General features: G+C 38.8%; 4 protein-coding genes across 10 annotated transcripts; 2 read left to right on the top strand and 2 right to left on the bottom strand.

Moving 5' to 3' along the window:
* Positions 1 to 53809: 53809 nt before the first annotated feature.
* On the bottom strand, positions 53810 to 66429 carry MRPL39 (mitochondrial ribosomal protein L39). Of its 2 annotated transcripts, none has more exons than XM_021532399.3 (10): positions 66215 to 66429; positions 63658 to 63864; positions 63302 to 63441; positions 62564 to 62663; positions 61600 to 61667; positions 60211 to 60323; positions 58640 to 58705; positions 57290 to 57443; positions 56261 to 56308; positions 53810 to 55618 (listed from the first exon to the last, which is right to left on the bottom strand). In XM_021532399.3, the coding sequence occupies exons 1-10, from the start codon at positions 66396 to 66398 to the stop codon at positions 55532 to 55534; spliced, it is 1167 nt and encodes a 388-aa protein (XP_021388074.2). In that variant the 5' UTR covers positions 66399 to 66429; the 3' UTR covers positions 53810 to 55531. The 2 variants fall into 2 exon arrangements, with proteins under 2 accessions (XP_021388074.2, XP_021388075.2); XM_021532400.2 differs by lacking the exon at positions 66215 to 66429 and adding an exon at positions 66024 to 66091.
* Positions 66430 to 74753: 8324 nt separating this feature from the next.
* Positions 74754 to 107352, top strand: JAM2 (junctional adhesion molecule 2). The gene is made up of 10 exons (XM_021532402.2): positions 74754 to 74960; positions 92455 to 92520; positions 95244 to 95357; positions 96830 to 96982; positions 99990 to 100195; positions 102357 to 102459; positions 103862 to 103969; positions 104933 to 104948; positions 105681 to 105714; positions 106627 to 107352. Exons 1-10 carry the CDS (start codon positions 74906 to 74908, stop codon positions 106657 to 106659), a joined length of 888 nt encoding a protein of 295 aa, XP_021388077.1. The 5' UTR covers positions 74754 to 74905; the 3' UTR covers positions 106660 to 107352.
* A 4008-nt stretch (positions 107353 to 111360) lies between these two features.
* ATP5PF (ATP synthase peripheral stalk subunit F6) lies at positions 111361 to 115632 on the bottom strand. Of its 6 annotated transcripts, none has more exons than XM_021532404.2 (4): positions 115533 to 115632; positions 114538 to 114720; positions 113136 to 113260; positions 111361 to 111484 (listed from the first exon to the last, which is right to left on the bottom strand). In XM_021532404.2, the coding sequence occupies exons 2-4, from the start codon at positions 114705 to 114707 to the stop codon at positions 111456 to 111458; spliced, it is 324 nt and encodes a 107-aa protein (XP_021388079.2). In that variant the 5' UTR covers positions 114708 to 114720; positions 115533 to 115632; the 3' UTR covers positions 111361 to 111455. The 6 variants fall into 6 exon arrangements, with proteins under 6 accessions (XP_021388079.2, XP_077647073.1, XP_021388080.2 ...); XM_077790947.1 differs by having other exon boundaries at positions 114538 to 114717; positions 115537 to 115627; XM_021532405.3 differs by lacking the exon at positions 115533 to 115632 and adding an exon at positions 115241 to 115370 and having other exon boundaries at positions 114538 to 114717.
* A 71-nt stretch (positions 115633 to 115703) lies between these two features.
* On the top strand, positions 115704 to 142998 carry GABPA (GA binding protein transcription factor subunit alpha). The gene is made up of 10 exons (XM_021532401.3): positions 115704 to 115851; positions 120366 to 120466; positions 123203 to 123347; positions 124197 to 124281; positions 128240 to 128485; positions 132209 to 132403; positions 133151 to 133207; positions 134260 to 134400; positions 135723 to 135915; positions 140143 to 142998. Exons 2-10 carry the CDS (start codon positions 120390 to 120392, stop codon positions 140369 to 140371), a joined length of 1368 nt encoding a protein of 455 aa, XP_021388076.1. The 5' UTR covers positions 115704 to 115851; positions 120366 to 120389; the 3' UTR covers positions 140372 to 142998.
* Positions 142999 to 144179: the final 1181 nt, after the last annotated feature.

Below are 144179 nucleotides of genomic sequence, written 5' to 3'. Positions count from 1 at the left end.
CAAACTCAGCAGGTATATCTGCAAGTCCTGTGTCAAAGCTGAACATAAAGGAAAATCCAATCTAAGGAAATTAAGTTTTGTAAATCATTGGCATCCATAAATACTTATGAAAAGTATCTCAAGATTTTGACACATCTCTGCTCCCTCTCCTACCAGACTGGTTATGAATCCAAGCTTCTTAGATCAACTAAAGATGCCAGGACCCAAACAGTCTAGCCCAGGACATTTCAGTATCTATACCTCTGCCCTATGTAGTCCATACATCCCAGCAGCATTGGGACTCCAATCAGAGTAAGAGTTTCAGACCTTCCCACATCCTTCCCCTACTGATGGAAGCAAGGAAATCTTTAAAGTCATATATATGTTTACTATTTTTCCCCAGAAAAAGCAGAAGATAAAGTTTTTCAAGACCAAGCCAAAACTTTCTTCAGCTCTTTGCTCACAAAACAGATTCCAGATGCAGTGCTGTACTGAAGCAAAATGTAAGCATTTTCAGGGTGTCAGAATTTCCCCAGCATAAAAATGCTGAGTTGTTTGTTGCTCTCCTGGCAACTCACTTTCAGATCAGATCCATTTTTCTGTTGAAAGAAGCACACATTTTCACAAATACACAGTTTACTTCTTCAGTTGGGGTAGTGGGAAGCAGCTAATGTACATATACTCTGTGTCAGAAAAAAAAAGCGTATTTTTCGGAATACTGTTTTAAAATAATAAATCTGAAGCTTTTCAATTAACCTTAATTTAACTATTAATTTAAATACTCTGTAAAGAGAAGAAAGAATGGACATTATCAGCAATAGCCAGCAAGTCTTACAAATTGCAGAAGCCCTGAGGAAAATTCATATTCTAAATGAGTTAGTGTGTGATTGAAAGTGACACATCAGGGAAACATATTCCATTTTATGCTGTTTATGATGGATTATATTTTGTTTGCCAGCAATTCTGTGTTTTCGTTGTTAGCAAGTATGCATCTGCTGCTTCAGCACTCCAAGGTACCAGCTTCAATTAGTGTAAAATTAAAATATTTATTATGCCAATACAATGGGGAAAAAAGATAATATAGGTCAGTTCATATCTCAGTTAAATCAGCGGTATGGGCTTTTAAAAGGAAAAGAATTATTTTATTAACACAAATATTACACACATATTGAAGTCCTGTGTGTCTTTGGTTATGGTAGAGGTGTATGGTAGAGAGGTACCATGGGTACAATGGAATGTATTTATTCTGCTAAATTTGGTGCCAGACTGCCATTAATAAAAGGAATAACACCTTGAAACAAAGACAGGTCATGTCTTCTCAGTTTTGGAGCTACCATCATTTTTGCAGTCCTAGTCTTGAAGAGCACCCAAGAGAAAACAAGAAGTGTTGTGCCCTGTCGACATATAGGCTTGTGTTTCTGGAAGATCTTTTTCCCCTTCTTTAATTCCTAGTCTTTGCTAGATTTTACTAGCTGATTAGAAAATAGACAGTCCTGCCTTTAAATGTGTGTCTAATCTGCACAATTCCTGTCTGGGCTTAATGTCACCCAGACTTAGATTCCTGCTCCTTCCACTGCTCTTTCTTTCACCAGCATCACACCCATGCAGTCACAGACCCAAAGGACACCATCCTTAAAAAAGCAGGGGAACAGGGAACAAACACCCACTCATCACCTCTGAATCTTTCCTTCAGACTCATTGATATTCCAGCTATCCATGGTCAGTATCTTCACATCCTGATTTAGTAAAAAAACAACACTGCTTGTCAGTGAGCTCACTCTGTATAGATGGTTCTTTAAAGTCTGCATGATAAAACCTCAAATCCTGAATGAGGCATCATAGATGTATGAAAACAGTATATCCAATTTAGTACCCTGTACTGGGTTGGCTATATGATAATTGTATACCCAGTTGTGTCTTCTGCTTATTCTGGATAATAAGTTTTGCACCTTAAGACTGATTCCAAGAGCAAAGTGGGGAGAGAAGTGTGGAGTTTGTTATCAGAAGCTGCACTTGCTGCCTCACATCCTGCTCCTGGACGGTGTTGTCTGCAGAATGGACAGACAGGGGGACAGAGATTTCCTTTGCTTTTTAGTTAGTTTTAGCTAGCTGAGGCAGAAAAGTTCTCTGGACTGTGGTTTTTGTTTTTCTTGGAACTGTTTAAACCTGCTCTGGACTGAAACCCAGAAGAGCAGCAGCAGCTCACACCTGTGGTGCACCAGGCCAAGCCTGGGCTGCAGCACTTCCAGCACTGGAGGGACTGATGAGAGACTGAGTCAAGCTACAACACATAAAAAAGACTTTCTGAGTTTGTCATCTCTTCAGATTGGCAAGAGGTTTTATTATTTATTATTTTTCATTTTTTTTTTGTGCTGGTGAATGCTTTGCCTATTAAATAAACAGGTTTTTTACACTTTTCTCCAAGGAAATATTTTCCCAAACCAGCTAAAGGAGGGGCCACTTGAATCTGCTTTCTAGAACCCCTTTAGAGGTTTTTCTCCCCAGTTTGCCCTAAACTAGGATGTACCCTCAATAAAATTCCTTACATCACTTTTGCTTCCTCAAAATAAGGTTCAAGACATATTCAAACACATATTTCAGAATATCTCAGGTTCATGTATAATCCCTTATTGAAATCTTTCCCAGAAAAGGGTGGAAAAATCCTAGCATTACATATACACTACTATTAATATCATTATCAGTACCAGTACAGTCACCATAACTGTCAGTACACACAGTTGGCTAAACCTGATCGAAGAGACCTTGAAGAAAAACTTCTTGAAAAGAAAAGTTAAACTTGGGAAGAGAGCATAACCTGAGCTGTTATTTAGCACATTAGAAGCTGATACAGATAAGTTCAGAAAATAGGTGACTCTATCCAGTTTTCTGACTCACCAGCCCATCATAAGAGAGTCATATGTTTCCTGCCTTCATTAAAAAAATCTCTTTAAGTGGTTAGAAGTAATTTTACTTCCTTTGCATTCAGTGTGGTACTGGTTTTGTTGTCTCTTCTCAATTTCAAATACTACTAACTACCTCAAAGTTCTTCTATTGGCAGGAATAACTATACATCACAGATTAAGGCTGTAATCAAGGAACACTAAAATCAGGGATATGATCATGAATAAGGATTCTCAATAAATTTCTCTCTAAAGATTTAAACATGATGAGTGTTGAGCATCTCATACACTCATCAGTACCTAATGTAGTCAGAAACCCGTCTAGCATAACGTTGCCCATAGGATCTCTGCTATCTCACTGGAATTCAGCTCTTTTACATAAAAATCCTACTGTCTCTTCATCTCCACTGCTACTTCAGAAAAACCAGTGAAGAAATCATTAATAGGAACTATTTTTCTAAGACTAACCGATAAGGGCAGGAAATATGAAGAATGCAAATGTCACTCCTGAAGAGGTCTTAGGAGATATGCTCATCCAAGAGCTACCTAAACAGAATGTTAAGAGACCCTGAGCTTCCCTCAAATGACAGTCAGCAGAATTACAGAGAAGCAATGCATACAAAGCCCATGTCTAATACACTCTGAAGCTCCAGAGATGAAATTATTAAAGCTCATATGCTAGTCCTGAAAAACATGTGAAAAGACATATCTTCTCTGCAACAGGCAGAATTGTATACATTTATCAGTGAGTTAAAGAAAGCTCTTTGACAGCTGTGCAGGTGTTGCAAATTTCATAAAATGTGGCCTCTTAACTAATCCCACTGCTGTGAGCTATGGCACAGTGGCTGACCTACTGAATGTTTCCACATGAATAAGGGAAAGAAAAACAGTGAAAAAACTTTAGAGTCCTTACTACATGAAAATAAATAATGGACAGCCTGTAGCAATCAACAATCAAACTCCCAGACCCACAGCTCCCAGAAATGTGTTTAGAAAGGGGATATACTTCCTGGGGACATAACTGTCTAATGGGAGCAAGAGAATGGCAAATGTGATTTCTCAGAGAAGGTGCTAAATTTTCCCCAAGAACTGGAAAAAAATATGGGGAAAGTGCTAAGTGCTGAAGTTGCTTGAATTTATTTTTATATTTATTTACTGATGAACAACTTTTTCAGAATTTAAGTTGCGTGCTTTAAGCAGACTTCAAAATACCTGCTGTGAGATATATGTGGTAAACATACCTGTTTCATAGATTTTACCTTAAATCTGTGGCTATTGAGCTCAACTCTATAGTAACATAATGGGACACTGGGTTATTGTTTGGATGGCTTTGACTCTATGTGGTCACAAATTACCTTCTTATTTTAGTCATTATCTTCAGAGACTATAATGAAAAAGGTTTATTGAAGGGACAGAAAATTATTACAGCTAAAAATGTTTCACTGTTCATTTGAGAGTGAGAGAGATACAGAGAAACAGAAGGGAGAATGTTGTATTGCACTGAGTAGTTTATTTAGTTATTATTTTGTACTGGGTGGTTGTTATATTGCACTGAGTGGCTTGTTTTGTATCACATGGTTTGTTCTGTACCTCTCCCAAGTCCTGTGGGTGTTGGTTTCCCCTAGGTTGGTTCCTCCCTTTGCTCCTCCCATCAGTTGTATCCCATTGGCTGTAATTCCTTTCCTCTGCCCCCCTTCTCTGCGTTTAAAAATCTCCCACCATGAGGTACCCACACTCTTTCCTCACCCAGATGTGCCTGGACTTTCTGTTCTTTCCCAGAGTTGTTCTACATAAAAGCTGAGGAACTTTGGTCCCAAGAAGAAAAAGCTCCTCTAGTCTTTTGCTTTAGTCCTTGTCGGTCGCCGGGGTGCAGAGCTAGCCAAACTGATCCTCTACGAGGTGAAAACCTACAGGAGAACTGACACTGTGAATGTGCAGACACTGCACATTCATTTTGGAGGAATGTGTATTACCACAAGAAGATGGCTCATTTTCTTCTGTGCCATCCACAGTCTTTGGTTAAGGAATCATATCATGTGCCACAGATGTGTGGTACATGATAATCTCACTTTGGAGATTAACATCTGTTCTGGTTTGAAAGCAGAACCAGTGAGAGACTCCAAGTCAGAAATACAATTTATTGGGAAAAGGGAAAAGAAACAAAATACATGCAATAATACAAAAGGAAGACCACCAACAAAGTCAGAATACAACCTGACACCCCTTTGGCCAGCGTGCTGGAGTGGCTGCAGTCCTCTTGGAGAGGCAGATGTGGTTTCTGTTTGAGCAGTGGTCCTGTAGAAAAGGTGTTGTTGGTCCAGGGGAAAACCTCAGCTGTGTCCTCTTGGAAACCCATGGGAAGGCTGCCACTCTGTCTAAAAAATCCCAGGATATATCTAGGTGGGAATGCTCAGCTCCTCCCTCCTGGGCAGAGCATCTCACCATGGGCTGATGTCATTCTGAGTCATGGGTGGGTCCTTCATCCCCTGATAAACAGAAAATGGCTCCTGGAGGGAGTTATCTCTGAGTGATGTGGGGAGACATTGATGGGCCCATCAACAGGAGATAAGGAAAACTGCCCAGAGGCAACTGCTACACAGATGGCAATAGAAAACATCTTGCCACTCAATCTTGGACACATCTCAGCCATCTCTCCATTCTAAATATTATTTTAACATAGACAGAAATATAGCAGTTAGGAAATTTCCGGGATTTTTTTCCGAACTGCTAAGCCAGAATCCCATGGTCTGAGAGGCCACTGGATGATGAAAGATTATGGAACAAGAGACATCCAGCACCCTGGCCTTAAAAGAGTCCAACATAAAAATCAGCAACAAATGGTCTCTACAACTTTTCAGAGAGTTAACCATTCTACATATTGCCTCAAGCCCACAAAATAACAATGACTTACTGCTTTCCTTTGTTACTCTTACACCTTCTAAAATTATCTAATTTCCACATATCGTTTCCACTACAACTTTCCTCTTCCTTGTTTCACAACCCATATAAACTTGATCAAAACAGTCAGATAAAGATACAATAGAAGAACTTGTTTGTGACCTTGGAAGATACAGAAAATTATGGTGTCAGTGTTTTTTTGCTTTTTACATGTGCTGAATATAATTAATTGTAGTAAGGAATACATTTAACATTAGATTTTAGAGGACATTATGTTTTGCTAATCTTCATGTTTTATTTCCCATTAGAGACAAGGCACTTTTGAGGTGCTGTATACAACAGTCCTGTGAAAATAAAGATTCTTTAAGTAGAACATATGGGTTTCAAGGAAGAAGCAGATTACTAATACTTCCAAGCAACTAATTCAATCAAAATCCACAAAGGCCTGAAAATGAGCATCTAAAACTTGAACAGCATATGAGGCTACTAAGGTAACATTTTCTTTATAATGTCATTGCCGTGTTCCCCTTTGAGGTAAAATAAGAGGGGGGAAAATGAAGTGGCACATTTTGAAATATTTTCTTATATTTTTGTTTTGTTCAGCTCAGCACAGAGAAAAGAAACTACATGAATATGTGAAGGTCTGAAAAGAAGAAAAGAAACCCTGCCTCAGACAGAATAGATGGTATAAGAACTGCTGGGGCAGAACAGTCAGAGTGAACATAGGAGATCTGATGCTGTAGAGGTCAGACCTGTGTTCACCCAGAGCTGATCCCGGGCTTGGCACTGCTTTTTTTTATTGTGGCTATCTTAGACCGAATCTCGGTCGTGAAATAAAAAAATCTATCTTATTAATTATTAATTTGGCTTGATCACTTTTACGTATTAGATTAGCAATTCCTATTATTCTGATTATTAGCAATTCCGATTTTGCACTTGAGGTCTCAAGTTCTCAATTTCTAATTGTTGGCCTTAAGGGCTGCATTAGCTTGGTTCTGTTAAAGATGCAGTGAAAGCACCCTAACAGTCACAGCTCCAACTGCCCATTCCTTCTGCATTCTGGACTGCCAGAGGAACTTCCATGGAACACCCTCACCACACAAAGAGGGAGGTTATGGCTTTCTCAAGTGTCTACATACACGGTATCTAAATGACAACTCTGGACTAATGCCTATAATGTAAAACATTATTTATATCGCAATATTATGTTTCAAATTAATCACAACATCATTAACACTACTACAGATGAAATTTAGGTTATGGGAGATTTTTGAATGAGGGCTATGAATCTTCCTTGTAATTTGAGGCACAGGGTTTTTCTGGATGGATAAATATTATAAGAAAATATTCACTGATCAAGAAATTAATGTTTTGGTCCAGCTGTACTCCCAAGTAACACAGTTAAAACATTTCCCTGTTGAAAAACAACCAAAAAACACCATAGAAAAATCTACACCATTGCTAAGTACCGTCTATTTCTGTACTAAATCTGAGTACACAAAAGTAAACATTTCATTTCTCTTCTAAAAATGCTTTTAAATATGATCCTATACCATACATCTTATATATTCCTAACAAGGAAAATGCAGGGTTTCATATTAATGGTAAGGTTTTAGCCTTCAGTATTATGCTCTGAAAATGTATACCTGAAAAATGTATGTTGATACATGTAAAGGTTTATGTGAATAACCCTTATTAGATAATTGTTTTTCTCATTATTATGATGGAGACCAGCTCATCAGTGAGACCTAATTTCTATTTTTTTCAGCAAAAGTTAAAGTGTAAAATAGTTTCTTGTCAGTCACCATGATATTTATTTCTGACAATGAAGACTGGAAAATTATGGTAATAACAATAGAGATATTTTTATTAATACCTAGGACAAAAGCATTTTTAATGAAAACCCACAGATTTGTTCAATGGAAAACAGACAAAAGTTTCTTGCAATCTGATTGTTCTCATGAACTCTTTCTATTTGTTCAATGAAAAATATTTTACAAGCTAGATACCAAAGGGACAATAAATGGGTTGATGTCTAATATTTAGTTGTAACTGTGAAGATCACATACAGATGTTATTTAATTTAATTTACCTAACAACCAAGGGCTTATCTTCTTAATAGCTTGTGAAGGAGTCTTTTTCTTTTCTTTTTAAAGCTCAAACACAAATAGAAGTATATATTCAATTACTCATCCGTACTCTTCTATGACATGGACAAATTACTCAGTGCAGCTAACAAGCTATCTTTTTTTAATGAAAAAAACACATGTTTTAGAGATTATTTTTAAATTAACCACTCCTAACTACTGTTACTGCCTACTGTTCCCCAAAATAACCTTTCTTTCCAACATAAACAATGGTTCAATATGAATGCATTTTGACTGTTCCATAGCTAAGGACTTGTAAATTCACCCTTTCCAGGCTCTTTTCCAGGGTAAAGCACTGGGGATCCTCAGTCCAGAGGATGCACACAGGCTAGACCAGCAGAGTGCAGTATTTTCATACTTCCTATGGAAAGAAGAATTTTCAGTGTAAAGGGGGGTGTTACAGGAAGGTGGTCACTAAGTGTGGGAGATTACAGCTATGTTCTCTTTCTCCTGGAGATATCCTTCATAGTTGACATTGCCTTTCCCAAGCTTCATAAAATAGATAAATTCATAAAATGTCTGAATTTTATCTCCCTATATATCTTCATGTCTTTACAAACATTTTCATCTGGTTTCATAAGCAAAGGCAGCAGAAAGAAACCTTGTATTTAGCACAAACTCCATAAGGATTAAGGATGTGCTGAGAATCATTTTTCAGTAGTTCCGTATTTACTATTCCATTTGGTCAAATGCCACAAAAAAATTGTAATCTTACAGAAAACTAAATTCAAATTATTTTAAATTCTTCACACACACACACACAAGATACATTGTAATTCTGGAGGCTTATCAAAGCATGACATGACAAACCAAGCATAGGAAAAGATGCAAATAATAACGCCTGGTATGTTATCCTGTTCAATGATGGAAATAATTCCATTTTACAGTTAATGCTATATAGTTTTCTGTATGCATTTTGGCATTATAGCTACGCTGCAGGCAGTAAAAGTATACATTATCTCTTCCTTCAAATTCTTAGTAAAATAACAAGTTCAAACATGTTCACAGATATTTGTGTTTCTAATAGGATTCCCAAATAATGCAATTGAGATGCCTGCAGCAGCTGCGTCACGGGTATATATTGCAGAAATAGCTCTGGGAGTTTGCTGCCATGTCCACTCCAGCTGATTCCTTGGAGGGTTCCCAGCTTGCTCTGACACTGCGGGCAGCGTGGGCACCTCCCAGGAGGAGGAGGGCAGCTTTGGGTTGGCCCTTGACCGCGGGAGAGACTTGGACAGCAAAGACAGAAGAAAGGAGCTGACTCTCGCTGGGGTTCAAAGTCCAGGTTTATTGCAAAGCTCTGACGAGCTATGGGAACTCAAAATGTCCCTCAGACATTTTTGGAGGTTCCAGGCCCAGGTCAGAAGCATTTGAGACCCTGGCAGGCAGCTGGAAACAGCTGAGATTTTGGGTTTGAACCATGGAATGATTTACCAACCTTGCAGGAAGGATAAGAAGTCACAAAAGTTTAGGTATTATAGTAAAAGTAGTTACAAAGTAGAGGAAGAATTTTTTTAGTGCTGTACAGGGGGGTTTTAGTTTCGTACATGGGGGTCAGAGGTTTTAAGATGGAGGGATTTTGGCCAGTCCTGTCCTTCCTCTTTCTTCTTCCTTGCCTCCATGTTCTTGGTGATGTTGGCACTCACAGATTGGTTTAGAGTAGAAAGGCACCATTTAATATAGGTAATAGGCATTGGGGGAAAACTGTAACCATGTAACACGTAATGTACCATATAAAAGATAGAGAAGCACCATTTAATATAGGTAATAGGCATTGGGGAAAACTGTAACCATGTAACACGTAATGTACCATATAAAAGATAGAAAAGCACCATTTAATATAGGTAATAGGCATTGGGGAAAACTGTAAACATGTAACACGTAATGTCCCATATAAAAGACAGCAGCAGCCCTGGACGGGGAGAGAAGAAGCAGTCGGGGTCAGAGAGGATGTCAGGGTGTGTGTGTGCCTCTGCCTGAGCTGTGAGCAAACCACAGCAGCCCCAGAAGAAAATCTTTTAGATAACTTGCAATAAACAACCTTGAGACTGGACAACAAGAGACTGCTGAGCTGGAAGCATGGGTTGGAGAAGTTTTTCCACCACACGGAGCCATCCCGCAACCCAGGGTGGTCTTCAACAACGAGCTCCTTAACCCATGGGAGAACAACCAACAAGACCCCGAACTGAGCTGTGCAGTAACATTTAAATGGGGGTGGAAACAGGGGTGTGATCTTCTCACAGACCAGTGGGGAGGTAGAGGGGAGTAGCAGCAGGGAAAATGGGCAGGAACAGGCACCTATAGTGGGAGTGGAGGCAGGGGGACCCCAGTGCCTGACCTATCACTTGATGCCCCGATGGAACTTTCTGGATGGAGGGGAAGGACTGTCAAGTGACAGGCAGACCCTGGGGTGGGATTATGGGAATGACTTGGTAGATTTTGATGGGTAGGGGTGGAAGAGGAACAAGATTGACATTGAATGGGAGGGGGTAAGGGAGGGCAGAACCATTTGCTTGGAGGTACACGGCCAAAACATTTAAGGAAACAGAACAATTTAAACAACACAATACAACAGGAGCTCAAGTAAAGAACCAAATCACACTACAGGTTTCACAAGCTGGAGCCTTCATTTGATAAAGGTGAAAAGGTCAATCCCCCAATTTCCAATTTTTTTTTCCTTTTGAAACATTAGAGGAGAAGTGATTGACATGAGGACAGAAGGGAGCAGGTCAATTTTTGCTTTTTCTTTAGTATTTATCTAGGTATTGGCTCTAAAATATGTTAAATAAATGTAACAATACAAATTGCAGATGATTATATGCAACACTCGCAGTAAATAATATGAGATTACAACAGAGAGGGGGTATAAAATGGACTAGAATGAGGCAAAATATACTGCTGCAGTAAAAAAAAAAAGCCCAGTACAATGAGACGGCTCTGAAATCAAAAGTCCTTTAATGCTGTTTGAATAGCTAAAATGGATTATGATCCCTCTGGGTAGGTGTGTATTTTAGCATCCCACATTATGTTAAAGAAGATAAAAATTCAAGAAGCAACTGCCATCAAGAGAAAACCTTCAAATAGATTTTCTCTGCTAGCAAAATTACCACTTATATTTTCTGCTTTACTAAGAAATACAAAGCTGTGGATTTGTGTTAGAATAGATTATAATTCATGTCAAGAGAACTAGATAGCTAGATAAGGAGATTGCAGTAGACAAACACAAAAATTTTATGTACGTGCACATGACTTAGTTACATCAAAGGTCAAAAAAAAAGCTACCATGTGAGGCTTCTAAGAGTTTATAAATATAAAAGTTAAGATTTTCTGTCAAATTAATTATGTGTTTGCCATAGGAATTGGTGCTATCTGTAGGTGTTACACTGATTAGCCTAGCACTTTAAATTTCCTCAGATGTTTCATGTTAAAGCAATCCCCTGATTTCCATCTGGGTGAACTAGTCTGAGCTAGTTCACAGCTTCTCAGAAATAGGAGTTTAATTTTGCTGGCCCTCTCAAAACAGAAACAGGACACAGAGGAACAGAGGGGCAGAAAAATGGGTGAGGGGAGCAGGGTAAAAGACAAGGGAGGAGATAATTTAGACTCTAGATTTACAGATGCTTCAGTGTCACTCCTTAAGGATTGCTGCTAGCAAGGAGCAATCTCATTTCCAGCCAGTAGCAGAAGCTACCAGCCTATATAACACTGAGAGGAAATAGATGTAGTCAATCTGGTTTACCAGGTGTTTTTCTATATACATGGATTACTATGTGTACTGCACAATTTTCTTAGTTATGCATAATTTAATCAATTGTCATCTCCTTTTCATTAAAAAAAGGCCCTTATTCAGAAAAAAAGTCCCACAAGAGATGTTTCCAAACACAAAAGTGCCAGTTCATCTCAGTGAAACATTTAAAATCTTTTAAAATGTCAAATGTACTTCCCCCTATTTACATTGTGGGAAATTATCTAACTGTGCAGTTGTACCTCTTATACAAATAAAAGAATGAATGACACCCTGCATGGGCATTTTCATAGAGAACATTTTAAGCTGTGAAATCTTCTAAGAAACTGAAAACAAGATATTAATACCAAAAAAAGTCAGATTTTAGATGCAGTCCCTGCTTACACATACCATGGGTGGGTGGGTGGGAAATCACCCTGCCTTTGTCTTGCTGCTCAATGCCTGAGCAAAGGGTTTTTGCTCCAGGAGTACTGAATTGCAGCTTTGTAAAGAACAGCAGTCTCTCCAACAGACAGCACAGCACTGCAGTGAAGGAACAATATTTGTGCGTGTAAAATTACTTTACAGAATGAATATGTTGGAAGAGACCTTCAAGATCATCAAGTCCAGCCCATGCCCCAACACCTCAACTAAACCATATCATCGAGTGACATATCCATGGTTTTTTTTAATACATCCAAGTATGATTGACTCTACCACCTCCCCAGGCAGATCATTCCAGAACTTTATTACTTTTTCCATGAAAAACCTTTTCCTAATATCCAACCTATATTTGATGCAGCTTGAGACTGTGCCTTCTTCTTCTGTCAGTTGCTGCCTGGTGAAAGAGCCCAATTCCCACCTGACTAGAGCCACCTTTCAGGAAGTTGTAGAGAACAATAAGGTGACCCCTGAGTCTCTTTTCTCCAGGCTAAACAGCCCCAGCTCCCTCAGTCGTCCCTCACAGGGTTTGTGTTCCAAGCCCCTTACCAACCTAGTTGCCCTCTTCTGGACATGCTCAAGTGCCTCAATGTCCTTCCTAAACTGAAGGGCCCATAATACAATTCTGCTAGGTACTTGTACAATAATAATCATCTAGGCTAATAATATGGTCAAATGTGGGCCCATTTCCTAGAGATGGTGAAAATTGTTGATCCTGAGGGATCCCTTCCTATTTTCAACAGTTCTTCAAATCACAGATATGCTATAGGTGCCTCATAAATAGCTGCTAAATATTTTTAAGAGTGTGAGGAGTTTTAAAGCTAATCTTCATTTGCTGGAGCCTTCCAAAATTGTTTACACCTATCAAATTGTGGGCAACATTCCATATCTGCACTAGCTGTGTGAGACTGTGATAGCTTTGCACCTGGTGCACTTCCCTCCAGTAGTACAAGATTATAGTAGTCTGTCACTAACTTGGTTATGGTGCTGTTTGCATTTTTTTTTTCAAAATTCAAACGTGAGGAATAGATTGTGAGAGTTTTTTCAGTTCACTAAAAGTTTTTAACATCATTAACTTGATCAAGAAAGAAAAAGTTAATTTCCTAAGGAGTTGAAAATATTATGGAGGTACAATTTATTTTCTAAATAAAGAAAATATTATGGATTTGATGGCTCATTCTTCCATTAGTACAACACTTAAGCTTTTAATGTTACTATTGCATTTACTCTGGATTCTGGCATACATAGTAACAGACCTGAAACCTTTCAAATTACTTGCTGTTGAACTGAGTTGGCTTTTAAAACCATCAAAACTATGTAAAGTGCAATGCAATTCAAGAAAACTAGGAAAATAGGATGGAAGTTCTGTGAAAATAAACTGATGTGCTCCTGCCATCTCGTGGCTGTGTTACACAGAGACCTAAGAACATAAACTCATTCATTTCTAGACTTCAACTAAGTTCCAGTATTAGCTCTCCAAGTCCCTATCTGTGGCAGAGGATTGCCAGTTTTAGTTGTATACCCATGAACAGTTCAGATAAAGCATAGCCATGTATGAAAATATAAAACACTATGTATCAGGACAACATACCTGAAAAGAGAGATTCTTACTTTGCAGACCCCTTTGGGCTCCAGTCATGCTTTCCCAAAGGAAAGAAAAATACATTTTATTACATTTATAAAAACGCAAGTATAACAGGATACATTTATATATACATTTACCTATATGTAAAAGTATTTCAAGATCTTTTTCTCCTAGAAATTCATACATCTGTACATATATGTACCATTCAAAATGTATGCATTTAAATAGCTGTGATTCTTAGTTGGACCTGAAAATGCCAGAAGATAAAGTACATGGTCAGCCTTACTTATTTCAATTTCACTTCTTCCTAAGAGAATCAAGACATATTATTACTTTCCCCACAACTGCTGCTCCCAGGAGCTACCACATCAACTCAATCTGGCCTGAATGCAAACTCAGTTCAACAAACCACCGTGTTTCCGTTCAGGTAGATTCAGTCTGAAAGGAAATATGGAGCTTGGTTTCCCAATTGGAAAGCAAAACATTGCAACAAAAATATCAATTTTGCAGACTTCGGTTTGTTCCGCTCATTGTTGTCACTCTTGGTTTACATTAGAAAGCCTTAATAACGTGCCATCAGAAATTCTGTATGAATGGAAACTGCTGGCTTAATTCATGTTTTACATCATGGAAGTGATGTTTTGGGAGAGGCTGCTGGAAGTTTCCTCCATGTCTGACAGGAAACCAATCAGTGGTTGGTTTTGGGAATTGACAATCTGTTGAACCACTGAAAAGCTGTATACGCCTCTGTGAAAAACATATTAAAGATGAAAGAAACCCAGAAACTCCCTCTTTTTCATTCTGGCACCTGGAAAAAGAGGTTGTCCTCCCCATTCCTGTCCTGGTGGCTGGGCAGGGGAGGGGAGGCCGTGGGGCCTCCAGCCAAGGTACGGCTGGGCTGTGGCTGATGACATCCTGCTGATGATGTGGCTGATGATGTCCTGCTGACATTAGGTCCTGCCCTGCTGCCCCAGGCTGAGCCAGGGTCCACAGGGCTCCAGGAGCAGCCCCGAGCCAGGCCAACTCGGCCAAGATTCTGCCACCATTGAGATTCACCCACAACCACCGGGCAGGGGGCAGGAGAAGCCATCAGCCCTGACATGCTGGCTGCTGGAATCATAGCCACTTCCCCCCACCATCCTGCCACAAGCTGCTGAGCCCAGCCGGGGTTAGTGACCATCTGCAGGACCCGGGCAAGATATTAATTCTTTCAGTGCTTCAATCCTCCCTTGAGTGAGAGAAAAGGACAAGTGCAGGCATATAGAGAGTAACACGATGACACCAAAGTCAGTGAAGAAAGAGTCAAGTCCCTGTTGGGAGGGATGAGGAGATGCCTTTATCGTAGGGCTGAAATCCTCTTGTAAAGCTGTGGAGTGATGTTTCTCCCCTCTCAGCCCTTAAATTATTAGGTTAGCCTAGAGATCCGAGGCTTTGAGCGGAGGAATATCAGGAGATGGCAAAGATTTCCAAAAGAGGCTCTTACCCTAATATATGTTGGTTCAGCTCTCTTTATTCTGTGATGTCCATGGGGAGAGCAGGGAAAAGAGGATGAACAGGAAATGTCAGGGGTCTGTATAGACTTTGGACAGGGAGGGCTACTTGACTCTCCACCAACCCTGTCAGGGCAGGAAGGAGGGGTCCAGGGTTATCTGATCAGAGTCACAGGGGTCCCGGGGAATGGGGGAAAGGCATGTTTGAGGGCAATGTAACAGTGGAGAAGGATGTAATTGATACATCAAACTCCATGCAAGTATGGGGAGGTGACTTGTTCAAATTGTAGGCAAGGGCCTCCATGCTAAAGTAAGCAAATGTTGAAGTAGCTGTGATCTCATGAGAAGTTTGAACAGAGAAGGAGAGAAGAGCATTGAGACCCTGTGCCCCCAGAGGGAGAGAGAAGAAGACATCTGCTCCCAGAGATGAAGATGATTCCAGAGGCAGATGAAGAAAACCTTTGTTCTTGAACAGCTCATCTTTGAACTAGTACCCCATGAGTTGATATGGCCCATAGAAACAGTTGTGGGCAAAACTGTGAAAAAATTGGAGGGACTGCAGTTGCAGATTTTTTTCTGAGCAACTGCTATTCATGGAAAATGAGAGCTACAAGAGAACTGTTTTCTTGTGGAGAAGTCTCCATAACATTAACAAGAGGGACTTCTCTCCCTAAGTGACCTTAAGAAAGACTATTCTAGAGGTGGTAAACTGACTGAAAATGTTAAGTTTGTCTCTGTGCAATGTCAGTAAGAAAGAAAAAGTTGTAGGGGGAAGTGTTCTGAAGGTTTTGTTCTGATTCTTATTACTCTCTCTTTTAGTTACTGTTTGCAAATTTTTTCTTTATACCCTTTTAAAATTTTGAGCCTTCTTTGCCTTTTTCCTAATCGTATCTCACAGCAAGAAATTAGTAAGTACATTCTAGTGAGTGCACTATTGATTGGCCAACACTGAATCCACCACAATTCATTTTACCTTGGAGCCCATAGAAACTAGCAATATTTCTCTGTCCTGAGAACTTCAAGCCTGACCACATAAAATCAAGGCTTACATGGTTCATCTGCCACCAGTTCCATAGAGTTAATACACACCCACACAAAAAACAGAAAGAAATTAGAGTGTGAGCAATGGGTGGCCCAGTTCTTGAGGTCCCACAGTGACTTCTTGAAAATAAGAAACCATGATATCGGAATTTAGCAGATAGTACCCTACAAAGAAGGTCCATGCAATTCCTACTGCAGAGAAGGAATAAAGTGTTTACTATTCCATCCTGGCCATATCTTATGACAATATATTAAATGCTCTTAATTTTATATGAAAGGATTGGCACATTAGAGCACTGCCAAGACCATTCAACTGTAGATAGCCCTTTCTTCTTCTGATGGAAAAGGAAAACTATATTTGGAGACAAAAGTTTGAATCAGCATCTTTAGGATTCTATAACTCATACTACCATTCAAAAATTTTTACCACAGTAAAGAAATTACAGGTGTTCACTAAGAGGATATTGTTGCTAGAAAAGATATTCACTGAATATTCTTTGGTGCCAAGTGGCACAAATAATTAGCAACTGTGACAATTTCTCATACACAGCTGGGATGAGTGGTTGAAATAGAAATTGAAAATCCCATTTGACTCCTTGACTCTGTACAGGAGTACTTTACCAACAGTGAAAACAGTCCCAAACAGGGACTGTACGACTCAAATGATTGGAAAATACAGATCAAAGACTCCCATTACACCATCGTTTTAACAAAGCAGCTACCTGGGACTGGAAGACTTTACTCCCTTTTTATAATCACCATAACTGTATCTCAAAGGTGTGCTATCCCAAAAAAGTGACTGTGCCATATGGTATCAGCAAACTGCTTTGCACTCAGAGGTGTTCAGTGTACAAGTGCTTCTCACTTTGATGACCCAGAGCTTTATCATAGATAGATGAGCATATTTACTATATTGTAACCCTCAGCACCAAGAGATGATTGTCAGTAAAAAACATATTGCTGAGTCTTACTTTAAAAGTTTGTCTTGTCCAGGCAAAGAGACTTTTTAGAGATTATGGATCTGTATAGCTTGTAAAAGACCTGTGGAGGTCTGCTCAAAGCAGGATGAATTCAGAGCCTGTTGCTTAGTTGAATTATGGACACCTCCAAGGCTGGAGATTTCACGATCTCTTTAGAACATCTGGTCTATTATTTGAATAACCTTATTGCAAAAAAAAAAAAAAAAAAAAAAAAAAAAAAAAAAAAAAAAAAAAAAATTCTAGTATCTCATTGGAGTTTGCTTACTGCTTTTTATGCCCTGTATCTCCTAGCCCTTCCCTATTCAACTGAAATAATACTCTGGCTCCTTCCTCATTATACTTGTTTATTCACTATCTGAAAGCAGCAATTAAAATCTCCCCATCTCAGCCTTTTTATCTCAACACAGAACAAAGACAGCACTTGTACATCACATATTCCAGCCCACTTTTTGTTCCAGTTTCCCTCCAGGGAACTTTCTCCAGTATGCCTACGTCTTTCTTGTACTGGGAAAGCCCCAAACAAGCCACAGTAGTCCAGCCCAAATTCTTAACAGAAGGGAATGATCATGATCATTTCTGTGAGCCTGCTGACTAACTTTTGCTAATACAGTAGATATGGGTGGTTCTTTCCTTCACTGCACTTTGCTCATTCATGTTCAACTTGTGAACCCCTTTTCTGACAGTCAGAAACAGCATCTGGATGAGAACTCCATCATTTCACCAATCTGACTACCATAACATATAGCAGATTCTGGTTGGTATCTAAGGATCCTGAAGGTGAGGAATCAGAGTACAAATAATTTTTTTACAACATTTCTGACCCTGGAATATCCAGTTCAGGAATTATATCTTGATATTGATACCATAAAAGATTCTTTGCATATACTGAAGAAAAAAATATCTGATGATTATCAGAAATAAGGAGTTTTCAAGGCTTTGTTAAAATCTATTTACAAGATATATTTATATCTGGTGTCTTCAGGTTTCTGAAGAATAGCTCACCTAAAATATTTGACAGGTAATAACAAGCTCTGCTGAAAGGGAGAGTTTTCAAGTTTTCAGTTGCTCTGAGAAGCAGACTGATTTTTCCACAATGCAGTTATGTTTCCAGGCACTTTCATTCTTCTGAACAACTTTTTTCCAGCTGAAGTCTTGCATCCTCTTGTCCTGTTTATAAATTGTTGCAGAAAATTGGAGGAGCGGCAAGTGAGATATTGGTAAAAAGAAATTAGCTGCTTCAGTTATCAGAAAATAATTATAATACTGGCAATAATAATAATAAATAATATAATACTGAGACGATATTGCTGCCAATAATAAAATATTATAATACTTTCCATTTTTATTGAATCAAATATGCTGGAGGAAAAAAAGCTTTAACCATGAGCAAATAGATTCTGCAGATGAGCTGGAATTGGATGAACCATGATAATTAAAAACTGAATATATAATGCATTACAATGTGCTCGATCTCCATGCAGCATACTTCCTTGGTGGATGACCAGGTCTAAATTTCAGAAAGAAGAGTGAATATATGTGTTTAACTGTACTGCAATAGCACACACCAGAATTGCAGCCCCCCACCAGCATGTATCAACACCAGAATTCTGCAGCCAAGAGTACCATGTACAGAAGACAAAGACTGTCTCTGTCTCAAGCAAATAGTATCTAGGACCAGGATGAGAGAAATGCTAAACAATTTCCAAGAATATCAACATGAAAAAAAATCCAAAATTAGTAACATATTAAAATACTCTAAGTCCTTTATCAGTGGCTAAGATTTCCCAGGTTAAGTTCCTCTGATATTAGAGAGAAAGTGTGAAATCCACTGGCCAAGTGAAAGTTTTAGCACCATTTTAGTAGCAGTACACAGAGAATAAATGTCAGTTTTATCAGTTGCTTTTAATTTAAATACCAGAAGTATGAGTTATTGATTTAAGAGCAACTGACCTCATAGTTGTATGTTGTTATAGGCTCTAATTTTCTTTCTTAGCTCTTTGTCTTGTGATTTTTTTGTCTTTGCCTTTCAAGATTTGTGATCTTGAAAATTATGCCTAATTGCATATTTTTAAGTGACTGCTGTCAAATTAATTACACTAAAATTAAGAAATGTGAGGATTAAAGTGGTATCTGTCACATTTCTTACTCCTGGTTGAATGCTTTGTAAAGGTCTTAATTATATTATCACATGTTGTACAGATTTCTACCTCTCTCAGTATAGAGTACAAATCATTTCTTGGAACACATCACTGCTTTGCAGCAAAATAAGCACTTGCTCATAACACCTTGGTTTGATTTGTCATTGACACTGGGAGATGTAAACTGAAATTCTAATCAAGATGGGTTTCCGAGAAGACAGCTGAAATCTATCCCACTGAATCACATTTTATCCCTGCCTCTGTCACAGAGACTCAACAGTGGTCAGAAAAGTTTTTAAGTTATTTTCTCAGGTGTCTAGTAATTATAAGTTTCTCATTAAATGCCTGGATAAAAATCAAACTCCAGACAACCTGAAGTTGGCATTCAAGATTGAAACACTTTGGACCTAAAATCATATTGTACCTCAGTTTCCCCTCTGTAAAGTACAAGCTGATATTTTTACATCTCTATACATGTAGTATACAAAACAAATTTATCATAATTCAATAATCAAGATCACAAGTTATTATTTTGTCTTCAAAGAAGGCAAATTAGAGTAAATATTGCAGTGAATCACACTGTGGTATTAATAAAATATTAAATAGCTTCTCACTAAGTAAGCATAAAATTGAAACAATAAAAAATAAACAGAATACCTCAAAGAATATATGCATAAGGGTTTTGCTCAGCAGTAAGGTTTCACACACAGAGAAAACCTTAGTTTTTGATTCTTTTATGCTCAAGAATCTTGATTTTGCAGCAGGTTCCTTTCTACATAAGAAAGATTAGATTTTTAGTATTTAAATTTCAGGTAATCCCCTTCAATCTAGTCACTGATTGAATTACAAATACTGGATCATTTTGATAGCTTTGCAAGAATCAGCATAATTATATGGTAATATTGCCATCAAATTGGAAATGTTTTTTCTTCAGCTCTAGAATAGGGCAAACTCACAATTGCATCTTATCAGCAACACCTCATAACTACAAGAGTTCCAAATATTTCACTTCATTTGGTTCAGCATTTTCTGTCTCACAAGATTGTTACATTTTAAAGCTCCTATCACTGGGATAGACTACAGACATCAATTAGCAAAAAAACTAAGTGTATGGCTTTATTGTTATGGAAACTTGGCTGTTGCTAATGTATATTTAAGCAGACAGAAGTAATCACTCAGATACAAAGACAATTGCAGTAGGTAAACCAAAGGTAGAAATTTGTATTTACATGACCATGTCTGTGTTGAGCAACAAGAAAGACAGCAAAAGTAGCTTTGTGGTAAAAGGAACTTTTGTGTACTAATAACACTAGAAGTTGATTTTTTTTTTTTGAGACTCAATATTCATCAGCCTATTAAAAAGGCAAAAGACTGTCAGGTTTAAAAATAATCTTTCATATACCAGGACAACATGTGGTGTGCTTTTTTGTGGTAGATTGGCTTCAATCCAGCTCCCCAAACTGCCTTTTAGTGATGCTTTAGTTATGATTAAATCTTTACTCACTTGTTGTACAGACTGTTTAACATTTTAAAGGAAATTTTATTGGAAAGGTTGCTTCTGTGGTTGAGACACTTTTGTCTTTTTCAAAATTACTAATTACTATAGGGGAAATCCTTCCTACACTGATTACTGAACTTTCAGAAGAACAGTGAAGGACTAACCAGAAATATCCATCTCATTCCAAAGTTAATCTAGCCCTATGATCCAAATGTAAACTTTCAGACCAGCTCTTAAAGGTTCAGCTCTTAAAGCTGCCCTCAGATGCATCTTCGTGGCCACTTATTACCATAATTATCTGAAACAAAACTTTTGGATGGAAGATGACCAACTTGCAAAATTTTGTTTTTACTGATCATAGACTGGCAAAATGATGAGAAAATAAACTGAGGTTTATGACTAGAATTGTGAGGATTTTTTGATAATAGGTGATGACTTGCTATATGGAACAAAACTGCCAACACAAAAGATTTTTGCTAAAAGGGAGGTCCCATTTTTAAATTGTGAAAAAGCAATATTTTTCTACTCGAGGGATTTCTCAGTAAGAAAAATCATCAAAACTGAATCAATTTTAAAATTCTGGGGAGAGGATATATCAAAGACTATAAACAGAGAATTATCTGAGCATGAGAATTCTCTTTTAATATTCAGATACTAAAGAGGAATGCTAACTTGGAAAGAAAAGGTACTGTTGAATTACTGAAGATGAGGAAGAAGATAAATCACAGTATGTGGAAAGGACAGTTCTAAGAGGGGCTGGAAAGTGACTCTTTACAAGCAAGAAGCAGCAGCTTCTGCTTTTTAAAAATTTTACTCTATGAGGAGTCCTTCTGATATTTGGTACTGGGGTTTTCTCCCCAAAAAAATTAATCAGAGATGCCCCCAGATTTTTCATCTTTAGTGTATGGAGCAGAACTATGAGCATATGTGTAGTTCTGCAGGGGACTTTTGTACTCAAAAATGTTTTAGAGCAATTTAGCTAATGGTACTTGAAAAATTATCAGTAATATATACAGTTGAAAAGCACTTGTGATATTAGTACAGGAAGAAAAACATACCTTTAGGGTTTAGAGAATATAGGAATACTGAATATTAGGGATGCAGGTTACAGCATTACCAGTTAGACTGCACAAGAAATAGATTCACTGTGGTTACTAGATCTGGATGCATTGCTCACACCTTGTCATATGAGATGTAAGGTGCTTGGAAATCCTCAGTGGATGCAGTTCATTTTGCAGATCCAAGACACCTTCCTGTGTCTCCTTCAGCCAAGAGTTACTGCAGAAATTTGGATATTATATGTGTGACATCCCTGCCCACAGCACTCAGCACTCAGCAGGGCCTGGCATCTTACTCAAGCTGCCTAATGGAAATGCAGAGTAGAACCAAGTTGCTTTCTTTGTTCTCTTTACAGGAAGAAAAGCAAATTAAAAGTTATGCAGTAATAGTTGTTCAAGAGCCCAATGAGCATTTATTGATAGAAAATTTGTGTCATACAGTCACACCCACAGGGTACTTAATTGCATCTTAATATAGGTCTGTAAGAACGTAAGGCTGAAGCAACCACTGGTAGGAACTATCTTTACCTAGTATTTTTAGAAAAAAAAAAAAAAACCCACAGGAATAAATTAGGTTAAAAAAAGTACTACTCAGTGCAACCAGATGTCTCTTAGACAGCCGTACTTGATGAAACCTAATACATTTATTCACTGATCAGAACATTGCCATTTGTTTGTTACTGTTCCTCAGCAATCAGTGTCATCTTCTTGAACAACATTTCTACTGCTGTATTGAAATTTTATAGAACATTTTACAATTTTACTCTTTCTGAAATATCAAAAAAGTATCTGCAACCTTTTACTATAAATGGACTGTAAATGAACAGTTTGCTACAAGAGGAAGAGCTCTGACAAGTGCCAGATGCTTCTTAATTCTGCACTTTTAGCCATTCCAGGATTGTCAAAAATTCAACAAACACTAATAAGTAGTTCAGCATTAAAATGTACCTGAAAATCCAAATATTGCCACTTTCTGTCTTGATAAAGAGTGATATAACTTTCCTAGGAAAACCCTTAAAGACAGCTTTTTCCTAGCTTCTTCATTGTTTCCTCATTCTTTGAAGGAGAGCTGATAAATTTCAAAGGGGTTGTTTTTTTTCTTTTCAGTTCCTGTGAGTACTTGGTTTCTTTTACAGTCAGGAGGTTATAAGTGAAAAAACCCAAAACTTATGAGGAGAAGGAAAACAACTCAAGTAATATTTTCCAAGACTGACGTAGAAAGGGAACGTTTGGGTATAGAAAGGGTTATGATTTTTTCATAATTTCTGTTCCTAATTTTTTGCAAGCCTTCTTTAAAAAAATAAGTATATAAACATTATATGTCTACTAGATGTCAGTGTTAATTGTTTTAGTTTCAGCACAAACAAGATTTAAATAGTAAAAAAATAGAAAGTATATGAATCAAGTTAAATAATGATCTTGGAAAGTACTACACTAAAATTCACAATACAACTACATTGTTTCATTTGTTGTTTGCAGTTTTTCTGTTTTCCCTCAGGAATTTAATGCCTATGCTTTTAAATGCTAATTTAAGTGTCTCCCTTATATACATAACCTGTTATTTAATCTTGTAGTTCAAAGTTTTTTACTTTGTACTACCCAGGTTATGCATAACAGAAGTGAAAAATCTGATTAATACTATGATCAAGAGTTTGTACTAATATTTTCTATCCAGAGAAGTCACAGGTTATTTCCAAGCTGATGTCATTTGTAGAAAAAGAAGCATTTTTGAAGTCCTGACATGATTGGGAAATTTATAATCTAAAATACATCCTCCTGCTAAGATTTTTATTCTGTGCCTCCTTTTGCCTCCTTCATTTTGTGAAATACTTCAGGAGTCTCATGATAGACATGGCATAAGCAAAAGGTCAAAACTGTCACATAAAAATGAGTACTTCAGAGGTTTACACTTAGAAGAGGTGAATCAAAACCACATATGTGCATTGCCTGTCTAAACAGAAATTATTGCTGTCCTGATATTCATCCAGAGTACTTATTTGTGCTATGTAAAATTTGCCTTCCACTGCACGTGGTTCCCCAGCCCAGAGGGCTCTGTAGAGAGGCCAAGGCAAGGCTGAGGATGCTTGGGGCTGGTTTTATACAGAGCTCCTGGAGCCACAAGTGTGGGTGGAAGCCTCAGGTGAGGCTGGCCAGGAGGTTTATGGTTTATTAGTGCACATAAGGCTCTGATAACGGTGAGTCAGAAGGAGCACAGCCATGCCAGGCTACGGGTTCTTGCTTTTACCAATACATAAATACATGCTAAATATTGGCACGATTGTCCCCAGCCAGAGCAAGACAGAAATAGTAATTTCTAACCAAAGAGGCACAGGAAGAACAAAAAAACAGGTCTTGAATTCAAACTAGTGCTTCTATAAGCAGCAACTTGTGATTTCTCTATCAAAAGCTGTATCACATAACCACAGAAACCAGGAGAGGAATAAGTTTAAAGACACCATCTAGTCTATTCACCTTCTCCAAATGGTGTAGAACTGCTGCTATTCCTAAAAGCTGATCTGAAAAATCTCAAGTAATGCCTTTATATAAGGCATAAGCCTAAGATACATGCCCTGTTGGAAATTATTTAGGGTTTTGTGTAAGCTTCTTAAGTAAACAGTTTATATCATTATTATTTCTTCTGCATCAGAGTCTATTATTTCTTATCCTAACAATCAAGAACACAGAGAACAGATTATTTTTTTCCTCTTTCTTCTGGTTTTCAAAACTGATGAATTGCTACCTCTCTCATTTCCTTCCTCACTAAACAACTGATCCTTCAAGATTTCCTTGTAGGTCACATGTTTTAGGAGATGGACTATTCTTGCTGTTCATTTTTAAATCATTTCCAATTGTTCTGTATTGTTCGTGTTGCATGAGGATTAAAAGAAATACTCTGGCTGATGAACTGGTAAATATACCAGTAAGTTGACCTTCAAGGCACAACCTGGCATTGGTCTTTATTGTATAGCACCTCTTTCCAGATTTTTTTCTCAAGTTTACCAGGAACACTTTGAATTCTAATGCTATCTTCTAGTGTCATCTGTAAATATAAATCATGCTCCCTATTTCTTCATCATGGACACTAATGAAAATTTATTCTCCTCTTCTGGTGAAGAATCACTAATGATGAAAGAAAGTGTAAAAAAATGTAAAATCAAGCCTCATTCCTAGCACAAAACCTCCTTCATGGATGAAACTCCTTGACACAATTTGTCTTTAATGAATCTATACTTTTAAGGGTTTATAAATTCCTTGTTTCATTATTTGTCTCAGTATTTTTTGGTAATAAGAGTCCATAACTCCCTAGATTCCCTTTGTGATGTGCCTATCCTTCTGCAGACTTTTTTTAAGCCCACGTCAAGCTTGCTCACTCATTTCAAATAGCTGCCCCAGGCACAAATCAGCTCCAACAAAACCTGCCTGTAGACCCCATCACTCCCTTTTGCCACCATTTGCAGTTTCAGGGGTGTGGAGTAGGAGGTGATGCCCTGCATGGTTGTCCTGTAGACCACGTGCTGACATTTCCCCAGACACGAAATCCCATGGATAGCTGACAGAACACAAAGGCAACACTTCCTAAAGAACAGGGCCCTTAAAGGAGTTATGCTTGTTCCTACAAAAGCTGTACACTAAGTACTTTGTGTGTTATTATCTCATTCCTTTTTGACTCTTTTCGAGCACAGTTGAGTGTGGCAGATTTAGAAGTTGCTGTCAGAAGTATTTCATCCACTGTCTTCAAGAAAAAATTAAAGAAAGTCCATCATCTTCCTTATTGTATTCATTGAGATGACTGACATACTTTCCTTCCTGAATGAAATGCAGTCTCTGCAGGGAATGAAAACAGCCTGCCAAGAGGTAGCACAGGTTAAACCCATATGCCATAGTTTTAGATGGCCATTTTTTAGCCAAATATTTGGTTTTTCGGAGGAGCAAAATAAAGCAAATGTATCTTTAGCAACAATAATCTAAACCGAATTATCACCTGTATATTATTATCATCTATATAAAAGTCTTTTGAAAGCCAAGAACACACAATTATTGTCATTGTTTTTCCATTCCCATATGCCTACCCATGCTCTAGATGGAAGAAAGCAAAAAACTTCTAAAAACAAACTGAGAAACCTGATGCTAATCTTTCTGCTATAACCTGGAACATCATCAACACATTTCCATCTCCAGGTTTAAACAGTCACCTTGAAGCAAAGGTTGAGTTGAAATGTGCCTGGAATATTTTCCCAGGACAAACATTTTCTTCACCACTTTATCAGCTATGTCTGTTCGAGGAGCTTCCACATGCAAGGAGTCACTCTAGAGGTGTTTCAGCTACACTTCAGGATGAGACCCAGTGTTTGTGAGGGGGGAGTTGAGGAAAAGCAGATACAGAGATAAAACAGGAAGCAAATGTGCTCTAACATGCTTCAGTTCACCCATGGCCATCCAGATTTTCAGTTTGGTTTATCAATAGATTAAGATTGCAGCACATACGAGTTCATCTGCTCAGATTTAGCTTTTCAGTGAAATTTCATCTGTTCTGCATTTAAGAAACAAATTTTCTTTATCTGCTTTTAGCTTTTAGCAATAATGTCATAATTTACTTCTTGGAACGAAAAATACAGCTCCATATTAAAAGTGCTAGAACGTCAGTCACAAATGCACACCACTATTTTGACTGATTGCTTTCTACTTCTCAATGTGTCTCCTCTAGTATTCACACATTTGTTGAATGCTGGAAATTCTTCAGAAAGCAAATTTCCAGAGACAGTTTTGACAGCCTTCATAGTTGCCGAAATGTTGACAGCAGAGGGAACTAGATAGAGTCATAAAATCATTTGATTTGGAAAAGACCTCCAAAATAATTGAGTAAACCCAAGATTACCATGTTCACTGCTAATCCACGTCCTGGAGTGCTACATTTATGTGCCTTTCAAACACCCGTAGGGATGGTGACTTAAACACTTCTTCTAGTGCTTGATTTCTTCTTTCAGTGAAGAATGTTTTCCTAGGATGCAACCAAAATCTCTCCTGGCATAAGTCTTGTCCTGTCACTTGTTGCCTGGGAAAAGAGCCCAATCCTCTCATGGCTGTACCCTCCAGGTATAGTCAGGGGGTTGTAGAGGTGAGAAGGTTTCCCCCGAGTTTCCTTTTCTCCAGGCTGAGTGCCCTTAGCTCCCTCAGCTGCTCCTCACCAGACTTGTGCTCCAGACCCTTCCCCAGCTCTGTTGCCCTTCTCTGGGCACACTCCAGCCCCTCAATGTCTTTCTTGTAGCGAGGGGCCCAAAACTGAATGCAGGATTAGAGCTGTGGCCTCACCAGTGCCCAGCACAGAGGGACAGTGAGATCCTGCTGCCACACTATCACTGATACAGGCCAAGGATGACATTGGGTACCTTGGCCACCTACTTGGGCTTATTTTAGCTGCTGTAACCATCCCCCCACAAGTCCTTTTCCTGCTTTCCAGCCACTCTGTCCCCAGCCTGTGGCACTGCCTGGGGTTCTTGTGACTTAAGGTCAGGACCCAGTAATTGCCTGGCTGAACCTCAGACCAGTGGCCTCAGTCTGTTGACCAAGTCTGATCCCTCTGCAGACCCTTCCTGCCCTCCAGCAGATCCACGCTCCTGCCCAGCTAGGTGTCATCTGCAGACTGACTGAGGGTGCTCTCAATCTCTTCATCCAAATCACTGATAAAGAGGTGAAACAGGGTTTTCCCCATTTCTGAGCCCTGGGGATGCCACATGTGACCAGCAGCCAGCTGGATTTATCTCCCTTCCCCACCACTCTCTGAGCCTGGCCATACAGACAGTTTTTAACTCAGTGAAGAATACACCTGTCCAAGACACAAGCAGCCAGTTTCTCCAGGAGAATGCTGTGGGAAATGGTGTCAAAGGCTTTATTAGAGTCCAGGTAAGACAATAACCCTCATCCTTCCTTCATTTACTAAGCAGGTCACCTTCTCATGGAAGGCCACTGGATTGGTCAGGCAGGACCTGCCTTTCACAATCAGTGCTGGCCATCCTGCACATGCTGTGTGATTGCACTCAGGATGGTCTGCTCCATGACCTTCCCCAGCACTGAGGTCCAGCTGATAGCCCTGTAGTTGCCCCTATAGACCTTCCATCCCTTTTTATAGATAAATGATATATTTGCTAATTTCCAGTCAACTGCAACCTTTCTGGGTTAAGCAGGAATGCTGGTAAATGACAAAATGTCTCAGATAAAAAACTCAGGAAGCCAAGAGAGTGAGATCAAAAAGAGTTTTTCTTTATTGTTTCTGACAAAGATTTTTGGAAAAGGAAAAGAAGGTACAGGCAATGAGGAAAACAGTATGAAAGAGAGAAGACAGCTCTCACAAGGAAATGGTACCATGACCCCCTCCCCTGCACAGTTCAGTGCCCCCCTCAGATTTAGGTAGAGGGAACATGAGTGAGTATCAGAGTGAGCACAGCAGCAGATGCACATGTAGGATGATAAAGTCCTGATCTTCACAACAGGGCTGAGAAAGGCTCAGAAATCTGCTGAGATGCAGAAATTCACTTTCAAGCACTCTTTTAGAATTACCCTTGCTCAGTGGGAATCCCCATTCAATGTATAAAATCAACTGAGAATCGCCAGGATGAATCATAGCAGTAGTTCGACCTGGCCTACCCAAAACCAGAGATGTTGTTCCAGACACCTTGGGCTTAAAATCACAAAAAATATATTGTTTTTTTTAAGTCAAAGCTTTCATTTCCTATTATTTCTGTATGTATTTTAAGTCCACTCTGTGTAAGCCATGTTGCTTCATAGCTCTAAGACTGCAGTAATAGCAGAGAGATACATTTATTCATTAATATATACAAAACTAATCACTCTTTTTAAATTATTGTCTGTAGTTTGGTGGCAAACTTGGTTTAGATTTTTTTTCTCTTTGTGGCAAAAGCATGAAGATCTGCAAAAATTAGCATAAGCAGATTTCAAGAGATGAAAACATACAATGATTCAGAATTATCACGGAACAGTATTCATATATATCACACAGTAAAATAACTCCACCCTGGGATGCAAGAAACAGCTGGAATTATAAGGGAAATTAATGGAATGTAGTTATCCAAAGGAAATAATAGCCCTCTCACCGCCTTCTCTCTCTGTCTGTAATTTAGTGGCCTTAAAATACAAAAAAAATTGCTCATTACAGGTATAGGTCCCAAGAAGGAGACAGATTACCAGCCAAAAATGAGATGTAAATGTACTTTAGGTAATAGCCTTTCTCAAGGGTTTGTAACAAGGGATCAAAAAAATAATTTCACTGTCTTCTCCTGTGCATCGCAGTGATCCCCATGGATCCTGCAGAAATTCAGGCTCTGACCCTATAAACAGATTTACTCTTAAACTTTTGAATACTGTCATTAGGTTTGCTGAAATTCCTCTTTCACATAAAGCCAAGCACTGTTATCAGGATTTCTATGACTACAGGAAAGTTTCCAAAGCTCATTAAAATATTTTTCAAAGAAACAGGTTGCTGAGTAGGGCATTAGGAGTGAAAGTGAGATGTAGGACACTTCATGTCATGTCAAGGAGAACTGCACTCACACTGAATATTGCTGAAATACCTCCTATTCTATCTGAACATGCTCCTGGAATAAAACAATTTAAAGTGTATTCAAGAAATTAATAGTGAACTAATAAAAAAATAAAAAAGTACTGAGAGCAGGTATCATTACTTTTACCACACTTAATGCTTTGCAAAAAGAGAATAGATGCATTGACTTCTGACATGTTGAACAGAGAAGTTCTCACTTCTGTGTGCACAACAACGATAGTGGGCCTGTAGACCAGGAAAAATTAAGGGAAGGCATCACTTCATCCTCTCTGAGAGCAGAAGACAAGTTTGGGAGCACACTCTTACCCTACAACTGGTAAGAACCCTGAGTAATTTCGTGTTAACACACAAAGTTTCAGCATGAAAGGTGCAAAAGTGAGAGGTTTTAGATTTTCCTTGTAACATTCCCAAGAGAACTGTCAACCCATCCCCACACTAGTGAGATTCTCAGCTTAAAATGACCACAGGCCACTACAAAAATCAGATTCATTTCTTGAGCAGAAACATGAAGAAGTGACACTTGTGTAAGTCTTCATGTTCTTTCAGTTTCGATTAGTTTTTCATTCCGGGACCTTATTTTTGATTTTGAATAAAAGATATTAGTTGAGTTCCAAATTTAATTAAATTTTTATAAAACCCAGATGGGATCTTCTACTTCAAATAGAGAAATCTGTCTCCATATTGTTTTTCTAGCTGTTGAGACATTGGAAAATCAAAAATAAGTAACAGCTGCATATGATAAAAAATAAGATTACACAAGATTTTCTACTGAATTTAACAGTTTGTGTTCACAGTTTCTCTGAGTAAGTGCATGTATCATACCAAGGTATATATACATATCATATATATATATATTAACATTTTGTTCTTATGAATAGTTCATATTTTCTGTCTTCATATATTTGGACCCAGCTTTTTCCAAAGTTACAATGACAAAAGTGTGAGTCTTCAGTAACTATAACATTATGATATATATGTATATATATATATCTGTAGCATGAAGAAAATCCATTCATTCTCTCCAGTCAATTTTACATAATATTCAAACAAAATAAAACCTTCTATTCTTATGGTATATGTCCCGTGGGCTTCAGTATTAAGATCACAAGACACTAGTTAATATGGGTTTGAATAAGTAACTAGTTTTAGGAATCCATTCAACTAATGAGTAACCACTATTCGTTGTTAATGCCACATTATACCCTACAAGAAAATTGGCTCCCTACTCCATCATTGTTAAATTTAATTATATATTCCAGATGATAATACATTTCTTTCTATTTAGGTTTATTTTATAGTTCCTTAGCAAAGTCTGGAAAACTCATCCTGCATTTAAAAAATAAGTAGGAACATGTATACCAGCTCAAAAGTTTTATTGTTGTGATTTTAAATTAAATATCACGTGTTTGATATTTAATTGACAAATTACCTTTCTTAGTAGCCTATCCCCCAGAAGGAACTGAGAATCCCAGATTTCCATTAATGTAATTGATTGGAATGAAACATCTTTCTTTTTCCAAGTCCTTCTATGTCACCCTACTCCACAAGTTAAATCTCTTTAATCTCGTGATCAGTGACAGGACTCAAAGAAATGCTGGAGCTGAGTTAGGGAAGGTTTAGGCTGGATATGAGGAAAAGGTTCTTCACCCAGAGGGTGGTTGGGCACTGGAACTGGCTCCTCAGGGAAATGGTCACAGCACCAAACCAGACAAAGTTCCAGAAGCATTTGGACAACTGTTGGGAACAGGGTGGGATGCTTGGGGTAACCTGTGCAGAGCCAGGAGATGGACTTGATGATCCTGATGGGACCCTTCTAACTCAGAATATTCTGTGATTCTTTGATCCTAACTTTTGCTGAAATCCAAGTTAGATTTTTCTTTAAAAAATAATTACTTTTTTGTCCCTCTGCATGTGCACGTCCCAGAAGTCAGTCAGAATATAGTAGTTTTGTTTCACAGAGCAAATGCTGTGGCTAAAACACAGTCCTGTTTTAAAAAAAATCTGATAAAATTGAGTGGCATTTCCTGTTTGAAAGAGGGGAGCAACAGAACCTTTCAGGAGCATGCAATGCCAGAAACACTCAAGTGGTGCAACTGCTTTCACAGCACAGTGCTCTGAGCTCTGGGGTACAGAATAACCATTGTTTAAGCTCAGAATGTATGTAAAACTATTCCCTGCACTCAGTACCCATGTGTATTGTCTTACCTATTTTACCAGGCAGTAGAAATGCAACATCAGAGGAGGTCCTTAATGACACATCTAAATAAAGTTATAATGTGTACTTCTGTAAAGTTGTGAGTAAATTCTTTCCCTATCCACCCTTTTATGTCTGTGGCATTGCTAGATTATGGCCAGCAGACAAGTGGGCACTAAATCCAGTCTACTAACTCCAAACAAAGTTGATAATCTGAATAGGACAAGCCTTTAAGGGCTCAAATATGGTTATCATAATTTGGACATAAACATCCACTGAAAGTTTTGATATTTAAATCATGATAAATGTTTTTGCATTGCACTCCATAAATAAGAAACTAATCAGTTAGCTGCAATCACTGCCTGTCAAGAAAGGCCTCACTCTGCCTGAAAATGTCCAGCCCCTCTCCTTATTTACAGACTTTGGCAAGCAGACGTCATTACATGTACATTACTCTGATGATTTATTTGAGACAGTGGTAGATAAAACTGCAAATTGATAAAGTACATGTAGTAGCTTTCATAAATGGATTCAGATGTTTTTACTTTTTAAGTGTAGAATCTTAAGAGACTTATTTAGATCATGTTATAGCAAATTCATGTATTCATCTGCAACATAATATGTTTAAATAAATCAGTTTTGTAAATACACACCTGAAATATTTTAGAATAACTCTAGGAAAACTTTGGAATTGTGCTCATATTTGTAAAGTTGGTAATCAACACTGGATCTCAGTTACTATAACTATATAACCCCCTGCTTCAGGAGGATGCTGAGATTATTGCACTCCCTTGGGCTCTTCTGCTTAATCTATGACTTGGCCTAGGCTCCAGGAATAGGATTTGTCTGAAAAAATGTAGTGTCTAGCATGTAGACCTGAGCATCTGAGGTAAATGTGTAGGTTTTCTGCATAGTCATGGAGATAAATAGGTCTTCTAGATTACAAGTCATCTCCATCTAAAGTAGAAATCTAAACCAGGCCAGATGAACTGTGTCCAAAAAAGTATATTTCTTCCCACTTACAGGCTGTACAGAGAATCCAGCTAACACAGACACAGATATCACAGATATCAATATCATTAAAGTCCATCTCATGAGATTAATCCCTTGTCAACGACCTAAACCTGTTTGCATTCAAGCCCAAAGGGACTTCAGAATCACCCTGCTCTGACACAAAGTCCTAAGTCCATTAAAATTATTGTCCCTGGAAACAAAGGACTGGCAACAAAGGACTCCATTAACCTACTTTGGCCACCTGCATGTGCAGTAAATCCTGAGCAAGAATTGAGCCTTTCCATGCATCCAGACCTGCTTGGTTCTAGTTTTTATATGAAATAGTTAAACTCTGCCCTAGACACCTCTTACTTACTTTTGAAATGTCCAGTAGCCCGTGTTGGCAGCATCTGGAAATCTGTGAAGTCACAATGTGCTGCAGTAGAGCAAATGAATTACTATACAAATGACTATCATTGCCTAAACTAGTAAAATTAGGACAGTAAATGTAAAATAAGGCCATGTACCTGTAGTGTGACGTACAGGAGACAAAAATGCATGTATCTGGACAAGCTAGTTTTTAGACTTTGTTTTTAAATATCTGGTTTTTTTCAAAAATAAAGTGTCCAAGTGCCCAAGCAACAAAGGTTATGCACAAAAATCCATGCAATAAAATACATGGTGTATCTGTAAGTAAATTAACACACATCCTTATATAGGACTTAAATAAAATCTAAAGCAAGAATGAGTGTGTAAGTTTATGAATAAGTGAAAGTACACAAAGTTAGGCATATGTAAACTTATCATGTGTTATATGAATCATTTTTTGACATATGACTGTAACGGCAGCCTTCATTAGAAAGGGGAACAGCAAAAACTTCTAAGAAATGAAGTAGGAATGCTTCCTAACGTTCAGTGGTTTGGCATTCTTTGTTTAAGAAGGTGAAATCATAAACAGAGCGTGCATGCATTTCACGAGTCACTTCAGAATTTCAAATTTTGTGCATGAAGCTATGTCACTTGGAAAAGAGTATACCTATGTGGAGGGCAAGAAAATAGTAGACACAATTCTTGTTATTAGTTTTGGGCTGTCCTTTATAAATGTTCATCTTTCAAAGGCTGAAATTTCAGAGAAATATGTAACATTTAATACCTGAAGGTTTTCTTTTTATGCTAGAATGTAGATACACCCTATAGAAGGGGGTTTAGGATCTTGGGCAAGAAGTGTATGTGCATGTGTATCAGTGAGTTGTAACCTTGTACATTTTCTGGAATCATAAATTAATTTATAGATCTACTGATCCTCCATCTGATGTTGTCTTATTTTTTTTCTGAAAATCATTCATTGACACATTTAGCATTCTGAAAAGTGCCCACAGTCATCTGAGGACCTACAGCAAAGACCACCATGGGCTGGGGTGGAGACAGAAGAGATAAATCCATGTTAATACACACTTACAATGATTGCATTCAACCCCCAAGTGCAGACTGAGCAAGGTCTTTACATGTCCTAGGAGGAATTGACTTCTGCTTGTAACCAACTTCTTCATCTCAAACTCTCTTCCCTTGGGTTGAGGGGTTTTACAGCTACTGATCTATCTCCTCTCTCCCAACTAAATCATCCCTTTCCATCTCACTAGCTCTGCCTTGGCAGCAAACTTTCTGACCAAAAAATGCACTTTTGCATGCTGAAAACTGGAAATTCATACCAATTTATCTCTTTGTAGCATCCAATGCACAGCAACACGGTTGTCTGATGCTTTAAATTATTAGAAGGGACTATGTCCCACAAAGTTTCACTTGTGCTTAGTAGCTGAGAGCTACTGCCTGGAGCTGAAATGACAGAAGTCAGTGTTCTGGCTGATACCAGATCTTCCTTGTTCTACTCTGCAACCTGCTCTTCTTGCAGGATAGGAGAATGCAAGGTAACAAAGCACAAGCTAAAAGAATGAGGTTCTGCAGGGGCTACATTTCTCTGGGCAGAGCACAGCATTAAGTGTTAGGCTATTGGGTGTTTTCCTTAGCAAACTTCAGCTCTTAATTCTGTTGTAACATCATAGTTCCAGTTTTTACTCAGGGAAGCTTGCAAGCCCTCATGGCGGCACACAAAGAAAGAGAAAAAATTATCCTGAAAGCAAGAATACATGAAGGAACAGGAAAAAAATTGGTTTACCACTTCTAAGTCAATATGCTGGCATCTTGCTTCTGACCAAAGCTTTTTCACATACAGTTGTTAGTTAAGAATCTTGAACACAGTGTAATTTTATGATGACCATAGACTTCATGGAAACATTTCTGTTTCAAAAGACTTTTACAAACTAGGGAGCAGCATTTCCCCTGATTTCCTGCTACCTCATCTCTCCCAGTGAGCTCTGCTCACTGAGGCTTCTGGCCCTAGACTCTTACTTCCCTTCCACTAGGATTGCCTCAGGACCAAACTACCCTAAATTAAAGCCTCAGGACCAAATTGCCTTAAAGTAGGATTTTTAAGACGCCTTAGCAAAAACTCCAGCAGTTCTGGAGGATCTGGAACCTTGGTCCCTGCTGTGTCCCACTATGCAGAGTTTTGTGGAGTCTCTTCTGAAACCAGCTATTCTCCTGGGCTTTGCATTTCGTAGCAGGATTCAACCACTCCTGTGTGCCTGAGATTCTCTGGGTGGAAATACCTGCTCACAATTTGATGGCTGCTAGAAGCAGCCACTGATTATAGCCCAGACCTCCAGCTGAGTCACATTTGAGGAATCTCACTTCTGCTTCACTTTCATGCAGTGACCAATGTTTCCAGGTAAGCCATTCTTAGGCTGAGGTATCTTGAAATACTTGGAATATTCATAGAACTACAGCCCACATGGAAATTAGATAGATAGATAGCTAGATAGATAGATAGATAGATAGATCGATAGATAAAATAGATATACTCTGCTACACTGTCACACAGTCAGCCAGTTTATTAGGTATAATGCTACTTCTCTGCTCATATGTGTTTCTTCATATGTGTTGAGGCAAACTGCTCTGTAGTATTTTAATTTGCTTTTCTCTAGTTCCAGAAGTGTAGATGATCCAGCTCCTACCATTAACAGACATGAGTGTTTAACCCAACACATAACCCAACACATCTCACAGTCCTCAGTGCTATGTCCTTTTTTAAAGAGCTCATGCTGGTACATGCAGCTGTAACTTTTCTCAGTGAAGGGTTTTGTTGCTCTGTTTCTAATAAGACAGACATATTGCTTTATCCCTCCCTCCAACAGAGAAAAAAAATCTGTTCAGGCTGTGACTCAAAATAAAAGTGATGGCCCCACTGAAGACCACTGCCTCTCCTTTGAAGGCCACGTTAGATGTGATGTAATAACATGATTTTTAGGCATATAATTACTAGTTGGTTTCCCAAGACAACCTGATGCTGGCACCACATGCTGTTATACCCTCAAGGCTTGATTATTTTAGTTCTGCCATTGCCACTTAGAGAAGGCTGTGACTGGGAGCCCTAGAGCTCCTCATGGCATTGAAACACCCTGTCCTCCCTGCATCCATCAGCTTCCAGGATGCCAGCCCAGAAAAGGCAGACCCCAGTTTTCCTTTCTTCTAAAAAGCTAAATAGAAGTGAAATTATAGTGAAATTGGTTACAGTGACATCTTTCCTACCCAATGAGTTTCCGCTCCCAGCTATGACTTTGTGACACTCTTCTGCCTAAAAATCTTCCTCAGAGATGTATTACCTCACTGAAAGCCTTCTCCACTTGTTAATGTGTTGCTTTTGTTTTACTTACCATTTCTTTAATGCAGAGTGCTTGTATCTAAATGAAAATTTTTAATGACTGTGATTCAGCAAATGAGTTTTTAAATTATTTGTTGTTGTTCCTACTCTTGCTACTGCTACTTTATTAATAAACTTTATTGATGTTTATTAATACACCTTATTAACATTTAAGGAGAAAATACAATTGTAGAACAATTTATAAAGTTATTCTGTTTTTCTAGGCACACAGAAAAGCATAGAATGCATCTAAACATGTAATTTTTCATTCAGCATCCGTCTCTTTCTCTCTCTGACACAAAAATGCTTACTACCATATTACCAGGCAATCTTTTTTCTTTCATTAATCTCATGTCTCTGTAGTACCAACCAATGTTGTTATTATGGGTATCCTGAGAAGGAAATACTTATCATGGAGAAAAAAAGCACAAAATCCCAGGTACTTTACAGAAAGAAAAATCACTGATTGAAGACTGACTTCTTCAGAAATTTTTGAACATTTGTATAGCTTGTAAAAATTCCCCACCCACATTATTGTCTTTGAAGATCTCACAGAGCTGCTCCTTCCACTTCTTGCCATAAAACTGTCAGCTGAGTGTTTCATGGTGTGACAGAGCTCTGTATCGTACAGGAAATTGATCTCAGTCATTTTCCTGCAAGTGTGAAAGAAGGAAACAAACTCCATTAACCCTTTCAGCACATGTTATATTTACACACTTGTAACCTCGCATGCCTTAAAACAGAGAAAAACAGCCTCAGTGGGAAACAACAGTGGCTGTGGGGAGGTTTTTTTTTTTTTCTTTATGAACTTTTTGTTCTACTCATTGGGTAATTTATTTAACCACAGAAAATATTTGTGGAAGTTTTCGTGTTCTTTACAACATTGCTTTTACTAACAGCTACAACATATTTTTCTCATACAAAACTTCAGCATACTCTTTCAACCTAGAAAATTAACACCTATTTTTCTTGTCTATTTGGCAGTATGCTGTTGAAACAGAGCTGTGCCATGAGCTCAGACCCAGCTGTAAATTATCAAGTCATGGTAGGTATTTCTGATTTAGCTCTTTCTGAAGTCCTTTGCTGGATGATTAGAGATGTGCAGACTGCAAGAGATTAGGAGCTGTGAATAAAACAATACAAATTCATAATCCTTATCTGAATTTCCCTAGACATCTAGACAAAGAGAAACTGTGGAGCTGTAAGGATATCTCGCACTGTGGAATTCTTAATGATTCTTAATGTTCTGCAGACAATGGCTTATCAAAATAGATGCTCACTTAGAAGTATCCTAATATTCCATATGGATAAAATTTTCAGTACAAAGGACAGACAATAGGGCAGAGGTCCTTAGCTCACACCATAACAAGAGGTGAGCAGTGATCATAAACTCAAGAGTCAAACCCCAAAACATATACCATTAACTTCATCGATCATAATATTTTGTTTACTACCTGTGAGTTTTGCATTCTTTTCCAAGAAATCCTTTATCTATGCTATATTCTACCTGAATTCTCCTGTTGGACCCCCTGAATAACACCAGGTTGGAAGGAAATTCAATTACAAGATCAACCTAATCTCACTGCATCTGACCATGGGGCAAAGTGAGTAAACACAACCACCAAAGAGAATACATGCAGCTCAGGAAGGAGCAGCATGTGAATCATCTTTAAAGGCAAAATAGGTCTTATTTCAGGGAAAGGATTTTTGACTTTCCAGTAACATTCAGAAAAAGATACATGCAGATACGCCCTAAAATATTGCCAACTCTTCTTTTGTGAGGAAACAAGAGGCTTGCCATTCTTTTGCTTTGTATTCAGTCTTACATTCTCATAACTTCTGAACTGCTGTTCTGCTTCCCACACTTTCACTGAGGATATGTCACCATGTATTTTTGGAATATAATAATATTTCAGTAAGTTCAAATAGTTAGTGATTAATTTGAAGCCAGATGTCCCTTGGTCCAGTTTCATATCTAAAATTACTTATTTGGAGAAAGGTGGGAACAAGAGAATAGAGCATTTCTTTCACAGCACTAACTTAGCTTATGCAAAAAACCTCACAATTACAACCCTCAGAAGTACAATAAAACTTCTGAGACAATAAATTCCACAGACTTGCAGTTTTCTTCAGCTTAAGTGATCAATAATCTATACAAATGTTGTTCTGATTCCCAAAAATTTAATTCTGACTTTTCAGAAGGAAGTAATAACTAAAGGATTATTATCTGGTCTGCCCCTGGGGGCATTTACCTGTGACCAACACATTTTTCTGTGTAACTTGTATAAAAATCATACAACTACTGTTCTGATTACTCAGGATACTTATTCTCAAATGCCACACAAAGAAGGCATACAGGAGTAAATGGCCTACAGCTAGAAGGAGCTTCCACAACTATGAAGGCAGTCAGAGTTTTCTGTTTTCCCCTTCCCTGTGAAAATACAAGTGCAACAGCTGGGCTAGGATGAGAGAAAAAATTCTCTTTTGATTTTGGGTTGAAGCTCAGCTGTGATCCCAGCTAAAACATGTACTGGATGTTTTAGCTTAGTGAGGAACCTAAGGGGTTTTGAAGGTCTTTTCTCCAAGCTGGAGTTGTCTTGTCCCATGCCTACCAACAACAAGGGTAAAAAAAGCAAAAGAAACATAAATCATCCCTGCTTAAGGTTACTACATATTTTTGTGGTCCCAGCTTGGACTAAACACACTTTTGGGGTGATTAATTTCCTCAGTCATATTTTCAATGCCTAATGCAATTGTAGACTATATTATACATCTGAACAGGAAAGCTCCAATAAGTTCTTCATGAGGAGACACATGGAAATTCAACTTTTCTAAACTCTGCTACAAAAGCATCTTTTGCTACTTCATTACACAGGCAGCACTTCCCTCTCCTCGCTCCTTTTCCCTCCTGCCAAGCCCAACACGGATTTCTCTTCTACCTGTCCTATATTGTCCCTTTCTTCCTAGAAGCAAAATGGAAAAAGCATGGAAGATAAACATAGTGAAAAATAAAGGACTGTATCACAGTCTGCTAGAAATTAAAATTACTGAAAGCCTGGTTCTCCTTTAAGAATGAAAGGCCGTAATAAAGAAAACATCCAGAAACTATGCAAGCTCCAACTGTAAGCTGAGGAATCTGTTAGGAAAAATGACATTAGGATATAAATGCAAACATTATTATTTGAAGCCTGGATACAATTCAAAGCACTTAAAAATTACACAGAGTATTTAGGCATTAAAACCATCTTTTTAATTATACCTGAATTCTATTCAGTCACCTTTAGATTTATCCAGGATGCATTAAAACCTGTATTTTATGACCATAGCCCATTCTGCCATGTAAAGTTAATCTCAAAAGCAATTCACATTAACATCCATTTCCTTCTTGTATTAAAAACTGCTTGCTAGTTCCAGTTTTCGTTGCTTTCTGTGACTGAGTTTTTCCTTTAGAGAAGTAGAAGAAATCTCTTTTCCATAGGAACCAGCTTTTCAAGCAGTTTTCTCCATCACTGCTGTGTCTTTCCAGGGCTTGGGGCATAGAGACTTTGGAGTTGATGTTCAAATTCTGATGTCCAGTTTTTTTACTGGAACACCCTCCACGCTGCACTCCACCATCTGCACCACCTATTCCTTGTTCTGGTATGTGCTCCTGGATTCCTCACTGTCCATTTTGACATGAGTGGAGGAGGACCACAAGGTTTTCCTGAGCCTGCACATCTCCTGGGGCACTGGCTCTAGCTCTAGGTCTTCAGGAAAGAAAGGATCCAAGTAGGTCCTGCAGAGCATCTTGGGTTTTGTGGCAGATTTAGAAAGCAGCATCTCCATTGCAAGGACAAGAAGACAGGCAAGAAAGAGAAGGCACTGTTCATCAGTTTTAAAGCTCCACCAGAAAAGGAAGATAGATCTGAGCAATCACATTCTGTCTTCTCTTTGTCTCATCAGCACAATTTCATTATCACAGTAGTAGGCACTTAAAGAGTAACTTGGGCAGAATTTTGGTGTCCACAAGGAAAATATATTTTCTCATAAAAGCAATTAATTTTACTTTAAGACACAGGATAGCACAAGTTGAAGTGCCAGAAACTGTGGCAAAGGAATAGAGGAGAATGGGGAGAGATTATTTTAAAAATACTCAAATATCCATCTCAAATGTTTTAGACTAAGCAGTGTGACAAGAACAGATTAAACCATATAGAATACTTTTTGGCTGACTGAAATGGTAACATTTAAGGAACTTTTGTTCAAAAATATCTTGTCTAATAAATGTCAAAATTTCCATGAAAATATTAAAAGGGTACTGAAAATAAAAATTTACAGGCAGCTTTCATTGCAAAGACAAGTTTTAGCAATTTTGAAGTTTTCAATGGAAAAAGCCTCATTAAGGAACAAAACTTATTTCAAAAGGGAGAAGATAAATCTGGACAAGTCTGAAAAAATTGCAGCTAATTAAATGAGAAACTTGCTACATCTAGATTTTTATTACCTTTTCCAGTGACCCATATTTTAAAGCTCTGCAGTTACTCATGGAGAAACTCTGTTTGAAAATGATACTTCTGTCATTATACAACTTTAATTAAACCTAGCATTTCTACCTCCTTCATTGTCTATTTTTAAATAGAGCCCAAATTGTGATTTGCTCCTGTCTCTGGTAAATTATTTTGAACCCTAACCACTACCTCAAGTGAAGCTGAGTGTCTGACCAGTGTCATACTCAGCTCAAACTCACCTTGAATCCCATAAATTTTGGACTGGAATTTATTCCTTGTATGAATATATTGCTCACAGAAGACAGAAAACCAAAGCATCTTTGCCTTGTCATCCAGTAGATTTATGTTTCTATGTAAGCTGGACAACTAGAAAGACTCCAGGGCTTGTTTGTTTTTTTTTTTTTACATTCCTGCAAGGTGATATTGCTTTGGGCCTCACTGGAATCATATGAACACACCTGAAAATACAAATAGTGTTTATCCTCTCCCCAGAAATTATGCTGCACCCTACTAAAGTGCAGAACCATGCTGATAATTGCTGAAAGGTGCAAAATAGAGTTTAGGGAGTGAAAGCCAGAGGAGCAGGAAGAGAACTTGGGACAGCCTCAGCAGCACCCTAGACCTCAGGAATGCCACCAGACCCCTCACAGCATCTGTGGTTTGAGCATTTGGAGCTGCTTTTCTACCTGCCTTCAATCAAATGCATGTACAGAACCCTAAACAGGCTAGTTAGGCATCCATACCTAATTGACAGTTATCCTGCTAAATAACCAGTGCATATTGTTCTTAGCAACATTAGGATTTTATATGTTGTTTTACCCAAAATTCTGTATCAATCAATGTATCAAGTGGTGTTTTGATACATTTAAAATAATCCCTTAGAAACCTGGTCATTTTTTGAGTGGCAAAAGGAGCAAAATCTTATTGCCTACAGAATTGCAAAATTGTGATATTTAATAAGAGTTGAACTCCAATTACCCACCTTACCACAAAAGGGAATTTTAATAATGTCTTTTCTAATCGCCACATTTGTTTTCACAGAAATTATAGGAGAAATTATCCTTGAAATGCCCCTTCATCATCAAATGTGTTCAAATTAATCTCTGATTTCAAGTTATTAGAAAGGAGACCAAAAATATATGCTCACAGACATACAAAATATTCCCTAAGTCTCATCTCCTTAGGTTTTCAATTTATACTGAAATTAAGTGAATCAAGCAAGTTAAAAAAAATAAAAATAATTTGAGGTAAAAATTAAGAAATTATCTTGTAATATGATCAGGTTGGACACAATCTCAGTGTCTAACATCACACTTCCCATAAAATCTGGCCCCACATCAAGTACCACATAGGAGATCACTGGGGATGAGGACCAAGCAGATCAGGATTTTTAAATTTTTCCTCAGTAAGAGCCCAAGAGAAATCCAGCCTTGTCTCGAGCCACAGATGCAGGAAGGACAAAGAGAGGGCATGGGCAGTACCAGTGTTCCCAGAGCAGGGAACAAATTTTTGGTGTTTCCAAGAGCTGCTTTGCCTGGGATGTGTCAGGGAAACATCACAGCTTCAGCCACAGCTTCCAGCTCATCTCTATAACCACGAAAGCCAAACTCTGTCCTATTGTTAATGAGCAATGATGGCCTGGTGGAACCATGGAAGTGCAAACCTGAGGGCAAACACCAGAAATTTATGTGGGCTTACTGGGGAAGATTAAGACATTTGTAATGTCTTAAAACAAAGAGAACGACGGAATTTTTTCCTTATATTTCAGTGGTAGGTAAATGGAACTGTTGTATTTCAGCCATCTTAGTGATATATGAAAGAAAATATTATTAAAAACATCACAGAACTTCCAAAGTTGAAGGCAAAAAGATCCTGTATTCACAGTGAAAATGTATTAATTTTGAAAATATACAAATCTCGGTGTCTGAGAAGAATCAGGCAGTAGCAGCCAGCATTTTTGCTGCTGGAAATTAAAATAAACTGGATTTTTCAGAGAATATGTTTAGAACCTAAGGACTGTATAATACTGTATCTCCTGTCTCCTGTCCATTTAGACCAACCTGCCTTTCCAGTCATCTGCAGTGGTCTTTCAATGCTGTTAAAAAAATGCTATATAATTTTAGTTACAGGTTTCCACAACCCACTGGTTTTCAGTCCTCCACATAATTTCACTAAAGTATGTTCCTGGTTTTAAAGGTTTTGCAGCTGTTCCAGCTACAGCTGTCCAGTGCCTCTGAATATTTCTTAAGGCTTATTTTTTTTTTTTTTTGTGCCTAGATCTGCCAGGGTTGTTACACAAAAAGTCCATGCAGGACAGACCTGGATATAAAAGGATTATAGAGAAAAGTAGGAAATGCCTCACCACAATGAACTCCCTCTTCAGTCAGAAGATACTGGCATGAACTCTCTCACTCACACAATATACCCACAACCTGTTCAAGTCTACCAGCACCACTAAACATTAATTTGCATTTATTTATTAATATTATTACTCAGTTCAAAGGCTGATGTCAAGATGTCTGAGGCAAGGAAAGTACATGGTGCATTTTAAAAAAATCCTCAATTTCATTGGAGTTTTCTGTTTTCCTTGGGGTTTCTCTACTTTTTTTTCTTCTTCTTCTTCTTTTTTTAAGCTCTGTTCTAAGAAAAGGAAAGCGGGGGATTTACTCAAAGCAGGGCAAGTCGGTTACCTATGAGTCACCTTCATGACTTATAAAGGGTCTCAAGTTGTTTGGAGCGGGCTTTCTTCACCTAACTAATGCTGAAAGGATATCAGGAGACCAGCCAGACCAACACATCTCTGTGGCAACTGCCTCATTTTTCATTGACCTTCTTTCTCTGTGTCTCTCTTTTGCTCTCTCTCTTCTTTAAAAGGGAGGAAAAAAAAAAAGCAAGCCAAGCTGGGTGATCATGGTTAACCTGTGAGATGGAACAAAGGAAGTCTGTGGCCTCCTTGCTGCGTTGGTTTTGCTTGTATCTCTGTGTGAGGATACTGCCTCAGAGCAGGTAGGTTTTTCAGCTTGGTTCTTTGGTGTTTGTTTATTTTTGCATGCACTCTTTTTTTAAAAAAATGAGAAGCTCATGTGCTAAAAGAGACGGACCAGGTAAAGGGAGGGGCCCCTGGGGCAGGGCTTGGAGGACTCAAGAGGCAGGGAGGCTGAACTTCAACCTTTTGCACAAATGCAGAAATACTCTAGAAGGCATCCTTATGGAATATGCCTCCAGGGAATGCAAACAGCCCCCATGCTGGTTTTGAATTCACCTTCATGGTGACCTCATGGATCTGCTGGGCCAGCACACACAGGAAAGGTGCCTGCATGCTGCCTGTTAGCTCATGCTTTGGGTTTTTTTTGGTTCATCCTTCTTTTGTTCTAAGGTCAACAGTTTAAAAGACCATACAACATGGAATAGAATTTCTCCAGCATTTCAATTGCCTACATGGAAGAGTTTTGTGATGCATCTGTAGTTGCTGTCTTGCCTACAGCTTGTCAGAGGCATTTTGAGGTGTGCAAAACTAACTTTTCAAATTTTGACCAAAGAAGTAGTTTTGGATAATGTGTCAAGTTTTTGTCCTCATTTCATAAATAAGAAGCAGAGAAATGTCTTCTTTAAAATATACCCATTAGACTTGCATCATTTACTATGGTTTGTTTTAATTATTTTTAAAATTAACATGATTCCAATGCCGATACAAGAACTCAACATAGCTTTCTCAAAATCCCTAATAATATTAACAAAACAGGATCTCAGCATTAATACCTGTCTGTTGAAAACTCTAAGGTTTTATTTGATGATAAAATTTTGCTCTGGATTCAAATTTTGGCAGCAAATATCTAGGATCAATAATTTATTCTACTAGGTTTTAAATATGGTAATTTTTAATTTACAAAGGAGCAAGCAAAATAGCTGAAAGTTAGTATTTAAAAAAATGTATTCTCCAGCTACTGAGCCACAAAGTGGAGGCATGTTTTATTATACAGGAAAGTTTTTGACAGAGAAAAGTTTTTCTATCTACATACACATCTTTGGAGCTCTCCAAGTATCTTAAAAACCTGAATTCAATCTTTTTTAAATGTTTTTTTTTAAAATAGCTCTACTTTCTGAGAAATTACATGAGAACCTCCTGAAAATGTAAACAGGGTATCTGAAAAGAGATGGTTGTATACTGTTCATATGTAACAGCCTTTTGTAGGTAATTAAGACATTACTAGAATTGTTAATTTTATTAACTCTAATTCTCTTTCAGTTAAAATTAGATTTCTGCTATTCAAAGCTAAAAACACCTCTGAAACTGGTACATTACATTTTGGTCTTATTTTTTTACAAAAAATAGGTTTTTCCATGACTGCAGAACAATAAATATTCAGAAGACACTCTCACACTACCAAAGCATCAGGCTTGGAGTCTATCACAGTCTGAATCTTCCAACATGACTGGGAGTTTACTTACTCATGTGTGAGCACTGCAAACTTCTGCCTCTCCTCCCACCAGAAAAGGACTTGTTAGAGGTGACAGCACAGCCCTAAGCATCAGCAGATAAGGCTTCCCAAAAGGCAAGTTCTAAATTCTTTTTGCTGTTTGGAGAACACTTTTTATCTTTCTAAACTGGCTACTGAATTTTGCAGAGTTGGTATTACTTTCCTAAGCTGCACATGCTTTTCATTAAAATATATATATATATATTGGGAAGTACTACCAAAGCTTGCATGTCTTCTTCCTCTCAACCCAGGGACAAAAGGTTGAATTTTATTCCAGATTTATGACAAAGAATCACCTCCAGTTGGGCAATAAGTAAATAAGAATTTGGTCATTGGAACTGGAGAGGCAAAACTGGCTAAGACTCACATGACTAATGAGTTTCTAATCCTTCAGTGGACTACCATAAATCCCCTCAGAACCTTTAGGTACCATATAAAAATGTCCAAAAGTACAGGTGGGGAAAGAAGCATTTGTCACAGTTTAACTAAGTACTTTGAACTGCACTTTTGATGACACTTCTGAAGGGAATTTGACTTTTTAATTGGACAGCTTCCATGGAGGCAGTAGCATGAATGAAGTCTTAAAATGAAAATAAAACACAAACCTGTCTGAAGTCACTGCAACAGATGAAGGAACAGAAAAGCAGATGAGTGGATAGGACCTAATGGCCAGAGGTCAGCAGATAAAACAGGATGTTTTATTCTGATTATAGGGGAAGAAAGTGCTGGAAAAGAGAAGAGGAAAGTCACACCAGATCTAATGAGCTTTTTCTTTATTAATGTTGCAAGGGGATTTTATTTTGTTGTATTTAAACCTGAATAGATGGTCACTGTTTCCACTGGTGTCAAGGCCACATTTTTAGAGCTGCTTGAGAAGACAGCAGGGAGCAATACAGGTATTTGTTCATGTAAAGGAAACCTGACAGCTTTACAAAAGTCTGTTACAAAGGTTCAGCAAGAGGAAACACGTGTCATTTCTCACCACTTCCTGATAAAGCATGATTTGTATTTCTACCTCTAGCACGCAGAAGACAAATAGTTTGCAGTGTTGGAGGTGCTAAGCAGCTTTTAAATGCAAAACTGAAATGCAAGTGTAGCAGCCCAGGCAAAACTATCCCATTACATAAATCCAAGCTCATGGGAGTAGAAAAGCCCCAAAGTAAATTCTCATCTGTGGTTGTGGCCTTGTGCCTTTGCCAGGAAGGGCTGGCTCTGGAGTAAAGCTGCAGAAACCAAGGAAGATAGATCTGAGCAATCACATTCTGTCTTCTCTTTGTCTCATCAGTACAATTTCATTATCACAGTAGTAGGCACTTAAAGAGTAACTTGGGCAGAATTTTGGTGTCCACAAGAAAAACATATTTTCTCATAAAGGCAATTAATTTTACTTTAAGACACAGGATAGTACAAGTTGAAGTGCCAGAAACTGTGGCAAAGGAATAGAGGAGAATGGGGAGAGATTATTTTAAAAAGCCTCAAATATCCATCTCAAATGTTTTAGACCAAGAACAGATTAAAACATAAATTTAATCTGTTCTTGTCACACTGCTTAGTCTAAAACTGCTGCCCAAAGTCTCTCACTTCTATCACTGCTCAACAATACTGCTGGAAGTTGGCATGGGCAAGCACAGCACTCATTCAGCTTCTTTAGAGAAACAATGATTAGACTATCCAAGTGATCAGTTTCAAAACTATCCCTTCTCCAAGTCTGAACACAGCCAGACTGAAGAAAAAAAGTACTGTCAACTGCAAATGGCTGCTGCAAACCAGATAAAAACATTTGCTTTTTAGCAGAACCCATTTAAGACATAAAATAATTAGAATTTGTAAGCATGGCGTAAAGAATAGCAACCTGGAATACATTTGAGAGAGTGCAAATTAACAAACATATTCTACAAATATTCTAGGGGCAGTAGACTTGGATGTGACAGAAGCTTTTGGTATGAAAGCTCTTGTCCTATTGCCTAAAGTGATCCTTTTCCAAAGCTTAATGGAGACAAATTTTGTGTTTCCACAAAAGGAATTGATGTTTTTCATTGAGCCCTTCATACATACCTTTGCCCACTGTGTGACATCAAGTGAATAAGGATTTAGGGACTTAGAGATATTAAAAGCACAATAATTGAATTCAAGAATAATTTAGGTTAAAAAGATTCTCTGAACATCATCAAATTCAAAGCCCTCCTCAAAGAAGGTTCAATGCAGAATGAAATTAGGTAAGACAAAAACTTTCATTGACATAAATTATAGGTTTGCCTTCTTTCAAAAAAAAAAAAAAAACCAAAAACCAAAAAGCCCAAAATAAAACAAAACAAAACAAAAATCCCCACCAAAATTAATACCTTAACTTGAATCTTTTATCCTTCTCCTGTGGCCTGTGTCCCTCACTTTATGAACACATACCACAAATAGACACACAAAATTTTATCACAGGTTTAAAAACTGTTCACTTCACTGCCCCAAAATGCAAATCTTACACCACAGCTCTCTGTGCCCAGCTTCAGTGGAAGTTTACTCTGAACACTCACCAGAGCTCTGAATCATCACTTTAAACCTGAGGTTTGGAAATTTCTAAACCACTTTTCTTCTGCCTACCAAAATTTTGTATTCACCTTGGAATTTTTGCTTGCCCCTCACATATTGCAGACATGTACAAGACTGGTTTCATTTAGAGTGGCACAAAGTGAAAGGTAATTTCCCTAAAATCTCTAAATTAGATCACACTCTTACTATGACATTTTAACTTCCTCTTAAAACATGTGTTAGTAACAGTAAGGAAGTTATAAAAGTACATCAGTTTCTTTAAATTTACATACACAAAAAGATCTCCAAGACTGCCTCATATATATTGTCTCATTTCTCATTTCTCTCTTGTTACTTTTTGATTGAACAACAAAAAGGTGGTTGTTGTTTTTTTAAGTGGTTACTGGGAGACAAAGAGAAAACAAACAAGATTCAACTATTTATGAACTCTGCACAGGAGCTGATACTTTATTTCAGAAGAATAGATAAAGAAAAATATATTTCAATCAAGACATACTTAGTGAAGAACAAAATGGGCATTACTTGGGCCTTTTTATAACTGCTTGGAAAGACTGTCTCAACAATTCAACCCTTATTACTGATGTAAGTAATTGAAAATTGTAAAAATAAATCAGGTAGTTTAATATATAATGATGATTCTCCATCCTTGCTTTTACTGAGTGTATTTCTATTTAATTATGTGATTTCTTTGCAGATTTTTGAAATTGCTGACTTCTAAAAGTGTATCTCCTTGTTTGTTTCCAGAGGAGAACTGATAATAGGCTGAAAGAAGTAAAAAAGTGTTCAACTTTGGTCAGAAAGATTCAACACATTATTTTTATGGTCAAAGCATCAATTAATGGTTAATATTATGAAGCTATTAGCAAACAGTTCAACACAGACAATTATATTAATTCTTCTCATTCTAACCTACTGGTTAGAGGTAGGTACAAGGGTGTAGGAGCCCTGCATATAGATTCTAGACCAGCAATTAAATTTCTCCAAAAGGTTTCTCCAAAAGGTTTTCTTTCTGCTCATTTATACCAGAATCCAAAGGAATATTTGTTACCTCACCAACCTTGTATCCTGATGTAACTATGATTATGTTTAGTGCTGTTTCTCACATCCTGTTAAAGAGTCAGCTCTCCTGAGAGGCATTTTTTCTGAGTTAAATCAGAATAAATAAAGTAATTTTTCATTTTGTTTTTTTGGGAGTTTAAAACATTTTTAGGAAGTAGGCTTATATTAGAAATCTTCATTAACTGATATCTAAAGGGATAAAAAATTAATCAAGACCATGCTGCAATCTGTATTCTGCCTGCTCACAGCAAGCTCAATGCACTCACTGCTCAATACACTCTAATTCTTTAACTAAAATAATGGCAAGTTTGACTGGGTTTAAACATACAGCAGATGGTTCCTGTGTATTTAACTGCAGTAATTCCCTCTCTGATATTTCTCCATCTTCTGCCATAATTTCTTGATACATTTTTTTTCTTCTTTTTTTTCTTTTTTTTTTCTTCTTTAGGTATGTCAAGGGGAAAACCCAGTGCTTTGTGTTCTTTATGTCTCATACTCCAGTCTCTGGAGTTCTTCTGTTGGCTGTATGTTGTTAATGCTAATCGTGATAGGGGTTTTTACCTCTGACTGACTCCTACACGTTAGCATTAACACTGTACCATGCCTCTTACCAGAATTCACATGGAACAAACTGTTGCTGTGGGAGGAGAACAGAAATCATGAATCAGTCAGTGCTATGCTGGGAAAAACCTCTGCTCTACATATAAAAAGACAAGTTGTTCTGCATACAGGCATGCTTGCTAGGTATAGAATCTGGAAAAGTGGAGACAAAATAGCAGCTCTGTGTATTATCAAGTTCTTACTAGGATGTGTAACATTTTGAATGCAACAACCTGGGTTTTACTTTATCAAATTTCAGCTCTTTTGGTTTTACTTCCTACACAAATGTTTCATTTCTTCATTTTTATTTAGCAAAGAAAAATGATGGATTAAACTTCTGGTGTGTACAACTTCTATTAATTTCTGTAGAATTTTATTATACACAAGAGAAAAAGTGACAGAAAATGTTTCTTTGAGATTCCATTGTCAATTCTTTAGGAGAAATGGGTCAATGGGTCATTAGGAGAAAATGAAAGTATCTTTAGTTTACTTTAGGATTACCTGTGCATTTCAAACTTTAAGTCTTAGAAAATTGTAGAGAAACATGAAAGTATTGTTATATTTATTTTGTGGAAAGTCAAAATAGTTCCTGAATATTCACAGTCACAAAACCTGAGTGACAGAGCCAGTCCTTAAAACTCTCTCTTATCTCTACTTAAATCTTCTTGGGGAATAGTTTAGCTATGAAACAGTAATTTGATTGGAGAACAAAAGAGAAAACTAAAAAACTCAAAGTACTCTCCATAAATTAAGAATTTGTTTAATGATTGTGATGTATCAATATGAACACCTCTTTCTGTTATCAGTGTTCTGCCTGTGAATCCCCGGCACAAGGAATGATTACAGAGCACTCAAGACCACAGAAATTTACAAAGCAATGGTCTTATAAAAGTGTCCCATACAAAAAGTCTTGCTGAATGTGATTTTTACACTCAGACAGAACTGCTGCAGGGCATAAATGTTTTCCAAATTAGGCTCTAGGTTAAGTGGCTCCCCCAGGATGCATACAGCTGGGGGGGGCATAACCACCAAAAAAAGAAAAGCCACTTTTATTCCTTCCAAAGTCAGAGCTGTAGCTCTGAGAGGGAATTCTCAAAGTGGTGCAGCAGATTTTGGTAAAGAAAAGCATACTCCTATTAACACTCCAGAGAAAATGGCTTTAAATGCAGGAAGAAAATTGTGGCAAAACAGAAAAAAGTCCAGAAACAATCTTATTTCTTGGGTGACACTGAAGCTCAGTTTGATTTCCCTGTCCATTTGAGGCCACATTCAGCAGCACTGGTCTGCTGAAGCAAAGATGATCCTAGAGCATCTGTCCTGAATAGACACGTCAATAGAAGGTGTCTTAAGGAAGAAAGCAAATCTTTCCCCTCACCATCCTAATTCATAGTCATACCATAAAAATCAAGTATTTGCTCCCTCACATTTTCTATCTTTAAAATGTGACTAACATGCAAGCTTAAGAAATAAATAGCAATTATAAATATGGTCAAATATTAGACTATTATGTGTATTCTTTCTGCATAGCTGGTTCCCCAGAAAAGCAGACATAGTTAGGTTTGTGGATATTATAATAGCAGATCCCAAAATAATACATTTTCTTTTCACTCTGAAAAAATGTTAATGCTGTCCATGACTGGGGTTAAGTCTCATGAAAAACCACAGCATGATAGCATTACCATTTTCAGATGGTTGGTGTTCTTCAAGAAATACCCACTGTCAACTCTTCCAATCAAATGCCTTTATGCTGCCAAGTTCCTGTGTCTGTAAAAACTAATTAAATAAATGCAGCAGGTTAACTGGCTTCAAATATAACAAAGTACTGTGCTGAGTGGAATACTGCTAGATAAGTTACCAAAAAGCAGTAGAAGATTACTCCTTGACAGAAGTTAAAATAGAAAGGGAAACCTGTTCTGGCTGCTGTCATGAAAGGACTTGATGTCCACTGATGATTGTTTTCATCACTTGCATGTGTTCAATTTCCCAGGGAAGACCTTTACTGCCTGGTAAGAAAAAAATAACTCTTTCTTAGCATTTAATTCCTTCTGTTATTAAGTAAGTCATACTATATCCCAATTGCCTTTTCTATCTCCAAAGTCCATGATAACATGAAATACAGAATGTTTCTTTGGAAGAAAATTTCGCAGTTGGTTTTATGTGTCAGCTGAAACTGCTCGACTTTCCTTCTGCCACCTCTTAGGATTAAGACACCATGTAGCTTTAGCCTTAATATAAAGTTTTCTTTTCTTGGATAAAACCAGTCAGCAAAAAGGAAAAATTAAAAGTTTCAGCTCTTTCAAACAACATGCAGAAGGAGGAACAATTTGAGTGTGAGAAGCCATGAAGCTATCACTGAGATGTCCAACAAAGAAGAAGGCTTCAGTTCCTGCCTTTTCCCCTGTTACTACAGAATTTTGGAATGGGTTGGGTTCAAAGGGACCTTAAAGATCATCCTGTTCCAAGCCCCCTGCCATAGGCAGGAACACTCTCCACTAGATCAGGATGCACCAAGTTCCATCCAATCTGACCTCGAGCATTTCCAAGTCTGAGGTACTCATGAGTTCTCTGGACAACATGTTCCAGTGTCACACTGCTTTCACCTTAAAAAAATTCTTACTTATTCCTTACCAGAATCTGGCCAGTATCAGCTTCTGCTCATGGACATTGGCCTAAGTGACCCTGCCCTCCCCTTTCTCCACTTTGCAGCATTGTGTCCTCCTGGATTCTTCCTTTTAGCTGGTTCTGCCATTCTTTTGCTGAGTAAAAATTGCCTCTTTACATACAGAAATTTAATTTTAAAAAATAGCCAAGAAGGGGAATTGACAAAATTCTGCAGTGTCTTTTGCCCATCTATCCACCCCTAATCCCTACAGCTTCCTATAGTTTTCAGTATAGAAAATAACAATATCTACTTTCTTATCTCTTTTTGAACTGATCAGTGATGGTGTCTTCTGACTATTTCCAATGGAGAAGATTGGACCAGGCCCCAGGGTAGGCAGGACAGTGCACAAACATCCAGAATCCACACTCAGTCAGAGCTTTGCCATACACATTTTGGTATTTTATATAATCCCATAGCTTTAAGTTTAGTATATGGTGATAGTTGCAGGTATGTGTTTGAGCACTGCTGAAACCACCCTGCAGTTCAGCTGAAGTTCAGAAAACCTAAGTCAAAAAGAGAAAGGAAGCACCACTCTAACTCAGCTGCTCCAACAGCCTTCTCAGCAGACAATTTCAGCATTTTATGCACCAACAGTCAATGGTAAAATAAATGGCCTTGAACTCAGATTCATATCTCCCTGCTGCCCTGTGGCTGGGGAAACTGAGCACTGCTTCCATTTGTTCTCACGCTCATTCAAGGAATGTTGAGAACTTTTCTAGCAGTGCCATCACTTAATACAGATCAGGCAGGGAGTACTCAAAACACCATATTAGCCAATCCCCCAAAAAACACAGATGTTCTCTGCACATGTGGCTCTGAATCCCACATTGGCAGAACTGACTTCAATCTACATTCCTATTTCAAAATGTGCTATGCTGAGAATGAAATGAACACTATTGCCCAATTCTCTTAACTGTTGCTGTGCTCTGTGAGGATCCTGGTGCTGTTCAAACACATTCTCCAGCTACATCTCTCCCTAAGGGAGACCTGTCTTCAGGACTCCATGGAATTCAAGGTGTGAGAGAGCACGGAGTTCTACAGAAGTTTGAGCTTCCACCATTTTATGCACAACCTTAACATTTTCAGTATTGCAGTCGCACACTTGCAAAAGTCCCTTTTGTGAGTATTCACCTGTGGGATGACTTTCCTGCTCCTCCAACCAAAAATCCTCACACCCCAAACATAACAAACAAACAAACAAAAAAAAAGAAAAACCTCTCTCCCCACCCCCCAGAAAAGCACATACCAGAAAAGCTCTGAAATTCCAGCCAGGGTTAATAAAGGTATAGTCCTAAGTGATAGCATCCCTCTCACTTTCCTCTGCAGCTGTTGGAATCCAGGAGGAATTCTGGATATCCAAAAAAGCAAGCAGACATCAGGGGGCTTTCTAGATTGTAATAGAACAAGTTAAAGATTCAAACCAGACCACCTGGATTGGATCCCAATGGCAAAATTTCTCTGGTCTTGGGTTAATCAAAGATGGCAAGTACTGCATTAAACAACAAACAAAAAACAACCAACCAAACAAGCAAAACTAAAAGAAAACCACAACAAAACCCCAAAAAAACCGAACACAAACAGCAATTTTTTGTGTTTATTAAGACAAGAAACAATGCCTGCTTCTTCAACAGCACCAGAACAACAGGTTCAAAACCAAAGTACACTCCAGCAAGTTCAATTTAATGAAAATACACAGAATGTGTAAATGCATAGTGTACATTGAAGGTAAACTTTGAATCAACAATCTTATTTAAAAAATAAGCATCTGATACCATTATAAACAGTCCTCTGCAATATTAATCAAGAGGAAAAAGCCCCATGTGTTTTCCAAGCATCTGAGAAGACATGGGTTATACCTAAATGTATATTACTGAACTGCTATCCTGCTCTCACAAAACTGTGGTGTCAACTGATTAAGAACCATGTGATGCAGTTAATGGTAAAAATAATAACTGGGATGAAATTCAGAGAAAATATTTGCACTTCAAAAAGTAGTAAAATTTTCCTCTGGTATAATAAGAACAGTTCTAATGAGTTGAGGATAAAAATACAAAACGTCAGAAAACATCATCTAACAAAACCCCCTTGTGAAATGTAATTGAAGTCACCATATTTAAATGTCAAAGAAAGAAAATGCATAATAAATCTTAGTACACTAGGGATCCAAGTAATGAACTAAATTATTGGTATTATTCTGGAAAATTATCTTTAACAGCACTTGTCCAGCAGAAAGAAATCATTAAACTCCAATAACTTCCTGGCTTTTACATTCTACTATTTTTGTATTGGTAAAGCAATGGCAATTACACCTTTACATACTTTTAAGGGTACCTTTTTAAGATACTATTTGTCTCATCTTTCAGTTGCAGTGGGCAACAACATATGGGTGGACACATGCAATTATTGTTGTCATGGTAAGGACAGGGCAACTTGAAATTTATTGCAGATAAAAAATTACCTTCCCTCCACTCCCTCCTTTTTTTCTTTGAGGTAACCTTTGAAGTGGACTGAAACATTTTGTGTATATCTGTGTCTATACTTACCTATTATTTAGGTCACATTAATTCAAATTAATTACTGTCCTAGGGTGAGGTTATGATGTTTGTATCCCAAATTATTATTATTATGCTGGATGTTGTATTCTGTGCCTTCAAGACTGGCTCTGAGAGCGAAGGCTCTCAGAGAAGAAGCAGAGTTTGTTATCAGCCTGCACTCCTCCACATTCTGCTTGACTGTGTGTCTGGGCATGGACAGGGCAGAACAGAGTGCTCCTTTGCTTTTTAGTTAGTTTAGCTAGCTGAGGCAAAGTTGTTTTCCCTGGACTGGTTTTCTTTCCCTTTCCTTGGAACTGTTCAAGCCTGTTTCAGACTGGGACCCAGGGAAACACCGAGAGCTTGCACTTTGTGGTCTAGCAGGGCCTGCTCTGGGCAGCAGCTTTTCCCAGTGCCCAAGGGACTGATAACAGAGCACCACCAACTGGAGAGATTTTCTGAATTTGTCATCTCTTCAGAGCAGCAAATGAGTTTTGCCATCTGGTATTGCTCATTTTTTGTGCTGGGGAGTGCTTTGCCTGTTTAAATAAACAAGTTTTTTCCCACTTCTCTCCAAGGAAATTTTTCCTGAACCAGTTGAGGGGGAGGGACTGTGTGGGTTTGCTTTCTTGGGGGGCCCCCATTTGGAGGTTTTCACCCAAATTTGTCCCAAACCAGCACAATTACCCAAGACATTTTTGTAAGAGGCACAAACAAGTAATGTAAAAATACGTATTTTATTATTATGTACATTTAGAGGTTCAACTTAATTTAAACTGATACAGGTTTTCCTTCTTCAGTTCCATCTTTTGCCTCAAGACATGATGCTGCTGCTTCCAAATATTCTTCTTCAGTGACCTGCAGAAAGATATCAATTTTGTAATATTTTTTAAAATTATTTCACTCTCCTTGATCCTGAAAATCCTCTGCTCATACTGTCACTGTAACAAGAAAGGACAATCTACAAAGACTACTATCTTCTCCAAAATTAAACAACCTGAAGGACAAGAATATTCAAACTAAGTTCAGGGAAGATGCCATATCCATGGCTAACAAGTTTCAGAAGATATTAAGTAGGTTTTTTTTTATGTCTCTTGTCAAACAAGTAAGTACAATTATTGATCAGAAGGCTCTACAATAGCTGCTCTTTAATTCTTACAAAGACTTCCTATGTTTAAATATGTCTTGATAGTGGTTATTTGGTTATATGTGGGTTATAATATTTTATAGTTCCATTTACCTCAAAGTATTTTTCAATTGGACAAATCAAATAGTATGTTTCTTAAATGGCACAATGCTTTTTAATAAGAGACCTCAGAAACAGTGCTACCACATCCTCTAATAAATTAGCAGTTAGATTTCTGATTTCCATTCACCTGTGAATATTTCCATTCCTAAAGATATGTTCTTGAGTATACTACCTACCTGTAATTCAAAGTGTCCTCTATCAGAGCATACCTTGCTATTTGGTAGCCTGTACTTCACCACTAGTGAACTTACCAGCTTCTTTGATCTTTCCAGCAGTCTGTGCCACACAGTGTGGTGAGCCTGTGTGAAATGTCATTAAATCATGTTAGCAGAGGTAAAAAATAATCTTATCATAGAACAGATTTTACTAATGTATAGAAATGATGCCACAAAACCGTAATAATGCCCAGTTTAAATGTTCTGTTTTATCAACTGAAAATTTTGGTGTCCAGTTTGCCAATATTCATGTGGGGGACTTGAATAAATGTCTACCCATCACATGCCCCATCCCTGAAGTGTTCATGGCCAGGCTGAACAGAGCTCTGAGCAACCTGGTCCAGTGGAAGGTGCCCCTCCCCTTGGAAGGAGAATTGGAACTGTATGAATTTTAAGGTCCCTTCTAACCTAAACCATTTTATGGTTCTATGATTCATCCACTGAATCATAATTCCCTGAGGAATTAATTGGCAAAAATGGGAATTATGCTTAGGAAGGAACACAGAGATGAGCTGAGGAACCCCTGAAAACTTCCCCAACTAAGACAATAGTACATGTGCCAGACCACAAGGTCAAAATTATGTAAGTCAACACGAATGGGAATAAAGACTCCAGCCTCCACCTTCAGTTCTGCAAAGCCTTTGTTTAAGACTCATTAGAGCTAAGAAACTTTTTGTTGCTGCTACTTTTTACTTTGGTGTTGTGAAATTCTTTGAATGGTATCTTTAGCACAAGTATAAATACAAAGCTCTTTTAAGCACTGTCAGTAGCCTAGATGTAAGAAGACTGACATGCACTTAGGCAAACAGAATTAAAAATCCATGCAGGAAAAATAACATCATGGGTCCTCTCATGCAAACTTTTCTAGTTCTGACTGCACATCCACAACTGTTTGAAGAAAATGAACCCCAAATATCCAACACAGTCACCATCAGGGCCCTCCCTTTCTACAGTTCTCAACTATGAATTCCATTTAGCTACCAACACAGCACCTAACAAAGATAGAAACACAGGTTATATGTTCTGATTTAAAGAAGGAAAACCTGTGCAAAATTAATTACTTACCTTCAAATGGACTGGCAAGGACACACCCTGGAATCTCCTTATCAATTCAGACTGGTCAGTCTGAAGATTATGGGCTGCTGTTATCTCGTACTGGAAACAGAAACCTGTCCTTGGAATATGAGGACCTTCACTAACATCTACAAAGTCACCAAACCTGAAAGAACAAAAAAACCCCAGCTTATATGCCAAATATATTTGGAGCGAAATACAAGGAGATGAGGTTTTATTTTTGATTAGCAAATTCCAATCAACAGAAAGAAAATCCACAAGAAACCCCAAACCAAATCTACACAAATCTCTAGCTCAGCATTTTTACGTTTCCTAAATTAAAAATACAGATCACACGATTTCCTTAAATGAACGTAGAAAATGTAAACCTCAGGTCTAGGAAAGGATCTTGGGTTTAAAAAGTTTGATGTCATGTTGGCTCTACAACTGAGATAACTGTCATTCACCAGAAAAAGATTTGTCTCCAAGATCATCTGTTTCCCACAGTACAGTGTTTACAACCTGCATAGTTATTTCCCTTTCCAGTTCTTGGAAAACTGCAAATCAATTAAGAAAAGAGAGACAGCATAGTACAGCAAAGAAACACTGAGAATGAACCTCTCCCAGAAGGCAATACGTAAGCCCATTTTCTCCTTTATTGAGCAAATCAACGTGGGAGGAAGGAGAGAATGACAAAACATTTTTCTAAAATTTCAAGAATGACCATTGCAAAGTCATCTGTTCTTTTAGATAGATTATGCTCCTTAAGACAGAACAAAAACAAATTAGGAACTCTTTAAACATCTATGCAAATGAATATCCTACAATAGCCTAAGACAGAGAACTCCCTGAGATATGAGGCAATTATCCTGCCTCCAGACTAAGAACTCTGCATCTTACACTGTATCCCCAGGATGCTGTTCTATTCTCATCTCCACCACTACAAAGCAGTAGATTGCAAGTTAGGAAGATCGTGACAACTCTGAAAGAAAAATCCATTATACAATGCTAACTCTTGTTTTCAAACAAGTATTTGATTTTTATTTTATTTAGCCTGTCAAGCTCTAGAGATTCCCTTAGTTTTCATGTAAAAGTACTGAAAACAGTAAGACTTCTCTAGTACTTACCATCCTTAACATAACAAGAAATAGAAATGTAGTATCACAAAGTATCACAAAATAACAGTTATATTAAAAAAACAAGCAAAGAAACCACACCAACAACTTAAGACAGACCACAGACATTAATGAATACAAATGATCTCTAAATTGAAAACCATCCCAAGTAACTTGCTCTTCTCACTCGTAATAAACTCAAATGTTCCAGTGAATCATTACAGAATGGGAGTTCAGTTTTGCTTACCTATGTAATGGTAAAATTCCTTCCATATTTTGAGCAGCTTTTCTTTCTATCATCTCCATTTTGTATCTGGACAAGAAAAAAAATTATTTTTAAAATCCTAACCTTTAACACCTTGCTCTTATAAAAACACTTCAAAAACAAATTTAATTCATTTAAAATTCCTAAAAATCATGTTTGTATTTATGTGAGCTTTGAGACTGGTTTAAATTCCTAATGAGAACCCATATTGACACACTTCGTTAACAGACCTGTTAGTTAACCTCAGTTCATGGACAAATTACAGAGATTTTACTGAGCAGTACTGAAAGGCACTTTAAAAATAATGCAATCATCAGGCACAGTCAACATGGGATCCTGAGACAGGATGTTTGGGAATGGTTTAATGCTGTGCTGGGAGGCAGTTCAAACTAGACACTAGGAAGCATTTCCTTAGGAGATGGTATTCAAACACTGACCAGGCTTCTTGGAGAGGTGGTCGATGCCCCAAGCCTGTCACTGACTAAGAGGCATGTGGGCAATGCCTTTAATAACTTGTTATAACTTGTCAGCCCCATATCAGCCAGGCAGCTGAACTAGGTGGCTGTTTTAGGTCCCTTCCTATTGAAACATCTATACCAGTCTATTCTGTGCATATTTTATAGGAGGGCCATGCTCCCACAGCAGTTTTGTTCAGAAAGATACAATACACCTACTACTATAAATAAGAGTTTTTCAGGTCACCTGTAAGACTAGAAGATACCCTGACATCACCTAAACTGACTTGATGCAATGTGTAGCCCTTAACATCTGGTTGCCTGCAATACAGGAAAATGCTCTCTGTGCTTTCTATACACGATATCTAAAGGTACCATCTAAAGTCAGCTCCCACCTGCTGTCAATGCAGTGGAGACAATGATCCATATGTCACATTAAAATGACCTTCAGCACTAAGCTAAAAAATTTGCTATTTTGAAACTTTAGCTTTATTGTAGTTTAATTTTGGTTCACAAAATTATAAATTATTTCTCATTTTCCCCCTACATCTCTCCAACTGCCAAAAAGCTGTGGACCAGAAACATGGCTGAGGTATTTTTTTCAGCAAAGAAGACAGGAGGTTTTGAACAAACCTATTTTTATAGCACAGGCCAAAGTATTTCACCCATTTTCCCTTGCACAGTTCAAAAACTGCAATTCATTAAATCTTCATTTCAAGATACCAGGACATGAAAAATATTCATTTCTTAAAGTATGGAAGCTTTTCAGAAAAGGCTACCATGTCAAGGCTAACCACCAGAGTTTCAATTTAATAGCAGTGGAATCTTGAAGCTTGCTAGTGAACAAAAGAAGTCTCAGTCTTCCAGTCTGTCACAAAACTACATCCAGTAAAGGTGCCTGGTGTTGGCCTCTGAAGAGAATAGTAAGAACTAAGTAAGTTGGTGTGGAAAAAGAATGAGGCAGGCTCATTCAGAGCAGTGGGAGAAGTACCTTCTTACTTCACCTGTCACATCTTATTTTAGATTTATAAAACCAAGCAAAGATTTTACTTGATTTCTAATTGCCTCTTTGAAAGAAAGGCAAATTCAGACACTCACACATTATGCTGAAACATTTCACGTGCTACTTTTGCTTCAACATGCAGTGTTTCGAAGGGAAGGTCTTGATGGATTAGCTTTTTGGCATCCCTTGTAAGAGAACTGAAGTTGTCCTAATAAAAGAACATAAAAACTGTAACCACCTTGTCATAGCTGTAGTGAACAGAAAAAGCACAGCAAACACTAAATATTAGTCAAAGCAACAAAGATCATCTACTATAAACCCTAAATACAGCAATTTTATTGTAGGAATGTCTTACTATTATCGTAAGAGCACTATAGGTCATCACTGTTTTAATGGACAGATTCAATGCCCAGTCATTTCAATGAGAAATAGGCATTTTTCCATCAAAAGCAATACATATTAATTAAACTGCCCATGTAGGCAGTTTAATAGTAGGTTTTCCCCTACATGGTACTACATACAGAGTCTTGCTACTGTTGAATACTCATTCATAAATCTTGTTTCCCAGAATAGTGTCTTCACTTATAAATAAGCTCTATTATGATAGATCAAAATGAAAAAAAGGTACTGAATATATAATAAATAAAAATCTGTCACCTTGGACCAGAATCTGAGGTTCTGCATAATTCAGATTTGCTCATAAGTAAGAAATTGTTAGGCGGTGGAATTACATTTAAAATGTCATGTAGAAAATATTTCTAACTAAATTACTTCAGCCACAAGATCGTATCAAAGAAAAATTCTGCATTGTACCAATATTGCTTTGCTAGCCATACACCCCTCTGGTGGTTTTTGGGCACAAGAACAAGAATGGACACCAGATGGGTAAAACATTTGTGATCACAAATGGTTGAGATTTAGAATATTCAGATTATTAGATTTACTGCAGAGCATGAAACATAAGCAAGCTATTAAGGAGAGCTGCAGCTGAATGTGCTCACAGATTTTATTCAACAACAAACTGCTTCTGCTGTAAACCACCAGAAAATATGCCTTATACACACTTTTATTTTCAGAATCTCTACTCACACAAAGACTGTGGCTGCATCTACATTACCATGCAAGAGCAGCTGAGGAGGAACAGATCTCTACAGTAACAAATATGGCACTGAGGTCCCAACGGTCCCATCAACTGTTTCTGAATTTGTACCAGACTAGAATTTTCTCTAGCTCCACAGACCTAAAGCCTGAAAGCATGTGGAAGACAGCCCAAGGCTTATTTGTGTCTGAAAGGAAATGCAAGAGCACTCTGCCATAGCACCAGTGTGTGGCAAATGCAGAGATCAGCTCCCACAGACTACTCCAAATGTGCACTAACTAAAAGAGGAAAAAAAGCTCTGTCTCTTCTCCCCTATTATAAAAGAACAACTGGACAAGGACACAAGCTATAGAACTTTTTGGATTTACACCTGAGAAGTGCTTACATTTGTTGGTTTCCAGTCATTCAGCTTATTGTCCAAAACCACATCACAACAGAAAGCTCCAGAGATCACTGCAGTTCCATTCCAAAGATAAAAATATTCATGTTTGTAACAAAGTATGCATTTTACAGTCATACTATAGTCTTACAACAAAATAAATTAGAAGAAAAACAGAATTACTTCTAGAAATAAATAATAAAACGAAAGTTTTCAGCTCTGATTATACTATAAAATGACAGATTGAACTTGTGTTGTTTTAATTTAATTTCACTGAATGTGAACCCAGTAAAATCACACTGTTTCTATACATGCAGTACAATGATATAGCTCAGCATATCCAAGATTATTCCAAATTCTGGTAGAAGTGAAATATTTACCTGTGCTTATCAATCACAACAAATGCTAAAATTGCTAAAAAGAGAAGCAGTTATAGCACTCTACATGACCAACAACCAACCTTCTCATATATTAAATGCATAGTTATGCAGGTTTTGTTATTGAAACAACCTCTTGTGCATTTTCTCACTTTTCTAAATCTTAGATCACAGATGAGCAGAAGTTGTAAATAAGGTTGATTGTACCTTAATAATCTTCCAATTTGGTGCAGACTTTTAGAAACTGAAGGGATGGACAAGTTTATGCAGTTATTAAAGCAAATTCCACAGAGACATGTCACATCACATCTAGAAACCTTGCTCATGTCACTTCACAATACAGAGGTTTAGTTACTAATTTCAGCTATGAAATCCTAAGTGGTCTGAAATCCAGAGGCCACACAGACCTTTTTTCTGAACATTGGTAACAAAATTGGTTTTAGTGTGGTTATTATAAATTAAAGGCAACAGCATGCAACACACATATCAATGCTAAGTACCATCAATCATTGGAAATCATTTTTCTCTAAGTTTGGTTATTAAACTTGCTTGAGAAGCAGCAAAAGACAATCAATATAAAGCACTTTTATCACCTGGCACTTCTGGAGTTTTAACTAGGTTGACTGAGTATTCATCCTTGAATGCTCGCTCTAGCACACATGCCATGATCATGGCACAGGAACGCCAATATGCCTGCAAAGAGAATTTCAGAACAGGAATTTAATGCCTAGAAGCTAATTATTAAAAAAAAAAAATCCCCTAAAACTTAACTGGATGATGCACAAACCTAGCTGCCAACCCAAGCATTCCACCCCTGGAAGTGTTCAAGGCCAGACTGGACAGGGCTATGAGCAACTTGGTCTAGTGGAAGGTATCCCTGCCCATGGCAGGGAGTGGAACAGGATGAGCTTCTAATGTCCCTTCCAACCCAAGCTTTTCCATGATTCTATGATTACTTTCTTTAGTATAAACTTCTATTCAGAGATGATCTTCCAAACAGAATTAAATTTAAAAAATCAAAACTGCACTTAGAATGCAAGCCAGATGTACCCCTGGAGATATTTAAATCTGAAATCAGAGAATAATACAACAGTTGAAAGGAAAGCCAACAATTCACCTAGCCCACACACTAGTCCAGCTAATGATAGCCATGGTGAACCATTAAAAAGACATTAAAAATGTCTGAACTTTAATGACAACAAAGTTCAAGAAAGCAGACAGGCATGGAACTGAAAGGTGCACACAGAATCAAGTGGTCATAATTAGGGCCACCTGCAAGACAAGGTACAGAGAACCAGGGTCACCTACAACGGAACAGGATAATAACTTACCTTGTTTACTTCCTCTGGATCTTCATCTTTGAAGGTAAGGAACTTAATTTCACATGATTTGGTCAGGGGTCTGTACATGTCCCAGATTTCACCATCCACAGAAGCCAAAACAGAGTTCTTGCAATGCCATTCACTTAAATCTAAAGAAAGTAAAAAAAAACCTGAAGTATTAGTTAGTTATTAACCATATTTCTCAAGATCAGCAATTCAGACTGCTGCATTTCTAAGAACTGCAAGTTTCATATTTGTAAATGACCTGGAAGGATGAACTGTGAAATAAGCCTCCAAAAACTAACTGTTTTTATTTCAATTGACAGCAAAACATGATGGGCTAGTTCAGAAGTCCATCCACTTACGCATGGCACAGTTGTACGGTGTAGACAGAGCCTTGTTCATGACAAACACACTGCCATGGTGCAACTTCCCAGTGTATTTCACTTCAATTTTCTCAATCCTTGGGTGAAGAGCCAATTGTCTCTCTTTCTCTTTGGTGAAGAGCTCATTACGCATCCGAACCACCTCGTCGGGTGTCAGTCGAGAGAAAGCTGGTGTGGAGATGTACCCTGGTGACAGGAGAGATATTGAGTAAGCAAGAATCCCAGAGTAAGCAATCCTGGGGTGAGTCCAGCAGAGCATTCCTCTTATGAGAATAGCCTGAGGGAATTGGGCCTGTTCACCTCAAGAAGAGATGAGTGAGAGGGGACCTCATCAATGCGTGTTAGTGTCTGCAGGGAAGGGTCAGAGTATGGACCAAGCTCTGCTCAGTGCTGCCTTGCAATGCAACAACAAGCAAGGGGTAGAAACAGACACACAGAAGTTCCACATAAACATGAAGAAGAATTTTCCTGTACAGTGACCAAGCACTGGAACAGATTTTCCAGAGAGGGCATGGAGTCTCCCTAACTGGAGATATTTCAGAACCATCTGGATGCAATCCTGTGCCATGTGCTCTGGGATGATCCTACTTGAGCAGAGAGGTTGGACCAGATGACCCACTGTGATCCCTTCCAACCTCAACCATGCTGAGTTTTTGAAGCCTTTTTACAAGGTTTTGGTTTCTACAACACTTCTGATCACCCACCTGTCTGTCTCAGTACGTACAAGGCAGAACTTCTGCAGCTCCAGCAAGTGACCATGCTGGGCCCCTGCACTGCCTGCACAAAGTCACAACAGGGGACTCTGAGGCAACAAAAGGGGTCAAAAAGATAATGAGGGGTCTCAAGCATCTCTCTTATGAGGAGGGACCATGGGAGCTGGACCTGTTTAGTTTGGAGAGGAGAAGACTGAAAGGGAATCTCATTAATGTACATAAATATCTCAAAGGCAAGTGCCAAGAGGTTGGTGCCTCACTCCTTTCAGTGGTGACCAGCAACAGGATGAGAAGCAATGGCCATAAACTAAAACACAAGAAGTTTCACTTCAACATGAGGAAGAAATTCTTTCCATGGAGAGCTGCCCTAGGAGGGTGGGGAGGAGACATTCCAAATCCACCTGGACATGCTCCTGTGTCACCAGCTCATGGTGACCCTGCCCCGGCAGGCCTGGATGATCTCCAGAAATCTCTTCCAACCCTATCTACTCTGGGTAGTCGGTCCTATGCAAAAGTTAATGTTGCTCCCCGGCTGCAAAGGCCTTTCCCTTTTATTATTTGTGGCCTAATAAGGGCACCTCAGCCCATTGGTTTATTAAAAAAATATGGATATTGATCTAGTACCGATATCCAACTGTGACGGACAAAAACTCTCTAACAGTTTAAAGTTAGAAAGTGTGTGTTTATTCGACACCGGGCAGCGTGTGGGATAGCTCCCAAATCCACACCGTGCCTTCCAGGTGATTACAGAGCCCTTTTATCCACACAAGTATTGAATACACAAAATACAAATACATATTCATCATTTTGGTACATCCCATTCCCTGCTTCGTATGCTAATCACTCCAAAAGCTATTAAGCATGCCTAGTTTGTCCCTTGAAATGGGTCGGTGTCCCTTTTATGGGGATGGGTCCCAAAATGAGGAAGTCAATGAAGTCTTCCTCGTTCTGACCCTTCTACCTTTTCAATGCAAATATGACAAATGAACTCTTGGTAGAACTCCCATTCCTTGTCTTCAATTGGTTTCAGAACAGAGGAGGCCACAATTGTCTTATGTTCCTAAAAGCTCTTTGTCAGTTTCTATATTCTTCATTACAAACCCATCCAACTAAACATTGTGCTGACAAGCAATCCATTATTAGTTAACTACTAACTCTTTAACTTCATCAAGGCCTACTCATTTATTTTAATTAACTCCAGTACGGCTTATCTCCAACTAAAATCTTAGCTCCTCTAAAATCTCTAAACTCCTTAAAATTTACGTTTCACCACGGAAGCACCGCCGCAGTACAAGCCCGAGCTCGGCCCGGCCGCGGACTCCCGTTTCCCTCCCGCATTCCCGTTCCCTCCCGCATTCCCGTTTCCCCTCCTCATTCCCGTTCCCTCCCGTTCCCCCCCGCACTCCCGTTCCCCCCCGCACTCCCGTTCCCCCCCTCACTCCCGTTCCCCCCCGCACTCCCGTTCCCCCCCGCACTCCCGTTCCCCCCCTCACTCCCGTTCCCCCCGCACTCCCGTTCCCCCCGCACTCCCGTTCCCCCCCTCACTCCCGTTCCCCCCGCACTCCCGTTCCCCCCCTCACTCCCGTTCCCCCCTCACTCCCGTTCCCCCCTCACTCCCGTTCCCGCACTCACGGCTCCCGGCCCGCAGCCCGCGGCCGGCCCAGGGCCCGGCCATGCTCCCGCCGCCGCGGCGCCGCCTCCCCGCGCTCCGCCGGAAACACCGGCGGCAGCCGCGCGGTTCCGCCGCCGCCCCGGGACCCGCCCTCAGCAGCCCCGCCGCGACCCACAGCCACACAACGTGCTGTTTGTTATTTACCATTTACCATTTACTCCGTTGGGAGGGAGCCGCAAAGATCGCCGCACGCTCTCATGGTGCGTGAGAGGCTGGACATTGCTCGGCCGCGGAAGATCCAGTGCCGTGGGCATTCCTCTGGGATTCCTCAGAAATCCATCCCCGTGTGCTGGGCTCATCCCAAGCCCCGTGGGCAGCAGGGCAGGGAGGGTCATTTGTGAGTGATCTCTCAACCCGCAAGCCTTTCGCTATATTTTGTTTTTCCGTGTCCAGTTGAGGAGGGCAGTGATAAAGTTTGGGGAGCGCTTAGTGTCCAGCCAAGGCCAACCCCTCACACCTCCCAGCTGCACACCCTCCCCAAAAGATGCAATGCAAGTAGAAACTAGCTGCTGCCCATGCAGGAAAACCATGGTTCACATTTTTAAAAAAGAAATAAATTTATGAAATGACTGAAGAGTTCATTTGGATGCTTTACAGTTTAGCTGGTGATGGTCTTCATTGCAATCCTCAGCTGGCAATGGTGTAAGCAGCCATCATGAAGCCAATGTCAGACAGTTACACTGAATTAGTGTCATTAAGAGCTAAAGCATGTAATTAAACTCAGCATAAAAAAAAAAAAAAAAAAGAGAGACATGGAATTTTCCACTGCGGAAACACATCTGTGGAGCAGTGGGACAGCTGGGTCCCCTTGGTTTGGTACCTGGCACCAGCTTCCCTCTCTACCTGGGCTCTCATCCATAAAACCAGGGGTGTGAGTAAGGTAGATATTTGTGCCCTTGGTAACATTATTTGATAGGTTAAGAATTTCAGCAGTTCAATCATCCTGCTTCCTCATCTTTAAAATTAGTTAAATACAAGTTACGTAGAATGATGCCAATATTTGAATAATTACAGCTCAACTACACCATTTCTCCTGTTAAGGAATCATACACAGTCAATATTCACATGACATAATCATTTTAGTTTAAATGGTTAAAAAAAAACATAAGCAAAATAAGGTTACTAGTGTAGGGTATAAAAAGAACACTTTTATTCTATAAGTAGATCATGCAGAATGTTCAGACAGAGACAGAAACAACCCTGTTCTGTCATTCTGAGGGAGTACTGAACGACAGGAGTAAAGTCCTACTTAATACTACACACTTTATTATACATATCTATTATAAACTGGCACTTCCTAATCTCTAAACCTTCTTCTGTACAAGTATTTGCAACTTTTTATTCAGCTGAATCTTCAAGAAAGAAATGATGGTAGGATACCTGCTCTGTCCTTTTACTTGTTTGATGTAGCTCTGGAAGCACAATGTAAATTTTTAAAAATCTGAGATTTGTAGCACACTGAAGGTTATAGAGAGGAGCAAGTTTATCTGCATCGTTGGTAACCCTCAGCCAACAGAATGACAGTGCAAAGCTGTACAACCCAGAGAAAATCAAAATACATCTAAAGATGCTGGAAATTTCACACAGAGAGCAGCTTTGTGTAGAAGGACTTAGGGGTGATGGCTGATGAAAAACTGAACATGAACCAGCAGTGAGTGCTCATAGCCCAGAAAGCCAATTATGTCCTGGGCTGCATCCAAAGGAACCTGGGCAGTCCATTTATTTATCCCTCAATGCTCAAAGGAAAACAAAGAAGAGATCACTTAACAGAACTGTCCGAGAAGAATTACAACCTATCAGTCTTCATAAAGCCCTTTAACTTTCAGGAAAACCATGTCTATTATTTTATAATGGTCACAAAATATAAGGTTTCCCTCAGAAGCAACAGGAACCCTGTAATTGTTCTTGACATGGGTCTTGGGGTAGAACAACCCGGATTTTTTCCTGGGCTCCCAGAGAAAACTGGGGAGGGGGGGATGAACAGAAGTTTTTATACAGCAACCCAGGAGGAGGGGTATAGGAACATTAAGTAATGAGGGTAAGGCTGGGGTGGGGTCAAAGGTGGGATTAACATTTTATAAATCTATCAGGGAGAACAGGGAGGGGAATAATACACAAATAGGGTGTCATGAGCAACAGGACAAACGCAGAGCTCTCTGGAGAAAGAGGTAGGGATAGGGAGGATTGACAATTTGGAAGGGAGGAGGTTAGCGAAGGGCTTGGGAAGATTGTCAGGGGATTAGGGAGGAGAACAAGGGGCAAACATGGATTCAAAGCAAAACACACCACAGCAGCTTAAAAATTCCTGTGCCTCACTTTGCCATTCTTTTCTGTTCTCACTGCTCATCCTCTAGGTAAACAACCATAGCAGCACTGTACAAGGCACTGAATGCAAGGTCACTGAAGTGATACAATTTGCAGGATGAGTACTGCTGAAAGATAATGTTTTATTCATATGATTAACATTATTTCTTATACTAATTTTCATGCACAAGCAAAGTGAAAGCAGTAATCCATGGCCAGAAGCAGCAACAGCCTTGTAAGACAACATGCAGTGTAACTACATCTTAAGAGGTATATTCTCATAGAATTATAGAATCATGGAATCTCTGAAGTTGGCAAAGACCTCCAAGACAATCAAGTCCAATCTTTAACTGAATAGCACCACATGTACTAAACCATATCACAAAGTACCACATCTACTTATTTTCAGAACACTTCCACCACTTCCCTGTGTAGCTTGTTTCACTGCTTTACAAACCTTTCTGTGACAAATTTTTTCCTAATATCCAACTTTAACTCCCCTGGTATGACTTAAGACTGTTTTCTCCTTTCTTATCACTTGTTACTTCGGAGTAGAGACCAGACTGGCTACACCATCCTGGGAGGTAGTTGTAGAAAATAATGAGATTTCCCCTTTTCTCCAGGCAACCAACTCCAGGTTCCTCAGCCACCCCTCATCAGACTTGAGCTCCAGATCCTTCCCCAGCTTCATTGCCCTTCTGGACATGGTCCAGCACATGAATGTCCTTCCTGAATTAAGGGGCCCAGAACTGAACACAGGTTTCGAGATGTGGCCTCACCCAGTGCTGAGTGCAGGGAACAGTCCTGGTCCTGCTGGCCATACTTTTTCTGAGACAAGCCAGGTGCCATTGGCTTTCTTGGCTACCAGGGCACTTGCTGGCTCACATTCAGCTGCTGTAACCAACACCCCCAGGTCCTTTTCCTGCTTTGCAGCCTGTCCTGCAGGGGGTTGTTGTGACCTAAGGGCCGTTCCTGGTAACTGGCCTGGTTGAACCTCAGAGCACTGGCCTCAGCCCATTGATCCAGACCCTGCCTGCCCTCCAGCAGATCAACATTCCCACCCAGCTTGGTGTTACCTGCAGCTGACGAGGGATGCACTCAATCCCCTCCTTACAAAGAGATGAAATAGGGTTGTCCCCAATATTGAGCACTGGGGACACCACTGGTGACCAGTTGCCAACTGGATTTTACACCACTCACCAGAAGTCTGGGCTCTGCCATCCAGGCATTCTTTTACCTAGTGAGCAGTAAAGCGTTATGAACACTGTGCCAAAATAATTCCGAATTCTCCACCAGTAGCATTGTGGCTAATGCATTGTCCACTGTTGCTTAGGCTGAATTGTGTCCTACAATGCCGTCCTATGTGATGGATCTTTTTTTGAAATGTACCTTTATTTGCTACTGAGCCGCCTACTCAGTGGCAGTAATCTTGCAAATTCAGTTTAAAAAAAAAAAAAGAAGAAGAAGAAAAAGGCATTGATTCTGTACTTAGCAAGTCAAAGATAAAATCATAGAAGACATTCCAGAAAATGAAGGTGGGCTGTAGGGGTTTTCACTGAAAAATGCTACTAAGAACAAGTAATTTGTATTGCTCTTTGCTTGCTCTGCCCTCACATTTTGTGGCCTTCTTGATTGAAGTTTGACAGTCCCATTAGGTATGAAATATTTTAAGAGTCTAATAGCAATACAGTGTTCTATCACTACTCTAGTCCATTGCATTATAGCCACGCAACTAATCCATGGCATGGTCTGTCTTTAAACAGCCATCAGTGACAGCTTGAAGAAAAAAAAAAACATATCTGAAAATATTTTTTTGCTTCTTTTCTCAAAAATATTCTTGCTCACAGTTTTTAGTTTCAAATTACAAAACAAGCAGATACTTTTTCAGATAAATCAGGTATAAAAAATAATAAAATGCCACAGAACTCAAAAGGAGACAAGGCCCTGGTGACAGGCAGGGGAGTGGCAACCATTAAAGCAATACCCCAGGACATTGTAAAAAACCAGGTGCCATGATAACTAAAATTGCAAAAGAAAATGTGTCCCTTAAATTGGAAATATCAGCCTGTCCCCACATATGGTTGTTGATTATTCTTTACACTAAAGGGCAAGGCTTTCAAGCTGATAGATTCAATGTACTGCAGGCTGGCAGTTAAAGCTGCATAAAAAATGCATAGTACATCAATATACAGACTTTAGGAAAAAAAATATGATATTGATTGTAAAATATGCGTATTGGCAATTGAGCTAAATTAAATGGAGTCTGTTTTAGCAGTTTTACAAAATAATTTTCCATCAACTTATCCCATAGCTATGCCTGGAATCACATCAGAATGGTCACTTCACAGCTGTGTGCTACTGTATTCAGCATTTATTAGAGCAAATATATGTAACAACAATTTAGTGTGCTGAGAAAAAATATGTACAGAGATCTTATGCACAGGCTGTGGCACCAAATCTCAAATGGCACCTCTGACCATCTCAAACATAACATTTCTCTTTTTAGAAATATGGAAAAATCTGTTTCTTCTTTGTTAAATATGGAAGCATATTCTAAGGTGTCTTCTTGATCAAAGCCTGAACCATGTAAGTTCCAATAACAGTGAGCTCTCAAGTGTCCATATAAAGAATGATAGGCATGATTATTCACAGGAACACTTTTTTTCTGTGTCTTTCATTTTCTCCCTTTGTGGCTCCATATTCTACATCTTCCCCACTGCTACTCTTATCATTATCAGGCACGGTTGTCTACAAACTTGCTGGGTTATCTTCTATTATAGATGAACCAAGAGACACTAAAACATTTAAAGAGCAATCATGGTAGGAAAGCACAGGAAGAAAAAGGGAAAGCAGCACAGAACTGTAATCCTTTATGCTTTCACTGGCATTTCACTCTGCAAACAAGAGAACTGCTACTTCCAGATCACCACATATCTATACTACCTGCTTATCAGTGGGGTAAAAATATGTGCTTTCTTACATGGAATGAGGGTTGCATTATTTAATCTTCTTAAATTCAATGAGTAAACTTGAGATATGCCTGAATGTGACAGACTAGGGAAACATTGTCATTCATTAAACTTCTTTCTAAAGTTATTTTTAATGGCAGTAAAGGGATGAACATTCATTATCTCTTCTAGTCTGGCATGTGTAAGGCATAACAAAGAAGAGATTCCATAGAAATTAGCATCTTACTCTTCAAGGTGCTAATTAAGCAGCAAGTTTTCTTCATGTACTGCACTGCTTCACCACTTCTGCCCCTCTTCTATGCAGGTTTTTGAGAAGCGGAATCAGTCATCTTCCTTGGTAATCTATCTGTGATAGATTTGAGTATCTACATTGCAAAACTTTTGCAACCAAATTTAGCAGTTCTAATTTGTTATACTGATTTTTTATTGTTGTTATTTTACATCAAAGCTATTCTAGAAATCAGCGTGTTAATTGCAGAAGAATAAATCTAGAGAGGTTTTATTCCCCTCTGCAAAATAAAATACATTTTGAGTAGAGAAATCACCAAAAGGAGGATTCTATAACTTAATTTCTCTTTATTCATTTTTAGCATTATATAGCTAGGAAAGATAAAATGTTTCCCAAGTGAGGAGCCAGAGGCTTATGGTCTTTCACTGAATTTTTACAAATTATTTTTCAAAACAATTTTTCTGTTAGGTGAGAACAGAACTCTTCAACTGTGTGTCACAGACTGAAGTGGTTCATGCCTTAAACATTGTTATGAAGGAGTTTTGCCCATTATAGCAAAAACTATATTCCTGGGATTGTAACAAGACATCCAAATCTTGAAATCATGTTGCAATTACACTCAATTTTTCAAGGCTTTTCTATACAAAGAACTTGACCAGAACAGCTATCACAAAGTAAGATAGTTATTGTTGATTAGCATTTTGTGTGCAGATGTTAATTATAAACTATTTTTATTATTCTAAAAAGGAGTGTCTGTGGTAAGTTCTCCAAGAATATCTGTTAAAGTGAGCATCTCAAACAAATTCTTCCATTTTGGGCGCTATGTGTTATTTGATGAAAACATTTCTACTCCAACTTTAAAAGGTAAAAAATATGGATAGCAGTCTTGTGCCCTTCTAACAAAGTACTTAACAGTATTTTTAAGAATACAATTGTTGAGCAAAGTACATAGAGAAAAAGTGTATATATTACATGAACTATATGTATTACAACCATTTTTCCAGTAATTCTGTAAGTGCCTTCAAAATACTATCATTTAATTGCTGGTGTTTCCTGTAGTAGTATAAAGCAAGTGGAAAAACCATAATCTAGCCATTGCTGAAATAAAAGAAGAGAATGAAAAGAAAATATGAACTGTACAAAAAACAGAGAAATGTGGGGGAAACACTAGGAATTTGCTTCACTTGCAAGAGAAATAAAATAGTGAACAGAAGAAAGGAACTTTAGTCTGACCTCATGCTTGAATGGATTTGCTCTAGTATAAGAGCTGCATTAATGAATCACAGAATCACAGAAAGCTTTAGGTTGGAAGGGACCTTAAAGTCCATCTCATTCCACCTCCTGCCATGGGCAGGGACACCTTTCATTGGACCAGGTCGCTCAGAACACTTGAACACTTGAGCCTTGGACACTTCAGGGATGAGTCAGCCATAGCTGCTCTGGGCAATCCATGCCATCATGCTCACTGTAAGGTTTAAGTTTATATATAAACCTAAATTTTCCTCTTTCAGTTTGAACCCATTATTCCTTGTCCTGTCACTACATTTTCTGATGAAGATTCCCTCTCCTGCCTCCCTTCAGATACTAGAAAGCTGCTGTGAGTTGTCCATGCAACCTTCTCTTTTCCAGGCTGAACAATCCCAGTTCTCCCAGCCTCTCCTCCCAGCAGAGCTGCTCCATCCCTCTGCTCCCCTCGGTGCTCCTCTGGCCTGGCTGCAGCAGGTCCCTGTCCTTGCTGTGCTGGAGCCCAGAGCTGATGCAGCCCTGCAGGTGGGGTCTCAGCAGAGCGGGGCAGAGGGGCAGAATCCCCTCCCTGCCCTGTTGCCTACTGGATTTTGGATGCAGCCCAGCACAAGGAGGGGTTTTGGGGCTTCCAGCACACACAGCCTGGGCATGTTAGTTTTTCATCAGCCATCAGTATTAATAACATCCTATATTGCCTATCCTTTAATTTCATTCCATACTGCCATTTCTTAACATTCCCCATGTTTATAACTTTTCCACCAGACTCTTGCCATATTTAAATGTTATATCAAGACAACATTTCCGTCATTGTCTGACTAAATAGTAAAGCAGTTCTACTGAAATCAATGAACCTTTGTACTTGCCTAAAACTATGATGTGCTGGGACACACAAAAAACTTTTCTGTTTTCAATGGGACAGTTTTGATTTTATAAAATGCATGTCATGATACCAGTAATGTATACTGGACAGACATACATACATACATATATGTATGTAGATCTTTTAAAAGAAATATTACTTGTGTTCTGTATACATTTTTTTCCACGTGAAAAATAAACTAAGATTTTGCCATGAAGAGCATCATGGTATCCTACTTCCTTGTTCTCCATTAAAATAGCTGTTAGAGATTTTATTTATAAATGATCTTTCTTCATTTTCTTGCTTTCTAACAAAATATAGCCATCATTGATGTTCTGATTACCAAAAAAATTACTTGTGATACTTTTCTTGTTATAGAATTGCTTTACATCAGTGGTAATGCATTTTTAAGATGTGACTGGAAACTACTCAGAGACACTATCCACTGTCAAGATGAGTAATTTTCCTTGATTCATAAATTTAAAGAACTATTACACCACCTGTATATTTAACAAAAAACTCTCATAGTCTGGTATAAAATAATAACATAATAAAAATATTTTGAAGGTCACCGTGTAACCAACCCATCTCCTGCTGTAGGTGGGATTCTGTCCAATCCAGCTGTATAGACAGGCACACAAGGAGTCACTGTGACTTCTTTCGCCTTAAAACAGCGCCTCGCCCTCACATGGCTTTTTTGTTAGCCGGAATATCCAAGTGTTTGTTCCGTGACTTCACCCCGTTATCCCTACTTCCTCCCTGAGAGGATTTGCCTGAAGGGAAACGCGCCGACAGGGACAACGCTCTTCTTAGAGACATTCAATCTTTTCCTAACGAAAAGTTTATTCTGTTGCAACAAATGTCCTTGAGTTTATGAAGATGTCACAGCTTAAAAAGGAACAAAACGGAGACAAGAACTGCTGTATTCAACACCCCAGAGCCCCGGGGATGCGCGGGGGCATTGCGGGGGCGGTGGAGGAGAGGGATGCTCCCGGAGCCGCATCCCGCCGCGGCTCCCCGCTGCCGGGCGGGCGGGCGAGCGGGCGGGTGGCCAGGGCACATCCCCGCCCCGGTTCCTGCGCTGGGAGCGGGGAGACGCCTCCTCGGACACGTTAAAAGTTTGAGGCGGCTCCGGCTCCGGAGGAGGCAGAGCGCGGCCGCGCACGGCAACAGCTCCGCGGGCGCGGAGCCCCCGGCGCACCGGGCACCGCCCCACGCCGCCGCCGGTACGGGAAGATGGCGAGCCGCAATCCGCGCCTGCTGCTCCTCCTTTTCGTGGGGTTCTTCAGCTGTAAGTGCCCGCGTCCCTGTCCCACGGGGCCACCGCGCCCCGCCGCCCCGGCCAGCTCCCTACTTGCGGGGCTTTCCGACCCGCCACGCCGCCGGGCTGTGCGGGGGACGCTCCCCGCGGGATCTTTACGCGTGTGTTGAGGCGGATGGCTCCTGGAGGTGCCGCTTCCCCTCCCTCATCCCGGGGCGAGAGCAGCCAAATAGCGTTTCCAGGAGCGAAACGCAAACGAGCGCGTCCCCCGCCACACGCATTCTTTCCGTGTGTCTTTCCATGGTTTCGCTCGGATGTAACCTGTTAAAGGCCGGCCTGGTTAAGTGCGAGTCAGCGGCCGTCTGCCGCCGTGCAAACTTTAGGATGCGGGCTGCATACTTTGTTTTTCTGGCCTTTACAAGGTGAATGAACGAGGGGCGGGAGCGCGTTTTCTGTTGCCAGCGCTGGATGCTGCATCTTCGGAACAGTTCTTGAGTTTCCAGTATTTTTATGCTCCGAACTCCTTAAAAATAAAAGGTTAAGGTTACAATAAGTTGAGCAAAGATTCCCCAGCCAGAAAGCACGCATAAATAATAGGAAAAAGCAGATATGTGCAGCACATACCTCCGGAGAGCCACTGAATTATCACACTGTTAGTAGTGCCAGTTGTGATAAGGCTGTCACTTTCAGATCATGTCTTCTTACAGTGCTTCTATTCTATGCTTTTTGTGTCTTACTGATGTTTGGGGAAAGGGCTGTACATGAAAATAGTGTTTTGAAAATATTTATGTTGCACCATCTTCCAATGAAATGACCACCTAGGACCAGCCCAGGATGGGTTCTCAATCCACTGTAGATGTGGAACATCCATGGTACTGATGCTGGGTATATTTTGAGGTTTACCTTTCATTCCTCTTAATAGAACATTACCTAACAAAAAGCTTTGTGTATATAAGCTTCCCCCCCCTTTTTTTTTTTTTTTTTTTTTTTTCAGAGTCCTGCAGTGGAGATATTTGAAGTTATGCATGTCTAATAGGTCATTGGCTTGGAATTTTTTTTTCCCCTCTCTTTTTTCTCCTACAAGACCTTATGGAAATGTTGGGCTGTTAAATGAACAGCTAGTGCAGAAATTCTCTTTCTCATAGTAACTAATAATAATAAACAACATGGCTTGCCTTTTGGTTTTTTTTTTTTTTTACTTTATTTCTTCTTAATTTCATTATATATCTGAGCAGGTGAAACTGCTGTGATTTTTTTTTTTTTGGTGACAGATTTCAGTGTGTTCAGGCTGCTCAGCCTTCTGGTTAGTTGTCTGTTGGCAGTGCTGGCTTTGACTGCTAAGGAAATGATAGAGCGTGCAATACAGTGCATCAAAGTCTGCTGCCTACATCGTTATCAGACTTGAAAGTTTCTTCTTGGTGGGCTTTTTTTTTCCCCTTACTGTCCCAATTCCAAAGAAACACTAGGTGGAAAGCAAGTTTACAAGAAAGGTGCTGATAAGAAGTCCTTTCATTCAGAAAGTGATTGTAGGTGCATGAGTGTGCAAATGCCTACTGTTTGTGGGAGTCAGAGGAAACCCAGGAAGAAATCCAGGAACCAGAAGTCTGCTGCTGCTCCTGTGGCTGGAATGTGTTTACATGAACAGTAAGGCTGAGTAATTCAGGTGTCCAAGCCACCTGAATGGGCTGAGCAGTCTCTTATGTGGGACCCATGTGCTCTGGAGATGGTGGAGAATGGGCAGAAACTAGTGAGGAAAAGGAAGTAGTGATACCTCACAAGCAGCATATGGGTAACGTGGCAAGAGGACACACCCTCAGGCTGAGTCAGGGGAGGACATCAGGAAGAACATGGAAAAGGTTGTTAAGCATTGGAATGGGCTCTCAGGGAGGTGGAAGGGTCACCATCCCTGGAAGTGTTCAAGAAACAACTGGATGTGGCATTCAGTGCCCTGGTTGTGAAAGTGCTGATTGGTCAAAGGTTGGACTCAATGGTCTTAGAGATCTTTTCCAGCTTAAATGGTTCTGCTTAAATGGTTCTGTGGAGCAGGTATAGAGAACTTTCTTGGTAGCTGCAGAAATTAAAAGCTGTGTAAGTTGGTCACAAGGCATCAGCATAGCCAAGGTAGATGATGTTTGCTTTTCATTGGGAACTTGCTAAGAAATAGTCATGCAGAAATTGTAGTTTCTGTGAGCTAATCATCCCTTCCACCTTTAATTTATGGAAACTAAAGAAGCTGGGAGTCTTTAATCATGTTCTCTTTCAGCACAGGCTTCTGGAATTGACATCTCAAAGTTGAAAAAGGTGCCGCAGCGTAAGACTTGTGAGCTCTGTTGGCAAGACAGAATATGTACAGAAAATGTTATTAACCATCATGGCTTCATGGGAGGAGATAGTATGTACTGACCAAATGGCCTTTCTGAGAAGCATCCAGGTGTGATTTTTCTTAATATTTGTGCACACTGAAATGAGCCTTCAGCTGGCGATGCTGGAAGCAAATGCAGTACAATATGTGTGTGAGAGGACAGTGCAGAGGCAATAAATAGTAGTCTTACCTAAATATTTGATGGAGCTCACTGGGGTAGTTTGAGAAGTAAGTAAGGTGATATTTTGTTTATTTTTTTCTGGCTTAAGAAAACCCCACTCCTTAATTCTCAGAAACCTTTCACTCAGATACAGAGATTCTAGACCAAAGAAGCCTTTTGTTTCTTTTCCCCCCCAACCCCAACAAAAAAAATCATAAAGCTGACTGCATTGCTGTAGGAAGTGACAGTGGAAGTGTTTAAACTATGCTTTCTTGACTATATGTGAGAGACAACTGATGTACTCAAAATGGAGACTATTGTCAACCCTCAGCCTTTTGTTGAACCCTCTTTGCTGGATTGGCTTGGTAGGAACTGATTCCTAAATTAGGCCATATTCAGGTGAGATGGGATTTCTTAAATTTGTAAGACTGCATATTTCTCTAGTAATACCTGTTCAGCATAATGCTATAAAGCAGACAGCCTGGTTTTGGAGCAGGACTGGGGGAAGAGGAATTAACTGAATGTTCATTTCATTGCTGGTTTAGGTGAGAAGCAGTATTTATTTGCTTATTTAGTAACCTTTACAATTTCTCCCTCTTGCTTAGATCCTCTCACCTCAGAAGAAACTGGCTGTGAGTTACTGATTTCTCTCAGAAATCATGGCTTTTGCAGCATTTCAGCAAGTCATGCTGTTTTCCTGGGCATGCTGCTTAGAAGGGTCTCTGTTTTCCTGAGAGGGCTCAGGCACAAGTGTTGCTGTTCTGTCTCCCTCCTGTCTCTCTCCAGCAGAGGCAGAGAGAGCTCTTCCTTGGTTGGCCCCATGGTATCATTTTTCTAAGCTGCACAAAAAAAGAAAATGAGGGTGGCTGTCTTCCCTCACTGTATACAAGACAAGAAATGTGCCTGGAAATGTTACATCAAGACAGTTGCAATTCTTTTCTTCTTTTTTAAGGTGGACTTGTGCAAGAGGAGAACTTTGTTATTGCTTGGCCTCCGAGGTCCTGTTTTCTCAGCTTTAAAGTTGCAACAACTCTTTGTTCATGTTGTAGGATACATATTTCTGGTAACTGTGAATATCATAGGGCATCTGGCATTAATAATGACAGTTAAAGCTACCACTGTGACTGGCAGATCTAATTGAGCCTGGATGAGGTCTTCCCGTTGTCTATTTAACTGAATTACACAAAGATATTTATGTGATTATTTCCTGTAATTCCTGCTGCAGCCTATTTTGGTAACTTCCAGGTTCTGCTTCAGAAACTGGCTGATGCCAGTGCAAATGATTTGGTGAGAATACAGAAGTAGTTGTTTTTTGACATCATCTTTTCAATTGATTGATTTAAAAGAACACCTAGTTTCATCTGTCATGACTTAGAGCTAGCAAACCTGTCTGTGTTCACTAACTCCAATTGTTATTTGGGATGTGTGCAGACCTGTTTTTAAAACATTACAGCAGACACTTACCCTTCCTCCAAGGTTGCCCCAGGTGGTTTTATTTCTTCTCAAGTGCTAGTGGTCACTAGGGAGAAGTCCTCTTGTGAAGTATGGGAGAATCTTCTTGTACATCTGATACTAAGAAAATTCAGTTTCCTCATAAATTCACATGAGTAAATAGTAGTAGTATTTCTTCACTGAAGATAGACAGTGACATGAACGTGAACCTTCTGCAGTAGCAGTAAGCAAGCTTCCTTTGTTTGAGGTGGAATAGATTTGGGTTGGTAGTGCTTTTAGAGAGCCAGGAGCAACTAGTAATATAGTTCTGCAGTTGGGATGTAAAATTTTCCATCTGGTATGATCTACTTAGAATCCATCAACACTCAAAATGTAATTCTTGTGTTGGAGCATTTCTGAAGACACTTGCTCCCTGCACATGGTGAACCCTTTTAGGAACACTTTTCTTAAAGTAAGGCTTAGTGTCATAATTTCCCTTAGAAATGCTAGAGGTGACTCCAGTACAAATGCTTATGTAAAGGAAGGTTACTTAAAAATGTGCACACAGCCAGAAATGTCCACAGTGCAAAATAAATATCTTGTATATTAAAGCAGGTGGAGCCCAAGGTAGACATATGTATTTGTCCTTGCAGACTGTTTTCCAGGGCCATATGGAATGGCTAAACTCCCTTGAAGTTATGTAAGGATACCAAGCAAAACAAAATTTGCATAAAATAGTGTCCTTGTGGATATGTACAATGAGCTGTCTTACTGCTGTTTTTTCTTGTTTTGCTGGGGTTTTTTTTCTCCACCATGTTAACTTTGTGGCAGTTTTGCATATGTGTGGAAAAAGAGATGGTTTACACGTTCTTACTGGCTAGTTCAGTGGCTAGTTCAGTTCTAGTTCAGTACCATGGGGAGAGCACTTTAATGGAAACTGAGGGAAATGTTATATGGAAGCTGTTTATTTTGTTTCAAGTCGTTCATTCTATTCTGGTTAGCTCACCCCCTCTCCCACCCCACTTTTGAAAAGCTAACTTTGTTACAGTTTTACTTTCTAGCATGCCTTCTCCCATCGCCAGTACCTTTGAAAGAACCATCAGTTTCAGCAAAATATTTTCTGCAGAAAAGCCTGTCACATCTTGCTCAAAGCACTGTGATTGTTCTGTAATTCAACTCCAGGAAACTTAAAGCAAATATTTTGGTGTCTTGTAATCAAGACAAATTATTTGTTTCCTTCATCTAAATGCTAGGGTTTTTCAGAGAATTGAATACGTATTTCAAAGAATGAGACAGCAGAAGAGGCTGTAGAAGCATTTGAATGATTGCCATTGCTTGTGCTCACCTATATTTCCAAAGTCACTTTTTTTCCTGGAGGACTCCAGCTAGCTTTGTCACCTTTATGCTCACAATATATCATCAAGCACTCAAGTACTTACATAAAAATTCTTAAACTGGGCAGAAAGTAAGCTTGGCAGCTGAACATCTGGTCCTGTTCACTTGTCGGTTTCTAACACAGTGGGAGGTGGAGGAGCTTTTGGAGAAAGACAAAGGGGAAAATGGCAATCTCTGAAAACAGCAAGTCATATTAACAGTCTTAGTTGTTGAACTACTAGTAAGTCTGTAAACCTTTCTAGTTAATAAAAATTAAAGCAGGCATCCAATTTCTCCCAAGGATTATTTGCAGGGAAAACATGAGAAAAAAAAAAATCTGGTACTGAACCTTTTTGAATTATTCCTTTTTAGAAGTTCAAAATTTAGTGGTTTTCAGTAAGAGATGGGAAAATAAAACTTGAATTGAAATAGCTACAATTTGATTCTGATTGTTGAAAGAGGTACAAAATGGTGAGGTTTGAGCTGGAAAGAACAGACCCCACAAGTATGAAGTTCCAATAGATATATTTCACAGCTCTTAGGTGGATTAACTTCTTTAGGATTGAAAATGCTTTTGAACCCATCCAAACGCTTTTGATCAGATTCAAAGGGGAACAAACCATATTATTGTCCGGATGGAAAAAATGATGTATTACATGTTTTTTTAGATAATTTTAACAAAACAGTGGTATTATTAGGACCAGGGCAATAATTGTCTTGTCCTGAGCACTGGTGAGGCCACCCCTTAAATCCTGTGTCCAGTTCTGGGCCCTCACTGCAAGAAAGACATGAAAGTGCTGGAGCATGTCCGGAGAAGGGCAGCAGAGCTTGGGAAGGGCCTGGAGCACAAATCTGATGTGGAGCAGCTGAGGGAGCTAGGAATTTTCAGCCTGGAGAAAAAGAGGCTCAGGGGGCAACTCCTCACTCTCTACAACTCCCTGAAAGGAAGGTGTAGCCAGGGGGGACCATTCTCTTCTCCCAGGGAACAAGTGACAGGACAAGGAGAAATGGCCTCAAGTTGTGTCAGGGAACATTCAGGTTGGACTTTGGGAAGAAACTCTTTTTGAGAAGTGATCTCAAGCATTGGAATGGGGTGCCCAGGGAGGTGGTGGAATCCCCACCCCTGGAGGTGTCCAGTGAATGACTGGACACAGCACTCAGTGCTCTGATCTGAGAGACAAGGTCAGGAATGCTCACGGGATGGATTTGATGGTCCTGGAGATCTTTTCTTTAGTGATTCTGTGACTTCTAAAGGAAACTTTAAGCAATGATTGTGTCACCCAAGTTTCTAGAGCATCAATATGCCATGAGCAGTTGCTTATAAAGGGAATACAGGAAGTAGGCAAAGTAGATGACAAAACATTAGCTTAAAGCAGCATATATGCTTATATGGCAGGCATGGCTTAATAAAATATGTTGATCTGTTGACTCTAACAAGTATTCTAGAAATGTAATGTTGATTTCTTCTAATCAACCTTGTCCTTTGAGTGTGAAAAATATCTGTTTGTTCTAGCTTCTGTAGGCATATGTTAGCCTTAATGGAATTAGAGTGGCTTCAATCCTGTTCAAATGTGCCAGAAGATGTTTCTATAAAATTTGGTATTAAACAACTAAATTGATTATATTATATGTGTTATTGAAGTATTGTAGACAGACATTTTGGCCACCAGACTTTTAAGCATGGAAGTTATGCTGTAGATAGTAGTGACTAAGGGGGCAGAATCCTTAATTACATGTGGTTTACTATAAAAAAAATCATGGCTTTAAAAAATATTTTTATTGTATTTTTACAGAATTGCAGGATTGCTGACATCTTTTTTTGTTTGTTTCATTTTTGTCTCAGTTTGAGATGATTTAAAGGAGAATACTCTGGAATGAATTGCCTCCTCTAATGGGTTCCAACAATTCCTTTCCAGCAATAGAAAATGAATACTAATAGATGAAAATGAAAAAAACTGCACAATAGTTTATTAAGAAACAGAATGCCCACAAGGCAGGGAAAAAAGTAAATAACTGCTAGAAATCAAACAGTTTGATTTCACCTCCCACATACTGGAACAAAGACCCCAAGTGCCAGAGATTACCTGCTCTCAACATGCAATATGGGATGGTGTCAGCTTCCATCTTGGAAGGCAGAAGTTTTCATGGAGCAGTTCCAGCAGCAGACAGAGGCCGGATGACTCATCTGGCACCAACCTTCTCCCCAGGGCAAAGTACAGCAGATCACATCAGCTGCAGCAGCTGGGCTGGAGCCTCTCAGTGTGTTTTCCTCCCTTGCACCAGAGTAGGGCAGCTCCGTCCTGCTGACTCAATGTCCCTGGTCTCTGACAAGGAGCTGCTCAGTTCACCTTCAGGCAGCCCAAAGACTGCTACTGCAGCATCTCCCAGCCAAAAAAAAGGAAAAGCTTCTTGCCTGGGCCAAAACCAAACCAGCCCAGCAAAACCCATGCCACACAGAGCCATGAAAATGCTGGGCAGGGAGTTTTTAAAAACACTCGTGCAAAAGCAAAACTCTTCATCCCCCTGGTCCCCCACACACCAGGTCTTGGGCTACAGGGTCTTAAAGATACTATACCCATTTTTGGGCACAGAGCAGAGAATTGTGGAATACACTATCATAATAAATCACTCTGAAACAGTTTTTGCGACAGTGAAAGAGCTTAGTGTAAGTACCTGCAGACAAGATCATCAAATCCCATTACATGAAGGAGCAAACCACTGAATTGTGAATATTGGCTCATGTGCTCAGCTTCCCCTTCTTCTGATGCAAAGCTGCAAAGTGTTTCATCAGGGAAATACTCTTGAGGATGCAGCTCCTAAAACATCTTTCCTGTGGAAAGCTGTGATGATCACTGAGTTAAAATTTATGCTTGATTTTAAAATAGATAAGGAATAGAATTTGTTTAATCTTTTTTCCTGTGTAACTTTCCAGTGTTGTTCTAATGTTTTCTAATCTGAATACCTGTGTGTTGCTTTGCTTGTGTAGCTTTTACTATGATGAAGACTGTTGTGTTTTGTAGTTGAGTTGTTTAATTTTCTTTGTTTCCTTTAAGGAAACTTGGCACCTCTTATACTGTGACCTATTGTTCCTACCTCTGCCTTCCGGAGGATTTCTTCTAATCAACCCTCTCCTTAGAGTGTGAAAAACATCTTCTCCTTGCTGTAGCTTCTCTTGGCATGTGTTAGCCTTAATGGAATTAGAGTGGCTTGTGTTGTTCAAACATGCCAGAAGATGTTTCTATAAAATTTGCCGTTAAACAACTAAATTATCTATTAAATAGAATTAAAGTTAAAAATATGCATTCATACCATAAACTACAGAGTTGATTGAAGTTACTGGTCATCAAACATGGCTGTTGATTCTGCCAGGAAAGGACTACTGAGCAACCTTGGCAAAGTAAAAGAACTTATGAGTGAAAATGGGATGAGCAATTTGGCCGTTGCGTTTGGATTTTAGGAAGGGATTACAATATTATTTTAGCTGTGAGAACTGGTCATCATGTTCCCTGCTCATACTGGCAAAGAACCTGGTCTTTAGTCTGGAGGACAAAAAGCTTAAAAACTAAGTTCAGTGCTCTCTAATAGGATGCAGTCCTAAAATTCATGGTTCAAGTGACATTTACAGAAGTGAAACCACCACTCCCACCCCCAGTTACTGGAAACATCTCAGAAACCCTAAAGTCACAAAGCATTGCACAAGATCCTTGCAGAGTATTTAAAGATCATTCTACCAAAAAGTTGGAAGGACCTTTTTTTTTTTTAAATGAGCTTGCTAAGTACAATGAAGTCACAGTAGTGTGTCCCAAAGTCAGCAAAATTTGAATGAGAAAAAGCATATGTAACACCCTTTAAAAAACTCACCTCAAGGAGTTACATGGAATGCCTATAGAAGTGTATTCTAGGTCAATATTTGCTTCAGAGAGAATGGGTTTTTAAAAAATTTAAACTATTTCAGATGTTTTATCTCCTTCATTGGTGGAACATAGTGGGAAATAATGTGGCAATGCTGACTTGGCCATTATACTTTGCTGCAAATGAGACATTTGTCTGCAGTTGGCCAAATTTGCTATCCTACCTGCTATTTGAGATGTTTGCTGTTTTCTGGTTAGTTAGCTACTCCTATGCCTTTAGAAGCCAGAACTTAATACACTGTTGTATGTACCCATCCTCTGTAGTGTGATTTATAGAAATTTTGAGATTAATCAACAAAGTGTTGAGAAGATCCATTTGAAAGGGACTGAGGATGGCAGACAGGTTGAAACTGGATGATCTTTAAGGTTTTTTTTCCAACCCAAATCATTTTATGACTTTATGATGTACAAGAAATTTGGTTCCAGCTTAAATTAATAGGACTAAATACAGGATGAGACACCTCACTTTACCAATGTATTTACTTAGAACAATTTAAAATTATACTGTCAAAGTGTTCTTCTTAATAATCTGGAAATATGCTCCAACAGTAAGGGAACTTGTCTGACTTCCCTGGTTTTGAATGAGCAAAGACTCCAGTTTCATATGGAATATAATGGAATTGTAAGTAATACTGGTTGATACAGTTTGAACGTAAACTAAATCTGTTCACAGGATTTTAAGATAAATAATGGGTGTATTTATAGGTTTATAAATGAGGTGACTTCATGAAAGTGTTTATTCTTTCCAAATTGTTTGGCAATTCCAGCAAAAGTCACTTAAAGGTTATAGGAGACTTCAGAGATCTTTATGGCAAATTGAGGGCTAGAATGGTTGTGCTCATTTGGGGAGTGGTGGGGTATTGTTTGTTTCCTCTGGTTTTCCAACTCTCTTGTGTTTCAGAGCTGATTTTACAGTTGATGTAAATCAGTCTTGGTACTATTGACTTCAGATGGACACGCTGGTTTGCACTGGGTACCAAGCTTTATTTTGCAAATGTAATAACATTATACAGCTTCACGAGGTGTTTGCACAGGGAAGTCTTTGTGCTGGATTGTTACCCCTAGAAATGCAAAGGGAAATCTGTTTGTTCAGCTTCGGCTTTGCACTGTATGATACGAGGGGGATGGGACAGCAGTGGTAAGGGGCTTCTACACCAATGGCCTATTCACATAGTCTTTTGAAAAAATGATGGCACTAGACACATGTTCTCAGCATCTTGATGCATCTTAAAATAAGCAACAGCTGAAGCAGCTATAGGCTCTCACTGCATTTACAAGCTGTCTTTGAGCTGCCAATGAGTTGCTGTGGAAACCATTGCTGAGCAGGACCAGGAGATGGCTGGAAAATAGGCTTTTTTTGAGAGCCTGACTAGTTTAAACCCCCATCCCCCATTTGCAGAAGCTCCTTCTGAATTGCCATGGAGACAAGAGGAGTACTGGTGTTTTGAGACTTGTAAAAGTGAGAGCTATAAATATTTATTTGGCTAACAGCAGATGCTTTCTGTGATGTCTCTCTGTTAGAGTAAACTCCATGCTACATTGAACCTTTGCAACTTGCACATTCTGTGCATTCAAGCCCTTCCTCTCTTCTGTGTGAGTAGAAAAGAAGGAAGCAATATAAACACTGACGGGAATTAAATTTTACATTTTGAATATTAATTATAAAACATTAAATCATAATTTTTTCCTCAGTATTTCCCCCTCTCATGCACTACTCTTTCAGTATTGGGACTACTGAAAGCTCTTAGGAGACTGTTGAGTTTGTCTAAAATTGTTGTACTTCTGTGTTCAGTTTTTCAGAAAGGTTGACCTAAATAATCTCTTGCTTTCTTGCCCTGTGCCACTTGACTTTTTTTTCCTTCCACTTTCTTCTCTACAAGCACTTCAAGTTTTGTGTTTCCAGAGCCAACTGTCCTTGGGGCTCTGAAATAAAATTAACCATTAACATGACCTTAAATTCTTAGGACTCCCACTGATAACTTTAGATAATTGGCTCTGAAAACTTTAGTCTTTTGTTACTTTTATTTTAAAGATGTTTTTAATTATTTTTTTCTTTTTCTTAACTTGAAAACTAAGACTAAAAACACCATGATGGATGTGCTGGCTTAACAGTTTCCACAAAGCTGAGGATTAAGGTAACTGAGTGACTGAAATTGAGTTTCTTTTGCCTATTTTCCCTGCAGTGATGTGGGATAACTTCCTCTAGCTCTTGTTCAAAATTTGAGGTCTTAAGGCTGTGTTTATGTTGTTAACTTAATCACAGGGTCACAGAATGGTTTGGATTGAAGGAACCTTGTTGGAGATGGAAATGTTATGGTTTATGGCTTGAACACCTTTATGAAAGATTTTTGCCTGTTGTAGTAAAGGTGTTTAACAACCTCCCTCCCTCCCTCCCTCCCTCTCTCCCTTTCTTTCTCCCTCTTTTACTATTAAATACAATATATCAATTTTTCGGTAACAGCATCTAATCTTGTTTGGTTTTAATCACTTTTTTTTTTGTATATTCAAACTTTTCTGCTTTTGATCAGTTTTTTTTCACAGAGAGTTAGTTCCCTTTCCTCTTCTCTGCTTGGGGTGGATCGCAATGACCTTAAAACTCATCTAGTTTCAATCCCCTTGCCATGGGCAAGGACATCTTCCACTAAACCAGGTTGGTCAGAGCTCCATCCAGCCTGGCCTTGAACACTTCCAGCAATGGAGCACACAAAACTTCTCTGAACAACCTATTCCAGTGCCTCACCACCCTCACAAGGACAAATTTCTTCCTAATATCGAATTTAAACTTGCCTTCTTCCAGTTTAGAGACATTCCTCCTTGTTCCTCTCACTACATACTCGTGTAAAATGTCCCTATCCATGGGTTTTGTATCCACTTTAGGTACTGAAAGGCTGCAATAAGGCTCTTTTCCAGGCTGAATGATCCCATGGTGGAGTTACCATTCATGGATGTGTTTTTAAGAAAAGATTGGATGTGGCACTTGGTGCCATGGTTTAGTTGATCTGTTGAGGCATAGGTTGGACTCGATGATCTTGGAGGTCTCTTCCAACCTAGTGATTCTCTGAATTCTGTGAAGTGTGGCAAAAAGGGAGCCAAAACAGGTGTCCTTAAATGACGTGACAATGGCAAAACTCCAGGTGTCATTTGAGTGCCTTGTGGTAGGTAGTTCCATGGCTGACAAGTTTGCATCAGCACCTAATCCTGTAGCTGAGGGTTCACCCTGAAGTGGTCACGTCTGAAGGATGCTGACACCAAACAAATGTCTGGTTTCCTATTCTCTTTCAGGGAGCTCAGTAAGAGAATTGCCTTTATTCTTGAGACACTGGACTTCCTAAATTTACAGTATCCTCAGGAACTCTTTGTTAAACTTTGCTTTAGACCACCTGTTGTTTAGAACTTGGCAAAACAAATGCAAAACTGTTTTGTCTCCTGTACTTTTAACTTTGTTTTCATTTTGTTCTCATGTAATTTCTTCCAGGCACACTGTTTCTTTTTATTTGATTTGACTAACATATTTTTCCTTAATGATTCATCTAGCTAGTAGTTTCAGTTTACAGCTGTGAGTATTTATCAAATGGAAAGTGTGGTTTTTTGGAGTTTACTTCCAAACAAATATAGCTACTGACATGTGAAAGCAGCTTTTTTTTAATTTTTTTTTTATTTTTTTATTTTTTTATTTTTTTATTTCTGGTCTTTAAAAAGCAGCCTGAATAGAAGGTTTACTGGTACAGTAATATGTCATCTTTTCACTATTGCTCTTTATATGGTGAATTTACAATCCAAAGCTGAAGACTTGCATTCTGAATATTTGGCACAGATGTTTCTTGAAGGATGTCTAAGGGAAGAGATGTTCTAGCTTTAAACACTTCTCCTATCTTTCTGTTTGATCATAATATATAATGGTTTTAATATAGTCAGCTGTCTCTGCACCAGCGTACATTAGTGTTTGAACTCTACAGCTTCTTGAAAAGGGTCATGTATATGTGTGGTTTGTGTATGTGAGGAGGGCTGTGTGTATGCTGAACTTCTTTCTCTCCCTTTCTCCCCCTCTTTCTCATATTTTCTACTTAATTGTATTGTATAATATAATCTCCATGTATTCTATAAATCCCTTGATGTAAGGGTAAATAAGGAGACTTTGTGCAATTGCAAGCTCCCAGTAAAAAACATGCAAAGTAATTCTGTAATGACTTTCATACTGGAAAGTAAATACCATGATCCTGCTCCAGAAGTCATAAAATGTGTTTTCCTTTTCTGGCTTCATATTCTGTGAATATTTTGATCATTGAATATTTTGAGTTGCATGACACCTGTATAAATGAGAAGGAGAGAAATTTCCAGGCCCATGAAACTACAAATATAATACCATGGTGTTGTACTAGAGCTGTTTTGTGTCCAGACTAAAGAGGTTGATGAAATGGCAATTTGTAAATAATTTGCAAATTATCCACACATTGGACACCTAGAAAGGCTTCCTTTTGAAATGTTATCAAGCGTTAGCTGCTGTCAAGAGTCTCAGAATATAATGCTCCTCCCCATCATGAAGGAAGATGGTATTTCAAGAGATAAATGTGATTTGTTAACTGTTGGCATCTAGAATATGGGGGGAGAGGGGGCAAGAGGGATATTGTTCTAGAAATATGGTTTGGGTAAAAGTCACATGTTAATTTTTTTTCCCATGAATCTAAATAGGACCTAATAGGTTAAAAAGAAAATTAAAAAAAAAAAAAAAAGGAACTGGGCTGTGTGTAGACTTGCAGGAGAAATGGTTGCTTTGGGAGGAGCTGGAGAAATGGTTTTCTCCTCTGGTTTCAACAGGGTGTGAGGGGGCTCATACAGAGGATTATTACAATTTCTTTCTTTAAAGTTCAGTAGGAAAGTTTTCATTCTTGGAAGGATGAAAAAATTTTCTACGTGCTATTTCTAGTGCAAATATTTTTTTGCTATTTCAGTATTCTCAGGGTATGTAAATGTCATTGCTAGAATTCTTCATGTGTTATTTATTCAGTATTATAAACTTCTGATTATAATTCTTTGGGGTAACATAAAGTGGATAAAATTGAAACATATTACAGACAGGATAGCTATACACAATTTGTATCTTTTGGTAATGTGCACATATGAAAGCAGAAGGAGTAGCAGAGAGGAACACATTCCCACAACTACTACATTTACTCTGTTTTAAACTGGCAGTAATTCGTTTTTCCTAAAGTTAGTCTGTTCTGTCTGTGATGGTAACTGCTAACTAAACTCCCTGAGTCCCTGTCTTTCTCTCAACCCGTGAGCTTTTTAATCTTATTTCCTCCTTGGTGGTGTTGAGGAGGATGGATGAGAGAGCAGCTGTGTGGGTGTCTGGCAGCCACCCAAGGTCAGCCCACCACAACATACAGTGAATTAATAACTGAACTCTTGCTAAAATACCAGGGACTCAGACACCATTTCTGAGTGTTTCTCCATGGCTCAGAGGCAGTGATTATAGATACCTGTAGAACTGTAATTTGTATTTTTAAAGGATGCTGAAAAAAACTCTAGAAAATTAAGGAGGAAAAGGGCGTAGGAACAGAATGAATGAAGAATTCCCTCTGTTGTGTCAGACTTAAACCATAAGGAATGATCTTTAATGGAGAAGAAAACTATGATAGGGTACTATGGTGTATGGGACCAGTGCTGTTTAATGTCTTCATTATTGACATAGACAAAGGGATCAAGTGCACCCTTGGCAGATTTGCTGGTGACACCAAGATGAGTGGTGCTGTTGCCCCACTTGAAGGATTTGATTGTCATCCAGAAGGACCTGGACTAATTCAAGAAGTGGCCCATGGGAATGTCATGAGGTTTAAAAAGACTGAATTCAAGGTGCTCCACCTGGGTCAGGCCAACCCCTGGTATCAATCTGTTGCACTAGGACACGAAATAACTTACACACTCACACGAAGATTAAAAGAGTAAAAGGAAGAAACTTTTATTTCTGACTTTGTAATGTACAGAATTTTAAAAGTGATTCAAGGAAGAAATTGCTACCTCTCTCACTACACTGGTTAAACTAACAGTCTATCAATTCTCTCCTCCCACAAAGAATGTAAAAAAATCATTATTTACATGAACAGTGTGTGAGAACTCTAGTAGAAATATGTAAACATCAGAAGGCATACAAAACTTTTAAAAGAATTTAAGAATCAAGAGACTGTTAATTTGTTTGTGTCTTCAGGTCAAGACTAGATACTCATCTGCTAGGGTATGTGCAACTCTTCCCCCATTAAGCAGGGGAAAGAGAAATTAATTATTTAGGGATAGACGAAGGAGGTGTGTGCTTAAGAATGTCTAATCTTGCTATTTTCCTAGTTTCTGTCAGTCAAAAGAAGGTTGTTTTTGACCAAGTCAAGTTTCTAAACATTGATGAAACAGTTTCTCAGTTCTTGTCCATACTTGCTGTAGCAATTGTTCAGTTGGCTGATGCAGACGGAGGAAATGGACTGCATTAGAAGTGTCTGTGCTGTCTTCTAAACTAGTACTAAACCAAGAGAACTTGAGATACTTTTCAGGAAAAAAGAAGTAGACCTGTGTAAAGAACTGTGATCAGCTGTTTTTAAGCACTTGCTAGCCTGATGTGGATTAATTATAATACCTGCACCAATTCCTGGTAGCTGGGTGGGGGTTGATGTAGGTCTAGTGGTTATTTCACATGTTCTTTCTGGAATTTCAGTGCTCCCAATACATGAGTGTGAGGAACCAATTTAATTCTGAGTTCTGTCTCAATATTGTTTGAAATTACTGGAGGTGTGGGGGGAGAGGCTGTACAAGTGCTACTTGCAGGAGGCAGCTAGGAGAAGATGGAAAGCCCTGTCTCTCAGGAGACTTTCCCTGGCAACCATCTCACATATAATATAGGCAGTTAGTAGGAGACCACTGAGGCCACTGACCTCCAGAGAGGTTCTCCAGTCAGATGGTGAAAGGGCAATGGGCTGCAGTGGAATGTTGGACTGGGCCAACGATCTCCTCTCAGCATTGCAGACCTTGGGAGGAGACAGGGGTATAAAAATAACTGTATCACAAGCTTAGTAGCTTTTTGTCATTTTGCCCTAACTAGCTGGTTCTTTTACCCCCATTTTTTTGCCTTCGTTGGCCCTTGCTTGCCCTTCCTCTCTTGCTGTCACCCCTCCCTGGCTGGACACTTGCTGACCACGTCCTGTGGCCTGCCCTACCACTTCATCTCCCTGGTGTGCTCCAGCCTGCCTGTCCTGCCTACCTGCACTCCTGGCGATGCCTGACCTGCTTCTCTCCCTGCCTGCCTTGTTCCTGCCTGAGCCAGCTGCTCTCAACTCTGCATCACAGCTCTAGCCTGTGTCCACGACCCCCACTATGACCTGTCCAGAGTTCTGCAGCTCCTGCTCAAGCGCCGCTCACCTCGTCTCTGGCTGCCCGTTCATGTTTCTGCAGGAGCCTTTGCTCTGGGAGCTGCAAAGGCTCCCCTGGTGGGGCACGTTCACACACCTCCTGCCAGCCGGACATCAGCAGCCCACCCTGAGATTCTGGTAGTAATGCCCATTTTTTCTCTCAGTTGCCCCCCGTCTCTTTCTCTGCCCATTCTTTTTCCTTCTCCTTGTTCATCTTCTGGCTTTTCTATTTTTCCTTAGTAGGGCAACATTCTTTTCACTACCAATAAATGGTTCTCAGATACAATACTTGCCTCATTTCACATAATTCCATCCTCAGACATCTGTTTTAGAAGAACCCCCCACAGTTCCCCCTTAGTGGAATGCAACAAGGAGATATCCAAGAGTGTATGAGGATTTTTTTTCTTTCTTTGAGTTAAAACTAGATAAATCTTAATTATCTTCCTTCTCTTTTCAAGAAGAATTTGAGATAATTGCCAATTACTGTACGTATTTTTCACCGTGTAGAATCTGTAAGTGGTACTCAGAAAATGTGCATGCCTTGTAATAAGAATGTTATAGAAAATATACTTATGGATTAATAGATATCTCCCCGGTTATAAACAGACATTACCATAGCATAAAATGTTTACTGTCTATATACACTTAAATATCATTATGCCATTGTAAAAAAGAAATATTACTTATTTTTTACAGATGCCAGAACCTGGAGAAAAAAGATTAACTGTTCAAGGCCAGCCCTGGTCTAGCTCTTTGTCTGTACTCTCTCATAGGCAATGTCTAACTTGTACAGTGTGAGGAGGTCTCAAAAATATTGCTTGCAGCTGCCAAATCACGTGTGAAATCACAAATGTTTATTGCTGAATTGTCTTTTTTTTTTGCTGTCCCCTTGCAGGTCCTGATGTGTCTGGAATCTCCATTGAAACAGATAACAAAAATGTAAAAGCAGAGGAGTTCAAGGGTATAGTATGGGCATTGTTGTGATAATTTTTATTGTATACACAATACATGCAAACCATGCATACAGAAGCTGTGCAGCTATTGAGGTTGTCTTCCTCTTTCCTGAGGGGTCTTGTGCCTACTCTCTCCACTGATTCTGTGTTATCTTGGTCTTGTCCCCATTTTCTCTTACTTGAGGTGGAGTTGACCTCGGTGCTCCCCAGAGATCCTTTTCAGCCTCACCTGTTCTATGGTTCTGTGACTTGTGTGTCAGCCCTGTGACTTCTGCCATGGGAGCTGATGGAAAGGAGAAACATTAAATATCTTACAAGACAGAAAAGTGAGGGACTAGAGAGAACAGATATAAGTTTGTTAATTGCAACTAACAATAATTTAATGGCTGTTTTTACTTGTCAGTAGCTGTAATGGCTATTTACATAGTTATATATGTTATATATATATGTGTGTGTCATATATAAAATAGCAAAATACTTCAAATAATGGGGTGGAGAACTTAGGCAAAGAGGAAAACCTGTTTTCTGGGTAGATGAGAAAGGGGAGTACTGTAGAGTGAGGTTTGTGGGTTATGTGGGTTTGTTTTTCGAATTTGGTTGGAGTGGAGAGAGGTAGGAATTTGGGATCAAAAAACCCATTCTCTGAGCTTTAAACCTTATTCAGCTTCTTGAGGTAATAATCAACTATTTTAGAGGTCTCTAAAATTGTCATCTGGACTTCTGTTAAGTATTCTTTTCTTGACAGAATCCATTTAGAGCTCAAGGCAGGCAAAACCACAGAGAAATGTTTCAGGTAATACTAAAACTTGATCAGGTTCTGTCTTTTTATGTGGTATATGGCTTGTATTTTGTCTTTTGTTACTTGCACATTGAATGGAATCAGTTTAGCACAGCCCAGATGCCAAGCCAAGCTCTCCATGTGAGAACTAAGGAATGGTGGGGCCAATAGGCATTTATTCCACTGTGAGTGCAGCTGGTCTGAAATGCATTTTCCTTCTCTCCTCTAACTCCTCTTACTGTAGAGGAGGATGGTCAGGCACTGGGACAGGCTTCCCAGGGGTGTGGTCATGGTACCAAGCCTGACAGAGCTCAAGGAGCATCTAGGTGACACTGCTAGTCATGGTTTTGTTTTAGGTAGTTCTGCAAGGAGAAGGGAGTTGGGCTCACTGACTCTTAGCATTCCTTCCAACTCGAGATATTCTATAATTCTATCGCCAATGATAGCCTCCAGACCAGCTGTAAGTCCAAATTAAATATTGTGCAGATCTCTCCACGATTCCAGAGGGCTTTTGTGGGCCCAGCAGTACCAGTGCTGATGCACAGTATCCTGTGGACCTACCTTAATGCAAATCAAGTACACCTGCTCTGGAAAATACTTCTTCCTGACTCCATTCCTATGGGAAAAAGCAGGAGAGGGGAGCTATAACTGAGGATGATTTTACTGTGTTGTCTCTGTTCTGTGCACACTCCCTTTCTTCCATCCATTCCTTTTCTCTGAATAAGATTAGTGGGTGGGCATCAGTGCTAGGTTTTTTCTGAAACAAAAACATGTGGCATGCAAGAAAGGGGCAGCTCATTTGGGACAGAGGTGACTTGTTCAGCTGGGAACACTTCAGCTGAGCTCTGTGTCAGCTAACACAGACCAGCTCATTTGACAAGCCAACTGTCAGCAGGCCAGTAGCAAAAGCAAGCTGAGCTTGAATGATGGTTTCTCTTTGTTAGAAGGATACAAAAACAAAATGGAAAGGAAACTAGCAAATCTTAAGATTCAGGAAGCCTCCACCCATACACTCAACCTGAAGTCAGGAACCTCAGACTTCCTGAGTGCACAGTATGTTTTTCAAAACAGCCAGTGCATGTGTAACATGTTTCTGGCAAGGAATGCTCTCCTGCCTCAATTTTTCTTTCAAGTCTGGATATTTTTTTTTACCCCTATGAGGTATCACCAAGGCTACCAGTCTGGGTTTTTGTTTCTTTTCTGAGCAGACCTAGGAAATCAGACTCTGAAGGGCAAAGGAGTAGATCTCTCTGCAGCTCTTAATTACCTTCCAGCCTCATTTGTTTAGACTGTAAAGAAATGTGATGGTTGATTATGTTTGAACAGTGCATGTTAGCATTATGAAAGCTAGACAGTCCTTGTCAAAACTATAAAGGATTTTATTTTATTTACTTTGGATATTGTGGTCTATATTGGAAAATTGGTAGCTTACAGGTAGCAAGGTCTATATTGCATTTGTTTCTTTAACCATCTTACTGGAATATTTTTCATCTCCATTAAGTTATACATTTAAACAGAAAAGCTATTGATACTGAATTCAGAATGGTACTTCAAAAAATATGTTTATAACAGGGTTAGAGTCGCCTTTTTTAGGGATGATCTGGTCAGAAATTTTTAAACTAAAATGAGGGTAGTAATAAAGAATGTAATTGGTAAAGTAGATATTCCTATGTTAGATGGGGAAAGTAATAAACCCTATCCAGCATGGGAATCCCCAGCATCTGAGGTCTGACCCAAAAGCCACTGAAGTATAAGAAAATTACTGGTTTCTTTCTCCCCGCTGTGTGTAAATCTGGAGAAGCATCACTTTGAGAAGTAGATCTAGCCATTGCTGACTGTACAAGTTCTTTTGAAGGAGGAACATGAATTTCAGGGAGCTTGAATGTATACCAACACAATACTAAAATCTCTAATTTTCCCTTTTGCCTTTATTATTTTTTTTCTTCTCTCTAGAGGCTATTCTTAGTTGCAAACACAAATTTTCGAAAGGGATGAGTTTAAGAATAGAGTGGAAGAAAATCCAGTCTCAAGGAGTTTCATTTGTCTACTACAACAGTGAATTTACAGGTACAGTACTGCATGGTTTAACATGTCATTCTCTATCACAGCTATTGACTCTTTCTTGGGGAGCAACACCAAGAATAAGACTGAACAAGAAGGCTCTTGGCTGTTCATATAGAAGAGCTGTCCTTTTCAGAAAGAGAATTCTTGTCAGGGGAAAAAAAAAGACATTTCTTTATAAATTATTATTTACTTTTTAATTAACTTAAATATAATAAAAATTGAAGACTAAGAAAAATGGTACTGCAGATTCCTTGGGATTTTTCAACAATGAAATTACATGCGGATGTAAACTCCCCTAAACTACTGCAGGCTCTGCACTCTCATCCTAAAAAGAGGTTTCTCAAGCCTCCTGTAAAGCAGGAGGCTTAGATATGAATAATGCAGAATTTTTTATATACATAAAATATAAACTCAGCTATATATTATAAATTATTTGTATTCTTTTCAGAAGTAGAATTTCTCTTTGTATGGTTTGAAAAGGATTTCTTCAGCTTTGTGTGTTGGAGAACATATGAGTCTCTGTTACATTGTACACAACAAACAAAGGTTGAGAAATAAAAGCACAGAGATTTTGTTAGTTTGTAGAGCTTGCAGATGTGTTGACCTTGATGAACTTGTTTTTTTCCTGCATATATTTAATTTAGAGAAACACTCAGACTCATGCTTCTGTGTGTGCATGTAACTTTCATAATAAGCTGTAGAATTAAAAAGACTTATTCATTGTAGGAAGTCTGATGGCAGTGTTTTTGCTAAATCCATCAGGTTTTTCTTGCCAGGTTAAAATGTCAAATACTCTGCTGTGGTCTCACTCACAACCTTTTCTTTAAGGCAATTGAGTTAGTGATTGCCATGCCTTTAGTGGAAAGGGATGTCTTTCAGTCACCTCACTACTGCTATATGTATTTTCTTGAACCACCTGCAGAAAAATGGATAATGTGGATTCCAAGTGGATAATGTATGGCAGATGGAGGTTTTTTGAATTGAAGGTGGTTTTTTGGACTAAATGGAAGGTTCATACTGTTTTGAGAAGGGGCTTACATATTGCTCTTTGCTGATAGGTAACTAACACTGAACAAATGAGCAATAGTTTCATGTACAATATGATGTAAAATGTCAATATATTGCACATGATTCCAGAATAAGCCAATGAGGCATAGATATTTGCTTCAGACTGAAAGAGGAGAAATTTATTCTAGATATACAGAGGAAATATATGAAGGAAGTTCTTCCCTGTGAGGATGGTGAGGCCCTGGCACAGGTTGTCCAGAGAAGCTGTGCCTGCCCCATCCCTGGAAGTGTTCCAGACCAGTTTGGATGGGGCTTGGAACAACTTGGTCTAGTGGAAGGTGTCCCTGCCCATGGCAGTGGGGATAGAACAAGATGATCTTCAAGGTCCCTTCCAATCCAAACCATTCTGTGATTCTATGATTTTATAAGCAAAGAGCAGAAACCTCTCTGTCTTGTTCTCCCTAAAGGTGATCTTCGAGGCCGAGCAGAGATGCTGAATACAGGAATCCGAATTAGGAATGTGACTAGAAGGGATTCTGGGACCTACCGCTGTGAAATCAGTGCCAAGAGTGAAGAGGGGCAACGCCTGGGAGAAGCTACTATTACTCTCACAGTATTGGGTACCAATTTTATTACTTAGGCTTTTTAAAGAAACTGGATGATGAGGTGTTGGGGTGCTGAACGTAGGGTTGTCCACACAGCATGTGGCTGCTGGGTTTTTGGGTCTTCTTCGGGCTGGGTTTATAAACACACTTGCACACAAACATTGTACAACATCACAAAAGAGCTTGGCAAAAGTCACACTTGCATTAGAAAGGGACTTAACTAGGGTTTTATTAAATCAGAGTGAGTTTCAGTTCTCAAAACTGAAATCGCTCAGTGACTGAGAATCTGGATAAGATGATCATGGTGTTTGGCACTGGAAAGTCAGCATCTGTCAACACTTATCAAATATTCACAAGCAGAAGCTCATTCCAACATGCTACAGTCTTGTCCTGGTTTTGGAAGGAGTTTTTGTGCAATGACAGCCAGAGAGCTGGCAGTCAGTGGGCTTTATTCACAGGAGAGATGGTGGTGCCTGCTGGGGAGCAGTTGTTCTTTGTGGGTCTTGTTTTCTTTCCCAGTTAAGGAATTGATGGAAAAGTGAATACTGAGCACATTGTTCTCACATTGGGTTTGGTATTTGTTGCACTGGATGAGTGGTAGAGGCCAATAGTTTTCTTTTTTTTACCTGTACAAGGACAAAAGAAAATACTTGTTTTTGTAGACTCTAGATTTGTCCTATTAAAGCTAGTAATAATTGATCATTCAAAACTATACATAAAGTTTCTAAGTTCTTCATAAAAGATGATAAATGCACAAACTTCTGATAAGCATCAACAATGAGGTAACCCCACTGTCTTCTACTTGCCCAACAGCTTTTCTGTTTTAAATGTGACTTCTTAATTTAAAGTTGAAGTCCTCAAGGCCAAAGAGAAGTGGGGGGGCAGCACGTGTTGCTTACAAACCTTTTTGAAAGTTAATGTGAATTAGTATTTCATTTGGTTTTCTATATCTCTGCTTTTTATCTTAAAATTAACCAAGAAAAAACCAGCTATACTAGTTAAGGTGTCAGTTGTTCTTTTAATGTTCCATGGATGCCTCTTCACCATTATTTTTCTTCTATATAATGTTAAGTACCAAAAAAAAAATTTAATTCCTTTTCTGTTCATATTAAAAATCAAAAAAGATACATTCATCCTCATAGGAGAAGGAGCAAATAGTTCTCCTGCATCTGTGTGGGGGAATGTTCATTTTTAATTTAAACTGGAATGTAGTAACCAATTGGTTTTGGTCCTCACATTGGGGTTTATAAAGTACCTATGACCATTGCCAATGTCTCGGTGAATCTTTCTGACATTCACTTTTCAAAAATTGACTCCTTTTAATACAAAAACTCTTTTTCCTCCTCCTCACTTAGGTTTTTAAATACTAGGGTAGAGAAGGGGCCAATTGCTGGACTTCAGATTCTGAGTTATCCCATCTGTCTGTGGACAAGAGGTTGCATACAAGCAACGAGGTGAAACAAACTCTAGGGTTGGATGAAAGTGCACAGACCGGAGACAGGATGACACAGCATATGGTGGGGGGAGGCTGGCAGTAAGCATCTCTTTCATTTTTAGCAACTCATAAATTTTACTGTGCTCTCAGTAGCAGGATTGTGCCTTCCAGCCCTTCTCCTACACCTCATTTCATTGATATGCTAGTTATCAAACATGCACAAGTGCTTGCCTCCTCACAATGACTGTCAGCCTGCTGTCATGTTACCATGATCCCATTAGGAAAGTTCTTAGAAATGCCTCTGCCCGAATTAAGGAGCAAACTAGATCATATGCCAGTGACAATAGTATGGGGCTTATTTAATAGTAAGTATATGAGAGAAGGAGAGAGAGAGAAATAAGAAATAGGTGAGAGGGACAGAGAGTAACAAGGACAGAATAAGGAAAATACCACCACTCCATGGATCCCAATGATGTTTCACTGATCCTCTCCAGCTGGTCTTGGTGGTGAAGGTCCCCCCTGAAAGCACAGAATCTAATAGGTGAATAAATACTCAGTCTAGGTAGGAAAATCCAGGCTCCTCCCTTGGGGGGCAGGGGGAGTTTACCATTGTCTCTTACATGCTGGGTTTGTTGTATCACATGCAGTCCAGTGGTGCAAGGCTTCAGGAATGACACTGAGGAGCACTTTAGTAGGCTTTTGATGGATTAAGGCACCCCCTCAGCTGCCTCTCACATGAATATCCCATGGATGTGGCCTTCCCAAGGTTGGTGGTTCCATAGCCAGTTTGTGTAAGGGAGGATGGGTTCCCTGCCCCTGAGCAGAGGTTACAACACACCAAAACTTCCTCCCCCTACATCAGCTGGGGGGAAAATCTGTGCAAACCTGCTCCCAGCCTGCTCCTGTGGGCTACTGTGACAGCTATAGCTGGTCTATAGCAGCACAGATAATTAGGCCATAACAGATACCAACCCGACCAGCCTAACTCGTTAGAGAATAAGTAGTAAACAAGTCCCCAGGTTTTAAGTCAATAGGTTGAATTCAAGTTCAAACAAGGGGACCCCAGCCAATCCCTTTGAACCAGGAGTGTACCTGTATCATTGGCCAGTGAGCTGTGCAGAGTTAAGACTTTTGACCAATAATATCTGGAAGCATGGGAAATTCAAAGCCCCTATATAAGAGGGCACACATCAATAAACTCTGGCTGTTGCTGTATGAACCTTGGTGTGTATACGTTGCATTCCTGTCTCCATCAGTGACAGTCTATGGCCTCCCTCACTCCAAAGCAAGCCCAAGATGATTCTTAGCATGGCTGCTGGGTTTGGCTCACATCCTTTTCCATGTTTACTTGCTTGTTTCAGGTGATTAAGAATGAGTTTTCACTTTATTTAATCTCAGCATTTGACTTTCAGTCCGAACTCCAAGTCAGGTATCTTTAGGGAGGCTTCTTTGGTTGTAGCTTCTTAATACAGTTTTTGTTATAATGGGCAAAACTTAACATCAATGTTTGAGGCATGAACTATTTCAGACTCTGACACATGTGGACAGTATAAGTACATTTGTAACAAGTTCAATTTCACTGTCCAGTGGCTCCGACTACTCCAGTGTGTGAGGTACCCAGCTCCGCAATGACAGGAACGGTCGTGCAGATGAGTTGTAAGGAAACTGAGGGCTCCCCTCCGTCTGAGTACCAGTGGTACAAGAATGGTGTTGCCTTGCTGGAGAAGACAGGAACAGGCAGTGCTAGAGCAGCAAACATAACTTACACCATGAATAAAAAGTCTGGCACGCTGGTAAGTGTAATAACCAACTCTGTCATAGACGGCTATCGAGGAGACCAAATTTACTGTTCAGTAAAATTATCTAGGGATCTAAATCCAGAAATTCACAAGGTCTTTGTTGGAGGTCAATGTCATGCTGAAATGTGCTGAGAAAATGCAGAAGGTGGTTTCTGCCTCAAACCAGTGACAAGCCGTAGACATTGAATGACACGTACAAACTGGGTGAGAAGCGAGGGTGCAGTAGTGATAATTGAGAATCTAGAAATACATGACAAATTTTACCTTGTGAATTGGTAAACTAGTGCCAGGTGAGAATGAGGTGTCAGTATGGCAACAGAGATATATTTGACAGAACCTTAAAATTTGGAATAGTAGCTTCATACACTTCAAGGGGAGTGCAGCACTCAGGGCAGTACAGAAACTCTGCACTCCAATGCTATTTACAAGTTCCCATCCAGGACTGTGAAGTCAGTGGGAATGAGCTGGGACTGTAAGTAAGCTTAGCTCGTTTTAGTTGTAGTTTGTTTTGTGGGTCGTAATGTTGGGTTTATTTGCCTTCAGAGCTGGCTGTCTCTCTCATTCTTACCCCATTAACTGATCCTTCAAAAGAACTTGATGCTACTTAGGAAGCTGAGATTTTTCAGAAGTAAAGAGTTATTCTAAAAACACTACTCTTGTGCAGAATCAAACATGGAAATTGAAGTATGACTAAGCATTCAGATGTTCTGAATGCTCATCACGGAAATCAGGTGGACTATTCAAACTTAATCACTATTCAAACTTACTAATCACTTCTGAAAATATCTAAGTATGGCATACATTAAAAAGACACAGTTAACAAGTCTAATAATTATGAAAATAGAAATACTGGAATTGACATGAGGTCAGTTTCTATCCATCTCTTTGTAATGGATCAAGTGAGAGATTTAGAAAAGCCCTGCCTTAGGCTTAGATTTTTTGCAGCAGCTCTACTTAGGTGACCTGCACCTAAATCTCTCTGGCTCACAAGTTCTTAAGAGGGAACAGTTAGATCTATTATAAATAGAGTTACTTACTGAATTGGCAGAAAGTTACAGACAAGAGGCCTTAAACACTTATTTATCACACAGTGTAAAATAAAAGAACTACTAGTAGATTACATAAAATCGTGCATGACTTTAAGGTATCTATATTACGGCTAGCAAGGAAATAGTGCAGGTTAGGAGTCAATGTAACTTACCACCACATTGCTGATAGGGTACAAAGAGTTCTTACACTCAGCCCCCAGGACAGCAACCACAAAGTGGGGTACTGACTTTGGCGAGGAGAGCTCACACTTTTGCAGGGAATGTGCAGAAGATTCTTGCTTTGTGAAAATATGGTGTAGCTTTTACAATTTGTGAAGTGTATGTCAAGCAGAAATTCCAGCTTGTCTTTTCACATCTGCTTCCATAGCAAGATGTTTACTGTCAGCTGAAAGCATCACTCCTATGGCAATGAAATAATTCACTACAAGATAAACTGTCCTGATTGAGTTACTTCACCGAGGCTCCTGTGAGGCTCATGTGAGAGCAAGATGCTCTGAGTTATTGCACCAACTAGCAAGCAAGAGATAAGCTCTTCTGTGGAAGGGGAGATGTCCTGCTAGTCTCGTTTGCATTTCATTTTCATTTTTACAGTAGCAGTATTTAATAAATAGTACTGTTTACCATTTCTCTGTTGGAAGAAGACAAAGTGCAAACAACTCTTCTGAAAAATTTCTGTTGACATTGCATCATAAGTAGTATGTGGCAAGTTTTTTGAAGGATCAGTTACTGGTGTTATTGTTTTGATAAAACGAAGAAACAGTTTGATTTCAAGTATTCTGAAATTAGAGCACATCTAAAAAAGTGGATATTATTATTATTATTATTTAAAAAGCATAAAGTTCTGGTCCACTGAAAATTAATTTCCTTGTAGATACACTCCACTGAGTTTAAATGTCCATCTAAAGGAACCTCTTAGGCAACTAGTAAAAGTTGAAGGACCAGGGAATGTGACTAGGGAGCTGTTACGAGGTTGAAATGGAACAGAATTTCTTACTTGCCTTCAGGGTTTCATTTGTTTAAAACAAACAAATCTACATTGACATGTCAAAATTTCTATCCTACAGGATTTTTTCCCCTGATAATGGTTTTGGATTGTTTCTTAACAGCTGTTTAATACAGTTACAAAGAATGACACTGGAGAGTATTTCTGTGAAGCCTCCAATGGGATTGGATTATCTCAGAAATGTTCAGTAAAGCGAATGCAAGTTGGTATGTGTTAAAGAAAATAATGGTGGAAAACAATCTTGCAGTAGGATTTATGTAATTGCATGGTAGCTAAGAATCTAAGACCAGATTGAATTAAATCTTTTTATTTGATTATGGCATTTGTGGGGAGGAGAAATAATAAGCTCCTTATTGAGTAATTAGCTTTTAGATTGCTAAACACTAAACTTCACAGAAAAGCATCAGCTATATGAGAACTTTAATATTTCCAAATGCTTTTGTGGAAGGCTTACAGAAGAGTGTGCCAGATCACTGGGGCATTTTCTTTATATAAAGCCTCCCTTTTGGGATTCATTCATGGGAAATCTTAATGTAACAGTCTTTAATAAACCAAAATGTGTGAGGATTTTTTGCAAAATATACAACTGGTTCTTGCAGATATCATAGGAAAGCAAATGGTAACAAATTCTATTAAGTACTGCAGGGAAGACCCTGTCCAAGTATTCCATAAAGCAGCACATGGAACTGCAAAGTTCCATATGTTGCTTTCATGGAACTTAGCTGAAAATCATTGTGCCATGGGTTTTAATGCATTCTTGGTGGATTATGAGCAAATTTTCCTCAAGCTACTGAGATAGAATCACTCTGTGAAAATATGCAGTAAATCCTAAACTGCTGTCAGCCTAAATCGTACAAAAATTTGTTAGGTTTTGGGGTAAAAATGTCAGCCTAAAGTTGGGATCCAAATAAATGGAAACAAAACAAAAACCTATGAAAATGTTTCTCCTTCTTGATCATTTTGGTTTTCCTAAAATGAATAAGTTTGAAGCTCTTAGCGATTATATCAGGATATGAGTATAGTCTTTGTCATGGTTGAAGTCAAGCCATCACCTTCAAAATAAAAATGGCCAGATGTTTCAGTAGCCTGGTGTAGAGTTTAACTTCAGGAAACTCAACTTTATTGTGTTGTATTTTAAAAGCCTTATTATTTAAAAATTTAAAAATCATTGAGTTTCAAGTAACTAATTTGAAGAGTTCTCTACAAGTGGAACTCAATTGCCACCAGTTGTTTCAGTTGTGTTAAGCAAATGATGAAACTTACTTTAACACTTAAAAAGATTTCATTATGTTTTTCTTCAGAGATATATGACTTGGGTAATATTTTTCTGGGGTAGATATGATAAAAAATATGTATCCCTTGGTTCTTCTTATTCTTTTCTTACTTTTGATCCAAACTAAGGAGCTGATGTGTACCAAGCACTTCTGTTAGTGACTGTGGGACATTAGTGGCTTTTTACTGCTTACTTACATCTGTTACTAATTAACTTATGCATCTTGGGCCAAAGCTCACCTATAGATATAAAAATGCCTGTGTTAATTAGGGAAAAATCCAGCCAGTAGAAATTTTTACAATTTAGAACAGAGGACTTCTGCTTTATAATTACAGATGACCTTAATGTAAGTGGTATCATTGTGGCTGTAGTATTGGTGGCTCTGGTGATGGTTCTGTGTGGCCTTGGAGTATTCTATGCCCAAAAAAAGGGCTACTTTGCAAGTAAGTAGAATAAAATCACTCCTTTCTTGAGTCAAAAAATGTCTTTATTTAGCAGTATTTCCATTACATTCTCTCTTGCCTAGAGAAGCTGTGGATGCCCCATCCCTAGAAGTGTTCAAGGACAGGTTGGAGGGAGTCCCGAGCAACCCGTTCTAGTGGAAGGTGTCCCTGCTTATGGCAGGGATTTAGAACCAGATGATCATTAAAGTCCCTTCCTACCCAAACCATTCCATGATTTTATGATTCTGATGATGTCCTCCTTTCCATAAAGGTTCTAGCTCCATGGTACTAAAGCTAGAGAGCATTAAAACAACAAATTTTGTGCAGACATTTTTATTCTGCCAACGTCTACTGCAAAAGGTACTTTGAAAATGACACGGAGATGTTTGCACAGTTGCTTAAGGCTACCAAACAACAACCTAGGGAAAGCAACAAGCCTGACTCTGGTTCTTGGAACCTCTCCACCCTAGTTTTGATAAGGAATGCCTAATAAAGGCAAAATAAAATAAGCCCACTTTAGTCAACAATGCCTGACCAATTAAATTCCGATGAAACTAAATTAACTGTCTTCTTCCTCTGGGTCATGGGAAAAGTTTGCATTTAGGGATTGCTGTATAAAGCTTGATATCCAGCAACCCTCTCTGTAGCCTTTACATTGGTACCTATAGGCTTGAGCACAGCAACAACAGATGCCAAACATTGGGGTCTGTAAAGGTCAGCTGCCTGAAATTACCAGAGGCTTCAGAGCTGCTCGTTAGAGTCCACTTGGAGCTTCATTTACCCTTGAAAGCAACCTAATCTTTCTTCTGCCTAAACTCACTACACCAAAAAGAGACATTTGGGTCAGAAAGTCCTTCTAGAAACTGAAGAGCTGAATATTCTAGGAATAACTACTTCAAAAAACTTCAGATCAGCTAAGGAAACTATTCCTGTACTAATTCTTTTCTTTTCTTTCTTTTTCAGAGGAAAGTTCTTCCCAGTAAGTAAGCAAGTACATAAATCACTGCAAACCTCATTTACATTTCAGATTTTTTAGTAACTATAATGATTTTTACAGCCTTTCTAACATATTTTTGTGCAATAGCTTTCTTGGCACTGAGATAAATCTGATCCTACACACTAGCTGCTTTCTTAAATAGAAACTAGTGTGGTGGTCAGAAAGTGAATCATTACATTAATGTGGTAAATACACAGATATGTGTCTTTTTACATAGTTATAGCTTACACTCCTAACTCAGCTATTCATGTGTCTTCTCTTCAAACTAGACAAAAGACAATCAGAACCAAATTGAACTGCTCTCATATCCGTAAGTTATTTCAGGAAGTGTTTTGTAAAAATATAACTGGTGGAAACTTTCTGACAGTGCCTGGTCTATTCCTTTGATATGGATTTATTTCACTCAAATTTCTCAGTAGCAAGTCAAAATTCCTCAAGCTATTTTAGTTTTGGTCATGACCTAGACAAAAAGTGTAACTGGAAGACTGGGAAAGACAAGCTAGAGAAGGTATTTGGCAGTGGTTTATGAGATCATGACTGATATCTAAAAGCATTCAATGGATTTGTTACTGTAAGTTTTTTATAAGAGAAGGGGAAAAAAATCCCCAAGGATTACTGGAAATCTGGAAAAATGCATTCATATATAAAGCTCCCAAAAGGAAGTACTGGAAAAGTAGCTATTTAACCTGTATTCCTTTCCTGCTCTGTTAACAGAAAGAAGATGAACTATCAATCTACAAGTGAAAAGGCAAGTCTTCTGTGTTCAGTAGTGTATTTTAAAAGCTTTTGATATCTTCAAAGTTCCTTAGATCTGTCATGTCTTTCCACATGTACACAATCTCCTCACTCCTGCCATGCCCATACCTGGCAACACTTTGCATTTACAGCTTCCTATTGCATAGTCTTAAGTGCAACACAGCTGCAGCATTTTGCTCCATACTTTGCATCTTCTTGTACACATTGAGTAATTAACTGAGACACAGACCAAGACAGCAGTGAGAGAAAGATTGGCTCTAACTCTTCTAAGAATAATGTGGGTCAAAAAACTTGACTAAATATGGAAGCTGAATTTACTACTTCCACCCCCACTTCCTTGAGTCGGCTCCAAGGGCTTTAGCTACACCTACATCATTCCAGCTTTAGAGATTGGTGCTAAAAGAATAGAGTTCTAAGTAAAACTTCAACTAGGAGTGACTGAATATCACCATCTACAGTTTAAGGACATTAGGAGTTTAAGTAGCATGAGTACTACTGACGTAACCTTAAAAGATCCCTGAACACCACCCATTTCCTTAATTGAAACAAAATATACTAAATTGCATAAGCTTAATCCTTGATCTAGTATGTATATAAGAAACTTCCTGAGACAGTCTGTTTGCTTTGAGAAAGATAAAGCTTTGAAGAGCTATGGTATCTGCTTATCATTGTTAATGCACTTAAAAATCAGATGCTGAACAGAGCTGCTCGATACCTGTATTTATGTGTAGAGTGCACATTGTAGATCTCCCGTCTCAGAAAAGAATAAACATTTACTAAGAGTACATCAGACACATTTCTTGTCAAGCTCAGTGCCTTAGTTTCTTCTGAAATGTACACTAAATATTAACCTGCTTAAAATCTTTGAACTATTATTTATTGTAACCTTGTTTGCTTCATTTAGGATTTCAAGCATACCAAGTCCTTTTTTATTTAGAAGATTTCAGCCTCTATGAGGGACATCAAATTACTACTTGTTATACAAAAGTATCAATGTCCTGGTTTCAGCTGGGTTAATTTTCTTCATAGTAGCTGTGTTTTGGATTTAGTATGAGAATAAAGTTGATAACACACTGATGTTTTAGTTGCTGCTGAGTAGTGCTTACTCCAAGTCAAGGAGTCCTCAGATTCCCATGGTCTTCCAGTGAAGAGTTGCAAAAGCATGGACAGAACACAGCTGGGACAGCTCATCTGAGTTGTCCAAAGGGATATGCACAGAATCACAGAATCATAGAATAAGCTGAGTTGGAAGGGACCCATCAGGATCATGAAGTCCAACTCCTGACCCTGCACAGGACACCCCAAGAATCACACCATGCTCCTGAAAGCATTGTCCAAACACTTCTGGAACTCAAACAGCCTTGGTGCTCAGTGACCACCTCCACGCCAGAATATCATGCTCAGTATTTAAATTGGGGAAGTTGGCCCAGAGGAGCCAACTGCTGCTGGGGAACAGGCTGGTCATCAGTCAGTGGGTGATGAGAAACTGTTGTGCATCACTTGCCTTTCTTGGGCTTTACTCCTCTCTCTCCTTTTCACTACAATTCATATTATTGTTGTTATTAATGTCATTAGCATTATTAGTATCTTATTTTACTTTGTTTCAATTATTAAACTGTTGTTCTCTCAACCCACCAGTTTTACTTTTTTTTTTCCCCAGTTCTCCCACTGGGCTGGGGTGGGGACAGTAAGCAAGCAGCCACATGGGACTGAGCTGCTGGCAGTTCTTTTTGGCACTCAACGTGGGACTCAAAAGGTTGAGATAAAAACAGATCTGACTAAAGCATGTTAAAACAAGTTTGTTATAAGCCTTCATTGTATTGGTTTAATAGTTGCTGGTCACCATACTGATTCATTTGCTCTAGGCCTAGGCTAAGGTTATCACGGTGTTGTTCTGTGTTGTACTGGCTTGTGGTATGATGCCCAAGGTCAGGAGCCTGTCTGGCGTGTCCCCGCTGCCCTTTGGGAGCCATCTGGTGGAAACTATCCACAGTTACATCTACTGCCTTCTACCCTCAGAGCAAACCCATGGGAAAAACACCTTCCTTCCCCTCCAGGATGATTACTGAGCATTTGAGAATTTTAAAGACTTTGCATATCCTGTGACTACCCCTGAAACCGACCTGGTCCTTTTGGTAACAATCAGTATGTTGTTGCATATGGTTCAGGCCTTCTTTAAGGTTAAGAAACAAATCTGTGGCTACGGAAACCCCACCAACACATTCTGTACCTATACAAACTTCAGTAACAGGTCAACAAGAAGCAACCATTCAAAACTTATTCCTGAGTGAGCTGCAGGATATACATAAATATTTCAGCTGTTGTCATGATAAGCATACTACCAGCCAGCTGTTCTGATGCTGGGATAACGGGACTAACGGATTGGAATTAGAGGGTAGGAATCACTTTCTAAGAAAGCATGCATTGACAAGGTGATTGCAAGAGAGACACAAGTTACCAGCCTCTGGAAGCAACTCCTGTCAAACCTGAAGGAAAGGTATCCTTACAAGAATGATGTGTTACATGTCACCATGCAAGTGGAAAGATATCCAGTACTTGAGGGAATTAGCCATGCTAGAAATTTATTTTGGCCTGGACAATACAAGGTTCCCCACAGATCCAGACCAATTCGTCTGTATGTGACCCACGTGGTGGAAGTTTGCAGAGTGTACCAAGAGTACACACCAACCCACTGCCAATGTTACTCTAAAAAGACATCACACCACCATCTGTGGATACGGTGGCTTGCCATCTCTGGGAATGTGAAGACAATCTCTCTTCCTCTCTCATCTGTGGAGAAACTATCAGATAAACTGTCCCAGGAGTTTCAGCAGTTCAAAGAGGTTATGTTCTATTCCCCACCTCTACAGACCCATGCTACTGACAGTAAGCATTGGCTCAAGAGGGAGGATATGGAAGGTACATGACATGGGATACCCTGTGGGTTTAGCTGAGACCACAGAGAAGGCATGAAGAATTGGGATGGGAGACCTACCTCGACCTTAGACATATGAATTTTAAGGAAAACAATCCCAAATGGGGGTTCTTCCAGGAAAGCTGCTACTCCTGTCTCCAGTGGATGGTTTCCCAGGCAGAGTGGAAGGGCTGAATTTACTCCTAATCCTATGGAATGGAATTCTAATCCATTTCTTCAAAAAGTAAGCTTAGATGTGGGTTTTTTGAAAATGCATATCCCGAACCATGTAAGCCCTCTTTATCACGTGATTCAGAAGAATGATTTCACAGGGGCCCTGAGCAACATCACCAAGCTTTTGAACAGAATGAACTAGAAATACTTGGAAAATACTCACAGATGCTTGGGCCAAGGAACATGGCATTTAGTGGATATATTGTATCATGCACCACCTGAGAAAAACAACATGATCCATTGGGCTGTTAGACTACACTGAGGGCAACGGCCAGGGGCAGCCTTCAAACATTGGGATGCACATTGGCAAAGGCTACCTGGTGAGTCAGCACTAGATCTGCCAAGTGGGCTGGCCCTGCCCAATCAAAACTTTTACTGTAGAAGAGAATAAAGTCCCTGTAGTGCATATGAAAACTGTACTGTGGAAGACAGTCTGGGTTGTTCCTGCCTTGGGCAAAGGCAACCTCATTTATGGGATTGTTTTTGCTTGAGGACTTGGGCACACTTGTTAAGACAGGAGGATGGGCAAGTCTGGTTTGTGCATTGAGTGGATTTGATTGAATAGCCAGTGCATTGTGTGATGCTAATTGCTGTGTATTAGCACTTCTACATCAGCTGCATGCCCATGATTGCACTGGGCACCTCATGGTGCCTGTCTCCACCCCTCCAGCTTTAGGGATCTGAACCCAACTCCCCTTCAACTGCCATATTAAGAATGAACGTTGATGTAACTGGTCAAGCAGAGCAGCGACGGAATCAGAACTGGTTTCAACATGTAACAATCCAACACTCACAAGTCATGACTGTCATAAGCCAAAAGTCACAGACTAAATTAATTCAACAGACTTGTATGGGAATTAAGGAAATGGTATCTGTGCGTGCATCTATAAAAAGATGGGAAAGGTGGTGGTGTATGAGGAAGTGTGGGATCCGGCATGACAAATGATATGGAGTAAGCAGCTACTACTTTTCTGGTTTCAGCTGGGAGTTAATTTTCTTCCTAGTAGCTGGTACAGAGCCGATTTCTTTAGAATTAGAATAATGTCAATAACACAATAATGTTCCAGTTGTTGCTCAGCAGTACTTACCCCGAGTCAAAGACTTTTCAGTGTCTGATGCTCTGCCAGTGAGAAGGTGTTCAAGCCACGAGGGAACAGGGCCAGGACTCTGACATGAACTGGGCAAAGGGATATAACACCATGCCCAGTATTTAAACTGGGGGAAGTTGGCTGAGAGGGACCATTTGCTGCTGGGGCATCAGTCAGTGAGTGGTGACTGGCACTTGTGCTTCTCAGGTTTTCTCCCTCTTTCCCATATTACTTTGGTTCAATTATTTAAGTGCTTTATCTCAACCCACAGATTTTGTTTCTAATTCCCTTCCCTACAGTAGGGGGAGGGGACAGGGAGTGAGCCAGAGGCTATGATATACTTAGTTGCCAACTGGGGTTAAACCACAACATCAAGGGATCTTTTGATTTCTGCTCTATAAATATTGCTTCCATGTCTTGCATGCTCAAAATAGAAACTACCAATATTTAGTCAACCTAGCTGTGATGGTATTAAAAAAACCCAAAACAACTTCCAAATAAACTTAAAGACAAATTAACTTGTCTCTTCAATTTAGTTCTGCGTGAAAGCTTCTCATTTTGTTCATATGTATATGCAGCAATACAAGATTCACTCTTGCAGCTTGGAACAATCTATTAAAATAATTTTCATAGATAGTCTCACTACTTGTGTCTCAACCATTGTCAAGGGCTCAAATTTCTCCTGCAATTTTGATTTACTAGAACTTAGAGATGATTTTGGGAATCTGATACAATTTCAAAGTGTGTAGAAGTAAACTCACTATGCTGACAAAATAAATCCCCCTGTAATAAAAGCTCAATCAGTGTTTTAGTGTTTAATGTGGAAGCCTCTCTGTAGACTGTGTATGGAGTTTCATTCTGAAGAAAAATCACGTCCATACAATTCAAACTGTAGTATGTAGACTCTAACTGTCGAAGTGCTTATGTAGTTTCTCAGATATAATTATTATAAATAAATAGCTCCTCATAAGCTAAAGTGTTTGTGTCAATAGTTCAGTCACAGAAATTAACACCTTACAATATCTTTAGAAGACTTCATTTTCTTCTGGAAGATTAACTTCATCACCTTTGTGTTCATTGATGCAGTGTAGAATTAGGGCATTTGTGCCTGTGCTTTTGACTGTGCAGCTCCATCACTACTGTAGGGCTTTGCTACAGAATTAAGGTTCATGGAGATTTTTTTCCTGCAGAAGCCTTTTGGATAAACTCAACAGAACAAATAGTTCCTTCCTGGTATATAATTATAAATGTTACAATATCTAAGAATTAAAACATAGCACACAAAGGAGTTTTGCAGTTAACACTGAGCAGCACTATTCAGCTGCCTCTTGTCATGTAAGAGTTGGTGATCACAGCTAGCTACACTCACCACGCAGTTAAGAACTTCTTCACACCACTGAAATCAAACTGAAGCACTACATTTATTAAATTACAACTGGTGCCATTTTCAGCAACTCCATGCCTGTACATTGCTGTTTGGTGTACAAGATGCAGAGATCACTTTGGAGTCTCCTCAAACTTGGGCTCTACAGGAGGAATGGGAGAGAGAAAATTCCTATTAGTCTCTTTTTATTCCATTTTCAAACACCACAATTAATTTGTAATTCAAAGAAAACTAACCATTACATTGGCAAGCTAAAGCAGTGCATTGCAGTCTACACCCCCACTGACTGATTAATTGTGGGCAGCAGTAAACAGTAACAAAGCTGGAGACAGGTCTTTTCCACCTTGTGGGAATCATGTATCAAGGCTAAGCCTCAGTAATTTCTGCCTAAACAGCTTCTAGTGACACCTGGGATAGGGAAGAAGACAGCAGAGAAACTGAAGAAGTCAACCAGAATGTTATTGGACAAGTATATTTCCAACATAGCTCTAATAACAAGTAATCTCTCTTCTTTCCCTTTCATTAGTGTATCATCAGTGTGTAGTAACAGAGAGGAGCACACAATTTAAACTCAACTTGGCAAGATACTCTCCACATGCAAACACTGACCAAGGAGTTCTGGATGTCAAAGGTACAGCTCACAAAGGTTAGGACTTTGGGCTACTCATGCCTGCTGTCATTAATACAAAGTCTTAGAGGCAAGGCTCAGCTTATAGTAAGCATCCCTAAGGTAAAAAATTCATGTTTCTACTCATATAATTACTCATATTAATTACAATTTGAAGCCTAAATGAAATTAGATCAAAGATAGGAAACAGTGGCAAAAGAACAAAGTCACGTTGTGTCTGTGCTTTGCTCTGTTCCTATGGTCACACAAATTCTTTTTCCTTACGAAAACAAGTACAATTTTAATATGTATAGTTTCACGTATGACACGGAAATAGAACTGAATGTAGAGAAACTACCTCCCTAAAATTGTGGAAAAATAAAAAAAAGGAAAACCAAAGATTCTACTTTACAAGTACTCTGTTTTATCTGCACCAGTAACAACCTGATACCAACTTTACCCAACTAAAATACTTACAAAATCCAAAACATTTTCAAGTGTGCTCCAAGTCTAAATTAGAATTCTCAGACAGTCTGATCAGAACTGCAAGTTGCTGACTATGGTTGCTTGGCATTGGCTGGTTGCCAGGTACTCACCAAACCTCCTGCTGTCTGCCCTTTCCCTTCCATGCTAAAACAAACTTAGAGCAGCTAAACAGAAGTCATAACCAAATCAATGAAGAAAAAATATGTGGCTTAACATAATTCAGCCACAAAATATCCATAAGTAAGGAAATTAAGTCCTATGTTCATTTTCTGAGATCAGTGGCTTTCCAGAGATGCTTACAAAATCAAAAAAGGCACAGTTTGGATGATATTAAGACTGATATTCACATTACAGTCTGCTGATCTTTTTGGCAAGATGAGAAAAATACAGACCCTAGGCTATTTCTATTTGAGCTCTTTCTTTAGGGTGTCCTTCTTTCTGAAGGACAATTAAGATAGCCTGATCTGACTGAGAATTTTGTTAATTAGTATAATGAAAACCATACCTCTGCTAGAAAAGGCAAATAATCAAAACAGGAGTCACATGGAAACAGATGTGAACTGTGGAAAAGCATAAGATTCCCAGAGGGCATTTTACAAAAAATTAATGGTACAAATATAAACTAAAGGGGAATGTAAAAAAAACTGTGAGTGGACATGTCTCTACTTGCAATTAGAATTCAGTAAAGTTGTTAACTCACCCTCAAATTTAAATTCTGGAAACTTGGTGAGATCTCCCTCACCATACGCCCGTTGGAGTCTTGCAAGGGATTCATTCATATCTTTCTGAAATTCAGGTCCTGCATCAACAGGCCCTCCAGTTTGCCTAATAAACATTAAAAGCTGTGATTAACAACTCAGTTCTAATATTATTTCACATGGAAAATTCTACTTTTTCAATCCCATCTATAAATTAAAACCTTCCTAACAGCCAGTCAAAAGAAATAATTAAAAATATTTGCAAAACTCAAGATATTACAACTCAGGGCCTCCTTACCTTACACACAAACAAGATTCTCAGGGTAAAGGTTTTCTGCTGTCAGTGATGAAAATCCAACTATCAGGGATGAAAATCCAAGCCTTTTGAGACAAAAGGTGGTCTTATGAGGCAAAACCACTGATGAGTATGGAGGCTCTCAGGCTCTTACTTTTGTTTGATCCAGGTGTGAATTCCTAACAAAACTGATTTGCAACTCTTCTGTCTCTGAACTAGTTATCTCAGTTAGTAAAGCTTACCTGTTCTTACAAAGAAAATGCATTTTGAATACTAAAGAAGCAAAACAGGAGCTTCTTGGGATTCAAGCATCAGATAACTAAAACAGTAACTCTTTAGATTGCCAGCACTCCATTGTACCAGCACAGGATCCATGCTTACAATTGGTAAAACCATCAAATATCTGCCTCCCTACACAGATGGGTTTGTAAGTAAGGACAAACATGTCTTCTACCAGCAGAGCTAAGAAGCATCTTAATTCCTTCCCAGGAATATTTCCCGAGAATAAATTACACAGAATTACTATAGTTTTTGTTTCCTGGTCAGCAGTTCATTCAAACATTACAAGAATCTAGGGTTCCATTTTTTAGGAACTGCTTATTAACTTAAGATGTTAAATGAACCATCCTGATAATTCCATTAATTCTCAACTGATTTTGGTGGCTATTTCCATTCAGCTTCTGGAAACAAAACTACAGAATAACTGTTTTCCCCAGCCAAAAAAAAAAGAAAGAAAGGGTTTGTTTAGCCTTTCCCCCCCTATTTATAGAGTATGTAGATGGGTAAAAATTAACATAACACTACATTAATGCAGCATGTAAGAGACTTTAACTGTGTGGTTTAACCGCCCAAGAAGAATGACATCACATTTTTTCTTTTTTAAGGGAAAAAAATTGGTATTTTCTATTAGACATGCAAGAACAACCTTTCCCACTAGTGAAACCGTAAGCGTTGCAGGAAAACACACCTTAAATATTTACAGACCAGCCTACCAGGAGTATCAAATTGTCAAAAACCAACCACTTCAGGTCTGATGTTCTTATGTCAAAATCAACAGATTTCCCCCTTTTGCCATCAGCCCCCTCCTTAAGACAATTTCTTTTACTTACTTGCTCTTAGTGTTGTACTCTCTGATCTTATCCAAGAAGAGCTTCTGGACTGGGTCAAGTTCTTTTGCCTTGTTGAAGACAATGGCAGAGAGCCCAATGTTCCTGCGCACGTGAGTGGCCACGGCGGAGTGGAAAAGGGAGGAAAGCCGCAAGATCTGCTGCAGGATCATGATGGCACTACTACTTTAACCATTAATAAAACACAAAAGCAGGAATAAAGAATCAGTCACAGCGATATAACAAACGCATTCAAAAAGCAGGAAAAAAAAAAAAAAACAGCTTGGAGCAAAAATAAGAAAAGTATTTAAAAGATATTTCCTTTAAGATCTTATTAAGATAAATGCAGAAGAAAGAAAGAAAAATGTACTTTGGGGCTGAACTTTAAAGCAGAGGTTATTTCAAAGGAGCATATTCAAAGGTTATATATAAAGGTTATATATAAATTTATATATATATATAAAACAGCATATTCAAAGGTTTATATATATATATATATATATATATATATATATATATAAAGGTTTATATATTTATATATATATATATATATAAAACTGTTATATATATATATAAAACTGTTATATTCAAAGGTTATTTAAAATAGCGTGGGGGGAGGGGAAATTCCAGCAACCACTGAACCCGAGGGCACCGTGGGTGCGCGACCCGTCCGGCACGGAACCACGACAGAACAACCCAGACAAACCGTGAATTCCGCTCTCCGCGCTGTCAAAGCAGGGAAAAAAGGCGACAATTCCAACCCCAGAGTCACCTTGGCCGAACCCCCGGGGCAGCCCGGCCCCGCCGCCCTCGCAGTGCGCGCCGGGAATCACCGTCCCCATCCCCTCCTCCCCGCGCACACCGGCAGCCGCGCACACCGCCCGGCCTGCGAAGAGCCCGGCACGCGTGGTACCCACGCAGAGCCGCTTCCCACCGAGAGCCCGGCAGCGTGGTACCCACGCAGAGCCGCTTCCCACCGAGGCCCGGCAGCGTGGTACCCACGCAGAGCCGCTTCCCGCGGAGAGCCCCGCGCTCCTCGTTCCGCACAGAGCCGCTCCCAGCCGAGGGAAAGCGGCTCGGGGCCTTCCGGAGCCGCGGGGGCTGCTGGGACTCGTAGTTCGTGCGGGGCGCGGCGCTGTCGCGCGTTTCCCCGCGCTGGGCCTGCGCGCCGCCCCGATCGCGGCGCTGCCGCTCCCGGAGCCGCTCCCGGAGCCGCTCCCGGAGCCGGAGCTGGGCGAGCTCCCTGAGGCGGACGCGCGGCGGGACGTGCCGGTGCGGCGGGCGAGCGGACGGACGGACGGGCGGTGGCGGCGGCAGGTGAGCGCGGCCCGGCCCGTGTTTTGTTTCCGTTTGTCTCCCGGCGGCTCCGCGGTCCCATTTCCGTTTCGGGTTCAAACAACGACGCGGAGGCGCCGCGGGAAGCGGGGCCCGCGGGGAGGCGGCGCCGTGCGGCCTCGGGGACCGGAGCCAGCGCTGCCGCCGCGGGGCTCGCCAGGCCTCCCCGGCGGGTGAAAAATCATCCCCGCTTGTAAAAAAAGATTATTTCGGCTGAAAACGTCACAGGATGTGTGGCGTCTTGTGGTTCTCCCGTTGCAGCGGTGAGAAGCCCCTCGAGTGATGTGGCTGGAGTTGTGAGCCACTTTGAACTGATTTATTTAAAAAATATGGATATTGATCTATTACCGATATCCAGCTGTGATGGACAAAAACTCTCTAACAGTTTAAAGTCCCAAAGTGTGTGTTTATTCGACGCCAGGCAATGTGCAGGATAGCTCCCAAATCCACACCATGCCTTCCAGGTGATTACAGAGTCTTTTAATCCATACAAGTATTGAATTCACAAAATACAAATACATATTCATCATTTTGGTACATCCATTCCTCTCTTCCTATGCTACTCACTCCAAAAGCTATTAAGCATGCCTAGTTTGTCCCTTGAAATGGGTCGGTGTCCCTTCCATGGGGAGGGGTCCCAAAATGAGGAAGTAAATGAAGTCTTCCTCCTTCTGACCTTTCTATCTTTTCAATGCAAATATGACAAATGAACTCTTGGTAGAACTCCCATTCCTTGTCTTCAATTGGTTTCAGAACAGAGGATGCCCACAATTGTCTTATGTTCTTAAAGCTCTTTGTCAGTTTCTATATTCTTCATTATAAACCCAGCTAACTCAACATTGTGCTGACAAGAAATCAATTATTAGTTAACTACTAACTCCTAACTTCATCAAGGCCTACTCATTTATTATTATTATTTTAATTAACTAGTAAATCTTATTTCTAACTAAAATCTTAGCTCCTCTAAAATCTCTAAATTCCTTAAAAGTTTACGTTTCAGAACGAGAAGGACACTAGAGGGGCTGGAGCGAATGGCGAGAAAGGCAGCGGAGTTGGGAAAGGGTCTGGAGCACAAGGCTGATGAGGAGGAGCTGGGGGAACTATACATTATATTATCCCTAAATCTGTTCAAAATTCCCAGACAGGAGGTTGCAGCCAGGTGGGGGTCAGGCTCTGCTCCTCCACAAACCAGTAATAAAGAGTCTTAAGCTGTGCCAAGGGAGGTTTAGGTTGGACAGTAAGAAGAATTTCTTCGCTGGAAGGGTGACTAGACATTGGAACAGGCAGCCCGTGGAGGTGGTGGAATCGCCTTCCCTGGAGATGTTAAAGGAAAGACTGGATGTGGCACTTAGTGCCATGGTCTAGTTGACAAGGTGTTCAGTCATGATTTCGAAGGTCTTTTTCAACCTAATTGATCCCGTGAATCTTGCATACTTTGATTCCTCATGTTCAGCCAGGTACATGCTGCACAGCCACAGCTCTCAGTTTGGCTTTATTGTCTCACTTCAGGCTGTTGATAGGGAAGTTAAACACAGCAAATCTGGTGTGATTTTCCCCCACTCTATTCAGTGCTTCACTGTCTCCATCATAAAACTAAACTGGCTCATGAGTTGTAAAAGCTGATCTGTAAAGGACAGGCTATCTGCTTTGTTTTGGTATCTTAAATTTGGGTAATATGGATAGATAGGAACCATGTGCTGCACACACCAGAGCTTCTCTGGGGCACAAATAACTCCAGTGATTTGGCTTCAGTATCAGCTGATTATGTGTATGAGCTCCAGAACTGGACCCCATTTCACCTGGTGGGATAGCAACCATAATTCTGCTCAGAAAGTTTGTGCCATTTCACAGTGGGTTCATTCCTTGCTTAACTCCTTGTGTTCTAGGGAAAAGATGGATCTTAAACAGAGCAGGGGCACTACTGTCCTTACTGTAAAAGATACTGGAGTAGCACAGGGCTATCACCTGGGAAAAAGGCTCTTTTGACAGGTGCCTTCTTGTATCTTAGTGGAGGTCAGTCTTCTTCTTGGCTGCCAGGTAAGTCTTAGGGCTTGTTAGGTTGAAGGAAAAAGGAGAAACAAGCAGAAATCAGTAGGCTGAACCTTCATAAAACCACAGGTTTTATGTTCCTTTGAACAAATGCTGCTCTTGTAGTGTTCCTGCCACATGAACCCTCCATGCAAGCCAGGCTCTTTGAGCCTTCTTGTCTCTCAGTGGCCTTCAGGGAAGGGGCAGGCAGTTCAGTTTCATCTAAACCTATATTCACTTTCAAACTGCATCATCCTGTAGGAGCAAACTGCTAGACTTCATGTGAAATGCTTCTATTGTAAGAAATCTCTTTATGCTAGTATAGGGAAGACTGAATAATTTTCCCCTTTAAGTTTCTATGAACTTTAATAAATTTATGTGTTTACATTATGTTATTATTCTTTATACCCATCTCCCTTCTTTCTATGTGTGCTCAGCGGAACCATCTTTGTTCCTTTTTGTGCACCTGCTCTTTGTGCCTGGGTTCCTCTTTCCTGTCCCTCCAGGGATCCGGAAATACAGCGAAGCCTGAGAGATTCAATCATGAACTGCCTTTGAAGAGGGAGTGAATGAACAGTTACTAGTCCCAGCTGCCAGTTTGGAGTCCAATCCATAGGGACTTCTAAATGCCTTAACAAACTCTGTACTGCTACTCTGGGCAGAAGTATTTTCTCACTCTGTATCACTCTGGATTTAGCTGTATTGAATAATTTCTGCCAGAAACATATAGAGGTGGTGAGTTCTTTCTTTAAGTTTGCACTGTTTTCTCAGTAAATAATGTATGAATATGTCAAAGAGCAGAAGTCCCAGCCTAACCTCTTTGTGACCTTACTGGTAAACTCCATCACAAAAGAGACAATTTACCTTTGTTTTGTGTTTTTAATCTGATTGCTAATACAGAAAGACACTCACCCCTTTTTTATCATATCAGTTTGCTTCTTTGGGAGTTTTTGGCAAGAGACATGGCTCAAATCTTGGGTTTGAAATATTTTTTAACAGTCTGACAGATCACCTGTAACCGCGTGGATTTCAGTGCATTCGGATATTTAAGCCTGTCTGCATTCTTCAGAAGTTGTGTTTCAGTCTTTCCCATTTATCATGAAAACAATATGCAAGATTAAGTGATACAGGAATTGGATTCCTGGGGCCCTATTCAGTGGACACTACACCAGACCTTTGGAGATTTTCATGGAGCCTGATCTATGAACAGATTCTGGGTTTGCTTCTAGTGGTGGCATGTTGATAAAGTGATTTTTTACTTCCTAACCTTGGTAATTTCTTACAGAATGAACCACATGGAGCACTTAATTTCTTGACAGCTGATCTTACAAAACAGTTTTTGAAGGAGATGATGAGTAGTTTGAATTTCTTTAGACAGTTTACATAGCAGCTGTAAAACATAGTTGGTTTCTATTACTTCTGAGAAGATTTAAATATTAATGCATATCCTTATTATCTTGTCTTCAGTAGATACTTCTGCTAAAGTTGGGGTGGGATAGAGTAATACCTGGGAAAGGATGATTCCAGGATGGAAATCTTGGTGACCTCTTCTGTTTTGGATATTTAAATAGTAGTAATGTTTTGCTTTTTCTCCAGTGGCTTTTTTTTTATCTTTCTTTCTTTCTTTCTTTCTTTCTTCCTATGTACTTCTAATTCCTACTTCTTTTGCTGTGAGTTCATTATGTTATTTATTGTAAACTGCTAATGTAATTTGGCCTGGTTTTTATCATATGTATTTTATAGTTATGGTATATGTGCTGGTTAGTGAAAAACAGTAATAACAGACTATGTCTTTACAGACCAAGTGCTGTAATTCTTTGTTTCCCACTTATGTTCCCAACAGATTACGGTGTTTTACAGGGCATGAAAATCTGCAGTGTTAGTGAGAATGTTGTCACAGAATAGCTTTTCCTTTCATTACTAACGTCCTGCTTTAGTTTGGGACTTCACGAGATACGTTCATTGTGCTCATGTTCACCTGTTCACCTGTGGGAGGCAAGGATGAAAAGAAGGGATAGTCAACAAACACTTGGTTGTTGACTTTATTTGCCTATGAAGAAATCATGCATCTTCTTCCTAACGGCCTCCTGCATCATTTCATGTAAAATGCTGCTTAAATTTATAAGCATCTTCCAGCCATGTTAGGAAGTAGTTTGGATTTTCAGATGTGCTTTGCTGTAGGTGGCCAGTAGCAACAACAAAAAAAATCCATAAATTTGGGTACCTCCAAGAGAATCAGGCTTTGGGATCTGTGCAAATGTCTTAGTAGTCCCATGTTTGCTTCTAGAACATTTATTTGAGAATAGGTATAGTAATATATTTTGTGAAATATGTATTAGCTTTTGGATTTATTTTTGGCTTTAAAAGGCTATTATGATATTTGGTTTAAAAAGTGTGTGATAGGGCACAAAATATTGTCTAGTCTTGTTGGTCTGTGACATACACAAAAAATTATTTTCTGTTCATAGCTCCGTTCTTAAGACGTTGCAGCCATGACTAAGAGAGAGGCAGAGGAGCTGATAGAAATTGAGATTGATGGAACTGAGAAACAGGAATGCACTGAAGAAAGGTATGTACTGTCTTTGCTTTTTGGCATCTTTAGGCAGCAATTAATTGACTAATTAATTTTGCTGTTTCTTGTCTAATTAAAGAGTGGTTTTCCAGAAGTTGATATGTAGCCACTAAAGGAAATCAGTGTAGTGCTGTCATGTTCCTCAACCTTAATTATCTAAATTCCAAACTGTTTCGGTCATCTCTTGCTATGTTATTATTACTTTACTTTTCCTGTTTTCGTGTAGTAGTATGTCTGTGTGTGTGCTGCAAACCTTTCAGCTTCAGTGGATCCTTCTGTAATTGAGATGAACCTTTCTATATCTCCATTCCTTTGCTTTACTGTTACACAGGATTTGTACAGGATGATTTGTTTTTAACAGAGCAGAAATGATGCTGGGTATCAACTATACTATTGTTAGGGCTATTGAAACTGTACATTCTGAAGCAGGATAGCCTCTGATTTAATTACCTCAACCTGGATTTTTAGTTTTGAATGCTTCTCTTCTAATTTTCACTACTGTGTTTGGAAGTTCAGAGCATCATTTAATGCATAGGATAGTGTTGCAATCCAGTTAATCACAGAAAAGCAAAGAAAATTAATTCTCTGAATAAAACTGATCGAACACAGAAAGGTATGAAATATACCCCAAAACTTGATTAAATCAAATGAGCTTAGATGTTGATACCAAAAAAATGGATATATTTTATTTAATAATATAAGAGGTAAAGAGAAAGAAAGAACAAAAGAAATAGAAAAGGAAGTGGTAGGTGGGGTCAGGGAGAATGGCAAATATTAAGTAGAAGCATATCACCCTTCCAAGGGTACCAAGGATATCTCATTGCTTCCCTTCATCTTGTCTTCTTGGTGGTGAGAGTCCCTGCTGAAAAGTTAGAATCCAATGGATGAATATCCATTTGGGCAGGTGGGAGCACCCAGGTACCTCCTGGTGGAGGGGCAGGTTTGACACTGTCCCTTGCAAGACCACGGATCTGTTGCATCAGGGAGTATCGCATGCAGTGCAGGGTCTGGGGACCCCTTTGGTGGGGGGCCTTTGATGAGCCATGACACCCCCTCACTTGTCCCTCACACGGTTGTCCCTCACACAGATGTGGCCTTCCAGGGGTGGAAGACCCCACAGCTGTGCCAGTCTGCCCAGTGGAGGATGGGTACTCACTGCATCTGGCCAGAGGCCACGTCACACACCCAAAACCTCTCCTCCTTCCCTGCTTTGCTGTAGGGATCTGTGGGAGCCTGGCAGCAGAAAAACCTGGGGTGTGGCTTCTACCCCAAAAGTGCTCGGTTTAATCCTTTTGTGATAGCTAAGTAATGCGATGGTTGACTCTCACAATTAAAAGGCAAATATTATGTAATATTATGCATATGTTAGGAGAAGTTTTATTGTTATATTTTACCCCTGTTGTGTTGCTATTACGGGGTGACCTGAGTAGTCGGAACATTTGGGAGGATCAGCTTGTTACTATGGCAGTGCCTGACCTCCAATCAAGATGTAAAGAAGTGAACTCCACCACTGGACAGTGAATAAGGAGGATAGGCAGAGCTTTGGGAGGGGCTAAATGGTTAAAAACGAAACATCCATTGCGTAGATGAGCACATGGTAGGAAAAATCCTTTGCTCCTGGTGTTGTAATATTTTCTCTATTCAGTCTTCTGTTGTATTTTTGATAAGATTTAAATAAACCTTTTAAACTTGTTAATAGTGAGTATCATTTATCACAATTTTGTGAATGTATTATTTTCTCCCAGCCCAGACTTAGGTCACATTATCTTATCTCTGTTAACTTGCAGTTGAGGGCCTCAAGTCAGGAGGCCCATTCAGGGTGCAGTGATGCAGTTCTTGTTACCTACTTTTGCTATAACAGGTAAAAGTCCTTCATAAAGATGTTTAAGCCATATACCATAACATTTCAGTCTCCAACAGGTAGAAAGAACTGAGGCTGAGGTTAGGTTAACTACTCTTTAAGAACCTATTCTGGAGAACTGATTCAACGCCACTTAGTAGTTTCTTACTGTTCTAAGTTCCTTGTGTATTTTTACCACTTACAGGCTATATCTGTGTACATTCTGGTTTCCTTCTTTGTAAATGAAGAGGCTTTGTAAGGTCATTGTTATAACACGTGTCCCATAACAATGACATTTCCGAATACCTGTGCCAGTACCGTCACTGTAGAGCGGGACAGCACTTCATGTGACTCATAGTTCCTTCATGGCTCCATGTTGCTGTACTTCCTTCTGGTTGTCCCTTTTATGTGTTAAGCTTACTATTCTTGTACTGACTGGTGAAAAGACATGGAAAGTTGCTATGTACAAATGTGAGCATTTTTTTACTTCTATTTTCCCTGTGTTTCTGTGTTTGCTTTTAACTTGAATATCTTTTAAATAAAGTCCAGGCTAAGCAAATAAAATTAATTTACTCTACATGCAAGTTAACAATATATAGTATGCTCACCATGGCTTACTGTCTTGAAAAATGTGATCTGAGTCTTGGTATTTACCTGAGTTTTTTAATGGTGAGAGGGTGAAAGAAGAATTGCACAACTGTAAAATTAATAAGACCGAATTTAGTAATTGACTTTACTTAAACAAAGAGTACTCAAACTAATACTGCATGATACTAAGATTTCAGAGTCATAATTACTTTTTCTCTAGTTTACTTCCAACTTTTATTAAGCTTTCCTATGCCTGCTCTATTAACATGTAAGTAATGATTTATTATATTAATTTGCTATTTAAGCATTGTTGAGCAAAGCTACACCACCGCAGAATTTGTGAGTCAGGCTATTGACATCAGTGAACCCATTGGAAATCTTAAGAAGTTGCTGGAACCCAGACTGCAGTGTTCCTTGGATGCACACGAGATTTGTCTGCAAGATATCCAGGTAAATTGAAAGGTTATGAAAGATTTAACTTCGTAATGGAGAAGTGTTTTACATACTTTTTCCCTTTTTTTTTCCAGTATCTGTGGAATTCATGCTTCATATGAAATATTAACTACAGTTAAGAGTTTAATTCTATGTCAGGTTCATTATCATCTGACCATTTAATATAGGCACACTGAACTCTGTGTGAATACAGTCAAAATATTCTTGGAGTTCCTGGTGTGAGGTTAAGAAACCACCTTGCAAGTGAAAGAAGAATGAGGGCGATGACCATACTACTTTCTTTTGAGGTAGCCCACATCATTTGTTGCTGCCAGAATTCTAATCTTTTTTTTAATCTAAATGAGAAGGTTTCTGTATTATTGAGGTATAGAGGTAGTCCCTCCACCCTCATATTTACAGGCATTGACACATGTTAGACACTGTAAATGTTTTGTGTTTTATTTGAAGTTACAATCAGACATCTGTGGCTTTTGCAGCAGCAACAACAGGAAAATATTGTTATAAAGATAAGAATTTTTATGAAGGTGTTAAAAACTCAGAGAAGGAACTGTAGATAGTTTTCAGGTAGTGGAAGGTACCTCCCCCTATTGCATTATTTCTTTTACATCAAAAAATGTTCCTGTAGGCAAAAATATCTTAAACAGAACAAAGTGGGAAGTTTCAAATACAATAATTTTTTTTCTGTTATGTGCTATGTCTGGACAGTACTAAAAATATTTGTACACCTCTTCTGAAAATTTGCTGCAGGCACCCAATGTTTCTAAAATTTAAAGGAGAGTAAGTTTACTGTATCTATGAGACTAATACATATTTTTAATTTTTTAATTTTTAATGCTTTTTTTTAAGCTGGACCCAGATAGAAGCCTTTTTGATCAAGGAGTGAAAACAGATGGAACAGTGCAACTCAGTGTACAAGTAATATCTAGGCAAGGTAAGCAGTTACATTTGTCTGTTGTACAGACAAACTAATATTGCACCTATAGTTGTGAGCAATACTAATCTCCTATTCCTAGCTGTAAAATTGAGAAAATCAATGAATGGTCACAGAGCTTCAGAATGTCTTTTTCATTGTGTACTCTAGTTCTAAGTAGTAAAATTAAAATACATGTTATGCACTAATGCTATTTGAAATGGTTTTTAAAATAATTTCATATCATTTTAATAAGTAATAAAATTAAACACAAACCCAAAACCCAAACAACTCTTAGTCGAATAGTATCAGTTATAGTATGAGGTTTTTCCTCAAGGTTGAGTAGTTACTCATATCAGACCAAATACCGACTCAGGCAAAACATTTTTGTGTAGGTAGGTGACAGTTTCATCCCTGTGATGTGAGTGAGCTTGTGTGCTTTAGGAACAATTACATTTTGAAAGTAAATGTAGCTAACTGAAAATCCTTATCAAGATCCATGATCACTGTCTATTGTCTGTTCTCTTTGGATGAGAAGTCAGAATAAACCATTGTGGAAGAGGAACATTAACCAGTTGGATTCGGATTTGTTAAGGCATAATCTTTATTTGTATTATCTGGTATGAAAGGATTTCCCCTTGTCAAATTCTCAGAAACTAGCAGCTTCATTGTTCTACTTTTTGTCCTAGTTTTCTGCTTTGCCCCTTCTGTATGTTTTATAGCCAGACAGCCACCACTCTTCATAGACCATTTATATATAGAGCTGTGGGAACAGCTACAGGTGATTTTTTAATAATAATAATGAGAACTTTTGCCTTTGAACAGCTCATCTTTAAAACAGTACCCCATAATTAGACATGGCCCATAAACACAGCTGTGGGAAAAGCTTGTGGAAAATGGGAGGGACTTCACGATTACAGATTGCCCCAGGCAACTGCTATTCGTGACAAATTGAGAGACGAGAGAACTAGGTTTTTTTCCCTCGTGGAGAAGTCTCCATAACATTAACAAGAGGGACTTCTCTCCCTAAGTGAACTGAAGAAAGACTATTCTAGAGGTGGTAAACTGATTGAAATTGTAGGTTTGGTTTCTTTACATTGTCAGTGGGAAAGAAAAAGTTGTGGGGGAGGAGAAGTGTTCTGAAGGTTTTGTTCTGATTCTTATAACTCTTTCTTTTAGTTAATGTTAATAAATTTTTCTTTATACCCTTTTAAAGTTTTGAGCCTGCTTGGCCTTTCTCCTAATCCTACCTCACAGCAGAAAGTGTGTGCATTGGTCATTGGCCAGCACTGAACCCACCACACTCCTTGGTGCGCCATCCAGGAAATCTCAAAATTGGCAAAATCTCAAATTGGCAAACCAAAACCACTACATGAAATTGGTGTTTCTGCCTGGTTTCAAACTGAAACTGCCACAATGTTCTTCCTGTGTTTTGTTTTTTCCCTTTAATGTAAAACTGAGGTTCATGATCACATAGCACAAGGAGCTTCTTGCCCCCATCAAACCTTGTCTCCCCCCCTCACTCCCTCCCTGCTCCCATCTTAAAAGAAACACTTGAATATTAAGTACTTCTGTGTCACTTTGGAGCACTCCTCAGTGTTGTTTTTCAGGCCTTGATACTTTAGCAACTCATGCCTGTTTGCTGAAGGCATGTAAAATATGGCAGGGCAGAATATCAGAAAACAATTAGCATTGATATAAACAAAAGGAAGATACCTGGATCACTAACAACAACATGGACTTGTTACTCTTGACCACAGTACCCCTTTGAGCCAGGTGGGAAAAAATGGCTTCTTGCTCCATCCTCATATTTTACATGCATGAATGAGGTTTTGAGAGATTCTCAGTTCACTTACATTTATTTTCCCCTCACTTATGTAATGTATAGAATTCAACTGAGAGTAATCAGTGATGCTAATCCTTGTGGTGGATTGGACTTTCTTGAAAGAAAAGCTGTTATGTCAGTTCAAATGTTCTACCAAACTTTGATGAGCTGGCTTTAAATTCAAAGACAGCAGGTGAAATTTAGTTCTTCTATAGTTGAACTTAAGTGTAGGTCTTTTTTAGCATTTCATTCTACAGCAGATAAAATAGCATTTCTATTTTTTCATTTTACTAATAACACTCTTAGAAGCTCTGCCTTGCCTAACTTATTTCCTCTGGAGGAATGGGATTCTGGAACTGGTCATCTCTTATGCTGTAGGTAAAGGGAGAAGAGTTGTGAGGAGAGATGCAGGAAAACCCAGGGAATTAATGTTGTTCTAGTGTTGCAGTAAGTTAGATGGCAGATTGTTAATTCACATTTTTACTTACAAGGTGTTTCCTCTACAGAGACTCATTGCTTTGATCTCCATGTTTGTATTGCAAATGAAGCACAAAGTTCTTTTGACATGTAGTTTTATGACACACCGTGAATTATTTTGTTGAGCAGTAATGAACTGTACCTCTTTTTTCTTTACTTTCTTTTTTGAAGATCAAAAATAGAATCTTAACCCTTAAGAGCTTCCCTTACCCATTTTCATATGATTTTGAAAGAAGCCTGTGATGTGCATAATAATTTTTCATAGCCTAGATAAAACTCTCTCCTAAGTAAGGTATTTGTTTCCTTTTTCTTCACATTTAATTCTTCATCTGATCAACCACCTACTGGTTGTCAACATCTATTTTCATGTCCTTGACTTCACATTGCTGAATTTTGTATTCCAGGGTCTTTATAGTGTTTGTTACCTTTCTAATATTTTTTCAAGCTGAATGCCTATTAAAATCTAGAGGAATGCTTGTCTGAAAAAGTCTTGTTTTTTCTTACTTGTAATACAGGTACATACTCAATTTGTTTTCCTTTACAAACTATGACTGGATTGTGGATTTAGCATTTAAGGCTGTTACTTGCAGAACCATCTCATGCTGTGCTTTAATATAGATTAGACAGGAAGCACACATAGTAATATCTTTACAGTACAAGATTCTGAAGTTACTCTGGCCATATAATGTTCTGTGAATCCTGCTTTCATCAGCCTAACCATAGTCAAGGTTTTCCAATTCATGATAAAATAGAATTGTAAGGATTCTTTTTGTATGTGAAAATATGTTTAATAAAAATCTCTTAAAATAAATGTGGTTATTGGCATTATAATGAAAATTGTATGTCATAAAAATTGAAATAATTTTGAAAAATTCTTCTGTGCAATGAGTGAAAATAGATGAGGCACCAGCTGGACCTCAGAACACAACAGAGAATACCTCAGAAGACAACAGAGAAGGTGGTGATACAAAGCATTAGTGAATGTGTTCTTTCTTGATGCAGAATAGATACAGACATGCCTTGTTAGCTCCGTGATCTAATATCTGAAATAACAAAATATTAATAGCTGATGAAGCCTAAGATGTGAAGAATTTTCTAGGTTTCTTTTAATTTGCTGTTTAACACACTGCCTGCTTCAGAGTACTGAAAGAAAATGTTAACTGCTTTGTGTAGACCCTAGAGATATCAGGGAAGTATTGTAAAGGCTGAAAGAAATGCCTTATGGTTGGAGTAAAGCTGGATACTTGTTCTGGGTCCTTTTGGAGGTTGTTTTTTCTATTTGTTCTGAGGTTTTTAATTTGGTATATTTCTTACAGACCAAAATACTGTACTTTATACTCACATGCTGAACATTCTTTTCAAGATCTGTGAAACAGATCACTTTAATAGAACAGGAAGCTGTAATACTGGGGGAAGAAGGAGGGACAGCTTTGTTATTCACCTTACTGAAGTATATGCTCTATAATAGAGTATGTAATTTTAATTCAGGAGACTTACAGAAATTTGATGATGCTCCTGTGTCCTGCTTCTTTCCTAGCCCTACTAATCAGAAAGCTTCAAAACAAATGAGTTTCAAAACAAAGAGTTTGGTAGCCCTACTAATCGGAAAGCTTCAAAACAATGCTTTTGTCATATTTGCATTACTGTCTTTAAGTTTGGTGATGTTTCCATGCTTAGGGATAGAGCCCAAGTTGAACATCCTGGAAATCGTGAAGCCTGTGGAGACCGTGGAGGTTGTGATTGATCCAGATGCTCATCACGCAGAGGCTGAAGCTCACCTTGTTGAGGAAGCTCAAGTGATAACCTTGGATGGAACAAAACACATTGCAACAATCTCAGATGAAACATCCGAGCAAGTGACACGATGGGCCGCGGCGTTGGAGGGCTACCGGAAGGAGCAGGAGCGCCTTGGAATACCTTACGGTAATAGCGCTCTGCTCGGGGCTGCTCTCGTGTTCTGTGTGAGGCTGGTGCTCAAGGACTTTAGAGGAGAAAACCTGTGGTATGGCTTAGTACAATGCAAGTATTCTGCATAAGGGAATTGTAGAATCATGGAATGGTTTGGCTTGGAAGGGACCTTAAAGGCAATCTAGTTCCAACCCCCTGCCATGGGCAGGGACAGCTTCCACTTGATGAGGTCTAGCTTGGCCTCAAACACATCCAGGAATGGGGCAGCCTCAGCTTCTATGGGCACTGTGCCAGGGCCTCACACCTCTGAATTTTTTCCTAATATCTAATCTAAAAACCAAGGAGGTTTTTAGAAAACCTAAGGGAGGAATCTTTTCCTAATACCTAATCTAAAAACCAAGGAGAATTAAAATGAATGCTCATAATAATTTCATTAAATGTGTGCTTTTGTGCCATGACTACCTTGTCAATACAATTTTTAGAAAGCACTTTTCTTCCTGCCCTCCTTAAAATATGTGTGTTCGTGATAAAGCTCTTCAGGTGTGTGTGGAATTGAACAGACTCGGTATTAGGGCATTGCCTGTAAAGTTGCTGAAACAAATTGTTCATGGACTGGAGAATGCTGAAATTAGCTTTTGTGTGAGAAGGTGTGCTGGACTTCATCATACTGGAAGATGATTCAGCATCTTCCAGTAGATAAATAAATATTTATTTATTTACTGGAAATAAATAAATAAATATTTTAAAAATATTATTTAAAATATTATTATAATTAATAAATTAAAATAATTTATTATTTTAATAAAATAAGTATTCTTCTAGACAAAAATATTCTTCTAGATGATCATCTTTTTTGGAGTTAATTAGCAGGTTACTAATTAATTAGCAGGTTGCTAATTAGTTGCAGTTAGTTAATTAGTTGCAGTTAATTGTTACTTAGCAGGTTGCTCTTTTAATGTTAGCTTAAAAAACATCTCTGAATGTCTGCTTAAGATTGAACTGAAACTGTGGGATGTAGGCCTATGTCATGGTTGGGAGATTATCCAGCTGAATTGCTTCTTGTGGCTGACAGAAATGTACTGTCAGGACATATTCAGGAAGCTGTTCTATATGAGCAGACCTGTAAAACTGGAATATATTTGTCTAGGGGGAAGTTTGGAAGAGTTTAAGAATTCCAATCAAGTCACACATCTTTGCAGGACATGTAGCGTGCCAATATTTATAGCATATTTTTGATTACTAAAGCAAAGGCTTTTTCATGGCTTTTTAGTTTTCTCATTGGTAAGCACTTAAAAATAGTTTTCTTCATGTTATGTCTGTGGATAATCAGGGATTTGATGTGTAATATTTGAAAAAAAAAGTGAGGTATTATCAGAAGCATACTTTTCATCATGCTATCACATTAATATTAGAATAAATTACTTAAACCAATGTTGTTATGTTGAATAATATTTTTAATAAAATTTAATAATGTTGATTCTTTAAGAAAACCCTATAACCCACAACTGTGACTTCAAAAGTTCAATGATTTTTGGGCCATAGGAGTGCAGATTTTTCAGGAAAATCATATTAATTCATTATGACAGAGATCCGTAGATTATGAAAAATAGTGTTCTCTTGATATAAAAAAAATGTGCTAAATAACATTCCTAAAAATAATAACATTTTAACTGTTTTCTGAGTAGACATTACAGGATCTTGGACTGAAATAAGGTGCCCATACATTCTGCATTATAATCCAAAATTACTTATTGAATGTTTTCAGAAGACGGGATGCATTGATGTTAAGAGTCAAGGCTAGTCAATAAATAATCATCCAGAAAAGTAGTGGTTCATTGTCTTCATCCTTACAGGCTTCTCTGGTTTGCTGCAAATGGAAAACTAGCATTTAGTAGGTCTTTGAAATGTTGTTTTATGTTTATTTTATGTTTTGGGTGGATTTTATTAGAGATTATAAATATTTTTTTCTGTTACAAGTATTTCTGCTATTATAATTCAAATATTTGGTACCTAGAAGGAAGGAAAATATTAATTGTTATGAGAAATAAATGCAGAAAATGGAGCAGCAGAAAGCTTGGAAACCACAGAAGTGGTTAGAGAAAGTAATTATTTGTTTCCTTGAAGATTGTGTTCTCTCAATGAGAACAAATTAGCAGCTTTTTGATGGAAGCTCATTGCTGCTGATGTTTGGTAGATCAACTCTCCTGTGCTGTGCCTTTTACCACAGGATTATATTGCATTGTTTTAGGTACCATGAATGAAAAATTATACCATGTAGCTGTTATCTGTTAACCAAAATTACATTTATAGCTCCTAGATAAATGTTTATAGACTTAGGATACTTTGCTTTCTCTAAATCTTAATTTTCTTAATTTTTCTTAATGCTTAATTTTATTTCTTTTAAATCTTAAAGTAAAAAATTGTCAAGGTGATATGTGCTTGGGATATCAGAATTTAAAAATACATCATCTGAAAAGTAGATGTCCTTCTTTAGTTTCTTGTTCTTACCTGTCGACAAATTTTAACACGTTGTATACAACGTTAACATCCCAAAACTTGATGCTCTGGCTGAAAAGGTCATGCAGAAGCAATCCCTCCCCTCCAGTAGGCCAGTGCTCACACAGGCTCTGTGCAAGGGATACTTGAAAAAAAACTGGCCCTCAGTTTTATTGCTCAGTATTCCTGTAGTGTGGAGCATGCCTTTGGTCAGTGGAGGTCAGCTCTCCCTCCTCAGCTTTAAGCTGTGTGCACCCCCTGTCTACTCACTGGGTGTCTAAATGAAAAACAGAAAGACTTGCATTGGAGTCAAGTAGTCTGATGAGATAGTTTGTTCTAGATGTTCCATGTGTGGAGGATGTAATATTGAATATCAAATTTACTTGAAAATCATTGATATTACATGGGATTTCTGGTTTAGTAGAGTGATACAAGGTACATTAAAACCCAGCACAGAGGTAAGATATACTTGAATGAATACAGCAGTTTCAGAACATCACACAACCCCAATTCCTATCCCAACAGGATTCCTGGTACAGGTGTCTGTAATAAACTCACCATCACAAGGGTAGGTGTTCCTAATGGCCAGGAAGGAGAACATGGGTTGCAGCCAACTCAAGCCCTATGTTCTCTTCAAAATTCTCTTGCTAGTTCTGTGGTTCATGTTCTCTATGTTGGACTAAGCCACATCTTTGTGACCTCTGCAAGCACTGCTCAGCAGTGCACAAAATATCTCAGTGTGTTATTAACAGTGGTTTGGTCACCAGCCTAAAGTACAATACAATAGGGGCTTCTGGGAAGAAAATTAATCCACCCCAGACATACCCAGTGGTGGTTTTTGTCAATAGAAATTGAGATAATGTGAATGAGTTTAGAATGTAGTGTTTTATCATAATCACAAACCGATCAACATTTTTGAAGGAGAGTATCCTTCTGTGAGACGGGGTACTCTTTTCTTGAAGCTAAAGACCTGTGGAAGAAGAAAATTTTTTTTGTGTGTTTGTCAGGTATAAATCTGATGTAAAAACTTTCTCTAAAGAAAAACATTCTTTCACCTTTTCGGTCACCCCACCAACCCACACCATTCCATCACCATTTTAAGTGCAGTCCACAACTTTCCAGGTAGCTTTGGTCTCAGTAACTCTGCTTCTTGATGCTGTGCTTTTACTCTTATGGAAGTTATTATATAATAACCTTGCACTGTATGATGAGGTGATTTGCAGTTTCATCCATCTTTTCCAGACCCAGTTCAGTGGTCAACAGATCAGGTGCTCCACTGGGTGGTGTGGGTGATGAAGGAGTTCAGCATGACTGACATTGACCTCAACACACTCAGCATTCCTGGGCGGGACCTCTGCAACCTCAGCCAAGAAGATTTCTTCCAGCGTGTCCCACGGGGAGAAATCCTCTGGAGCCACCTGGAGCTTCTTCGAAAGTGTATGGCAGTTTGCTTTTTTTTTTTTTTAAGACTTTTTTCCTGAACTATAAAACCAATTATGAGCAGTCATTTTTCCTTTACTTGATTTGATGGTAAAAACAAGAGTATGAATACAAGATAAGAGAAGGTATTAGAATGTCTGCTGCCATGAAACATTGTCTGCATACTGAACACTGCCTGTCTTTTATCAAACCTCATAACTGGTAGAAGGTCGTGAATGATTATCCTGCCCTTGTTTTTTTTAAAACTTCATAGTTTGTGCAACCACTGAATTTACTAGTTCTATAATTAAATATTGATTTTGAGTTATTAAATTTACATTTCTGTGTCATATTGAAGTGGAGATTTTTAAGCACAGGAAGTGAAATCCTTAGATGGTACACAACACAGCTGGTAAGTGATGCACTGTATGTGCATACTACAGGAACATATATGTGCATTTCACATGTACCATGCTTGGAGGTAACTCGCCAGATTAATAACTATTTCTGTCTTCATTTACATAATACAGCAGAAGGTTTTTGGGGATGGAGCTAGTGGAAATTTGACATGTACACCCTTCTAAAAAGGAGTGACAGATGTTAAGTGTCTCCACTTGTAAGACCATGAACTGTACATGTCTCTTGCAAACTAACATCAAATTTTTATTTCTTTTCCCCTATAAAATAAGAAAGTTTTGGATCTTCAGGTGTGTTACTGTTCGTGAGTTAAATATAAACCTTCTGGGTTTTTTTTCCAATTTGTAGATGTGTTGGCTAGCCAAGAACACTCTGGAGAAATAGCAACTGTTACAATTGATCAGCGTAAGTACTTCTGTCAGCATTAATTCACACAATTCACAGTGTGCAGGTTTAGCACTCTACTGTAGTTCAGGAGCATGATAGTATAACATTTCAAAAATCACTTCAGAGACTATTTTTCCATGGGAAAGGGAGGAGGACATATTTTAAACTTCAAAACATAACATTGAGTTTCTCTGTATTTTGTTACTGGCTGAAAGGTAGTGTTTGACCTGAACTATGGAAGTTTATAACTTCAGTTTTGGATGGTAGATTTTTCACTTTCTTGAAATAAACTGTGTAGGATACATATTTGAGGTTCTTAGTTGTTTCAGGGCTTTAGGTTATATATTGCATTAATGACTGAATCTATTTAAATATTAATTTCAAATAAAAAAGTATTTCAAAAAACTGAAGGGTTCTGTGGAAGAGATTACTTACTTAGAAACCAGTATTAGAAATAGTACATTAAAGTAACTTTCCAGTTATTTGAAACTCATTCTTTCAGCTAAGCAGTGCCATCAATTATTAAAATGAATAAATTTTCAGATTACTTATAAGCATCTTGTATGTTAAATAGACATAATGTTTATTGCATCCTGTGGTTGTGTCTAGTTAAAGCCAGCTTGAGTGGGGCATCTGTATCCTCCTACACCATTGCAATAGAAGGTGTTTGCTGTTTGATTATCAGCTATGGAGGTTGTGTAGTGGCTGTAGAGAAAAGGGCATTAGGGCAGATTGTGTGGGAACAGCATGAAGATGAAAACAAGGGTTTGAGAGAATTTGGGTTCTTTTTGTGGAAGTATGTAATAAACTATACACGTAGTAATAAACTAAAACTGGTGTTTTATCTGTAATATGACACTTCTGCAATGAGTCTAAACCTGCAATTTTCATATAAGAGGTAAAAAGGTCTTTAAATTATACTTAGCATTGTGACTTAATGCAGTGTGCCTTTTTAGCAAAGGAAAAAACTAGCTTCTAGATGCTATGATAATACAAGTAATAAATAAAATATGCCTATTTCTGTGTGAGCAATTTATAATTGATGTTCTGCAACATTCTCTACTTCACAGCTGTGCAGATTATACCAGCATCTGTACAGCCTGCTACCCCAACCACCATCAAAGTGATAAACAGCAGTGCAAAAGCTGCTAAAGTACAGAGAGCTCCAAGGATCTCTGGGGAAGATAGGAGTTCCCCTGGGAACAGAACAGGTATTAACTCCAATATTTTTACATGCTAATGCACTGAACAGTAACAGTAATTAATTTGAATTGCAGTTTGGTGAAAAACGTCTTTGTAGCTCCAAATGTGATGCTTGTAGGAGTCGGTGTGAAGGGAGTGGTGTGAAGGGAGCCATAGGTACAAAAAATCTGTGGTAAGCACAGGCAACCCTGGCAGGTTGGTCAGCTCACACAGGCACCATGCCAACATGATGCTGCAGTTTTTCCAGCCTGTTGCAAATAAAATGGATATATTTCCTCATCACTTAACAGTCTGTCCTCTCAAACCACTGCATGGCATTTATTCAAGCTTTAGCTTCTTTCTATTTTCAGAAAGGGAAGAAAATAAACTCTGTGTTGTAAAATGTAGCCTAGCTGCTACTTTTATTGTCTGTTTTGCGCCTCTTCTGTTTTTCCCCAATGTGGTGACTTCAAAATGTATAAAGTTTCATATTTTTTAGTTAAATGAATGCATGTCTGAAAACTGCACACTAAATTTGTAGTTTAATTTTGGAATTACTGTTATTTGTACATACTCTTTAATTATTAATTTCTATATTTTTTCTTGCTGTCATTTTTGGTTTGCTTCTCTTTGATGTTGTGAATTTTTCTGTTACATCCTTCCTTCTCTTCCTCAAGTCTTTATTTGTTTTAGACTCTATAAAGGCCTCTAATGATATAATTCAGAATTTTAAGGCCAAGGTTTTATTGGCTGACATTAGTGAGGAATATGCTGTGTTTCTCTCTTTATTTATCAGGTCTTCTCTCTTTATCTCATTGAGAATTTAGGAATTTTACTGCAGGTACTTGAGTTGGAAAAATATCTTAATGATTAGATGTGAAAGATGCAACATTGATGTAAACTGAAATTAGGGGGTTTCTTTTGTGTTTCTCATATTTCATGTTGAAAATTTGAGACCAAATTTTTTTTTAAAGAACATCTATTACACATATATGTGTGTGAAGAGGAATTAGCAACTCTTGATAAATCTGTTCTATTTTAAAGACAGATAGCATCTAAATTATTATGTTGGTGGAGTTGTATTTTTTTTTAAGTTCTAGGGGAAGATTTATGTGAAATCTTGATTAATTTTTTCCTGTATTCATAACTTTTTTAATAAATACGGGTACTGATGACTTTGCAGGAAAATGTTTGCAAAAGACTCATTAGAAGGGATTCATTAAGTGGAAGTTTTCCTCCCCTCATGTAGTCTATGCTGGTCTGCTTTAATATGTTGGTTGCAAGGTTTTAGCCATGAGTGGAACATAAAAAGGACAAGTTGAAGTGAAACTTGTTATTCCTATCTTAACAGGGAACAACGGGCAGATCCAGCTGTGGCAGTTTTTATTGGAACTTCTCACAGACAAAGATGCTCGGGACTGTATTTCTTGGGTTGGTGATGAGGGAGAGTTTAAGTTGAATCAACCTGAACTGGTTGCACAGAAATGGGGACAGCGCAAGAACAAGCCCACAATGAACTACGAGAAGCTTAGTCGGGCTTTGAGGTAAGCAGCTTCAGGAACTCGTGGGGAATGATTTGCTCTCATTTGACTACCTCATTCTTAATTAACATAATGCAAAACTTGCAGCTTTTTTAATAAAGGCAAATCTTCTGAAGCTGGTCCTTGCAATGAGATGCTGCTAATCTTAGGGGAGAGGTATTTGCTGGGCTTCTTGCCTTTGTTTTGGTTTTTCTTATTTTCATTTTTAAAGATGCTAGTAGAATAATTTCTTGAAATTAGATTTTCTTTTTTCAAGATCATTAATTTGGGCTGCTCGCTTCCAGAAATATACCTCTTTTTTATTTATCTTCAATGTTTATGCTTTTAGTAACATGCCAAACAATACTGATTATCGATGAAAGACACAGAAATATGTGAATTATTAACTTATTTTTATGTTCTGCTGTCTGTGTTCTTTTTGCTCATGTTATGGAATAAAGCATGTAATTGTTAGTGATATTCTGTATGTAAGAACCTTTTCTAACTTCAAATATCCATTGTTTCATTTCATTGTTCTTATTGTGTGGATCTTAAATTGAAAAATACAGTTGACAGCTATGTTCCAATAGTTGCGATTCCAACATTACAGTGATCTGAAAAAATTTAAGTGTTTCAGTATCTTCATTTCGTTGTGATTTTTAGTTTGACATTGATAAAAGGGACTTGTATTATTGATTCACTGTGGGTAAGGTACTTGAGGAGAGGGAAGCATGCAAGTACCTGAATTTTAAACTACTTTTCCCTGATTGTTTTAGTCTCTGGAATAATTTGAAAATTCATCCACGTTCTTTGAAATCAGTGAGAGTGAACTTCTGATTTTTTATTCTGATATTGTTAAATATATTTCTCTTGATTTATTTTCAATAAAGATATTTTTTGCTTAATCCTGCAAATTATTCAAGCAGGTTCAGAAATTCTTTTTGTGTGAGTGAAGTTGCATTTTGATTGAGGTCTGTGTTTTACTTACTAGCATTTTCACTTTTGGATACGTGTTGTTTGCTTGATCGGTTTTTTTCAAGTAATCTCCTCTAGCATTATATAAAAATACCAACTTTTATTTGAAAATACCTCTGTAAGAAATTATGGTAAAGTATCATTTTCTGGCTTTCTTTACCCTCTTAGGGAGTATTTAATTAGCATTTGATAGGCATGACATGCACATACTAAACTATACCCTTTTGTTTGTTTTAGAACTTCTTTAGGCACAGTACTGCAGATGCCAAAATTATTTTATGTGTTTGACAGACAAGTGGAAAAATTAATGAAAAATAAATATTTTGAATGATATTAGGTATTAAAAGATGCAACTTACAGGAGTTCCTGAGCCTCAGGTCACTAATAGCAAGGAGGAGCATTGGTTGATGCTTACTCTCATGCTTTTCGTTTGGAATAATGTTCTTATCAGTGGGATATTAAACACCAGTTTGAATAAATCACTATTAGAAAAGTTTCATATTTATATTTTAGTCACAGAATTACAGACATCACATTCATCAAAGTGGTGTCGTTTTGGCAGCTGCATCAACATTGACATGTTTTCTAACAGTTTAATGTCTGAAATTATATTTAATGCTTCTTGCTACTCCTGTGATAAACACTGTTGCCAAGCTGAAGTTTAATAAATTATTACATTTTTTGTTTTGTTTACTAATGTATTGAAATCACTGTGTCAGTTATTGATTAATACAGGAAATTATGTTGGCATTATTGAGAAATAAACTGGCTGTTCTGCCCAGCTGTAGGAAAAGCAGGCATATAGAGATTAGGGGAGAGAGGCAGAAAGGGAAGAGCAGCTTTTTTTTGTTATGCATATCTTGGTAAATGTCCTAAAAATACAGATCTGTTTAGTTATCCAGTAGGGAGGTGAGACTTGAAGAAAAATAATTCATCTCCTGTATTATTCAGAAACAAAGTTTCCATGTGTCTTGGAATGTTCTGGTAACTTTGTGAACTTCCATGTGTATTTAATTGTATGTATTTTTAGCTTCCTATATTTTTGAGTTGGCAAATGCTGTAATCAGAAATACATTCAACATAATACTGAAAATATCCTCTCGCCACGTTAACTAATTTTAACTTGAGTGTTTTGAGCATGAGATGTGGGACTCTTGCATGTTTTGGGCCTTCATATAAACATGATCTAATTTCTTGTGATCCTTTTCCTTTCTGATCCTATCAGTAATGTGGACTAAGCCTTTCAAAGTATATTCAGTTTTTGAAAGCATTTTTCTACAGCATTTTTTGAGATAGGAATGATTATATGGGACTGTACAATAAATGGAAAGGCTTGCACAGAGTTAATGAACTTTAAAAAATGATGACCACTGCCACTTGACATATGCCATGGCCACATATTGCAAACTTTGGCTTTCTGCTTCATACTGGCCCAGGAGAGCAGAGCTCAGTTTCTCTATGTCCTCTACCCTGTCATACTCAACATGAGAGTCTGCCCAGTGTTCCCTCACTGAACCCAGTGCTCCCTTTCATACACAAGGGACACACCAGGTTATTGCTCATCCTTCTCCAATTCTGCCCAGTACTACAAGATTCTCCTTCAAAACTGAATTTAAATTATGATCCCACCCTCATGTTTACAGAGTTCATTCAACCCACTGCAACTAAACCTCAGTAAGAGGCTGAAAGTGCTGGACACCATTCCACAGCAGTTCCTTCAGCTGAGATGTTTTGGAGGGCAGGGCTGGCATGGAGAATTGCTGGGTGGAAGCAAGCCAAGAGTAAGCAGAGAGATGCCGAAAAGGAAATGGAGGAGTTGATGGAGGCAGGTAGTAGTTTGAGGGGTTAAGTGAGGAGGACTAAAAAGGAAGCTTTTTTTATAATTGTATGTCATTCAGGAAAAAGCTGGAGAGCTTTAGTAAACAAACCACACTGTCTTTACCCACAGAGCAATAATTAGCTACTCTGACACTTCCTGTACTCTGACAGACCTCTGGTTTCTTGCATGATTTCAGTAACCAACAGATATACCAACATTATTTTCTACACAGTCTGTCTCTCATCTATCTTTGGTCCTGCTGCTTAGGTCCTTACTCTCAAAAGTAAGAAATTACAAAGCTTTTTTTTTTCCAGAACTTGAGATGTCTGAAGAATTTGCTGGGATTCTTAGTTATTTACTTCTTTTCCACTAGAGCTGGGATTCAGAAGTTTGTCTTATAATTTACTTAATTTTGCTACTGAACAAGAATCATCTTTACTGTATGAACATGTCAGGATTAATTTTTAGACAGTTAAGAAATCTGGATTCATTTGTTCTACATCTGGGTGACGGTTTTGAGGAAAGGATATTGTGTGAGTTATGTTGGTTGAGTTTTTATTATATTCCAAATTTATCACAAGCTTTCAAGCTCATCAAATCGAAGTTACATCTTGGTCACTTAAGTTTCCTTAATGAGAAATGTGATATACATTTTATTAAAGCTTGTAGTGAGAGAAGAACAGCAAGAAAACTGCAAAATTCTAACTTCTGTTTTATTGGTATGACCTAAACTGTCTCGGGTGGGGGGGTGTCATGTAGACCTTGTTATCTCACAATATTTCTGCCCAATCTGATAATTCTTTTGTTATACAATATAAAATATATTTATAGTTAGAGAACTCACTTTTAGTTGTAAATAAAGGCAAAGATGTAGTTTTGACAGCATATGAATTATAACCAAAAAACCCCAACCCAACAAAAAACAAACAAACAAAACGAAACCAACAAAACCCCACAAATCCCATCCATGCCTTTATAGCTTTATTTCTATCTTTGAAGACAGTATGGAGAGAATAGCTGCTTTTATATCATAGAAACTGCTTGTTAATTTTCAACCTGTTTCCAGCTTTAATTTTTTTCTTCAGAAAAGCAAAGTAAAGGATCATAATAAGGGGAAAGACAGTATTTTCCTATTAAGGCAAATATATAAGAGATCTTCTCTTCCAAGATGTTTTTAAACTGCTCTAAGACTTATTCCTGAACTGGTGCTTCCAGTAGCCTGTAAAATAATTGCTGTGTTTTATATCTCCTTAATATACCAAGGTACAGAGACAATTTTCAACACTTCCCTTTTCTCATATTAGAAAATGCCTAAGCAATATATTGGAATATGAAATTATGAGGATCTCGGTGAGAAAAAGAATAATGTTTTAGCCTCTAGTGACCTTAAGTACGTAATGCATGCATATGAAAATTGCAGATGCTAAAACTCTCTGCTGCTGATTTCTGTTTTGCAGGTATTACTATGATGGAGACATGATCTGCAAGGTGCAAGGCAAGAGGTTTGTGTACAAATTCGTGTGTGACCTGAAGACTCTGATTGGGTACAGCGCAGCAGAGCTGAACCGCCTGGTGACGGAGTGTGAGCAGAAGAAACTGGCCAAGATGCAGCTCCATGGCATTGCACAGCCAGTCACAGCAGTGGCACTGGCTACAGCATCCCTGCAAGCAGAGAAAGATAATTAAGCCCTGCAACCTGTAGGTGGGAACCTGAGGCCTTTCCTCTATAACCAGAGCACTTAGTGCTCTTACCTTGATCAGAATTGGAAACTCTTTTGTTTCTTGATTGTACAATACAGAACGTGAATTTCTATAAAGAACTCAGACTTGCATAAATTTGGATCTTTTAACAGCATATATTTTAATGTAAGTTAAGGGATCACCCCAACTTCTGCAGCTAGTGAGAGGTGGAGCCTGTGACCACAGCTGTGCAAATAATTTCTGCAACACTTAGAACAAAAATTGAGTCCCTGTAGTCCCCAGGTTGATCAGTTGTGTGAATGCAGCCTTTTCCAGTCTTTTGTTTTCTGCTGAACTACCAAATGAAATTTGATGCTTTCAAAGTTTACAATGTGTTCATTATTCTGTTAATCAAGTGGAGCTGAAAGACATGTTAAATGTTACAAAGCATCAAGTTCTTAAAATAGCTTCTGTGTTTAATAGCAAAGGAAACTTAAGACTAGACTTAACTGGAGATCAGTGCTGAAGAAGAAGATCCGGGTTTAGATATGGCTTAAGTGAAAAGCCAATTATGAGTACTTCATTGTAGTATGCACATAATATATATATATGAGGGCAAATGCTTGTTTTGAAATACATGATATTAGCCATTTTGCAGAAGGTAAAGGTGAACTTCTTCCCCCCATGCCATCCCCCATCAGGTAATTCAAAAACTTGAAAGAACAGCCCTCACCCAAAGAGTAGATTGTTTTGGTGGGGAGTATTAGTGCTGTGTTCTGCAAGGTGCTTATACCTGCATGTTAGTCAACCTTAGTATCCAAAGACTTAAGTTAATCACAGTCAGTAGTCCCTGGTTAGGAACAGAAAGCAAATTGAAAATAGTTTTACAGAGAACTGTAGTTTAATTTCCCAATCATTGTACAGTCTAACGTATATTAACTACAAAGAGGTACCTTTTGTTTAAAATTAAATTCTCTTTGAACTTCAAGTGATATTTTTGAAGCTTCTTAAGCCAAATGCATGCTCCAGAGCTGGGTGCAATTGAAGTCTGGATGATGAGTCAGAAATAGTTGGGATATATCCTGAATTCTGAGCTACTCAGTGCTTCTTGCAAACTTACACATGCAGTAAAAAGTAGGCTTCAGCTTTTGAGTTTCCGTAGTGTCTGTTAGACTGCTTCTTTTGATGTCTGAGAATGGTATCATTTGGGGGTTGCTTTTGCCTCTTCCTGCTGATGAACAGCATAATGACTATGTCAGCATTGATGTTCACCAACTTTTTATAAATTAAACCCCCTCTGGTAACACTTAACAAGGGAAGACCTTTAATTCTGTTAGGGATCGAGCTACTCTTAAACCTTAAACCCAAAGTTCTTGAACAGTGAGATTCTGAACAAAGTGTGTTTGTGCTGAGCAATGAGAGCACTGGGCTGCTGCTCTTGAGGCGAGCAGGAATGGTTACACTTGCAGGTAGAAGGCAGAGAATACAAAGACTTGTGTGTATCCTAAGGATGTGTTGAGGACAAGGTTTGTTGTAGGGGGATGATCAGATAGGTTTTGTTTGACTAGAAGGTTTGCATTTAGTTATAACTTGTGTTTTTTCGTCATTGACATGATTATAAAATCAAAGGGTTTTTTCTGGGTTCTTTCGGTAACTCTTACTGTTGTTTTCATCCTTGAGTTCTTACAGCACTCCATCTGCTGAGCATGTTCATGTAGTTTTGCTTTTAAAAAAACTGTAAGCCCTGAGCAAAAAATGTAAATGTCTCTGTCATGAAATGTCAATATCGCCCCTTTTCTTGCTGTTAGAGTTGATGTCACTGACTGGCAGCTGTTGGAGGTGTCTTGTGCAGGAGATGCTGGTTTGCTTAGCCAAGAATTATGTGAAGTTGATGTTTGAGGGCAGCAGCACTGCTTGTAACAACATTCTGTGACTAAACACAAGTCCAGTACAAGTCGCTGGTTCTAGTTAGCAGAGTTCTTGAGAGGCCTTTTTAGTTAAATACAGGATAAAAAGAAAAGAAGCTTAAAATACCAGCTTTCTATATAAAACTGGACTGTGGGTAAACACACAGCAAAATTGAAAAGTAGTATCAATACTTCATTCCCCTGCCTCTTCTTGTTCCATGGTAAGTCCCAGGGGGGAAACTTCTGCTCCCATCCTTTGTGATTACATCCTGTTGTTGTTTGCAGCCTTTCAGCAGGAGCAGTGGTCCTTGGGGTTCTTTGTTGTGGCTCCATCTGCTTTTCCACCATGTTCTAATTAGTAAAGAAAGAACCTTTCAAGTGGTATAAAATTATTATCACGCTGTCTGTAGTTGAGGGAGAAATCTGTGACTAACTTGATGTCTGCAGTAAAACAAAAGATATGGAATATATTGTCAAAGGATTTTCTGTTGCTGCCAGAAGGAAAACATAGAATATTCACCGTTTTTGTAAAACAGAAGGGGTTTTGCATACTTTTTACTCTTTAAATAAAGACACTTATACTCTGCTAATAATTACAAATTTCTTTTGTGTTTTGCCTTTTTTTTTTTGTAATTTTCCATGAAACAATTATTTTCTATTTTTACTCTGAAAAAGTATTTGTGGATAAAATGTCAATATAGTAAAATAAAAATGTTATACCACTAATTTGCCTTCTTAATTTTTCAGACATTTGTAATGTCTTTCAGGGACAAGCAGTTCAAAGATGCATACCTGCCTTTTATTCTCTTTTTTCTTTAAAGTCTGAAGCTCAGTACAGAGAGAAGGCAAACTCAGCTTATATTCTGAAGATGCATCTGCTTTGACTCAATATTTGGCTGTGTTTCTACTTTTAAACTGTAACTCACTGTCCTTTATTTCTGTAGCAGCTTTCTTTAACATCTTAATTGTAAATCTCAGAATGGTGCTTAGATTAAACAAATTACGAAAACTCAGTAGGACAGAATGGAGCCCTGTGAAATTATTCCATTTATGCTTTTATCAGTGTTGAAATTAGAAAGCTTCATGTTGACCTGTAAACTTTGGACATTTTCAGTCCTGCAGATGGCCCCATTTACTTCATGTGGCTCTGCTAACAAAATTACTAGTGCTGTCCATGTTAAAAACAAGATAAAATTCTTATTGTACTGCTCTTGTTTTATTTCTGAGACACAATTTAATAATATTCTCATTATACTTCTGAACTCCTCCATCTGGACTGCCAAATTCAAGACTGAAATATTTTGTCATCTTTATACCTACCACATCACTTGATTTTAAAATGTTTATGTTTAGCTTAGCAGCAACAACATAAAAATGACGGGAAATACTGGTTTTCAGACATTTCAGTAACTTGTTGGATCTGATGATCTTAGAAATCTTTTCCAACCAAAATGAATGTATTAAAGTTCACCTACAAGTGCTCTGGTATCATATTAATGGAGGACCTATTATTTGGGTTTATAGTTACTGGTATATTTATCCAGTGTGAGTTTCTTTTGGGATTCCTACCATACAGAAATTGTTCTTGAAACAATGTAGGGAATTACAGCTAACAGCTTGCAATGTTTTCTTAATCAAAATAAGCTGACGTGGGACTCTACTGCCTGATCAAGAAACTGTTGTATGGTCCATTTACACAGGTTTGTGGGGAATATGTTTACTGACTGGACTGGGATGTCTTCAAAGTCATACATATTCTTAAAGGCTGTATATTTAATATTGCTGTGTCCGGGCTGTCAAAATATATTTGGGTTGGAAAAGTAATTCTTAATATGAATTAATTAAAGGAAAGGAATTAATGGTTGATTGGTTTTGAGGGTTGTAACATGGAACCCCGTGCATTAGAT

Source organism: Lonchura striata, chromosome 2 (genome assembly GCF_046129695.1).
Source record: "Lonchura striata isolate bLonStr1 chromosome 2, bLonStr1.mat, whole genome shotgun sequence".
Lineage (NCBI taxonomy): Eukaryota > Metazoa > Chordata > Aves > Passeriformes > Estrildidae > Lonchura > Lonchura striata.
This window is presented reverse-complemented; position numbering and strand designations above follow the sequence as displayed.

What these genes read in the sequence shown, in the direction of transcription:
- MRPL39 (XM_021532399.3), bottom strand. Translation starts at nt 66,398, where the DNA reads ATGACCCTCCCTGCCCTGCTGCCCACGGGGCTTGGGATGAGCCCAGCA. An exon ending in TAAAACTCCAGAAGTGCCAG is followed by an intron (nt 61,668 to 62,563) that starts GTGATAAAAGTG and finishes ATGGAACTGCAG; the next exon opens with TGATCTCTGGAGCTTTCTGT. An exon ending in GGAATTTTACCATTACATAG is followed by an intron (nt 57,444 to 58,639) that starts GTAAGCAAAACT and finishes TTGTTCTTTCAG; the next exon opens with GTTTGGTGACTTTGTAGATG.
- JAM2 (XM_021532402.2), top strand. Translation starts at nt 74,906, where the DNA reads ATGGCGAGCCGCAATCCGCGCCTGCTGCTCCTCCTTTTCGTGGGGTTC. An exon ending in TTTCGTGGGGTTCTTCAGCT is followed by an intron (nt 74,961 to 92,454) that starts GTAAGTGCCCGC and finishes GTCCCCTTGCAG; the next exon opens with GTCCTGATGTGTCTGGAATC. An exon ending in ATAAAAAGTCTGGCACGCTG is followed by an intron (nt 100,196 to 102,356) that starts GTAAGTGTAATA and finishes GTTTCTTAACAG; the next exon opens with CTGTTTAATACAGTTACAAA.
- ATP5PF (XM_021532404.2), bottom strand. Translation starts at nt 114,707, where the DNA reads ATGATCCTGCAGCAGATCTTGCGGCTTTCCTCCCTTTTCCACTCCGCC. An exon ending in GAGTACAACACTAAGAGCAA is followed by an intron (nt 113,261 to 114,537) that starts GTAAGTAAAAGA and finishes AATGTTTATTAG; the next exon opens with GCAAACTGGAGGGCCTGTTG. An exon ending in TCCAGAATTTAAATTTGAGG is followed by an intron (nt 111,485 to 113,135) that starts GTGAGTTAACAA and finishes TTCCTCCTGTAG; the next exon opens with AGCCCAAGTTTGAGGAGACT.
- GABPA (XM_021532401.3), top strand. Translation starts at nt 120,390, where the DNA reads ATGACTAAGAGAGAGGCAGAGGAGCTGATAGAAATTGAGATTGATGGA. An exon ending in ACAAGTAATATCTAGGCAAG is followed by an intron (nt 124,282 to 128,239) that starts GTAAGCAGTTAC and finishes TTCCATGCTTAG; the next exon opens with GGATAGAGCCCAAGTTGAAC. An exon ending in AACTGTTACAATTGATCAGC is followed by an intron (nt 133,208 to 134,259) that starts GTAAGTACTTCT and finishes TCTACTTCACAG; the next exon opens with CTGTGCAGATTATACCAGCA.